We start from the raw sequence: 144,179 nt of genomic DNA, 5'->3' as shown, positions 1-144,179 counted from the left end.
TTATTCCAGCAGCAGCCTGGAGGGTCTTTTGGTATATTAACATCATTAATAATAACATGCCCTGTGTTGCTTTTTGGGGTTGTTAGATACAGTGAGGATTATTTGATTTGATAAAACTTGTTTTCTAAGAGTGGTTGTTTATTGAATTAGAAATGGTATGTTTTGTGGAAGTATTGCTCCTCATCATTAAAGTAATTCACATTGTCAACACACCTTGAAAAGATTAAATTGAACATACTTTGGGCTAATTAACAGGGAGGAATTACTTCATAGACTAGAGACAGAGATTCTGTTATTTTCTTTTTTCTTTTCAAGCCTGATTGTCTTCTCACGAGGAATGAATCTGCCACCTTGAGCAGCAGGCTTTCCTTGTCCCCCCCCCCCGCCCCCCCGCCCCTGCCGAGAGGAAACATTAATCAGATTCTGATTACCGTCTTAAGCTTGTCAGGAGGTGAATGCAAGTTTCAAGAAGAATCTAAGAGAATTGGCAAGCTCTTGCTTAGGGAATTGAGTGTACACATTAAATGTGGAAAGTTAGTCACCAAGGTGATAGGTTAAAAAGGGCATTTAACTACATTTTGCTAAGAATAACACATTTTTTTAGGGGCTCAAAGAAATGGTAGTGCTTTAACTAAACTACTTACACTTCTCTTTTCATCCAAATTTGGGTTTTTGATGTGTTCTGAGTACTACTGGTTTTACATAAAGTTCAGGAAAAAGCAAATTTTATCATAATTAAATAAAATAAAATGTAATCTTTAACAGTAATAAATCATTAAGAGGGATGAAATTATACGAAGCTTTCCCTGATGTATGTTTCTGCTTGATGATGGATTGCTTGATTCAGTCCCAAATCCAGATGTTGTTTTTTTCTTAAGTTATTCCTTTTTAGCTTAGAAAATTATAATTCATTTTCATAGGCCATTGAGATTGTCAGCAAATGCATCGTGACTCTGTAAAGGCATTTGTGCATATTTTTAGATTAAGCATTAATCTGAAATTATGAAGAGATTTCTCACTAAAGATATTAAGTTCAGCGTTCATACCACATTAAAAACATGGAAGGTTGAATATTATTAACTTGAGAAATAGCAGCAAATGGATTCTCAATTTACTTCTCAGTTATAGACCACTTAGAAACACATTCCTTCATGTGCTGACTATAGTTAGTATATTGCCCAAAACTATTATTGATTTCCATCACTGATAAGTGGAGAAAATTGTTCATATTGGGATTCAAACCTAGATGACTGAAACATATACATCACAGATTAATCTTCTTAAGAAACCTTATTATCTTACATATTAAATTAAAAGTTTTGCTCTTCTTATGCTTAACTTACAACTTGAAATCATGTGAGATACCTGCGTATTGCTGACGCATATCACTTGATCAAGCCAACTGGAATTATGGAAATGATGCTTACCAGAATGATCATGATCGTGAAGAAATGCTTTCATCTTCTATTGCTCATTTCCAATGGTCTTCAGTATCAACATCTTTGTTGTTATCCCACTGCTGTTTTGCATAGTCCTTAAGAAAAGGAACTTGAATGGCTTTGGTTTTATCACCTTCTTAATTTCATGATTGTTCAATACTGAACTAAATAATTAATGTCAGAAGGTATATATTGTTGCCTAAAACAATAAAATAGTGTAAGGATTGATGTTTGGACATAATCCTTTGTAATTCACCAGACAACACGAGGCTTTGTTAGCATGTCACCATTCCATTGGTACTGATTGCTGTGCACATTTCGTAGTCTGTATCATGACCCTCGATACAGGTACCTTAAAAAAAAGTCATCTTCCAGGGCATGGGCTTTTGGAGGTGTCTAAAATAATATTTACCAAATACTTCTTACCCATATCTATCACACTTAAAACAAGAGCTAATAATATGACTAATATGAACTAATATCCAGTTCCATCCAAATGTAATGTAGGGTATCTATTAGTATGATTTTCAATGTTCAAAAATAGTGATGTTATGTGACATCCCATAGTCATTTGTCATAGGAGTCTTTGCCAACATTACAATCTGCTTTCTCTCAGAGGAGGATATTTTTCATTTAATTAGTGGATGGATTTGCTTTTTTATATGCTTAAGAGCAGTACTTCACATGATGCCTCCATAGTCTTAATTTTTCTCTTTAGTGACAAAAGTCACATATTTCACATTAGAAAGCTATATTTAGGATTATTTTGTAAAAATTCAGTTGTTTACTAGACAGTATGCTTTGTTATGCTGGGAAAATTTGGAAGAAAGCCTACATGATTTCATTCCTTCGAATGGGTCTTAAAATGCTAAGTACTAATTGCTTGTGAGAGCAGTGAGGGATATTGATACAGTCCCTGTTCTTGGAGAAGATATAATAACAATAAACTCATTTATGATAAACCCATTTGCTGAAAAGTAAAATATACCAGAGGAGCCGGCATTGTTACTGTTTCCCTTTGCAGTTACTGACACATTGCATTTTTCTTAGTTTCTTCTGAGTGAGGCTGTCTGCAGTAACATGGCTGTTTTTCCCAGAATGGATGAAGGAGCTCCCAAATCTCTGTTTTAATTAAAACGAAGCAGCTGTTCTGACCTGGTCTGCAAGGAGTTTGGAACATGCCACCCCCAAAAGTGCCAGTCTGGCTTATTGATTATTTTGAGTTAAAGGCAGTGGAAAAAGAGCAAATAAAAGAAAAATAACTTCCTCCTTCTTCTTAAAAGCAGAAGATAAAGTTTCTATATGACAGATGTCTTCCATGTACCAGAAAGCAAATCATATTCTAATGATTAAGGACGAGAAGTTGAGACCGAGAGAATTTTATACAAACAGAACTTGTTAAAATAATTGTTATCTTCCTGTAGCTTATCCACATAGCTGAGTTGTGTTTCCATAACTGCCTCTCCCTGTTCAACCTAATAGAAAAGCAAATAAGTTTTGCTCTGTCTTTGGGTCTCAATTCCTTATGAAGGCTTTGATGTCAAGTAAAACTTCTATTAAATACATTTGTGTGCCTTTCTCCTGTTCACAGATGGTAAAGACCTAATGTCGATTTATTTTATTTTTTTGAAGATTTTATTTATTTATTCATGAGAGATACGCAGAGAGAGGCAGAGACACAGGCAAAGGGAAAAGCAGGTTCCTCGCAGGGATCCCGATGTGGGACTGGATCCCAGGACCCCAGGATCATGCCCTGAGCTGAAGACAGATGCTCAACCACTGAGCCACCCAGGCGTCCCTCTTATGTCAATTTAATTTCTCTCTAAAAGAATCCAGAGACAGTAAAGGTAAAAGTGTGGTTTCTCTGCAGCCCCAATTTTGTGGTAGAAAGGGTGTGTACAAAAATGACATCATCCAGGATTGACCTGAGTTAGTTCAAAACCCATTATGATTACTTACTAACTATGAACTTGGGTAAGTCTCATCTATCTTTAAAATGACTACAACCATACTTGTCTTGGAAGGTATTTGTAAGCATCAGCTACTGAAACACACTCCTGCCCCCCCCCCCAACCATCCCGACACATTCTAAGAGGCATGGTTTGCTGAGAAGAGCTAAATTGACATGGAATTGTAATTCATCCTGTGGATATATTTGCCTTTATGGTACCAAGAATTCCATGAGAAAGCTACAAAAATAAATTTTACACGATGGTTAATTTAGGTTTATGACGATGAAACATTAACAATGAAAAGATGTGGTGGCTTAAATAATTTGAACTCAGAGTAAAAACAAAGTTTTGAGGTTACAAGAGTGTTGTTTAAAGAAGGTTACATGGCTTTACCTCGATAGGATGTTTGAAAGAATAGTATTCACTCACTTACTTTATAAATAAGGAAACCAAAGCCAGAGATATTTATTGACTTCTCTTTTGGCATTATACCACAAGTTAGTGGGAGGCCAGTCCTAGAAAAGTCTCTCTTGCATGCCAGTTGAACTAACTTGGGTATTGTTCTTTGGAGCTGCTAAGGAAGGCCTATTTAGGGAAAAAGTTAGAGACGCTGTAACTTATATTCTCTTTGGGGATTAGAGAAATCAAAATTGCCAAGTGAACTCCTGAAGTGTACTTAGGAATTTAGTAAAATCTGTTTACTTTTCATGTAATTACACTCTTTGTGGAAGAGCTATTTAATTTAACTTTTATCACATATCCATGTGTTTTCTCATGCTTTCCTGCCCTCTTGCAGATGGGAAGGACCAAATAATTGGTTTGGCCAGGGCATTTGGAATGGAAGAGATGTGTATCACCTCTGGACAGAGGCAGTAAGAATCCCCAGAGAGCCCTCTAGCTTGCTTCCCGCACTGTGGTGCGCTGGAAGGCTCAGGAACCTTCATGATGTAGGTAGACTGTCATCATTGCTTGGCACATGCTTTTCTGGAAGGCCCTGTGATGCACGCAGACTCTGCAGAAATGAGAAATAAGCCCGTGGGCTTTGGGGGTTTGGATATTACTACTGCTATGCCTAGCCTGACCCGGCCTATGCAGTTTTATTTTGTTCTTATTATAAAGTTATGTTACTGAAGAAAAATCCAGGAATATACAAAATAACTATTTATAACCCCACTACTGAGAAACTGTCACTTGAAAAATTTTAATGGATGTTTCTCAATAAACATATTTGATTTACTGTATAAATATTGTATACATATAAATAGATAATATAAAATATGATAGAAAATGTACACATTATACAATAAGAATTATGATAATAAGTAACATTTACTGAATTCTTATAATACTCATAGATTGTGCTAAAAGCTTAATGTGGATTATCTCATGGAAGTCTTGCAAAAACCCTGCAAATTTGGATGTTTCTTACCTCCACTTTATATATGAGCAAACTGAATTTTAGAAAGGTTAAAATAACATCCCCCAAATTAGACAACTAGTAAATGTTCCAGCCAAAAGTGGAATTCATTTGTCTTATTCTAAAGTGGGGTTATAGCTACAAAAGCATATTCCTCCATACTAGTATCATATTATACAAAAACTTCAGTTTTCATTTTCACTTTACATACATATCATAAATGTTTCTAATGGCATTATTCTCTTACAACAGTTTTAAAATGGTTGTAATGCTATATTATTGGAAACTAATTGGAATGAAACTATTTGAACATAAAATTTTGCAAACATACAATTGTTTTCTTGGTATCAGTTCTAATATACAGCATTTCAGAATCAAAAAGGATACATGCTTTTATGTTTTTCTTTGAATTATTGTCAGACACCTCTGCATGAAAGTTCTTACCAATTTAAATTACATCAGTCTTGTGTAGGTTTGCATATATCCCTCAAATCTTAGCAACATGTTGGCCCTTTTATTTAGATTTGCATCTCTTTGATTATTTTGTGAGGTTGATGATTTTTCTAGTGCTAATAAGCTATTTGTATTTCTTCATTAATTGCTATATATATATATTCTTTACCCAAGTTTTAGTTTAGAGGTTAAAATATATTTTGAAAATAATTATTTATATGTTATGCGGTTATGGCATACTCTTGCAGGAAAAAAGAAAGATTTTGAAGTTATAATATGTATCAAGTTTCTTATGGTTGAATAACTTAGGTTTTGAATTTGTCGGATTATGATCTTTTAATTTATTTTAGTGTAAATTGCAAAACTAAGTTATATCTGACAATAGCTTACCCATGAAACACTCTCCAGTCTCATGACTTTGACCAAAAAATGTGTCTGCTGTAATTTACAGTATGCTCTGATTATAAAACACAGGTAATACCTTTGTGAAGTACCTTGAAGGGCTATTTAGAGCAATGGTAGAAATAACACCTATGAAAGTAGTACATACTGCTTGGACAATAAAATACAATTTAATCTATGATTTTCCTGTGGTATATTTCTCTTAGTTATAAGGAAAATGTCTAAACAATATAGTGAAATTGGACAATTTGTGATGGATGAAGCAAAAATCCAACTTTTGGGGAAAATTGAGTAGACAACATATATGACATTTACAGAGTTTTACCTTTCTCTCAATTGTACTGTTGTTTTTTTGCAGTCCTCCAATTATGTATGTCTGTGTGTTTACACAAACACACACACACACAAACACAAAGAACAGCAATAATTAATTAAAGAGTACCAAGCATGACTTCTCTTTTTGTGGCAAAAATACCTTTTTGTTATGATTATGTAAGAAGGACAGAGTTTTAAAATCAAGCATACCATTTTAAAGTCACCACAAATATATAAAAGAATGTAGGCTTTTAGCTATAATGAAATTTAGGTACGATTTTGAAAATGATGTTAATTTGTACTGATTAACTGCAGATCTGAGATCTACATAAAGAATGGCCTCACATAAAGAAAACAAAAATGTACACTTGGCTTTTAGAACACATTGATCTAAGTAAAATGCATGCTATTGCTATATCTCAAGGGAAAAATTATTCATTTTCTTTCCATCTTTATTGAGATATAACTGACATATAACAGTGTGTAAGTTTAAGGTATATAATATGATGATTTGGTATACTATTATATTGTAAAATGATTACTGCAGTAGGGTTAGTTAACACCTCCATCACCTTACATAATTACCATTTCTTTTGTGAAGTGAAAACATTTAAGATTGACTCTCTTAGCAGCTTTCAAGTACCTAATATAGTATGGTTAAACATAGTTACCATGCAGTACATTAGATCCCCAGAACTTATTTATCTTATAACTAGAAATTTGTACACCTTAACCAGCATCTCTCATTTCCCCTAACCACCAGTCTCTGGCAACCACCATTTTACTCTGTTTCTATGAGTTCAGTTTTTTTAGATTCCACATGTAAATGATATCTTAGAGTATTTGTCTTTCTTTGACTGGTTTATTACATTTAGAATAATGTCCTTAAGGTCTGCTCATGTTATTGCAAATGGCATTGAATCTGTGGATTGGTTAGTGTAGAAAGGACATTTTAACAATATTAATTCTCTGGATCCGTGAACACAGAATATATTTTTATTTGTTTCTTCTTCAGTATCTTTCATCCAAATCTTACAGTTTTCAGCATATAGATCTTTCAGTTCCTCGATTAAATTTATTCCTGAGTACTTTACTGATTTTTATGCTATTTGAATGGGATCATTTTCTTTATTTTTAAAAAATATTTTGTTGTTAGAATATATAAATGCAACTGATTTCTGTGTGTTGAGTTTATATCCTGCAATGTTACTGAATTTGTTGGTTAGTTCTAACAGTTTTTGGTGGAGTGTTTAGAATTTTCTGTATATAATATCGTATCAGCTGAAAACAAGAGCTTTCTTTCTGCTTTGAATGTCTTATATTCCTTTTTCTTGTGTGATTGCTTTGGCCAGGACTTCTGGTACCATGTTAAATGGTAGTGGTGAAAGGGGAATCCTTTCTTTGTTTCTCATCTTACAGGAAAAGCTTTCAGGGTTACAAAGTTGAGTATGAGCTAAGCTGTGAGTTAGTCCTGTTATTATTCTTTTATTATATTGATGTATGATTTTTCTTTACCTAATTTATTGAGAGTATCTATCATGAAAGAAAGGTAGTTTTTTTCTGCACTTACTGAGATGATACAATTTTTATATTTCATTCTATTAATATGGTATATTACACTTATTGATTGTATATGCTATAGTATTCTTGCATCACAGGGATAAATTTTGCTTGATCATGGTGTATATGAGACCAATTGATGTTCTTTTGTTGAATGAAAAAGAATTAATGATAGAATAATTAAAATGCAGAAACAGAAGAAGATCTCATGGATTTTAGTACGTAGCCAGAGAGGTAGGAAACTCAGTTTAGAAACTCAGAGGAGAACTTCCAGGAGGGGATGGATGATTAACATTTTCAAATGCTACAAATAAGGACTGTGAAGTGCTCCCTGGGCTTTTTAAATAAGAGTTCATTGTTAATCAGGGGAACAATGTTTTTAGTGACTGGTAGGGTCAAAAGCAAGGTTTTAGTACTTAATGAATGAATAAAATGAATAAGTAGGAAAAGCAGGGTGTTTACTTTCAAGACTCTTAGATATGAAATAAAAAAATAAAGGAAGTTTTGGGTTGAAGGAGGATTTTTTTTCTTATGATGATATACATTGAAACATAGACTGATGGAGATAAAAGACAATCTAGATAAAGGGAAAAGACAATTAGAGGTGTGAGATAACTTTAGAAGTGGAATATAGTAGGATCTGTAAGAAAGTTTGAGAAAGTTGTTATGGACCAAGGGAAGGGATACCTCCTCACTAGGGTAGGCAAGAATACATTTGAATGAAGTTATGTTAATAATTTGAAATGGGGCTAATGAAAATGGTAGAGGGTGGAAGTTGTTCTCTATTCAAGTGATTGATACCAGTCAAAGAGAAACAATGTCCCAGAAAGAGAAGGTCACTATTTCTTACTAAGAAGATGAAAAAAATAGAAACTTAACCTAATTGATAGAACTAGAGAGAAATAATAAGAACAGTTTCCCCCAAAATTAGAGCCCAGAGCTTGGCCTGAAAATTCAACATAGAAGTAACCAAAATTATTGTCTCATAAATGGAAAGGAGGCCATTTAACTAAACACTTTCTGTGTATCAGCCATTCTACTAAATGCTTTGCCAACATGGGTTTTTTTTTTTAGTCCTCTTAAAAACCCTACTTAATAGGTCTTTTTAACTATGTTTTCCTGATGAGAACATTGAGGCTCATTACATACAGTTAAATAAATGAGTTGCCCCAATTCACTATGAAGTATCATAGTCAACATTTCCAAAGCCTATACTTCTGATTAGTATTCTGTTTTATCTGGGAATGCCATGTTAGCATAAACTTTGTCCAAGCTAATTGGGTAGTATAACATCTATTTTAATTTTAAATTCTATAATTCTAATTTTTAAGATTTTTTTCATACTTCAGTAACAATGACCTGTGGCACTGAGTATGATAAACAGGTTGAGGAAAGAAGGCTAAGTGGAGGAAAAAATGTGAGGGAAAGCTATAAATCTGAGGATACATACTTAATAGAGAAATCTCCTCTTTTTTAAAACCCGAGGGAAGTCAGTGGAATTAAATACTGAGCCCAGGGGGGTTACTATTTGGCTGTTGCCCTTACATACTGCTCCAGTTTCTTAATGGGACTCTTTACTTGGAAGTCTTACAATTCTGACTTCTTTTTCCAGCAACATCTCTGTGTAATTTCCCAGAATATTTCATTTAGTTCGACACTGAGCTGTAATTTTTCCACACTTACTTTCTTTGCAAGCAAAGAATGATGTTCTTCAGTTAGTTGTCCAGGAGTCTTCTTGCAGTGACATATTTACAGAAAATAAGTGATAATTAAAAATTAGACAATAAGAATACATACATCCACATCTTTATAGATGTGCTACTGCTTGGGAGACTAGAGACAGTTTTCAAGTAAATTTCAATACTTATAAAATTAGATAAGCAAAATCACCCAATTACCTCAGAATTAGAATTCCTGATTGATCTTTGCTATCAGATTTAGTTAACATTTTTTCTTAATGGAGCCAGAAATTAGTTAAGTGGATGGCTATTATGAGGCTTACTAGTTTTTAACTTCTGAACAAAAAGGGTGTCTGATACTAGTTCCCCTTAAATTAAGCCTCAAAAATAAACCTCAAACACAAATTATTTTTAAAGGTAAAATAGGCAGATGGTTAAATAAATATGAGAAATATTAGAGCCCATATATTTCCCCCTTTTCATGACTCAACGGGAAATACAGTCAAAGCCTAGCATCTCACTTTCCAATCCAGAAGCTCAAAGACAACATGATTATTTTAATGACATTTTTAAGAACCACAATAAAAATGACAAATCCTCACATTATTTGATCATGTTTGCAAGTGATTGGGACATTCCTTGTTAACACCGGGAGGACACCATGTGTTCTAGGCATTGTTTGTGAAACTGTCCACCTGATTAGTTCATGTTCTCTGTAATAACCCTGATAGCACTGAACATATGTTGTGGGCAAAAGCTGTCAAGCAAAAAAAGGAGTTAATCCCATCTATCTCTGTCACCTTTAATACGCACACTTACTTAGTTACTGAATAAGGCGGTGAAAGATTTGGATTATTATACTTTTAGTATTTTCACATGTAATAAAAATAGTCTGATGAATTTGAAATGACGAGAAGGAAATCATAAAAAATGACCACTCATTTTACTCTATTTAAATTCATAGCCTAGAACACTATGGCTAATAATTAGCTGTAGCTAATGAAACAAGGCACATGTAATTGACAAGACTGTACCAGAGAGGCACATTCTATCATTTTCAGATACAGTACACTGCATATGCCAGAGTTTTCTAAAAAGGAGAAAGCTTGAATGAGGCAGAATCTATAACCTATAAGATGAAAGAGAGAAAAAAAACACCTTCTTCCTTTTTAGAAACACACAGTAGCTTTATACATCTCTGTGATTTTTAAATGTGTCTGACATTTTTATTAATGTATTTAAGTAAATGTTTACCTAAGCAAGGTCATTCTCCAGTAGTTTTTGCTGAAAGTTCTCCGTTAACCACATGTTTTATCTTTGGATTTTACAATCTGACAAATAAAAAGTTCCAGAATAGCATGTTGTACACACAGGTTTACCCAAGCACAACTGCTATAATCACTTGGGGTTACTGAGTTCTCAGTACAGCTGGTTTGTTGTAAATCAATTATAGTCATTTCCTAAGGATTATGACTCACACTTTAAGAATGTGCTCTTATGTGTCTTAATTTGACTTTGGTAAAATTCCCCTGAATTATAGAAACAACGTACGGTTTTATTATGAGCCTGAGATGAACCTTATTAAAGGGCTAGGATGTTTATTATTCAAGTCACGGCCACACTTCATTAGAAGCCATATTATGAATAACTTACTCGTACTCAACACTTATTTTTATAACATTTGAAACCAAACATCAATACCAAGCACAAGATGGGAGAAATAAATTTGTCTAATTCTGCAGAAACAAAACTATATAAATGGTGGATATGTTATTTTAAAGATGAGCTTGGATAGTAATGCAACAATACTTAACAACCCAAAATATAACTGTGCATTAATTGTGTTGATTTCCTTAAAGATATATTTTAAAATAACAAAGCTATATCTTGGCTATGGTATGTTTTAAAAAATTGGTATAATGTGGCTCATAATATTTCAGAAAGTATGAAAATGATAGCACAGATTTTTTCCTCTCAATCTTTAATATTGCAATACGTTAAGTAAACAGAAAAAGACAAGTTAAAACTGGATAGATTACAAAGAAATACTGGCACAGTATCCATGTATGAATAAGCATAGAAACTTATGTTCAGTGCAACCCTGGAGAACCTTTTGATTTTACAACCTGTCAAGGCTATAAGGGGCAGAATGTTGAACAAGGAAATTACAGAGTACTCTGGGTCAGTAGTCCTCTCCCGCCCAGAGTTAAGCACCAATATTTACAAAGAATCTTTGTTTCCCCTTTTCTTCTTTCATCTATTGTCTTTTTGTAGGAAATAATGTCTGAAAAGGATGCAAGTAGCCTTCTTGACCTGAATTTCTTTTTTTTTTTTTGGTTGACCTGAATTTCTTATCAAACCATCTTCATAAAGATGTCATTACTGTTCAGTGGTAATTTTAATCGCATATCTTATTCTAGTGCAAGATACAGCAGAACAATTCTTTTTTTAAGGCTTTGTTAGGATGTCTTTTAAAAATAACAACAGAAATGGATTATTTATTTATATACTTAATGATTACAGTAAATGAATACCACCACATGCCAAGAGAATTTCATAGGTCAACACTTATGAGGAATCATTTTGATGTGATTACATTTGTAAAAATAAAATGCCGTACACTTAGATTTTTTTATTCTAAGTGTGAAAAATAATATATTTAAACCAAATGCTGCATCTTTAAATGATTTTAAAGCATTTAAAATGACAGGCTCTGTAGATACATTTATGTCCTTTATCTAAGCTAAACTCTGTTCATATTCTGAGTTCATATATGAACTCTGTTCATATTCTGAATATATTTTAACCATAACAATGAGCATGTGATAATGACCTCAGGAGCCTGTTCAATCTCCTTTGACCCAAGGATAAAGGGTTTGAGAAACTTTAGTTCATGATTTTCCATGATCCATGGGAAGCCAAGGATCGCAGTTGAGCAATTTCATCATCTTTAGAAGCATGATATATCTATGGAAGCTATTCTCTAAGAGTAATTTAGGGACTTTTGTTAGGTCCATTTAATCTTTTGGATTATTAAGAAATCAATTGGTAAGTAGCCACTGTGGTATAATAAAATTTTCTTTTACAGCATTTTGTTAAATGTCAACATTTATATTAGTCTTCATCATTATGATCTTTCTCTTTCAGTATAAAACTGTCAGAGAATTAATTATCATGGAGCTCACTTTCATTCTTAGACCACAAATTCAGGAAAAGAGGGACATGGTAACAAGAATCCTTAGAAATGGGATATTTTCTAGGTCTTTCAGTATTGCTAAGATTTTTAAATTCTGGCCTAAACTGTTTAGCATTCTACGTAGTCTCGTGTATTGAAGACTATAATAAACATGTTCTAAATGTCAAGGCATTAAATGGCATACTATAACAAAGAAATTTTATTTTTCCATAATTAAGATTAAAATTATGCATATATAATTAAATCTATTAATGCATTTAGATTTGATAAACAATATTGAGTTTGTGTTTAGTGTTACCTATAATTCCTTGACTTATTGGATTGCCCTTTGCTAAAATCTACTCAAACCTGTCTTTGGCATCAGCACGTAAATCTTTCTATTACTATTGATTCCTCATCCCCAAATCCACATTTCTTTTTCCTTTGTAATAGTATTAACTTCTATTTCTGAATTTTAGACTTAATTTATACTTTAGTATTTATTACTGATTTTGTTTCTTTCTTTTTATGATTCTTTCTTTTGACTTGTCAAATCGTGCTCATTAGTTTTAGCCCATTATTTCATCATTGTCAGTGCTTGTCTTAACTCTTCTGTCCAGTTTGACCCCCTCTTGGCTTTACTTTTGTTATCTGTGAAGATAACATCATCCAACTCTGCAGACCTCTTTTTTTTTTTTTTAAATGCTTGTGGTTGTCAAGCCTTCTGTGTGTGTTTGTTTTTGCTCTGCCTCTTATTCTTTATAAGTTTGAGTGCTTTTCTTTCTCAGTTTTTTTCAAGTATTGCACTTAGGTGCTGAGCTTCTGAAGCTTCTTTCTAGAAGTCTGTGCGTTTCTGTTTGGCATTTCAATTTTCTTGTAAAATTACATACATAAAAAAATAAGAACAAACCTCAGTAGAATGCAAAAAGTAAGCCTATAAGGGCTGCAAGTGTCCTCTTCAAATAAATGCCATGGTTTAAAATGCACTTATTCAAGGACATTTATCATAACATTTTCAACCATCTCCCTCAAGTATCAGCTTCAGAGACAGTGCTATTGAGGAATGAGCTTTGGGAAATTACTAAAAAAGTTGATTATCTAGGAACTTATATTTGCTGTTAAGTAAATGCCTGTTTATGGCAAAACTGATGGTGACAACTGGAATCTGTCCCATTACTATTCATACAAAGCAGAGTTGCGGTTTTTCTTTTTCCAAAATATGTACTTCATGGATTCGTTTTTAATTCTATAAATCAATATATGTAGCAAAAAATATTTTAAAGAAAATAAAACAAAATGAAAAATAGTATATTCCCTGTTTCTGAAAACACTTCCCTTTAGGCAAATAGCACAACAGTTTCTCTTTTTAGTTGTCTGTACTTACCATTTTGTACTTTATGTAATTTGTGTATTCATTATGTATTATATATATTATAATGTTATAATTGTGGTATAATTATAGTATATATAATTTGTTCTACTTATATTATTTACATATTTTCTCTTTTTCTTGATTTATATACTCTGGAAAATATACATGACCTATTCTTTGGAAAACATGAGGAACTTAATACATGCAGCTTCCTGTATCTGCCCTCCTCCCATTCTCAAATTCTGGCTGGCTTATGATTTAAATTTTTACTTTCTTCTAGTGATTTATATTCCATTAAGTCACATACTAATACTTGATTTATTGACATTGTGCTTTCAGCCATGTAGAGCGTAAAATAATTCTATCCTATTTAAGTTTTGCCAGATGTCATCTACCAAGCATTCAATCCATTGGATATTCCTCTAGTTAATTCTAGCTTTCTTTACATTTTCTGAATTTTCCATTGTAGTCATAATTTGTATTCCATATTATCTCTTTTTTTTTATATTTTCATTTGCAGGAATATCTTCATTCTGGAAAGCAGATGACTGCAAACAAGAAAACAAATATCAAATTGTAGTTTAATGACATTAAGATATACTTATATTAAAAATTTTATAGCTGGGAGTGTCTGGCTGGCTCATCTGGGGGAGTATGCAACTCTTGGAGTTATAAGTTCAAGCTCTTCATTGGGTATAGGAATTACTTAAAAACAAAAAATCTTAGAAAATATTTTTACAGCTATAAACACTAGCCAGTACCTCAAGAATCTAGCCTTGCCTTGTCTTCCCATCCTGTCATCTTTACTATGTAGCATCTATGCTTATGCCACTAGGCTTTGTGTCTGTACTCCAAGAAGAGGGAGAGAAAGAGACTTCCACCTGAGTTTCATTGGTCACAATTGTGTAACATGATGCATTTTAGCTATAGGGGAAGCCAAAAAAAAAAAAAAATCGAGATTTCACAGCTTTTAGTACAGGAAAGATACTAAGGTGATTTCCATATCTTCTTCTAACAACATATTTTTCTCATAGAGTAAATGGATGATATGCTGTCCTAGTTTTCACATGTCTGAAAACTTCTCACTTTCGTTCTTTCTCTTGAACTTGGATTTTGCTGCAACTGAACTTCTACATTCCAAATAACTTCTCCTTAGCACTTAGTTTATATTGCTTAATTATATCCAAACATCTTATAATGAGAAGTCTGCTACTGAAGAAGCAGATCCTTATTGTGTTGTGGGAAACTGGTGGTGGTTGTAGCTGTTTATTTTTTCATCTCAATTCGATAATTTTTTAATCCTTCTAACATTTTGTTTCACCATATTGTGTCTAACTTACAATCATTTTTTCACTGATATAGCTTGTCATTAAGGATTGTTTTTTTAATACAAATTCTCTCATTTTTAACATTTATTGAGACATAATACATCTACAAAAAGCTCACCCATTTAATATGTCCAATTCAATCATTTTAAATAGAGTTGGACAACAATCATCATTATCTAAGTTTAGAATATTTTCATCTTCCCTTGTGCCTGTTAGTAATCACTCTTCATTTATACCCATGCCTGGACCCCAGCCTTAGGCAACTAATAACCTACTTTCTGTACCTATAGATTTGCCTATCTTGCACATTTCATATAAAAAAATGTCATGTACTACTTGATTTTTTGTAGCTGGTTGATTTCATTTATCACAATGTTTTTGAAGTTCATCCATGCTGTGGCTTTATTGGTACCTCATTTATTTTTATTGCTGAATAATATTCCATTGTAGGGATATACTACATTTTGTCTATTCATCTATACATCGATAGACATTTTGATTTTTTATACCTTTTGGCTGTCATGAATAGTGCTGCTATGAACATTTGTGTATAAGGTTGCATGGATATGTTTTCAGATCTCTTGGGTATTTACCTAGGATTACATTGCTATATTACACGGTAACTTTTTATTTAACTTCTCGAGGAACTTCAAACTGTTTTCCAAAGTGGATGAACAATACTACATATCACTAACAGTGTACGCGGGTTCAAATTTCCCCGCATCTTTGCCAACACTGTTTTTTATCTCTCTTTGATTATAGCCATCCTATAGACCCACCCATAAAGTGGTGGTCATTTATATGATTTTGACTTTAGTTTCTTTAATGACTGAATATCTTTTCATAAGTTTATTAATAATTCACATATCTTCTTGGAGAAGTATCTATTGAAATCTCTTGCCCATTTTATTGGATTATTTGTTTTCGTTTTGGAATTACAAGAATTCTTTATATATCTTGGAAGTAACTCCCTTATCAAATATATGGTTTGCAGTTATTTTCTCCTGTTCTGTGAACTGTCTTTCCACTTTTTAATGGTATCTTGACAAAATTTTTAATTTTGGTGAAATCTACTTTTTTAGTTTTCTTGTTTGTTACTTTTGCTTTTGGTGTTGTATATAAGAAATTGTTACGTAACTCAAGATCATAGAAGTACTCCTGTTTTTCATCTTAAACGCTGTATACATTTTGTGTGTGTGTGTGTGTGTGTGTGTATGTGTGTGATAAAATACACATAATATAAAATTGACCATTTAAACCATTTTAAAGTAAGGCAATGACAGCGTTCTGCAACTATCACCACTGTTTAGTTGCACAACATTTTTATCACTCCAAATGGCAACCCAATACTCATTAGAGTCACTACCCTAATCCTTTTTCCCATTGCAATGACATATGTACTTTCTGTCTCTATAGATTTTCATATTCTGGGTGTTTTATATAAGTGGAATCAGTACAACATGAGGCCTTTATGTCTAGCTTCTTTCATATAGAATAATATTTTCAAGATTCATCCATATTGTGGCATATGTCAGTATTTCATTTCTGTTTATGTGTGAATAATATTCATTGTATGGTATTATTTAATGAGCCAAATACATCCTCTATGTATTAGCTCCTAGGTTATTTATTTTTTTATAACAGTCTGAAATCTGTTAGGTTAGAAGCCTGTCAAAGCCAAATTTTCACATCTAATTATTTTTAAAATCATCTAAATAAGTAGATTTTTAGACATGTAGAGCCTACCTGCTTTATACTCTAGAACCTCACTGAAAACTGACACTCATTGATAAGATAAGGCCTTGTCATTATAAGGCCCAAGCTGCTATCCAGTTTATGATTCTCTGACCCAGACACTCCTTGCTATACTGTTTATTGACATCATATAGAAATATAAGTCCCCTCCCCCATTACCCTCTTCCCTGGAACTTCCCTTTCTCTCCTTCTGTTACCAATAGCTATCCCTATGCCATAGCTTCTGAACAGACTATTGCCATGAAAGACTTTTTTTCTATGAAAATCTGTTAAAGCATCACCTAATAGTACTTGTGTGTGCTACTCCCAACTTGTGGTCATATCTTTTTTATAGGTATACCTCCAAAACCCTTGAACCTCTACATATGGGTTTTACCACATTTTGTTTATCAATTAATCCATTGATATATTTGGGTTGTACCTGTCTTTGGCTATTATGAATAGTGCTGCTGAACATTTGTGTGAAAGTTTTTTGAATTTATTTTTTCTTTCTTTTTTGGTTATATATCTAGAAGTGGAATTGCTGAGTCATGTGATAATTCTATTTAGTGTTTTGAGGATACATCAAGATGATTTCCTCATTGGCTGTACTATTTTATATTCTCACTAGCTGTGCAGGAATGTTCTAATCTCCATATTCTTGACAATAAGGTTTATTTTCTAGTTTTTGCTTTTGTTTTATTATGACCACCTCAGTGGATGTGGACTAATATCTCACTGTGGCTTTGATTTTTTTTGTGCTTATTGACCAATTTTGTATCTTATAGGAGTAACATCTGTTTAAATCATTCGCACATTTTTAAATTTGATTGCGTTTTTTTGTTATTGAGCTGGTTCTGTGGTTTTAACTCTTCTTTTTAGATTTGAAATTTGCATTGAATTATTTTCTGTGCCTTGTGTGAGGTAGGAATAGATAGTCATTGTTTTGCACGGAGATATCTAGCACCATTTGTTGAAAAGACTATTCTTTCCTCCATTGAACTGTCTTGACAGTCTAGGTGAAAATCAATGATCATAAATGTCAAGGTTTATTTCTAGAATTTTAATTCTGTTCCATTGATCTATATACCTATTCATATGCCAGTATCACACTGTCTTGATAAGTGTAACTTTGCAGTAAGTTTTCAAATCAAGAAGTGTGATACTCAAACTTGCCTCTTCTTTTTCAAATTATTCTGTGTCCCTTGCAATTTCACATGAATTTTAGGATTTCTTCATTTTGTTTAACCATTAAGTTTTGTTAGTATTTTATTTTATGATTTCTTTACTTTGTTTACTCAGTTTCTCTTTTTGGAATCCCTATTAAGTAGCTTCTGAATTTTCCATTTATTAGGGCTAGACATGAAAAACAAATTCATCTTCTGTGTCTACTTACATTTTTCTCTGTTCATACTCTATCCCTTTGCTTTTTTTTGTAGGACAAGAAATTATCTCCTTTTAGTGGCCCAGGTTTTTCATTTACTTCTCAGTTTTTTCTCATGTGCTATTAAATGCCATACTGTTTTAAAAAATACTGTGAGATTTTTAATTTCCAGGATTTATGATGGGCTCTCTAGCTTTTTACATATAAATTTCATATCCTTTATTGTCTCCTCAACTGGGAATTTCTCTGGAAGTGTAACTTAGTGGCTTTCTTTCATGGTGTTTTAAAAAATTTTCTCCAAAATTTGGTGAGTTTTTAAGGATAGTATGGTCAGGAAAACATGTTTTCAGAACGCCTACACTATTTGTGAATACAACTTCTAAGGAGAGGATCTACACTCTATTAATTTTGGAGGAAAAGTATACTGGTTGTATATAATGTTGTTTTCTTTGTTTTCTTCTTGGTTTTGGTCTTCCAGTATATTCTGGGGTGGGGGGGAGTCCAATAACTTCTTGGGGAAATGCTCAGCATGTCAAGATTTTTCTCACTCTCTTATCTAGGTTTTTGGTAATTAACATTGTGGTCATCTCCACAGCCTAAGTAGGGTAGGGAATAGGGAGTCAGTGGTTCTGACTTTGGGTTCTCTATCAGTTGTTCAGTGTTTTCTTCACTGGCCATTTCTTTTGTTTTGTTTTGTTTTGTTTTTTTTTAATTTTTTATTTATTTATGATAGTCACACACAGAGAGAGAGAGAGGCAGAGACACAGGCAGACGGAGAAGCAGGCTCCATGCACCGGGAGCCCGACGTGGGATTCGATCCCGGGTCTCCAGGATCGCGCCCTGGGCCAAAGGCAGGCGCCAAACCGCTGCGCCACCCAGGGATCCCTCACTGGCCATTTCTATTCATTTTATACATTACCTATAATCTTGAATCACTTCTACTGCTATTAGCAGCCTTTTGTACTCATATTTCAATTTGATTTTATCTACCTTTAGTCTTCGGGAATTTCTCATCATTTCTGGTCCCTTTGTGGCTATTTTTCTTTTGTCAACTCTCTTAGGTCCTAACTCTCTTAAAGGACTTATTAGATTTTAGTTGTGGTATTCTATAAATAAGACCTAAGTCTTTTTTAGTCCATCATTTTGTTATAAATATATGCATTATAAACAATTTTAAATATATTAGAGTTTAGTTTTCTAATAGAAAACTATTACACATCTGTCTGTGGGCTTGCATGAAGATTATGTTTTCGGCGTATATAAATCCCTATATCCTACCACAGGAATGAATATTATCTGTGTGCTTAAATGCATATTTATGTGTTTGTGCCTCTATGTGTGTGTGTGTGTGTGTGCGTGTGTGTATGTATGTATTTGAGAAGGGAAGCGAGAGAGAGGAGGATAGATTGTCACAATTAAGCTGTCATTCCTGGCTATAACTATTATACTTAAGATATTTATTTATAAAGCTAATAAAAAATAGGGAAGTACATACTACTTGCCTCCATTGATTTCAGATGCTATTCTGGTTAAATATGGATGTCTGTTTGGATATGGAAATGTTTTCATATCTTTCATGTGTGTAGATGATTTCCTTCCTGTATCTGTATGACTATATGTCTATAAGTTTGTACTATTTATGTATTCATTCTGAACTGTTAATTTAAAAAACCTGTGCTCTCAGAATTACCTTCACTTCAATTTTCTGGAACTCTTTCCATAGAAAAATGAACCTGTCCAATGAATTGCTTAGGTCTTCTATGATAAATAACATATAATTATAATTTAAAAACTAATATTGAAGTGTGTAAAATATCTTTAAAATGTTGAAGGAGAAAATAATTTTTAAGACATTTTTTATAAAAGGCCCAGTTATAAACAAAAACTGCTGGAAGGCTCATCCCAGTGAGGTTTTTCCAATCTAAATAATATAGTGATTGAAGAGGAAAATAAAAGATAGAGTGAAATGATAGTAAGTACAGTTGCCACAAGAATCATTTTTTATTGGATAGATATTATCATCAGACTTGATAAAAACTTCATTGATCACCCTCTGGCACTTTTTCTACTTTATTTCCCATGAAAGGAAGAGCTAATGAGAAAAACTAAAGAGCATTTCAGAAATAAGTCACACAATTCTTAGAAATCCACATATCAAAAAAGCCAGTTGAGTGTCTTGAGATAAATGATTAGAAGGTTTGGCAAAAATTGTGAGTTACATCAACAGAGTTCTCCAGAGCTAAGCCCTTCTTTTATAAATGGGAGACTGAAAACTGAGACTTTGGTTCTGATCTATAGGCTCAAAAAGACCAGAACATATCACATATCTATGGTTTAAGAGAAGTAGAAACAGAGCCATGGCTGTGGTATCTGGACTGTAAAGTTTAAAGGAAGAAATCTAAAGATGTCAGCTTATGGCAAAATATAAATTGACTAAAATAAGTAAAGTTTAATGTAAAAATCTTTATTGTAATTATATAGATCTTTATGTTATTTTGCTCTTGCTCTGTATTTTAGAGCTGAAATTATATTTATTGATTGAGATTAATTAAAATATCTATTATTCATATTTAATAAGTTCTTACTATATACCAAGTAGGTTCTGTGATAAATGTAAAGAACACACATGGTTAATTCATTTACGGAATTAGCAGTCCGTAGGCACTAGGCTATTAAGCAGCCAGTTAAAAAAGAGACTGGTAGGGCACCTGGGTAGCTCAGTGGTTGAGCCTCTGCCTTTGGCTCAGGTTGTGATCCTGGGGTCCTGGGATCGAGTCCTGCAACAGGCTCTCCGCAGGGAGCCTACTTCTCTCTCTGCCTGTGTCTCTGCCTCTCTCTATGTCTCTCATGAATAAATAAATAAAATCTTAAAAACATAAAAAAGTGACTGATAAATCCAGGGACATGTCATTGTGTCTGGGAATGTGGTGAGATTTAAGAGGAAATGATTAGTGTACAAATGAGTGAAAAAAAGAGCTAGATGAAAAAGTTGAGAGAGGTAGAAAGAGAAGGAATATTGTTTCAAGTAAGGAAAAGAGCATATACAAAGCCGATAAGAGAGAGCATTACACATTCAAGAAGGCTGAAAGTTGTTAACTAGTTGTTAATGGCTAGGTGAAAGTTGCAAGTTAGGGAAGAGTAGGAGCAAAAGCAGAAGCTGCTCCAGACCAGGTAATGAAGGGCTTCATAGCCACCTTAATGTATTTAAACTTGATCCTAAGGGGAATGGGAAGACACCAAATGGTTTTATCAGGTGTTGTCTTTACTAGGTTTGTGTATTGAAAATGTGCTGGAGAGAAGCCTGGGTGGCTCAGTGGCTGAGCATCTGCTTTTGATTCATGGCATGATCCTGGGGACCTGGGAGTGAGCCCCGCTTCAGGCTCCCCACAGGAAGCCTTTTTCTCTTCTGCCTATGTTTCTGCTTCTCTCCCTATGTCTCTCATGAATAAATAAATACAATTAAAAAAAATGTGCTGGAAAGAAGCAAGGCTATAGGGAGGTAAAACTCTGGAGGATTTGGTAGTTAATTACTTATGGGAGAGCTGAACAAGGAAAAATCAGCCAGTCACAGCACCTAGATTCCTGCCTGGGCATCTAAAAGAGTAGTGGTGTAAATCACGAAGTTTGGGCCCATTAGTTACCTTAGATCAATTTTACAATTCAGTGTTACCATGGATTGGCTTATGGGCTCCATTCCAGAAAGAAGGAAGCTGTACCTAAGAGAGTTTGGATGACTCGTGTGACATCCCTAGTTAGGAAGTGGCATGTCAAAGCTCAATCTAACATCCAGGTGTTTGGTAGATTTGACACTTTTCATTATTGGAATCAAACCATTATCTAAACTATTTAATTATCCATTCAAATGTTAGTATGTATTCATTGCATTTATAATGGATTGGCACTGAACATTCAAATCACAGGGTATAGTCCCTGTCCTTAAGGAGCTTGCAGTCTTGATTCCTGACTTGCAGCAAGTAGTGATGAGAAAGAAAATACACTGGTTGGGGCTTGCCTTACAACTGCATACTAATTTAGTGGCAAAATTAAGTTCTAATATATTATCTGAGAAGCAGTATTAAATTTAAGTCTTGACATGTTTTCCTTTTTCCATTCATTTGGGAATTTTTTAAAGGAAAAATTGATATTGTGGCAGAGTGAACTTGTTGACATTCAGTATTAGTTTTTCCCCAGTGGAATCTCAAAGTTTAGCTAGGCAAATTGACATAACATTTTAAAACTACATTTCCTAGCCCATCTTTAAAAAAAATTTTTTTTAAAGATTTTAAAAAGATTTTATTTATTCAAGAGGGGCAGAGACATAGTCAGAGGGAGAAGCAAGCTCCTTGTGGGGAGCTGATGCAGGACTTCATCCCAAGACCATGGGGTTCATGACCTGAGCCAAAGGCAGATGCTCAAACACTGAGCCACCCAGGCATCCCTCCTAGCCCATCTTACACCTAGATATGGCTGTGTGATAAGTTCTGGGCAGAAGCAAGGCGAGCTATTCTGTGGGACTTCTAGGATGTCTCCTTAAAAGGAGGTTATATGCATTTCCATACCTTTTCTTTTGTCCTGCTACCTGGAGTGCAGATGTAGCAGCTGGAGCTCAAGCAGCCATTTTGGACTGTGTAAATAAGAGTAATGCTTGAGTAGTGGCACAGCAGTGAGCTGGAGGGCACCTTGATGCCTTATGCATGCCATGGAGATCTTATGGAAGTCTGGGATCAGAAACATGAGGCTTCATTTATGTGAGAAAGAAAGAAATTTCTCTTTGGTTTAATCATACACATATATATTCTTGTAAGTAGCCAGACCAACTTCTAACTCATACTTTTACAAACAACAAACTAAAATTCTCTAATTGTTTGTTTAGGAACTCATTTAGAGTTAACTAAATCTCAGGTAAGAAATTGTCCCTGCACTCATTAAAAGGACAAGCCCAGGATAAACACTGTAAGAATTCTTGTATTTGGAAGGGGAGGAGGGTGGGGGGTGGGGGTGAATGCGTGACGGGCACTGAGGGGGGCACTTGACGGAATGAGCACTGGGTGTTATTCTGTATGTTGGCAAATTGAACACCAATAAAAAATAAATTTATTATTAAAAAAAAGAATTCTTGTATTTTTGTATGCTAGTGGAGAGTTAAGAATAGGAAGTTACTTTCCAGTCAGAAAATTCACAGGCTGTGGGGAAAGGTTGCATAATTCTGTCTCCCAATATACTCAGAAAAGCAAGTTAGTTATGATATGATACACTCATATGTTTATTCTCTGAGGAAACAGTAGCAGCAGTACTCCCCATGGACATTAAATCCCAGTATACACATAACAACAACAACAACAACAAAAAACAACCCTCGAGTCTTCTTCTCTGGTCTTTTTACATCAGCTGAAGATAGTATCTGTATTAGTCTAAAGCTAGGCATTGATCAGCTAGTTCTGGTAACAGTTTTTTTCTCTATAAACCCTGTCCCACCTGTTCCTTATCAGCTCATCTATAAAGGATGAGTTGGCAAATTTACTACGTATTTTGGGCTTTGTTTTGTCACCTTGAGTGCTACTGTGTCCAAATACCATCTCTATTTCCTCAAAAGAAGTTCTATATAAGGAAAAACTTTAATATTTATTTCAAAAGGTTAATAAGTGTTCATTTTAATAAGGTTGATTTGAACTTTCAAATAGGCTATGCATTTACTTAAACAATATTTCTGTCCCATATAGAATGAAAGGGAAAAACAAAAACAGTCTTTTCTCCAAGTCCTAGCATATTTTAACAAACCAAATTCAATAATAAGACAGGAATATAGCTACATTTTTTGGTACTGAAGATGTGTTACAAATGTTTCATTTTATATCTTAGGAGAAGAGTGAATGTGAAAACTGATTTATGATTGCCATAATAAATCCCTTATCAATTGTGATCACATGTGTATGGCATAAGAATTAACTTTACACCATTACTGAGGGAAAAATAAATTGTTGATAAAACAGGTAATCACTCAGTACTCAGGATATCCAACAGGTAATTGATCTGCAGCTTTATCTTCTTTATTCTTATAAGGGTAATTGTTTAGAAATGACGAACGTTGCCAACTATTTTTTTCTGAGACAATATGATTGTGAAATATCCAATTAGACTTGGAGTTTCAGATCAATATTGTGATAGTTCTTCAAGATGAAGCATTCTTTTGATAGTGGCCAAAATTAAGGGCTACATTAAGAAGACGATTTTCAATAAGTGATTTAGTGCTGTGTCTAGCACAGTGTAATTAATGATATGTCTATAACACTGCCAGAGCATTAAGTAGAATTTACTAACAAATGCTGTTAGATTTTCACTTCTGCTCTGATGATTTGCTTTACATTAATACAAATGAGGTAAAATTAACACCAGCTCATAGTATAGCAACCCATTTAATTTGGTTGAATATTTTTCAACCACTTTCAAGTAATGCATTTGGTTTCAGTGATAATAAAAGGAGAGAACTTATTATGTTTAATTTTAGAAAAAATAATTTTGTGTATACTTTTTAATTTCTTATAAATGTCTGCCAGTCTCTCAGATACCAAAAAAAAAACACTGTAAAATATTCATAAAATCAATTCTTAAATTTTTGCCTTAACAATAAAAGAAAGACATCTTGAGGAAAATTTTACTTTCTAGGGGAACTACCTAGAAAAAAATTTCTTTTGTAATGAAGTGTATGCCATTACATTTACTACTGAGCATTTCTACTTGCTTTCTATCAGAAAAATATATGTTGCTCATGTTTTCCTTCATGTGTTTGTGTAGAGAAGATTATATTTACTTTAAATGGGGCTGTTACTAAACATTAGGAGTCCCTTGAAAGAAAACATCTTTCTAAAAACTTTTTAGAAAGGACTGGAGCAAAAAATAGTTGTCAAAATGAGAAAGAGAACCAAAAATCTCTGAGATAGCTATTTTAAAGCTATGTGATAGAAAACATGTGGCTAAATTGATGAACAAAAAGGAATGTGTGATACTATCATTTAAAGGAGTGATAGTGGTCAAGATGATGAGGAGAAGTTCTGAGGGAAAAGCTGTGTATTATGGTAGTGGACAGGTGTTCTTATCTTGATCCCATCATTAGACAGATGTCATAGTAGAACAAATCACTCCTGTACTTAATTGTCAACATGTTTCTAAGTTACAATAACAAAGAATTAAGTACATATGTTGCATTTCTTCTGGGGAGCTGGACTCCAGGCAGCTTGATACAATTAGATGTGAAAGTATAGAGAAGCCTATTCTTTTTGTCTCCCTTCATTATTTATATGTCTATAGCACCAAATATCTAAATGTTTAATAAAAATTTATGAGCACTAATTTTGGAAGGAAAAATGAAGAGACAGTTGTTAGTATCATACTGAGTGGAGAGACATGCAATCTTTTTGGAGGAATGGATTTGCAACACTTCCTTTTCTTAGCATAAGGGTCAAGTCCCTAGTGTTTGGGTTGAAGGTATGTTTCATACAATAAAGAACCGAGAAGGTTGACATCCTTCTCAGGGAGGAAGGAGAATGTATGATATAAATAACAGGTGGATTCCAAAGGGAAGGTTTACATACTGCTCTCTCAGGTTGAGAACTTGCCCCTTGGAGGCATTCTCAGCTCGTTTCTTTTGCTGTGTGGACAGGTATGTGCAGTGTGCCATGCTTATATTTACTTCTAAGGGAGAAGCCAGGACATTCTCAGAAGAGAGGAAAAAGAATGTGACCGAGAGGGGACCTATTTGTTTTTTTGTTTTTTTGTGTTTTTTTTGGTTTGACTCTGGAACCTATAACTTTTAGACGACATCCCTAAGACTATGATTCTAACCCTGGGTTGACCCTGTTGGGTTGCTGGCAATGAGAAATATTGCTTTACCTAATCCAAAAAGAATATCTATGGTTCTAGTGTTGTCACCTTTGTGTGACCCTGGAAGTGTGTTGTAATACCTTTAACAGTTCCCTGGGGGATGGTGGGATATATATTTTAAATTCTGTTTTGTTTCCCTTAAATGGAAGAAAGGATTAGACCATGTTTCATACGTGGAAATTTGGACTTAATTTCTAGCTGTATCCTCTTATATGTGGAAGTGATACACAATCTAAAATCTCATGTTATGTTTCAAAGCCATGAAAGCACAATACTAAGAACAATAGCAGATATTTTGTGTAGAAGTTGCCATGGATTAAAAACACATGCAAGAAGTATCTCACCAAAGGTTTATTATTTTTTTTTTTGCACCAAAGATTTAAACTGCTTCACCCTACTGCTCACCACTCCTCGCACCATCCAGAGGGTGTTATCATACACTTGGAAATTGAAGTCCCTTTTCGCTGACCGGTGAGGCCTACTGAATGATGCCTTTCTGGGCATCACATTACCTTTTCTTTCATTCTTTTTTTAACCCTCTCCAAGACACTGACCCCAGCTGATGCTCTGATACTTCTCTTCTTATTTCAGGGAGTGAGGTAAATGGCAGGACACTATTAAAATAATGCCTGTGTTAGGATGATACGGATGTTGACTCTGGCACCGTGGGTAGAAATGAAGGATTTAAAAGGCTTTTCCGTGAAAAGGAATTGACAAACCTGTATAATTCTGGATGCAGGGAGAGGTGACTCAAGTCTTTTAAACATGGTTTCCTGATGACATTAAGGAAGTCAGAGGGGGAGCCAGGTGGAAGATGGAAGCAATGAGTTTTGTTTGTTTTTTAACATGGCCAAAGTCATGTTAAAATATCAAAGTCATTATTTCTAGATGGTAGTTGGGATTGTACCTTATGGTCAGAACTGTAGAAAATATATTTAAGAAGTGGTTGCATGGGCACAGATGTGAATGTCATGAAAGCTAACTGAGAAGAGAAGTGGACAGATATGTGGGAGGCTGGAGTCTGACCTTCTAAAACACATACATTTGCAGAACAGGAAGTGGAATTGGAAAAGCTAGCAAAAGAGTAGTGTGAGAGATAGAAGATCAGCAAGATTTCTCCTTGTCCCTGGAAGGAGGATGACAAACTAGAAGTACAAATATAAAAACAGATACTTCCCTCCACCCTGGTTTTTCTTAAGTATAAGACATATTTTTATGGATGTTGTTTTTCTTCAGAATGCAACTCAGCATGATAAAGTAATAGGAGGGAAGAAAATTTGTTTGAGATCTTTTTTTTTTTTTTTCCTGAGTTATTTCACATGGCACTGTGTCCACATAATGTGGCAGCCACGGATGCTGCTCAGATCCCTTGCAAAAGAAACTGCCTCAAGAAACAGCCTCAGCTGCCACTACTAAAACCACCACTTCACTGAGACCAGTATCACCCAGGCCATTTCCCCTTGGTGACAAAGTACAGTGTGGATACTCTTGCAAACATTCCTGCTCTGTGCTCTCTACTAGGTAACTTTTGCTTGAGGACAGTTCATTGGCCTGCAGGAGATCTCAGAACTGTGCTGTTGTCTGATGCTCTTGAACCACCTTATCCCTCCATCCTTATTCCTTTCACATGTATTGATTCTGCTTTTACTGACTATTCCTCTGTCCTTTATGGAGATTTCTCCTAAAACATTTCTTGGTGTCTGCTTCTTAGGACCTAAACTGACACATATATCAGCCTAAGTTTAATAGATAACCAGGGCAGCTCTGATAACCCCATATCCTCAGAACTGACTTGAAAATAATTTGTTCACCACTCACCTCAAGATATTAGGATTTTTTTTTTGAGATGTCATGTAATATTCCTTTTCTGTAATTTTTTTTATTGGAGTTCAATTTGCCAACATATAGCATAACACCCAGTGCTCATCCTGCCAAGGATTTTAGGATTTAATTATATTCTATTTGAAGTAAGATTCATGTCAAAGAACCTAATCTAGACTGGGTTGAGTTATACATGTTCTTGACTCTACTATATGTGGCTTAATTGCATCATTGATTTTATCTCATAAACCATGACCATTTGGAAAAAATAGCTCACTTGCATATTTTAAAATTGCTTTTGATTCTTTTCAGATTTTTTTAGGGGAACCTAGGTGGCTCAGTGGTTGAACATCTGCCTTCAGCTCAGGTCGTGATCCCAGGGTTTTGGGATCGAGTCCTGCATCAGGCTCCCCACAGAGAGTCTGCTTCTCCCTCTGCCTATGTCTCTTCCTCTCTCTCTGTGTCTCTCATGAGGAAATAATAATTAAAAAAAAAGAATTAAAAAACCTCCAAAATTTGTATAGTAAGTTCTGAAGATGTTTTTTTCGAATGATTTTTTCAAATGATTAATAAATGGAAATCTTTATATTATTTAGAGACACTTTTTAAAAACTTAACAAAAAAAGCAGGTCAACAGAGTCTTAAAATTAGGAAAATAGGATCATTTTACAATGTAGATTAACAAAACCCTCTTACTCAAAATGAATATATTCTTAGGCAATAACTAGCTTCTGGGAATGAGACAGGCAATTTAAAAGTTATTTTATCAGATCCTCGTGGATGAGTGGATGAATGAATTGATTATGCAAAATTGAAAGAAACGCTTTATAATTAGCACATAGTTTTGGGATTAAGATAAGGATTTCCAAATAAATTGCCATGCCAGATAGTTAAATAACAACATAACTATGTAAGTGAATTAATGCAACCCCTCAATATTATCACATGTTCTATTTGAAAGAGGTAATTACTTGGCATTTAGGAAATCTGGCTTTAACTTGTACCTGGTTTGATAAAATTGGAATTCCTTTAATCTCTCTATTTCTCAGATTTCTCACCTGATATATGAGTCTCTCAAAATTTTTCAGTATATGATTTTATTCAGCTTATTTTCAGAAAGTAATGCACTAAAAATAACTAGTTCTATTCTGTAAAAGTTTGATGGAAATATATTCAGCATCAAACAGACACAAAAACAATATTATGATGTCTGAAAATTATATACATCTACTTATATGTGTACCTGAAATCAATTTCTCTTTATCTGCTCATACTATGGAATTCTTTTGAAGACAGTGGTCCTATTCTACTCATGTCTTATTTCCTACAGTATGTTATATGGTGGATGTTAAACATTGTGGGGTTGGATTGCATATTTTGTATCACAAGAAGGATTGGGAAGGGTTTCATGCCATGGTTGGCAGGAAAAATACTTTTGTAGTAGGTGTTAACTACTTGGGGAATCAGATTGAATATTATGTATAACTAGAAGGATTATGAGAGATTTTACATGTTGGTTGCTTGTGAAGATACTTACTGAAGGTGGGATTTCTGTGGTACTGGACATATATATGGACTCAGTCATAAAATAAATCACAAAGAGGGGAAACTAGAGGATGCATTTGATTAAGCCCTGGACTCTTACTTTTGGCTCAGGTGGCTCAGGTCATGATATCAAGGTTGTGAGATCAAGCCCCTCACTGGCTCCTCAGTCAGTGCAAAATCTGCTTAAGATTTGATCTGCTCCTTCCCTCAAGTCTCTCTCTCTCTCTCAAAAAAAAAAAAAAAAAAAAAAAAAAAACTTAAAAAAAATCACAAGCTATGCTCATTCTCTAAAGTCATCATGAAACATGAAACATCATTTGATGACATGTAAACAGTAGCATATATAATTGCTGAACAGTTGTTTTAAATGGTATTCTTACCTTATGAAGAAAGAAAAATGAGAATAGCATTTAATCTTGTATATTATGTATCTGAAACTACATTAATAACTTTATCATCCTTTTATTTAATGAGAATTAAATGGTTCTATGTCTAGAATATAATGGTTCTATGTCTCAACCCTTTCAGTTTCAGCTGAAGAAATTCAGAGGTTAATAAATTGCCCACAGTCACACTGATATTGAGGCAGAGCCAGGGTGCAAATTAAATGGATCTGCCTCTAAAACTCAAAGATTTTACACCAAAACAGAACCATATGCGTATAGTAGTTTAGTTGGGTAAATCCCCAAATGTAGTTTCATTCATTCACCGGTTAGTGAGAACCTCTGTCCTTGGTGCTGAATTGTGAAAGTTAATAAAGGTAAGGTCCCTTTTCTCATGAAGCTTATAGTTTAAATGGAAAAAAAAAGGCAAATGAGATAATTTCATCTCCTTTTAAAGTTGAAAACAGAACACAAAACTCACAAAAACACAAAACATAACACAACACACACACAAATATCTTGGTATTTCCTCGACTCCTAGTAACAAAAAATAGAGTTTCTATTAACTTAATGAAGAGGAATCCGTAAAAGTCTAGAGAAAACATCATGTCTAATGGCAAAATATTAAAAACACTACCACTGAATATTAGAAAAAGACAAACATAAAGGAAGACCTGAATAAATAAAAAATGCATACAATTTTAGGAAACATACATTGTAAAGATGCCAGTCATCTAAAATTAATGCATAAATTTAATGACACATAATGAAAATCCCAGTGGGACTTTATGGAAGTTGGCATCTGAAAAGGAAAACATGAAGAGTAACCAATTAATTTTTGAAACTAGAAAAAAGGAACAAAAATACCTGACAGGCCTTGCTAGTTAAGACAGAAAACAAACTACAAAATGTATTTTAAGTTAAAAGAATATGATATTGGTGCAGAAACAAATCATTGAAATAGAAGACCCCCCAAAATAGTGCCACATATGTGTAACAATTTTGTTTGCAATAAAGGTGGCATCTCCAATTAATGGAAATGATATACTGTTTAAACAAAAGTATTGGGAGAGTTGAAAATGAAACAGTAGGAAAATAGGTATAGATTTCATCCCATGTACACACCCACACTCGTGCAAATACATAAACTCACATGAAGTTCAGATTGTTTTAACAGCTAAATAAGCAAAGAAGTTTATGAAGATTGTAGAAGGAAATATGGAGGAATAATCTAATGATATTAATGTTTTGTAATCTTGATCTAAAATTCATATACAGGAGGGCACCTGGGTGGCTCAGTTGTTGAGCATCTTCCTTTGGCTCAGGTCATGATCCTGGGGTCCTGGGATCAAGTCCCATTTCAGGCTTCCTGCGAGGAGCTTGCTTCTTCCTCTGCCTATGTCTCAGCCTCTCTCTATCTCAAAAAAATAAAAATAAAATGCATGTACATAGTATGGGATCTAACTGTTGGATTTAAGCCCAACAGTTAGAATGAATGACTGACAGATTTGACTATGGAGAAATTTAAATTTTCCATAGGATAAAAAATAAAATCACCATCCGCAAAATTGAAAACTTAGGACTGACAGATATATTTGCATCTTCAATATGAGGCAGAGGTTAAATTAAAAAAAAAAAAGCAAATCAACATTTAAAATGAGAAGCCATTGGGAAAAAAAGATCAGAAACTGAAAAAGAGGAAGAAGTGATTCACAAGAATAAAAAAAAAAAATGAAAATTTCCTTCACTAGTTGCGAAGGAAATGCAAATCAAAATGAAATCTTTCTTTTTGGTGACACATTAACAAAAGATTTTAAGATTTATGACCTACGATTTTGGCAAAGGAGAAAAAATATGTTCTTATAAACTATTGATGAGAGTGTAAGTTGATAAAAACTTTTGATTGGGATACTTGTCAGTACCTGTCAAAACTTAACATTCCTACTGTTAAAGTTAGTGATTATACTTTTATTATTTTACACCAAAAACATTACTGCTGTTTTTTAAAAGTGGTCTATGCAGTCAAGTATCAGCGTTCACTTTGCCTATAAAGTACAAGGAAGGAGGTTTGGTACTATTTCCTACATAAGAACTCAGGAACCAGGTAGTTCAGCCTTGGGTTAATATGAAAGAATCCTAATTATCTGAGAATAAATATCTACTAAGTATCTATTTCAAGTTAATCCATTTTTAAATGTGAACCAAATTTCATAGAAAATGAAAATGTAATTTATACAGGTATTTTTCTTGAGAAATAAAACTAAGTATTATAAAAATAAATGTATGTAATAAACTTTAGATTATAATTACTCTGTTGGCTATCTTAGGACAAGATGTGGGTCAAGACTTGACATTTTTCATGTAGCATTTTCAATAACATTTTATGATAACATGATACTGAGTCCCCCTTTTATGACTTTTGCAGCAAAAGAATTAAGAAAACCTAATTCATCTCCAAAAGCCTCTCTACTTACTTTAATAATAAGATAATTATTTTGCAACATCTATCATGCAATCATAATTGTCTCTTTCTTTTTTTGCCTATGCTATATCTCCATTGTAGTCACTTTTTGTGACTTTAGCATTTCCCCAGTCTCACAGCATGAAACACATTTTCTTCTGTGAAATTTGTGGCATCATGTTAAAAATCAATTTGCATTAATATTGCATACTATTCCTAAACAACAGATTCAAATGCAGCATCCAGTAATGAACAGGAGACAGACAATAAAGATGTAGTAGGAAGGGAAAGATGTCAGTACTGCCCAGTGACGAAAATCTGAGAGAGGACTATTTTTAGAAGTGATGATTTCATTAGCTAATATTTTTGTGTTTTACTTCCTTACACAGTGAAATTATGGAACTGCAGATACTATTAAGATTTTTCATTCAAGCACATGAATTACTGTATAGGTTGTAATAGTGTAAAATTGATGTACCTCAGTGTCCCTTAATAAGAGAAGAATTAAATACATCATGGAAATGGCATGGAATACTCTGCACTTGTTAATTTATTCATTTATTCATAGATTTGAAAAGCATTTATTGAGTACTATTAGGTACTAGGCCTAAGAAAAGACATGGAGCAAACTTAAATGCATATTTCTAAATGAAAGAAGCCAGTGTGAAAAGCCTACATAGTGTATGGTTCTAACTTTGTGACATTTTGGAAAGGGCAAAGTTACGGAAATAGTAAAAAAGATCAGTAGGTGTTGGAAGTTAATGGGGAAGAAGGAATAAATAGGTGAAGTGCAGGGAATTCTTAGGGCAGTAAAAGTATTCTGTATGATACTGAGTGGTGGATATACGACATGAATTTGTCAAAACCCATAGAATGTACAACACAGATTGAACCATATGTACAATATGAACTCTAGTTTAATTAATAATAACCCATCAATATTGGTTCATCATTTGTAACAATGTCCCATACTAACTCAGATGTTAATAGTAGAGGAAACTGGACTGGAAGAGAACAGATAAATGGGAAGTCTCTGTGCTCTCTGGTGAATTTTCTGAAAACCTAAAACTGCTCTTAAAAAATGATGTTCACTGGGGGTGCCTGAGTGGTTCAGTCAGTTAGGCATCTGACTCTTGATTTCAGCTCAAGGTCCTGAAATCAAATCTGAGATCTAGCTCCTTTCTCAGCGGGGAGTCTGTGGGAGATTCTCTCTCTCCCTTTCTCTCTCTCTGCCCCTCCCCCTGCTTGTGCGCATGTACTCCATCTCTCACTATCTCACATAAATGGATAGATATTTAAAAAATAATGTTGGTTAAAAAAATGTTAATTAATAATAAAAAACTAAACACAAAAACAGAAAAATCCCACTAAACAAATGAATATCTTACAGAAGTATATGATAGAGATATCCTTGAACCCAGATCAAGAAGTGAAACTTTGGGGCACCTGGGTGGCTCAGTCAGTTGAGTGTCTGCCTTTGGCTCAGGTCATGATCCCACGGTCTTGGGATTTAGCCTCACATTGGGCTCCCTGCTCACTGGGGAGTCTACTTTTCCCTCTCCCTCTGTCATTCCTCCCACTTGCGTGTGTACCTGCTCTCTCACTCACTTTTTCCGAAATAAATAAATGAAATCTTAAAAAAATATGAAACTTTGTCAACCACGGTAGAAGCCCTGCCACATATCCATCCCATTCTGCAAAAGTAAGCACTATCTTGGCTTTTACAGTGATTACTTTCTTGTGTTTTTCGTGGTTTCCCATAAACACCGTGGTTTAGTTTCCCATTTAAAATTTTTGATGTATTTAAGTCTTTCAAAATTTACAGTGGAAATATTTTTAAAACATTGCTTTGTCTACCCAGAAAATGAACTATTTATAGTACAACAGGAGGCAGGAGGAATCATTTAGAGACTATTACATTGGTAGCTTAGGTAAGAGTGACAGAAGGGCAGGGTAGAGGAAATCTCTTTGCTTTTAAAAGATTGAACCCAAATTATATAGTGATGATGACAAATGGAGTATAAGGGAAAGAGAGGAATCAAAGATGATAGGAAGAAAAAGGTTGCCATTTGCAGAAGAAGGAAAAGTCTGGAACAGTTAACATTATTTAAAAAATCATAGGTAGATCCTAATGATTTGGAGGATAAATATTATTCCTTTAAACAACCAATTTTTATTATTGAAGGGTAATGATGTATTGAATAATATATATAATAGAATAATATATGTAAATAATATAAATATATAAAATACTAGAAAAAATGTACATAATCAGTTACCTAAGGAAGGAAGTTTTGCAGTGAGGTGTGAGAGACTACTAATGTTATTCTAGAAAAATCTGTACTCTTTGGTTGTTAAATGAATTATTTGAATTATTTCTGTATTTCAAGTAAATAAAATTATGCATATGTATATGTGAATGGGTATACATATTTAATTTTAAACATACCAGGTTTTTCCCCATAATTAGTGCATGCTTTATAAACTTGTAGCTATAAGATAATTTTTAACATCATGACTTTCAATTGTAGGCAGTTGAGTGTGCAAAATATGATTCAGTGGGGACTCAAGTGCAACCACACAAAATCCAAGTGAGGATGTGATTGCAGTGTGGGAGACAACTCTACATTTCCAAACCATGTAGAGGAATGCGGAAGAGCTCAGACGAATGGTGAGTTGCTTGGAGGAGGATGAAGAAGATGGCCTGTGACCCTAGCCTACTGTAGGATAGGGCAGGACTGGGGATGTCTGACATTATTGCTGGCTTATCCTGAAGAGGCACAGATGGCATGAAATATATTACAGAAGAGCGAAACTGGGTTAAATTGGATCTTTTCTCCCAAAATAATGATAATGGGAAACTCCCAAAAACTTAGACCAATTTCAGTTGGAAGGGAAAAAGGGGCAGGGGAGGAGACGATCTGGAATTGACTTAGTTTAAACTCTGAATGAAACACATGTAGTCAGGAAAGGTTTGGGGAAAAGGGTGTATACATACCTGTGCACTTGCATACACACACTTTAGTATGACAGGGAGAGAAGAAGCAGACAAAGGAAGAGGAGTCATTCTGGATGACAAAAATAATCATTTAGTAGTGAATGATAGTGATTTAGAATAGTTTATTGCAAATACAGATGGAAGAGTCTGATATTTATGGTTTGATATTAGATTTTCCTTCTTGTTTTTGTTTTTTGTAGTTTCTATGTGATTTTATTCCAAAGAATTATATCAGTTTTATTTGCGCAAATAAGTAAATAAGAATTCACTGCATTTTCACAGGAATTCCTGTTATATGAAATGCCCTGGTTAACTGAAAACCACTATTGGTCTTAAGTTCATTAAATTCTGACATGTTTATATTTTAGTGTAATTTTAGTCTGCTTGTAATATACATGAAGAAAATCTTGCAAATCCCTTTCATTTGTATGTATCAAAACACGAATGCTATTCTTCAGTGTTTTCTGGTTATTGGGTAGTATATACATAGAAACATTCATAGTAATGGGGGGAAAAGCAATTTTTTCTATAAATGATGGGATAAACTCAAAGGGAAATGATGAAAATGCATTGAAAAACATGCTCTAAGCTATGCTTGCTTTGCCGTCTATGCAGATTGACACTTCCAATTGTGACTAGAGAAAATAAGAAATAATTGCATTCAGTCTTTTACAGCTATATGTGTTGGTGTTCCATAGAATGACAGGCTGGGCGATGCATTAGTATGGACCCATGTAGATGGAGTCTTTTTTTCTGTTTTTAATGACATCAGTCAGCAGCAGTTTCAGATCTATCATCTAGAGTCCAGGCCCAGGGCAAGATCTTACTGTGGTGCAATGACCTTTTTTATTTCTTTCCTTGCATTTCCATTAGTCTTTTTAATCTGTTAATGCGACAAGTTTATGTCAGCTAGCATTGTCTTAAACTGACATTACTTTGCCAGAATTTTCCAAACAGTTTAACAATTTGCCAGCTGTTGCTTTTCATAAAAAATGAAAGGTTATATGTATTATTCAGCTGACTGTGTTTCAGGGGGAAAAAAAAGCATGCAATGGAAATTCCAACTTTCCTGTGCCCTAGTAATTTTTAACCTTTTCTGCATTTTCAGGGTTTTGATACAGGGTGAAATCATCAAGGTGAAATTGGAGGGTAACAGAGTGCTACCTTGGGGTATCTCCTGAGGTTGTTTAGCCATCATTTTCCTTTTGGAGTATTTCTATTTTATTACTTGAAATCAATTTTTATGCTAGAAACATATTCCTGCAGAATTGTCTTTTGTGAATATACATAAACACATGCACATATGAGACACACACAGCCCACTCCCACCAAAGCTTTTTTGTTGTTGTTGTTATTGTTCTCTGCTACTCCTTAATGTTCATCCTCTCCCAAGAACAGTATTAGAAGGAATTCAGTCATCATGGTGCTCCATGGTAATTAATAGCTGTGCTGAATAATGAGAGGAATCTATTAACTCAGACAGCAACTGGTCCTGTATTGGCTAATTCTCATGGAATCACACAATCATGTTATAATAGAATACAAAACAATAAAATGATGCCCAAATTCTGCAAGTTTAAATTCCATGGAGGTACAATGTTACTGTTTTATTATTTATTTATTTATTTATTTATTTATTTATTTATTTAGATTTTATTTATTTATTCATGAGAGACAGAGAGAGAGAGAGAGAGAGAGAGAGAGAAAGAGAGGCAGAGACACTGCCAGAGGGAGAAGCAGGCCCCATGCAGGGAGCCTGATGTGGGACTGGATCCCGGGACTCCATGATCACACCCTGGGCCGAAGGCAGGTGCCAAACCTCTGAGCCACCCAGGGATTCCCCCAATGTTACTGTTTTAAAAACTGTTTAGATATGTGCTTTGAAATTTGGGAAGAAGTAGCAAAATACTTATTTTGAATAGAGACATACTTTCCATCAATTTGAAGTTTTTATGGCTGACACATAAAGATTGTACTCTCATCACTAGGCAGATGCTAAGTGTTCACATAAACAGAGTATCTGTTCTGAGAAACAATATGGCCTATCTGTATTCGTATATGGAAAGCCATGATGGAGCACTCATAAAATGCCAAGAATTCATGTTCAAATAGAAATCTATCAGATAAAAAAAAAATCTATCAGATATTAACACAATATCCCAAAGCTCTTCAAAAGCAGAGGGATAGAGGTTGTACAGATAGGGAAAATGGATTACACATTTTTATCAGATTATAAATAGAATCTTGTTTAGAGATTATTAAATCAGGTAAGTAGTACTTTGTAGAGGTCTTTAAGAACTAGAATTTTATTATCATTGAGTCAGGAATAAAAGAAATTGAGAGAATTTTCAAAAAAGAAAGTTAATAAATCTCTTATGTTCTAATAGCTTACACATGAAGCAGTACAGTGTATGTTTGTTTTAAATTTCTAAGCTAGTACTCTCCATTTCAGTGTTGATCCAGTGATTGACTTCATGGTTACTAGGATTTACATATGCCACAGAAGGAAAGGAATGAGAAGTTTGGCTGCCTGATAAAATTTCTTCACTTTCAGGGTCTTCTTGTTTTTCTGGCTCCTATTGCTTGAACTTCTGACTCCTATCCTTGCTTAAGCCTTGGGCTTCTTGCTATTTCAGGGTCCTCATTACCAATGTGGATATTTATACCACGCCATGTTTGTATACTTTCTGCTTGCTTTCTGGTTTTGGTTTACATCCTGATTATTTCTTCCAGCCTCACTTGTTCTTGGCATTCTTTTTGTCTGAACATCCTTTTTTTTTTTAAAGATATTTTTTAAAGATTTTTTATTTATTTTTTTATTCGTGAGAGAGAGAGAGAGAGAGAGGCTGAGATACAGGCAGAGGGAGAAGCAGGCTCCATGCACCGGGAGCCCGATGTGGGATTCGATCCCGGGTCTCCAGGATCGCGCCCTGGGCCAAAGGCAGGCACCAAACCGCTGCGCCACCCAGGGATCCCTTGTCTGAACATCCTTAAGAGAAAGATGTTGAAAAGAGGAAAAAATATTAGGATTAGGATGAAAATTGAGTTCAGGGGCCATCTTGTTCTTAGCTGTTTATAAACATCTAGAATAAAGCTTAGTGTGGTAGGCAGAATAATGGGCCTTAAGTATATTCTTATTTTAATCATTGGAACCTATGGAACTATGAACGTGTTATGCTATATGGCAATGGGACTTTATAGATGTGGTTAAATATCTTGAGATGGGAAAATTACCCTAGATTTTCCAAGTGAACCCTCAATGTAATCACAAGTATTCTCATAAGAATAGTGCAGAGGAGATTTGACTATAGTAAAGGATTAGGCGATGTGACTAAGAAGCTGAGATGGGAGTGTTAGGACCAGGAGCCAAAGAAGGGCATTAGGCTCTACAAGTGGAAGACGTAAAGAACAGACTCTTCCCTGAAGACTCTAGAAGGAACCACTCCTTACGACACCTTGATTTTTGCCCCATTAGATAATTTTGGACTTCTGTCCTGAAGAACTGAAAGAGAATAAATTTTTGTTTTTCAAGCCACTGCATTTTTGTTAATTTGTTACAGTTGCAGCAAGAAACTAACACAGATTTTGGTACCTATAGGTAGATTGTTGCTGTATCTAAAATATGGAAGTGACTTTGAAATTGGGAATTGAATAGAATGTGCAAGAATTATGGAGAACATGATAGAAAAAGCCTAGATTTCCTCAAGCAGATTGTTAGTAGAGATATGGCATTAAAATATTAGTAAAATGTTAGTAAAATATGCTGGCAAGGGCTCATAAGAAATGAGGAACGTCTTACTAGAAACTGAAGGAAAGAGGAACTTTGTTAATAGGGGCATAAAGCTTAGCTGAATTGTGTCCTATATTAGGTAGAAAGCAGGACTTGAAAGCAATGAACTTGGGTATTTAGCTGAGCATAGTTTCAAGAAAGTGTTGAAAGTGCAGCCTGGTTTTCAATTGCTACTAATAGTGAAATGTGAGAGGAAGAGATAAAAAGAGGGAAGAATGGTTATTCAAATGGAAACTAAGATTTGATGATTTAGGTAGTTCCTAGCCTATCTGGATTGCCAAAGGTGCTAAAATTAGAAGATTCATTGTCAGGAATTTGTGCTCTGGAGAGAAGACTGAGAATGTATTTGGACAAACTTTTGCTAGTGCTAAATGGATTAGGTACATGACTCATTGATCCCTCAGCGTCTTAGCAGAAGTCAGGAATAGAAATGAGATTATCCAGGAAAGATCTGTGGAGGAGCTTCTTGTGTAATAGAGTGAATCCTTGAGACATACACAGGAGACCCACAAAGTTGTTGAGATTGTTTAATCAGCAAAAATACTGCTAGCCTGGACTAAAAAGGTCACAGACAACAAAATGAGAGAAAGTTCTCAGACTACCAAAACTCTACAACCATGAAACAAACTGACAAAACTGATAATATTACTGAGCTGAAAATAGGTACTACCCTTTAAGAAAAAAGGAAAGATGACTCTAAAGGAGTCAAAGGAAACCTTGAGCCACAAATTATTTCCAGGCTTGAAACCTATTGGAGTTTGCCTGGATGGATTTTGTTGTTGTTGTTAACTTCATTTTATTATTTATTTTTCATTTTTATTCAGTTTTTATTCCAGTGTAGTTAACATACAATGTTGGTTTCAGGTGTATAATACAGTAATTTAACAATTCCATATATTACTCAGTAATTTAACAATTCCATATATATTACATATATATTACTCAGTATTCTTAATTCCCCTCTCCTATTTCATTCAACCCCACTCATTCCCCCTATGGTAATTATCAGTTTGTTCTCCATAGTTAAGAGTCTATTTATTGATCTGTCTCTCTCATTTTCTTTTCCTTTGCTCATTTGTTTCTTAAGTTCCACACATCAGTAAAATAATATGATATTTGTCTTGCTCTGACTTATTTTGTTTAGCATAATTCTCTTTACCTCCATTCATGTTGTTGCAAATAGCAAAATGTCATTCTTTTTTATGGCTGAGTGATATTCCATTGTGTGTATATATACCACCGCTTTATTAATTTCTCTGTGGATGAACACTTGGGCTGCTTCCATAATTTGGCTATTGTAAATAATGCTGCAGTAAACATAAGGGGGCATATATCCTTTTGAATGAGTATTTTTGTATTCTTTGCATATATACCCAAGGGTGCAATTACTGATTGATGTAGTTCTATTTTTAGTTTTTGGAGGAAAACTCCACACTGTTTTCCATACTGACTGTACCAGTTTGCAATCCCACCAACAGTGCACTAGAGTTCCTTTTTTTTCTGTATTCTTGCTAACGCTTCTTGGTTTGCCTGTTTTAGATTTTAGCCATTCTGACAGATGTTAGGTGATATTTCATTGTGGTTTTGATTTGCATTTCCCTAAAGATGAGTGATGTTAAACATCTTTTTTGTGTGTCTATTGGCCATCTGTGTGTCTTTTTGGATAAATGTGTGTTCATGTCTTTTACCCATTTTTTAATAGGATTGTTTTTTGGGTATTGGGTTGTATAAGTTCTTTATTTATTTAGGATACTATCCCTTTACTGGATTTATCATTTGCAAATACCTTCTCCCATTCAGTAGGTTGTCTTTTAGTTTTGTTGATTTTTTCCTTTGCTGTGCATAAGCTTTTTATTTTGATGTAGTTTCAATAGTTTATTTTTGCTGTTGTTTCCTCTGCCTTAGGTGACATGTATAGAAAAATGTTGCTCTCTCTGATGCCAGAGAAATTACTGCTTATACTTTCTTATAGGATTTTTATGGTTTCAGTTATCATATTTAGGTCTTCAACCTATTTTGAGTTTATTTTTTTGTATACGGTGTGAGAAAGTGGTCCAGTTTCATTCATTTGCCTGTAGCTGTCCAGTTTTCCCAATACTGTTTGTTGAAGAGACTGTCTTTCCCAACACATATTCTCACTGAATCATCTTTTGTTGAAGATTAATTGACCATGTAATTGTGAGTTTTTTTCTGGGCTTTCCATCCTGTTCCATTGATCTATGTGTCTGTTTCTGTGCTATTATCTTACTATGTTGATTAATACAGGTTTGTAGTATAACTTGAAATCTGAAAGTGTGATACCTCTAGCTTCGTTTTTTTTTCAAGATTGTCTTGGCTATTTGAGGTCTTCTATGATTCCATACAAATTTTGGAATTATTTGTTTCAGTTATATGAAAAATACTGTTGGTATTTTGATAGGGATTGCATTAAATATGTAGATTTCTGTGGGCAGTATGGACATGTTAGCAATATTCGTTTTTTTAATCCCAGATGGATTTTGAAATTGTTTGGGACCAATGACTCCGTTCTTCCTTCTGTTTTCTCTGTCTTAGAATGCAGTTTTCTGTAACTGTATGTCTGCCCAAACATTGTGTTTGGGGACCAGATAATTTATTATCTATTTACAAAGTTCCACAGATTGGGAGAAATTTTGCCCAGGGATTTTTCATAACTCAAGTCTTAACCATATTTGATTTAGATGATGAGACATGGGACTTTTGAGCTGATCATTGTTAGACATTTTAGATGATTTTCATCTTGAGTTGATATTATAATGAGTTGATACAAATATTCTTATAAGAAGGGGTCAAAGGAGATTTGACTACAATAGAGAAGATGATGTGAAAAGTGAAGTGGAGATGGGAGTGATGTGACCTGGAGCCACAGAATGGGAACAGCTTTTAAAAGTGGAAGAGACAAGGAACATATTTCCCTCTGGATTCTTCAGAAGAAACCAAACTGCTGATACCTTGCTTTTCATTCCTTAAGACTCATTTTGGACTTTTGATATGTGGAAGTATAAGAATAAATTTCCGTGGTTTTAAGCCACTAAGTTTGTCATAATTCGTTTTACAATGAAAACAGGAAACTAATACACTGATGTATATAAGCATTCAGTAAGTATGTGGTGAGTGAATGAACAATTAAAAAATTTGCCTTTATTAAGGCTATGTAACTTCTATACAGTTACAGGATATAAGATGGAATGCCAGTTTGCTTAGGAAAAAACCATTAGTAAAAATCTATTTTGGCAAAGAAAATTCTTTTCATTAATGCCTAAAACTGAGGTAAATATAGACCTAATTATTGAGTTAAAAGCTGTAATATTGTGATTTATAATAAGAAATATATATTTGGTCTTTGCCTTCATTTTTGGCACAGAGCTCCTAAAACCCTTGAAATTTTCTAAGTAATGAGAACAATAAAGGTGTCTTTTGTTATGTTTATATTAACAAAGTGACTTTTGAACTCCACCTAAGGATGGTTGCTGGTTGCCAGGAGAATAAGCCATGTGAAACCAACTGAAATTTCCAAACCCCTGAACTGGAGTAAATAGAAGAGAGGATCTGAATGTTCAATCCATCACCAGTGGCCAATGATTTAGTCAACCATTCCTATCTTTTGCAACCTCCATAAAAATCTGAAAGGTCAGGCTTTGGAGAGTTTCTGGATGGTGAACATGTAGAGATATAAAGAAAATGGTACACCTGGAGAAGACATGGAAAGCATCATGCTCTTTCCCTATACCTTGACCTATATATCTCTCTTCCATCTGGCTGTTTCTGCATTATATCCTTTAAATAAATTGGTGATCTGGTAAATAAAATGTTGCTCTGAGAGTTCTGTGAGCCAGTCCAGCAAGTTAACTGAACCCAAGAAGGGGATTGATTGTTGGAGCCTCCAACCTATAGCCAATTGGTCAGAAGCACAGGTGGGCAATCTGGTCTTATAACTGGTACTTGAAGAGTATGTGTGAGGGGTAATCTATGATTGAGCCCTTAACCTGTGGGATCTGATGCTATCTCCATATAGATAGTATGAGAATTGAATTGATTGTAAAAGACCCAACTGGAGTCAGAGAATTGCTTGGTGATGTGGGGCAAACTCCCACTCTCAGGTATTGGAATTATCAGATCAGAATCATTTTAGTAACTGAACTAAAATTTCTGGCATCTTCAGTACTACTGTTATCCATTGATGTGGGTAATTAGTTACTTGTTACCACATTTTCCCTCAATTAATTATAATGATTAGTTTTAACCTTATCAATCAACTTTAGCATTTTAGAGTTTAATTTTGAATTTTAAAATGAATGTAGGCTTCTGACAGATGGAATAAATAAGTGTAATTTAACCAAAGATAATAGGAGACTGTTATCCTCACTGCTGAATGGGGGTGGCTATCAGTAAAATTTAGCAGTGCTTTGGTGCTTGTTACAAAAAAAATAACATTAAAGAATGTTATTCTTAGCTTAAACTTAAAGAGTTTTTCTTAGCTATACCTCCAGTGGGGTACCACACTGTCTTGCTTCCACACTCATTATACTTCTGAAATTATTGGGTTAATTTATCTATTAATCATCTAGCTTCTCTAAATGATTTGCATCTTTGTTTAAATCTTATTTTTGTTTCTGTGCAAATAACCTCAAAATCTTCACTAATATGCTGACATAAATAACTTAAAGCAGCTGGGAAGAAGTTTCACTCACTAAAGGATACTGAATCCTTCTGTAATGCCTTTTATTTTATAAACCTGTTTGAAAGTTTTATCATTTTACTTGGCTAAGGTGCTTTTCTAAACTTGCTTCCATGGCTATAGTAACCTGTTGTGGATGAAGATATGAACAATAATTAAATCTTGAAAGCCTTTTAAGAAAGTTATCTACCTTTAGACTTCTCTGCTCAAGGCAGAAATTGTGAAATCATGGTGCTATTAAATCACAATTCTTTTACTAACTTAGGGATAGAGAGTCCTGGGCTTTTACAAAACACAAAAAGCAAGAGTCATGATTTCTCAAGGAGTAGAGATTTAAAGTAAATGTTTTACAGATGTAATAATACTGTCTTAACCTTTATTGAAGGAGTACAAAATTCCTGGCACAACTTAATTTAGAATATTGGTCATAGCTTATTAAAACTTGTTTTTGTGAGAACAATGTTATTTTCATGTGATATCTGAATCTCAGACTTCCCCAAAATAATTTTTATACAGAAGTCTCTGATAACAGCCTGCAAATACAAACACACACATACATACAAACACATACACACAGTGTATTATTAAATGATTTTCAGACTTTTCCCTCATTGCCTATGACTTTTCCCTCATTGCATGTGAAGACAAGGTAGAGAAAATGCTGGGATAAGGCAAAGATATTAAAATATATTTTTATGGTGGTAGCAGTACTGATCAGTTGGTTTACTGTTTTTCCCCATATAATTATTCATACTCACAAAGTGATACAACTTTCTTATAGAGCTGTAGAAACAAACATACATTGGATATGGTAAGTTGTCATTGTGGGTAATTTCAGAAAGCTTTATTTTTTTTTTATTTTTTTATTTTTTTCAGAAAGCTTTAATATTAGTTTCAAGGAGCTGAAATGTTTTAGAGGAAGAGATTGATCCTAGTGGACAAAGATAACTGAGAATTTGTGAATTTGAACATTGTTTCTTCTTTTTTAAAAGATTTTATTTATTTATTCATGAGAAACAGAGAGAGGCAGAGACATAGGCAGAGGGAGAAGCCGGCTCCTAACAAGGAGCTCGATGTGGGACTCAATCCCAGGACCCCAGGATCACACCCTTAGCCAAAGACAGACACTCAACTGCTGAGCCACCCAGGCATCCCTGAACATTGTTTCTCTGTATTTCCCATAATTAGTATGGATGAGGCTTTTTGGGTACCTCATGCTGGGTAGAAATTATTTCTTAATTTGTTGGTGCCGTGAAAACTCCTCAAGAAGACATGATAAATGTTCTATCTTAGTAAAGTAATGAGATATTTATTTTAAAATGTTTGATAATAATTTTCACGTTTTTCTATGCATACAATTCTGTGAATTCATGCCTTCTCTAAGCTATTGTTACTTACCTTTATTCTTATCTCCTGAGATTATTTTTACAAATGACTCTGCTAGCTTCTATGGGAACAAAACCTTTTTCACTTGGTTTGAACTCTTGTCATTTGAGGCTGTCAGCAACTTGCATTTGGTGGAGAATTAACTCATTCTGTTTCATAGGTGCAGACTGAAACTAGCCCCAGTTAGCATTATACAAATAATCAAATGGAGAATGAGCAAAGATTTACAGAAATCATTATCAGTATTTAACAATAAGAATAGCTACTATTTTTTGAGCACCTATTTTAAGCCAGGCATTGTCATAGGTACATTATGTATACCACACAATTATTTATAAGTAGACATTACTCATATTTTATACATAAAACTCAGAGAAGTTGATTTACTTTCTCAAAGGCATAGTAGGCAAGTCTCCAAATCCTTTGTTTTTTCCTTTTAAACCAAACTGCAAATATCAACACTGATAGAGCATTATTGTTGAATCAGTAGCACATATTCATATGGGAAATTATATCTGTTACAGATACATGTTTAAATAATTGTCTGTTGAATAAATAAATGACATCAATATTGAAATAATATAAATGTAGTTTTGATATTTGGCCTTTTACCCTTTAGAAGCTATAATGAAATGAAAGGGGGCAAATAGTAGTGAACAATGAATTCAACAGTGTTTTGTTATATTTTATATGTGCATAGTACCTAAGTCAATCAAAAGAGGGTATGGTGCTTGTTCTTTTTTTTTTTTTTAATTTTTATTTATTTACTTATGATAGTCACAGAGAGAGAGAGAGGCAGAGACACAGGCAGAGGGAGAAGCAGGCTCCATGCACCGGGAGCCCGATATGGGATTCGATCCCGGGTCTCCAGGATCGCGCCCTGGGCCAAAGGCAGGCGCCAAACCGCTGCGCCACCCAGGGATCCCTGGTGCTTGTTCTTAATACAAGGCATAAGGACATGAAAGAAATGTATTATGATACAAGCCATAGTTTTATGTCAAAGTGAGTGATAAGTACACAGAAGAGTAGATAAGGTAAAAATACGGTGGACAGAAACCAACAGGAATGGACTTATGAAATCCTAAGTAGGAATTGAAAGGTGGGAGAATTTGGCAGTAAAAGCATTAGGAACACCATTCCAAGCTGCCAGAGTGTCAAAAAAATTACTAAAATAATGTTTGAGCATGACTATGATATATTTTATGATTTTTGTGAAATATTCCCCTACTTTTTGTGGTAGGATTATATTTTTCTGCCCTGCTGATGTCAGGCTTGCCTGTCTGATTTATTTTGGCTAATGGAATATGACATATGTGACATATGTTTCACCTGAGTAAAAAATTTAAATGTAACCAGTTCAGTTTGATCTTTGGGTCTTCCCTGAAAAAAATAAGTAAATTTCATTATCTGACCCCTGGCCCAGAGAAAAGCCTCAGTCAAGCTACAGCTTATATGTAACAAGCAAGAAATAAACACTTGTTGCTTTAAGCTACTAAGAATTTGAGATCATTCCTTATGTGGTATAGCCTAGTGAAAGCTGATAAATGCAGTGACATTTGAGGGTGGCTTATGAGGAATCCTGACTAGAGAAGGTTTATATTGGATTCTAAAGTTAAATAAAACAATGGAAACAAGTTAAAGATTTGGACTTTATATAGTACCTAGAATTGGTTGTCAATCTTGGTGTCAATTCTTACGATTTAGAAAAAAAAGTGTGGATTCCATCTGCTAGCATTGTCAATAAGAATTGTTTTTCCTCTGGTAGTGATCAAATGTGAGAGCTTCTCAGATATTTTTTGTTATGGTGAGAATTAATGGTTTAATGAATAGATTCTGATTTTGCTTTTACTTTCCTATTCAGCATCTCTCTCAGCACCTCTCATCTGGGCTGTCATTGGATTGCATGGAATCCAGTATTCTCCCATGAAGATAAAAGTGAATTGGACTAGCATGTCATTGGCCTGGAATTTTCATGGCTCTTACCTGCTTCCCCATTAAATGAGTACTAGGAGTTGGTGGACAAATTGAATCTTTAGGTATTTATCTTTCTGATTTAGAAGTTATTTCTCTGAAAAGTTATTCAAAGTCTTTAGCATACTGAATGAATGTCAAAATCTATAGAGTCTAGATAATTAACTTTATATACTCCAATATTAATGGAGCAACAGTGTAATTTTTTTTTTGCTTAAATAGGAACACTTTTGAGAACAAAATGGAACACTATTGATAATTGTGCTTTGACAACAGACATGAACTGAGACTATTTGGGCAAACTGAAATAAGTGGTCATCTATTGTATGAATGAACTGAGTTGTCATGTTTACACTGGTCTCTCCACACTTCTGGGAGGAGCGAGGGACGGGAAGGAGTGACACCACTGACTCTGCTTCTTTTCTGTCAATCATTTATCATGCACGGATACTGTCTGTCTGTCTTTGCCACTTCGAATCACTCAAGAAACTCTTAAAAGTGGGAGGAGGGTGAGCTACTGTTGTAGTGAAAACATTAAAAATTTAAATTATCTTTGGTATGAAAAGGAGAATGAAGATGAATATTCATTGATCTTATTTTCAAAAAAACATTGGAAATTTAGTTTCCTTATTTTAAAGAATTTAAGAGTTTTTTTGCTGATATTTTCTTCCCACTTTCTCTAATGTGAAATGTAACCAAAGCAGTGTTATTTGCAGTGCCAAGAAAACTGTCATTGTAAAATGTTGTAACTGACTTCAATTTGACATACATTTCAAAATGGGATTTTTGCAGTGAGGTTAAACTTATTTAAGAAACTCTATTTGAAAAAAAAAAAAGAAACTCTTATTTTATATGAGCTCTGCAAGACCAGTAACTATGTTATGTCTTATCTTGTTGTCCTCAAATCCTAGCACACAATTCTTAGCACAAAGTAAAAGTTCAAAAGTATTTGTTAAATCAGTGAAGAAATTAAAGAACAAAATCTAATTCTATGTAAGATATAACAATATAGATTACAAATCAAGACTATTTTAAAGTATAATTAGAGAAATAATTGAAAACTTTCTGGAGATAAAGAAATATGACCTAGAGTTTGAAAATGTAGAACATTGTCAATATGCATGGAAAGTCATAAGAGGTATAGAAATAAAGTGAGTAAATACTAAGAACTCTAAAGGAAAACATATATTTAGACCTCTCTGAAGAGGAAGTTAGAGTGGGTTGTTTGTTTTTAGGAAATATCAATGATCCAGTGTTCCATAAATAGAACTATCCATGTCATAAAAAGGGAAGTATTTGTATATTCTTGAATTTATGTTGTCATCATTAACTTTAATTTTAAAAAATGCTGTTGAATCATCTTGAATTTTATGGTCTTCTTATCCCTCAGAGTAAAAAATGTGTTACATTTGATTAGTCTAGGAGTGGATGTCAGAATCATGAAAAATGTTGATTCTAAGTTTATCCTTTACAGAACAAACATATACAAAGAATCCATAGGAAATTAATGTCATTTAGCAATAGACTGTTTCAATAAAAGAGAAGTATATAAGAAAATAAGTTGATAATTTTAAGATCAAATCTACTTTCTATATCAAGTAATTATAAATAAGCTAAAGTCTTCTATTAAAAGAAAAAAGGGAAAAAAAAATAAAAGAAAAGAAAAAAGGGTTGAAAAGATGTACACATATACATACATGTATACACACATACATATACTCAAAAACATATACACATCCATAAGTGACTGATCTCAAAGTAACTCAGAAATATATGCAACAATATGTGCAAAGACATTTAGGAATATTTAAAAAGGTAAGAATTACGTTTAAATACACAACAAATTTGGAAAGTTGAAGCAAATAACATTAAAATAGAAAAAGGAGGGGTGCCTGGATGGCTCATTCAGTTAAGCGTCTGCCTTTGGCTTGGGTCATGATCCCAGGGTCCTGAGATTGAGCCCTACAGGGGCTCCCTTCTCAGGGAGGAGCCTACTTCTCCTTCTTCCTCTGCTGTTCCCTCTGCCTGTGTTCTCTCACTCTCTATAAAGTAAATAAATGAAATCTTAGGAAAAAAAATAGAAAAAAGAAATTTTGTAATGATAAAAGGAAAGACAAAGTAAAGATTTCTGGTTATAAATATCTCTGCACCAAACAGCACTTTATGAAAGTTCATGAATCAAATGCAAAAGTAGAAACCCATATTGAGTGGCAGATTTTAACTTATTCCCTTCAATCCAATAAACTAAGTGGATAAAAAGATATACAAACATAGAAAAATACCTTAATATAATAAACATAGTATGGCTAGGCTAGTTGGCATACAGTGAGGTCTGAATCTTAAAAATGTTTTTTCAAATGTTTAAGGAAAAAATATGACTTTTATTATGTGCTTATCAAGACACAAAGGAAACATCAGAAAACTTCTATAAGTAGACAATGTGGATAGTAACTGGTAATTATAAATATTAAAACTGTAAATTGGGATCCCTGGGTGGCACAGCAGTTTAGCGCCTGCCTTTGGCCCAGGGCGCGATCCTGGAGACCCCGGATCGAATCCCACGTCGGACTCCCGGTGCATGGAGCCTGCTTCTCTCTCTGCCTATGTCTCTGCCTCTCTCTCTCTCTCTCTCTCTCTCTCTCTCTCTCTCTGTGGCTATCATAAATAAATAAAAATTAAAAAAAATTAAATAAAACTGTAAATTGGTCCTTAGTTATATGTTGCTGCATAAAAATATTCTTACAAATTTACTTGCTTGGAGCAAGCACATTTATTATCTCAGTTTTATCTAGGGCTTCTTCTGTGCTGCAGTGGTTCAGCCGGAGAATCAAAAACTTGTAAGTTCATATATTTGTTGGCAAATTCAGTTCCTTATGACATATTGCTAAACATCAAAACTGAAGCATTTCTGTGTAAGTTGTTTTTGTTTTTGCACCTGTTAAGCATTAATAAACAATATAGTAAAGTGACTGGCTATAAGATAAAGATAGAAAACTCAATATTTACTTTTTATTTTTGCAATAAGCATGTAGAAAATATAAATATAAATGTTTTATCTGTAATAATACCATGATATAAAATTGATTGTGACAAATTTGGTAAGAAGATCATGGAGGACTTTATGATTAAAATTATGACATGTGCTGAAGAACATAAAATAAGATCTGAACCCATGGAAATTCATAACCCAGTTTCTGATAAAAAGACAGTGTAAAATTTCAGTTTTCTAAAATTATTATATAAATTTAAGGTAATTCTTAGTAAAATTTTAATAGGGAATTTTTTGTAACTAGATACAATTATAGAATATATATGAAATTATACATAACCCAAATGAGACAAGTAATATAGGAAAAAGAACAGGAGGAAGCACTTGTCTTACTAAAAATTAGAATATATTTTAAGGTCTCTGATGCTAACATAAATGTGGTATAGAAAAATGAATAGATAATTTAGCTAAACAAAGTAGAAGGTTAAGGTTATATCCCAGTATAAATGAACTTATATATTACAAAGTTGTAATAAATAAAATTGTTTTAGCATCTAAAATATGTGAAGTAGTATAATTACCATTATGAAGGTAAAAATGTAAAAACAAAGTAAATGTTCAACAGTAGAGGAATAATAGAATAATTTATATTTATATCTTACATAACAAGCAAAAAATGTAAATTAAACCTAGATTAATTTTCTTGGAATTTACAATTGGGTAAAAAAACAAGACATAGAAATAAATAGTGTGATCACAATGTTATAAAACAAAAGTGACGGGATCCCTGGGTGGCGCAGCGGTTTGGCGCCTGCCTTTGGCCCAGGGCGCGATCCTGGGGACCCGGGATCGAGTCCCACGTCGGGCTCCCAGTGCATGGAGTCTGCTTCTCCCTCTGCCTATGTCTCTGCCTCTCTCTCTCTCTGTGTGACTATCATAAAAAAAAAAAAATTAAAAAAAAAACAAAAGTGACAAAAACATACATATATATGTACATATACTGACATATGTTTAGGTATACATATATATATTTCTATATAAGATTATATGAGGATGATGAAAAATAAGAAAGAACATGGAAATTGTTGGTAGAGTGTCTTTGAGGTTGAGGTTGGGTGGCTCATGTAAGTGGAGGGTAAAGGGAGCAGTCACTGGAAACTATGTTTACTTATATTTATTAATTATTATTTTTTAAAGATTTTATTTATTTATTTGACAGAGAAAGAGAGAGAGCACAAGCAAGGGGAATGGCAGGGAGAAGGATAGTGAGAAGTAGGCTCCCAGCTGAGCAGGAGCCCAGTGTGGCTCTTGATCCGAGGACTCTGGGATCATGACCTGTGCTGAAGGCAGACGTTTAACCTACTGAGCCATCGAGGTGGGTACTTATAAAAAAAATAAGTATATTTCACTTATATTTAAAATAAAAGTGATATTCAAGTTAAAACTAAAAGGATATATTTTCTTTTCCTTTTTTTTTTTTTTTAAGGATATATTTCCTTGGGATGCCTGGGTGGCTAAGCCATTGAGTGCCTCCCTTCTGCCCAGGGCATGATCCTGGAGTCCCAGGGTCTAGTCCTGCATTGGGCTTCCTGCGTGGAGCCTGCTTCTCCCTCTGCCTGTGTCTCTGCCTCTCTCTGTGTGTCTCTTATGAATAAATAAAAAAAATCTTTAAAAAAATTTATATATATTTTTTCTCACTTTTTAGATCAACAAAATTCAAGATATTTGAAAATAAATTCATGAGAGTTTGGGGGAAATAAGCACTTTCTTGCACTGATCTCAAGTCAAATTTGACACATCCTGTATATTTCTATGAAAGCCATTTCACAAGACCTATCAAAATTTGTAAAAAACTCTTTTATCCAGTTTTACTTGTAATTTATCTTACAAATATACTTGTAAATATGTGAAATGTAAATGAATATTAAAGTCAATAATTCCAGTACTAGCAAATGTTTAGAAATAATCTAAATGAAAAACAATTTAAACATACTAATTATATGAGTCATGACACAATCATAAAATAGTCTGTATCTGTTCAGCAGCATAAGGCATTTCCATTTGTTTTGGAACAATTGTTAAAATGTATTGTTAAATAGAAATTTTACAGAAAAATGTACATAGCTTTCTACCATTTGTGTTTACAAAGAAGTGTTTATGTATGCATGAACTATATATGCATAATTCACATCTGGAAGACATTAGTGATAGTGAGTTGTCTCTAAGAAGGTAGGTGAAATGACTATGAGGTTGAGTTGAACTGATTATCTTTCCCTTCTTTTGAATTTTGTATCTTGTGCTTGCATTATTTATTTAAAACCAAAATACTTTAAAAAATTTATTCTTAGTGATTTATACAGAAAGAACAAAGATAATGTAATCAAACATGATCCCTAAGTATCAAAGACATCGTATTATAATAGTAAACTGACATAACTTCTCTTTTTAAAGATTTTATTTATTTACTTGAGAGAAGGAGGGAGCATAAGTAGGTGGAGGGGAAGAGGGAGAGGGAGAAACAGACCTCCCACTGAGCAGAGAGCCCTAAATGGGGCTCTATCCCAGGACTCTGGGATCATGACCTGAGCCAAAGGCAGACACTTAACTGACTGAGCTACCCAGCTGCCCCTTGATGTGACTTTCTAATATTCCTAAGTAATATATATTTATAAAACTTAGTATTCGGTATAAAAGTTTCAACATTTTATAAAAAAAATTCTTGTACTTAAAAAATGATCTTGGAAACCATTTGAAATTTAAAGTATTCCTTTTTATCGAGGTGTAAATGACATAACATTGTATTAGTTTCAGGTATATAACATAATGACTTGATATTTGCATATATATAGATGTAATGATCACCACACAATAAGCCTACTTAACATCTACCACCATACATAGTTACAATATTTTTCTTCTTGTCATGAGGATTTTTAAGATTTATTCTCTTAGAGACTTGTAATTATATGATACAGTATTATCAGTTGTAGTTACTATGGTGTACATTATATCCCTATGACTTATTCTTTTCATAACTACAAGTTTATACCTTTTGACCTACTTCACTCATTTCACCCACAATGCTGCCCCCACCTCTGGCAAGCACCATCTGTTCTCTTTATTTATGGGGTTATTTTTTTTCTCTTAATTCTATATATAAGTGAGATCACATGGCCTTTGTCTTTCTCTGACTTATTTCACTAAACATAATGCCTTCAAAGTCCATCCATGTTGTTGCAAATGGCAAGATTGCATTCTTTTTTATGGCTGAATAATATCCCATTATATGTCTGTACCACACTTTATCCATTCATTCATTGATGGACATTTAGATTGTTCCAATCTCATGGCTGTTATAAGTAATGCTGCAATAACACAAGGGTACATATCTTTTCAAGTTAGTTATATTATATTGGGACAGAGGGTAAATACAGAAAAGTGGAATTGCTAGATCCTAAGGTAGTTTATTATTAACTTTATCAGGAATCTCCATACTTTTTTCCATAATGGGTGCTTCAGTTTACATTCACACCAACAGTGCATGAGGATTTTCTTCACATTCTCACCAGAATTTGTTATTTTTTGTATTTTTGATTATAGCCATTATAACAATTGTAAGATGATATCTCATTGTGCTTTTGGTTTGTATTTCTCTGACCATTAGTGATGTTAATAATCTTTTCATGTATCTGTTGGCCATCTGTAGTATTCTTCAGAAAAATATGTTAAGATCATCTGCTCATTTTTAAATCAGATTATTTGCTTGTGTGCTATTGAGTTGTATGCATCCTTTATATATTTTGGATATTAATTCTTAATTAGATATATGTTTTGCAAATATTTTCTCATATTCAGTAGGCTGCCTTTTCTTTGATGATTTGCTTTGCAGTGCAGGAGCTTGCTGTGCAGAAGCTTTTTAGTTTGATGGAGTCCTGCTTATTCATTTTTCTTTTCTTATCTTTGCTTTTGGAGTCAGTTCCAAAAAATTATTTCCAAGACCCATGTTAAGGAGCTTACTATGTTTTCTTCTAGGAATTTTATGGTTTTAGGACTTACATTCAAGTCTTGAATTTTTTTTTGAGTTAATTTTTCTACGTTATGTAAGATAGTGGTTGAGTTTCTTTTGCATGTGGTTGTCTAGTTTTCCCATCATCATTTATTGAACAGATTGTCCTTTTCCGTAACATAGTCTTAGTTCCTTTGCCATAAAATAGTTGACCAGGTATGCGGGTTTATTTATGGGCTGTCTGTTCTGATCCACTGATTTGTATGTCTGTTTGTTTTTTTTTTTTTAAGATTTTATCTATTTGTTCATGAAAGACACAGAGAGAAGGCAGAGATATAAGCGGAGGGAGAAGCAGGTTCCCTGAAGGAAGCCCAATGTGGACTCCATCCTGGAACTCCGAGATCACGCCCTGAGTCGAAGGCAGATGCTCAACCCCTGAGCCATCCAGGTAATCTCTGATTTCTTTATGATTAAAACTACGTCAATACTTCCAAGATAAACAAACTTTGTTATACTTATAACATTATTATTCTTTACACTTTTTACTAAAAAGATAGTTTAAAATATATGAAATATCAGATTTTTAAAATGATTTCTTCACTTGAACATTATCCAAAAGCAGCAAGGTGAGCACAATACCAGAAACCTGGACTCCATTTTCAATGAAGTTAGAAGATGCCAGTTACCTCAGAGCACAAGATGTGAGGAGTAGTTACCAAATAATAGTGAAGTATACCAAATAGGTCAAGTATAGGTTAGTAAGCATATTGAAATAGGATGCTCCTGGCTGTAGAATTTAGACAATGCCCACATAGTAAGTGACACTTTGGTGCAAAATTAGCCTTCAATTATTTAAACCAATAAGAATGTTTTCATGGGCTGATGGTGAAAGCTATTTTCAACCAGAGTTGTCACAAAATCTTAAGGGGCAAATACTGAAGGAAAAAACACACCTGCAGACATATTTGCAGGAAGTAACTTTCAGTGAGGGAGTGCAGAGACAGAAGAGGCAATTTTCTATACAAAATAAGAGACCAAAGCCCCAAAACAATATTCAAGGAAAATGAAATGAAATCTTGGTTCATAGAAACCAGACTTTTAAAACGGAAGCAAAATTGGAAGAATGAAGGCTAATTTGAAAGTAGCTAGAAGCCCCACTGGCTGCTCTGAAAATCCATCTTTGCACTGTTCCTGTGCCCGGCTCCCCGTTCGCCGCAACCTCCTCCGCCACCGCGACTCCCGCAGCTCCCTCGCCGGAGGCCTCGAACGCTGCATCGCATCACCCGCGTGCCCCATCGTGTCAGACGCGGCCGTGGACACCAGCTCCGAGATGGCCACCAAGGACTTCAAGGAGAAGAAGGAGGTTGTGGAGGAGGCAGAGAATGGAAGAGACGCGCCTGCTAATGGGAACGCTAATGAGGAAAATGGGGAGCAGGAGGCTGACAATGAGGTAGATGAGGAAGAGGAGGAAGGAGGCAAGGAAGAGGAGGAGGAGGAGGAGGAAGGCGATGGAGAGGAAGAGGATGGAGATGGAGATGAGGAGGCCGAGGCAGCTGCGGGCAAACGGGCAGCTGAAGACGATGAGGATGACGACGTCGACCCCAAGAAGCAGAAGACTGATGAGGATGACTAGACAGCAAAAAAAAAAAAAAAAAAAAAAAAGGAAAAGGAAAAGTTAAACTTAACCAAAAAAGGCCACCGTGACCTATGCACCCTCCAGGTCACCCACAGGTGACTCGCGCTCTCGGCCTCCCAACCAGAACCCCAACGTGAATTTGCAACAGGGGAGGAAAGAAGAACCAAAACTTCCAAGGCCCTGCTTTTTTCTTAAAAGTACTTTAAAAAGGAAAATTTGTTTGTATTTTTAATTTACGTTTTATATTTTTGTACATATTGTTAGGGGTCAACCATTTTTAATGGTCTAGGATGACCAAACCAGCCTTCGGAGCGTTCCCTGTCCTACTTCTGACTTCACTTGTGGTGTGACCATGTTCATTATAATCTCAAAGGAGAAAAAAAAAAAACCTTTGAAAAAAAAGCAAAAACAACAACAAGAAAACAATCTTATTCCGAGCATTCCAGTAACTTTTTTTGTGTATGTACTTAGCTGTACTATAAGTGGTTGGTTTGTATGAGATGGTTAAAAAGGCCAAAGATAAAAGGTTTCTTTTTTTCCTTTTTTGTCTATGAAGTTTCTGTTTATTTATTTATTTTTTTGGCCTGTTTGATGTATGTGTGAAACAATGTTGTCCAACAATAAACTGGAATTTTATTTTGCTGAGTTGTTCTAAAAAAAAAAAAAAAGAAAGAAAGAAAGTAGCTAGAAGATAATAGGTTTTGAGAAAAGGCACAGAGACTTGGTGGACAGGATAGAAAAATGTAAGGAAAATTAAGTGAGGAGATCACGTAGTTTTTAAATGGTTGCAGTTTATATCAAGTCTCTCATTTCTCTGTGTTTCAAGCTTTTACTTAAATTCTAGTTAGTTAACATACAGTGTAATATTAGTTTCAAGAGTATCAACTCTCATTTTTGATGCTGATAATTAGTGTCTTATACTCTGTCTCTCTCTCTTCCTAGGCCAATCTGGCACAAGGCTTATCAGTTGTGTTTTCTCAATGAACCAACTTTTGGTTTCAATGAATTCCCTATTGTCTTTTGTTTTCTAGTTCATTTCTCTGATTTTTATTATTTCTTTCTTCTGCTTATTTTGAGATTCATTTTTTAAAAAGTCTTTTGAGGTTGAAGCTGAGGTCATTGATATAAAAACTTTCTTTTTATTCTAATGTAGACAATTAGGACTGTACTTTTATTCCTCAGTGCAGGCGTATCACCTTCTCATACATTTTGATATTTTGTGTTTTTATATTTATTAAACTATTAATTACTATTATTATTTTCAAATATTTGGTAATTTTCCAGAAATATATGTTATTGATTTTTAATTAATTCCGTTACAGTCAGTGAACATAGTCAGTGAACATGTATGATTCGAATCCTTTTTAATTTATTGAGATTTCTGTCTCTCTTTCTGATACTTCCTATTCATTTCTTCTCCCTTCCCTTAAATTCCTTTTCACTATTATTTATATTCCCCAAATGAATGAGACCATATAATGTTTGTCCTTCTCCAATTGACTTATTTCACTCAGCATAATACCCTCCTGTTCCATCTGCGTTGAAGCAAATGGTGGGTATTTGTCATTTCTAATGGCTGAGTAATATTCCATTGTATACATAAACCACATCTTCTTTATCCATTCATCTTTCGATGGACACTGAGGCTCCTTCCACGGTTTGGCTATTGTGGACATTGCTGCTAGAAACATCGGGGTGCAGGTGTCCCGGCATTTCATTGCATCTGTATCTTTGGGGTAAATCCCCAGCAGTGCAATTGCTGGGTCGCAGGTCTATTTTTAACTGTTTGAGGAACCTCCACACAGTTTTCCAGAGTGGCTGCACCAGTTCACATTCCCACCAACAGTGCAAGAGGGTTCCCTTTTCTCCGCATCCTCTCCAACATTTGTGGTTTCCTGCCTTGTTAATTTTCACCATTCTCACTGGTGTGAGGTGGTATCTCATTGTGGTTTTGATTTGTATTTCCCTGATGGCAAGTGATGCAGAGCATTTTCTCATGTGCATGTTGGCCATGTCTATGTCTTCCTCTGTGAGATTTCTGTTCATGTCTTTTGCCCATTTCATGATTGGATTGTTTGTTTCTTTGGTGTTGAGTTTAAGTTCTTTATAGATCTTGGAAACTAGCCCTTTATCTGATATGTCATTTGCAAATATCTTCTCCCATTCTGTAGGTTGTCTTTTAGTTTTGTTGACTGTATCCTTTGCTGTGCAAAAGCTTCTTATCTTGATGAAGTCCCAATAGTTCATGAAGACTCCTAACTCTGGGAAACGAACTAGGGGTGGTGGAGGGAAGGAGGGCGGGGGGGATGGGGGTGAATGTGTTACAGGCACTGAGGGGGGCACTTGACGGGATGAGCACTGGGTGTTATTCTGTATGTTGGCAAATTGAACAGCAATAAAAAATAAATTTATTATTAAAAAAATAAAAAATAAAAAAATAAAAATAAAATAATTTATTGAGATTTGCTTTCTCGTCCAGAATATGGTCTATATTGGCAAATGTTATGATGCATTTGAATAGAATGTGTATTTGGCTGTTGTTGGATGGAATATTCTGTAAATATTAGTTCAGTCAAGTTGGTTGATTGTGTATTTTCTCATATTTACTGATTTTCTGTCTACTTGTTCTATCAGTTATTGGAAGATGAGTACTTAAATCTCTGAGTATATCATGGACTTGTCTATTGCAAAATTCATTCTATTTTTAAAAAATATTTTATTTATTTATTTGAGAGAAAGAGCAAGAGAGAAAATGAGAGATAGAATGAGTGGGATGAGGGGCAAAGGGAGAAGCAGACTCCCTGCTGAGCAAGGAGCCCGATGTGGGGCTGTATCCCAGGACTTCAAGATGATATCCTGAGCTGAGGGCAGCCATTTAACCCTCTGAGCCACCCAGGCATCCCACAAAATTCATTTTTACTGGTGAGAAAATAAGGTTGAAAGCCAAGATCATGTTGATGGCATCAATAATGTATACAAAATAATATTCATAATTCTTTCTTTTTAAATCCACTTTGGCATCTTTCTCTCTCCCTCTCTCTCCCTCAATCTCTTTCTCTCCCCCATTCCTTCCCTCTTCTTTCTCTATCACTATCACTCTTTTATCTTTATAGTTTTCCTGATGACATTTCAAAGGAATAAAGGAATGTGTCAGTTCCTATTTTCATTCTGGGGTAAAAATACATTTAATTCAAATTGGCTAAAAAATGTCCAACAGTCTATGAATCCGTATCAGCAATACTTAGCAACCTGGTTGCCATGCAAACCATTTATTTTATCTGGTCAAAGGGCAATTTGAAAGCCGGTTGACATGGTGATAATATTTCTGTTATGCAATTGACATGTTGTCTAAAAATAGAATTGTAATGAACAAAGCTCTTTTACTCATCTTTCTAATGCTCTTTTCACTGAAAAATCACTAATGCATTTGTGTCTGCCTATTTCACATTTTACTTTGTAATAATCATATAGAAGAAATCTACAGGGCCTTTTTGTCTCTTTGAGATAAAGATACACTGTTAATACTATCACTTTTCTAACTATTGAGGTTTACTGGGATACTGACAAAAAATAAGACCCCCTTTTATCATTAAAGGAACATGGTTTTATTTGTTAAGTAAATTAGTTATACTTAACAGAGAAGTAGATCTATAAATGAAGATGAGATATTAGGCTTTTAACCTTTGAGGCTGCTAAAGACTTCTAAGGATTAGCTATAGATATTCAGGTCAAAGAGCAAAGATTTACCAAAGCATTTTTGGCCGAAGTAATGATATATGGAGTTAGACTTGAACTTTCTAAATTATGATTACCAGCAAGGGGATTACATTGCAACTATGAAACATAGATTTTCAATAAATGTAGTTAAAATTAAAATAACTTCTTCTTACCTATAAATTTATGAGTGACAATATTCATCACAGTTGTATATGATAAGTAATGAAATAATAGATTACATAATAGTCTTTAGTTAAAACTTTTGGTTTTTTATTCTCATAAATTAAATCAAATAAATAAGTGTTCATGGGAATCAAACTCTAAAGTAAATATCTGAAAACTCTAAAGGGAAAGAACAGGAAATAATAGGTATTCTATGAAGATAAATTTATTCTGAATTCATTTTATGGGATTATAGAGAGTTTTTTGGCTAAATGTAGCATGTTTTAGTATATCTGAAAAGTTTTTAGACAGCTTTGTATTATGACCATACCATGCAAAGACAGTAGAAAAGACAGTTTCATTTGCTGCACATTAATAATGGACTGAGATATTTATCTCATAGTAGAGTTCTTCATCCAGGTAGAAATGTAGGGTGCTGGAGACAGCTTACTTTAATGGTGTACCTTATACATACAGTGTTCCTACATTTCAGGTTTCCAACAGTCTGTGGCATTCCTACCCAAACCCCATAGTGCAATGTGGGTTTCCTGAACTCAGTGTTGCATTCTGAATATTCATTCCGAATATTTGTGTTCATGAAATCTCTGTAAATATTTCAGCAAACAGGCCTGATAAGAACACACTGAAGGAATGAAACATACTTAAATGTAACAAATAATTTCACCAAAGGCTTACTTTAAAAAGCAGTGCTCTCAACCTTAGTACCTTTTAAATATTAATTGACTCAAATTACATAGTCTATATTTCAACTCGATTTTCTAGAAATGTGCTTGTTACTCAAACATGATACAATTCATAATAATTTCCACATGCTTATACAGTGAATCTTGAGATAAAATGAACACCACTTGTCCGTTGCAGAGCTTTGAACAGTTTGAAAGATGAAGCAAAGGAGGTCAGTAAGGCCAAAACATCACTGTTGTTAGGAGAGGCCCAATGGAGGACAGGGCTTGAAGTCGGCTCTGTGAGCTTATTAGAACTGTTTGTCAGGGGATCCCTGGGTGGCGCAGCGGTTTAGCGCCTGCCTTTGGCCCAGGGCGCGATCCTGGAGCCCCGGGATCGAGTCCCACGTCGGGCTCCCGGTGCATGGAGCCTGCTTCTCCCTCTGCCTGTGTCTCTGCCTCTCTCTCTCTCTCTGTGACTATCATAAATAAAAAAAAAAAAAAAAAAAAAAGAACTGTTTGTCAGAATTCAGCTAGACTGGGGTAGACATCTCCACCGGTCCCACTGCCCACTCCCTGCCTATTGGCAGATGCCCATAAAAAGTAGAAACTGATACTCTATCTGATCAGTTACTCTCAAGAGGAAGAAAGGAAGCTGAGGCCACTTTCACAAATTTTTCTTACCTAGTTCACAAATCGGAAAAGGCATTCCACCTTGAAAAGGGGGATGTACAGAGAGAAAATCTTTCCTTGTGGAAATTAAGAGTGAACCCTCTAACAATACTATTTTTAAACTTTATAAAAGGGCAAAAGAGAAGGTAAGTAGTATGTACAAAAAAGCCATCCAAAAGGATACTGATAAAAGTTGTTTTCTTTTCTCTTCTGGTGGGTCACTTTATAGATTAAATGACCAGGGTTCCTTGATAGATAAATGCAAGAAAAAAAAGTATTGGTTTCAAGATGAACTTGTAAGTTAAAAGAAAATTGAGTAATATAAACTAAAAAGAAGAAATGGGTAAAATTTAACTTCAGAATTTGGGGTGCACACTTCGGTGATACACTTAAAAAGAAAAGCAAGGAAATGATTCCTTTTCTTTTTGGAAAGTAGTTTTCCTTTGCTGGAGAGAGGGGGTTGTGACTGGATAGTATACACGCACGGTCTTTCGAGATGCCTGGAAAAGGCTTATTCTCACTTCTTAAAGACCTGTGTCCTTATGAGGGTTTTTTTATTTTTTTAAGATTTATTTATTTGAGAGAGAGAGAGAACACAAGCAGGAGGGGCAGAGGCAGAGGGAGAGAATCTTAAGCAAATTCTCTGCTGAGCTGGGAGCCTGGCATGGGGCTCAATCCTATGACACTGAGATCACAGCCTGAGCTAAAACCAAGAGTCAAATGCTTAACTGAGTATGCCACCCAGGCGCCACCCCCTTGTGAGCTTTTAAGTTCAGCCTGTCACCTTCCCCACAAGATCCTCCCTGACCATCCTATTTAAAATAGATTTTTGTCTCCTTTCTTTGTTTTGTCATTGGTGTTCTCTAGAATTTCTGCTACATGAAAATGAAGATTGTTGTTGTATTACTAATGTTTATCACAGAACTAGATATATAATTGGAACTTGGTAATTAATGATTGAATGAGTGACCAACATTCAGAACCTCGTGATTCCAAAATCCTTGCTTTTAACTGCTCTTCTGTGCTATTTTTTTTAGCCTCATCTCTTACCACTCTTTGCCTCAGTCCCTAGACTCATAATTCTAACACACATGGCTTGCCATTTCTATTGGTCTGTTTGCTTTTCTGTTCTTTATATCTCCACATTATATCTTTCTTTCATCTGGCAAGCCCCTGATCATTGTTCAAGATTCAGCTCAGGCATAATGTTTTCCAGAAAACCTTTCCTGATACTTCCTCTGTTTTCAGGCTAGATTAGGTACTTGTCTTTCATGTTCCTAGAATATCCTGGGGATAAAGTCTGTCACCGTACTTGTCAAATTGTGTGTGTCTGCCTTTCTTACTATGCAGTGAGTAAATGTTTATTGAAAGTACATAAGGAGAACCATTGCTTAAGACCAACTGATTAATAGAATGATTTGAAATTATCTCAAATTTGGAAACCTTTAAGAGATAAAAACAGACTTTTTAGAAATATTGAACTCTAGAATGAATCCAAAAATCAGGACTACTTATAATTTCTCTGAGTAAAAATTAATTCAGTTATTTGTGATCAGGTTTATTAGGCATTTTAATTCCATTGATGAGACAGTTACAGACTATTGTCTCTTCGTATCAAAGAAGAATATGAAAACAACTAATCTTTAGTTTCTAATGATGACTGACAGCATCAGTTAGGGTGGTTTTGATTGCAGCAAAGAACTGTTCCTCAAACTGGCTTAAAATAGGATATCTACCTTAAATAAAAATAACCTAAAGGTAAGGTGATCTCCAGACTTATTTGAAGATATTTCATGAAGTAATCAAGTTCTTTTATCTCTTTGCTCTTCAACTTTTGCAAATCAGCTAGTCTGACTTCCGTCAGAGTTGCAAGATGTCTGAAGCACTTCTCTGAATCATGAGATAAAATTTTGAGGAGGAAGAATGGCATTCTTTATTGTGGGTCTTCTTTTGCAGAAGTAAGAGTCTTTTCCAAAAGCTCCTAACTGACTTAACCTAGAGTATCATTGACCAGCAATGGTGACTTGTCCATTCCTAAACAATTCAGTGACATGGGAAAAGGAGTGCCAATATTCAGTCTGCTTTAGTTGTTAGGGATGGAAATGATTAGAAGATTCAAACACTGTGGTCAGCGTATACCTAAAAGTAATGATCAAGATGGGGAAAACATATTGGGTATATATTGGACTCCCTAGTCCTATACTTTCAAGAAATGTGATTGACTAACTTTCCTGACAATTAGTTTTCATTCATTTTCTCTTTTAACCCCAATTCTGGAATATTTCTACTGCTTAGATGAAGGATAAATTAAAAAAGTCTCTCTAGGCTCAGAAGGTTTTTCACTTAACTGTGGGTGAAAGATACATTATGAATACTATTGATTTTTTTTGACCTCAGTCAAGTGACATGAAAGCTTAACCTAGATTCATCTTCTCCTCACATTTGTCATAAATCTCTGACATGTCGATATTCTATATTTGAATGCTTTGTGCACATTAGCAATATTGTAAAATCATATTGTATTGTGACAAGGCACTAAATTTATTTCAGAGAGGGTCCATTTTAGCACTATATGCACTATGAATAATAAAGCAGTTATTGATTCTAATGACAGATTATTACAACATTAATAATTTAGTTGAAGCAAGACCTTTTTTCATTTGAAATTGGAGAGTTGCTAAAGAAAAAAAAAGGCAACACCCCAGTTAGCTTTCCTTGTATTATAATGATATTGTTCCTCATAATTATGTGGTGTCAGTACATACACATATATAGGTCATATTGAGTTCAGAAACATAGGAACATAGTCTGTACTTTAGTCATGGCTATTTAAATCTTTAATTTTCATTGACGATAATAGGGGCAAAGCTTATGAATGATCTCTTTATGCTCAGATAAAAATGATTATGCATTCCTTTTCACCCTTGGTAAGACCTACTTTCACAAATGATAATGGTGATATCACAGTAAAAACAAAATCAAATGACCTGTCTAAAGAATTAGATTTATTTAAATGAAATGAAAATGTAGTTTAAGGCAGCAGCTTATTCTTAATTGAATTTATTTGAAGCCTTAAGTAACTGTGAAATTTTGGCCACAGGACTCTATGTATGAATAGCTAAGTCACTAAATGATCTTTGGGGTATTAGAGTATAATGCCTAATAAATTTTCTACAGAAATTCTAGATTCATCTTCTCCTCATATTTGTCATAAATCTCTGATATGTCAATATTCTATATTTGAATGCTTTTTGCACAAGAGCAATATTGTAAAATCATATCGTATTGTGACAAGGCATTAAATTTATTTCAGAGAAATAATTTCAGGATTTCCTCGCATGAAAAAATAATCTCTTTTCCATGTTGAACTGTTTGTCATTATTTTGTCAAATTAGATCACGATTTACCTTTATACTTAAGCACACAATGTCCCTTACTTCCTTCCTCACTTTTTTTTTTTTTTAACTGCTGATGTGATATACCTATAGATAGCTAAATGAATATGCTGCTGCCAAGGAAAATTTTGACTCTTTTATTTTTATGCTCACTGTGGCAGGTCCCTGTTAAGGAAGAAATATTTAGGGCTTACAGTCTAAGATAGCAAGGTACAATTATCTTTGATCCAATCACCCTTCTTTCTGAAGCCAAACCCAATTATAAAATGTGGGGAAACAAAAAAGGTGAATCAATCTCCCAGGGAAATAGAAACTTCCTATAACTCCAACAACAATATATCAAGAAAATGCTTTAGTAATTGGACCAGGATGATAGATAACATAGGGTGGATAGCTGTCTATGTAGACGTTCTGCAGAACAAAGAGTTCTCCAAATTGGGGGGCATACCCTGCAAGGAAAGATGTACAGCCCTATGCTTAGAACAATGTTTAGGTATGGGGAGTAGAAGTTGGAGGTTTCCTAAAACCTGGGGAGCCAGATAGAATGTTAAGAAAGTTGGGGCAAAAAAAAAAAAAAAAGAAAGTTGGGACTGAGCAAAGAGCCATGCATGCTACAAGTGTTAGAAGGAGGAAAAAGTGGTGACAAGCAGCACTGAAGCTACTGATCTTGGTCAGCCTGAAGGATGAGTAATGACTAAGTCCAGACACTCTCATACATACACACAAACTCAACACATCTTGCTAGAGATCTCTCTAGTGTGAAAGAAATTTGTACCTATAGAAAAATGTTGATGAGAAAATTGCTGAAAGCAAGAAGCACCAACTGCTTACTATTCAAAGTGGTTTCTTGCTCAGGTCAAAAATTAATTGGACACCCAGCAAAATGCTGCAAGAAAAAGAGAGGAACAAAGTAAGAACACAATTATGCCATTATGCAGGTAACTTGGAACAAAGAATTCTCCAAGAAATAAAAGAAATTGAAGAAAATGTGAACTCTGGAACCAAAAATTGAAAAATAAATGTCTAGAGATTCAAAGAAGATATGACAAAACTAAACATGGAGAAGAAAATTGAACTGGTTATACTTCAGGGGGACAAAAGTAGGAAAAACTTCAAATAACTGAAAGCAACTGATCAGACCAAATGAGTAGGGCTGTACAAGACAGAATAACATAATAAGAAGTTTATTCCAATTGATATACTCAGAATATTGCCCTCCAAGGAATAATAGGTAGTTATTCTAGTGTCTGTGTAACATATTAAAAAATGACAAGATAACAAGTTATAAATAAAACCATAACCAAAGAACACTTACAGGAGGAAAGTAATATTCATAATGCCATAAATGAACAGGTTAAGAAATAGAAATAGATTGTAATTAATGAATACTCTGAAGTTCTTTGTAAAAATTAGTAACTTAAGAAAAGAGAAAAAATTAATGAGAATAGAAAATAACCTCTAATACTGAGAAAATTAGAAATATCTAACAGATACCAATATATCCTATGTCCACTATCAGAATTCCTGCTTTTTTAATAATTGAATCCCAAATTTTTAGCTAAGCACATGGCTATGCACAAAGCTTTGTTGTCCATCCTTTTTACAACTGTTTTTGGCTATGTAAATAAGTTCTAGCTGATAAGATGCAAAGCAAAACTGTCATGTTGCAACTATTAGGATACATTCTTAAAAGAAGCTGCCCTTCCCTCTGCTCTTGCTCACTGGTCTTCTTGCTCTGCCTTGAACACATCCAAGGAATCTAGATCTTTTCGTGTGTTTTCCCTCCATCTGGATGGCCATTTCTAAATCTTTTTGCTTCCTTATTTCATTTAAGCTCAGCTCCAGTGTCACCATCCCAGACCTCCCTTGAGCACTCTATTGGGAAGCCTATCCCCAAATTCTCTATCCCCTTTTTCTGCTTTATGTTTATTGCACTTTGTAGTGCCTGAAAATATTTTATCAAAGTAATTGTTGAGTTGGGTTTTTTTCCATGTAATATGAAGAATGGATAAACTCCAGAGGATCAGGGATGCTGTCTCTGTCATTCCCTTCAGTAGCTCCAACACCCATTGGCATGGGGTAAGCACTCTCTATCCTTGAATAAATGCATAATGGCTATCTAGCATTGGAGAAAAAGATGGGGCAAAAGGAGAGAAAGAAGACTTATGCAACCTGAGAATAGACGTAGGGAACTCGGTGACTCCATCAAAAGTAATAACATTTGTATTTTGGGAATCCTAGGAAAAGAAAAGACAGCAAAGGAGGCAGAAAATTTATTTAAGAAATCATAGCAGAAAACTTCCTTAATTTGGGAAAGGAAACAGAAACCCAGATCCAGGAAGAACAGAGAACTCCCCTCAAAATCAACAAAAGCAGGCCAACACCAGTACATATTGTAATTAAATTTCGAATATATAGTGATAAAGAAAAGACAGCAAAGGAGGCAGAAAATTTATTTCAAGAAATAATAGCAGAAAACTTCCTTAATTTGGGAAAGGAAACAGAAACCCAGATCCAGGAAGAACAGAGAACTCCCCTCAAAATCAACAAAAGCAGGCCAACACCAGTACATATTGTAATTAAATTTGGAATATATAGTGATAAAGAAAAATGTCTTAAAGGTAGCAAGACAAACGAAGTCCTTCACTTACAAGGGAAAACCCATAATGCTAGCTGGAGATTTCTCAACAGAAACTTGGCAAGCCAGAAGACAGTGGCATAATATATTCAAAGTGATGAATGGGAAAAATCAGCAGCCAAGAATACCCTATCCAGCAGGGCTATTATTCAAAATGGAAGGGGAGATAAAGAGTGTCCTAGACAAATAAACACTAAAGGAGTTGGTGATCTCTACTAAACCAATCTTGTAAGAAATATTAAAGGAGACTTTTTAAATGCAAAGGAGAGGCCAAAAGTGACAGAGGCAAGAAGGGATCAGAGAAATCTCGAGAAACAATGACAAAACAAATAATAAAATGGCAATAAATACATATCTGTCAATACTTTGAATGTAAATGGACTAAATGCTCCATTCAAAAGATATAGAGTGTCAGAATGGGAAAAAACAGAAAACAACAGAAACAAGAGCCATCATATGCTGCCTGCAAGAGACTCATATTAGATCTAAAGCCATTTGCAGATTAAAAGTAAGGGGATGGAGAAACATTTATCATGCAAATGGATGTCAAAAGAAAGCTAGAATAGCAATACTTACTTGGACAAACTAGACTTTAAAACAAAGACTGCAAAAAGAGATCAACAAGGACATTATATATATAATCATAAAAGGGACAATCCAACAAGATCTATCAATATTTATGCACCCAGCAGAAGAGCACCCAAAAACATAAAACAATAATAAAGGAAGTCATTCATAATAATTCAGTAATAGTAGAGGACTTTACCACTCCACTTACATCAATGGACAGATTATTTAAATAGAAAATAAATGAGGAAACAGTGGCTCTGAATGATATGTTGGACCAATTGGACTTAAACATATTTAGAACGTTCCCTCCTAAAACAGCAGAATATACATTCTTTTCAAGTGCACATGGAACATTCTCCAGAACAGATCACATACTGGGTCACAAATCAGACCTCGACAAATATAAAAAGATTGAGATCATACCATGCACCTTTTCTGATGGGGCAAACTATCCATCTCATACATTGTTGGAGGGAGTATAAATTGGTACGACCTAATTAGATAGGAAATTGTTAGTATCTCCCCCAAATCCCCTTATCAGGGAGCTTTCAATTTTTGTATAAGTAGGTAATGTTCATGAACTTGATTCTTAATTTCACATCTAGGATTGATTATTTTTAAATGTAAATTTGATATAGTTCAAAGCATTGTTGCAGTAGTTGTTTATAAGAACAATACATTGAAAATAACTTAAATGCCTTAATCAAAAGACTGACTGAAGTGTCCACTCCCAGAGGGTTATTAATTAGCTATTAAAAATGACATGTATGTGTGTGTGTGCATGTTATGTCTATGTACATGCATATATGTGTGTGCTACTCTAGAATAATTTCCTAGATATATTATTCAGTAAAAAAATAAAAATAAAGTATAAACAGCTATGTCTTATTCTTTAACTTGGGAAAAATATATCTTCTTGTACATATTATATACTTATATATAAACATAAAGACAACTAATAAGTCTAGTTGATTGTGGTAAGAGGGGCAGAGTACCTGGAGGATAAGTGTAGGAAAGAGAATGACATTTCATTGTAAGATCTTTTTATTGTACATTTAAAAATTACTATATATTTTTATATATAAAAATTTAGTAAATTTTTAAAAGTTACTTGAATAAAGGAAATCAGTTTGCCTTATTACATGTGCTTACGCATTATTTTTTCTTTATGCTGTTCTTGTTTCCACTGTATGCACAAATGCAATTTTGGCTGTTTTAGTTGTATTTTTTTCTACAGTGAAAGCAGAGCAGCATCATTTCATTTGTATGACTCATTAGAGCTATTTTTTTTTCTTTTTTGGAATATTTACCCTCAGTTGTAAATTTCACCCAAGAAACAATGCTGAAAAAAATCCATCTACCTTGACATAATATAATGCATTTCCCTTTCTATACAATAAAAGCATGTAGAAACAATGTAAAATGGCTTTACACTTATCGCATTGATGATAATGGAAACGGATGCTTTTTAAACCATGAAACTGTCTTTGCACTGCTTTGAAATAGCCAATTAACTTACACTCCATTTTGGCTTAAGTGATTTGATAAAACGCAGAATCACTCCATCAATCCTTAGTCATGAACCCTTGTTCCCCTAAGGTTAATGCTCCATCCTACTTCATTGAATTGAATGGTTTCATCTGTTTATATATTAAAGCAAAATATATATTTTAACTAGCATTTTATTTAGTTCTCATTTATATAAAATGCAATGAGAATGAGGATGTTATGAAAATAGAATGATGTAATAAATAGTTTCATTATAGGATTATTTGGCCCTTTCTTCCTAAATCAGTAAGACAATATTCTATGAAAGAAAATCATAGACATAAAATACAGCATTCTTTTTCCATTACTTTATTACTAATGTTCAGCAAGATTTAATATGCAATATTTTAAAACTCTCAGCCCAAGCTTTGTAAGTCACAGAACACCACAGGGAAGTGATGGCATGAGCATTAATTTCTTTTTCTCTTGGCTATTGTAATGGAGCCCTTCTGTGGCTACAGTAGCAAGTCCTCATTTTTTAATGTTATTTCAGTATGAACAGGAGTTTTCTCCATTAGTATGTTTAGCAGAATTAGTGTGTCAGTGAGTGGAAGTAATAGTCTTAGAGAGAGATTTTATGCACATGCATTCTGTCTCTACAGCCTGTCCTGCTCAGCGGCTGCTGTTCACATGGTGATTGGACAAGTGCCCAAGGGCATAGGTGCCAGGCAGGAATGCCTTCACCCTGACAGTTTGCACAACACAGCACTGTCATCTCATTAGCAGGCATAAGCATCTTTGCCACATGCTGATTAATACAGTTGCACCTGCTCTCGCCATGTCATCCTAAGGATTGGGGTTGGACTTATTTTGTATTCCTCCGGGCTGCTGGCCATTTAATTTCATGACATCATTGGACAACAAAGTCATCCCAAGAGGGCACCTGGTTCAGGCTCTTGCTTTCAGGCATACCAATAGTTAACTGTTGAAGATGAATGGGTTTCTGTTACATTTAAAAATAGCTAGTGGGATAGTAATCCCACAATTTGTAGCCAGCTTCAGTGTTTAATAAGTCTTGTAATTGGTGTGGCCTGGGATGACTGATAAAGGAAATTACATCTTTTTTGTTTGTTTTGTTCCTTAGAGTTGTTTTCTTTTAAATCTTGGTGTAGCCATTGTTTTAGTTAGAAGGCAGAAAAGCTGCCTTTTAGGAGTTGCTAGTCTTGTCTGTCTCCATCCCTAGAGGCAACCACACAGAGCCTTGGAAGATCTCCCAGGATGAAGAAGAATTTGAACGGTCGCTTTACTTGTGTAAATATAAGACACCAGTTGTCCTGGAGCTTTTACACATTGCCCACATTGCTTGGTGGCAGTGAGAAACCATGCATAGGGAACAGAGAAGCCACCTGCTAAAAAGGGAACCACATGCTGCTTTGCTTCATTGTTACTTTGTGTAGCAGTAGCAGTAATTGGAACATTCCTGATAGGTTCACATCTTCCCAAGTGAGATGAGGTGGCAGAAATAAATAGTTTTTCCACACCACATAGAAACTGCCATGGGCAGAGGGAGAGAGACTGTTATGGGCTGAGTTGTATCCACTCCCTTCAAATTCATATGTTAAAGCCCTTGACCCTCAGTACCTCAGAATATGGCCATATTTGCAGATAGTGTCTTTAAAGAGGTAATTACGTCAGAATGGGAGGGTCCATGAGGTTAGGTTCTAATCTAATATTACTAGTGTCCTTTTAAGAAGAGGAAATTTGTATACAGACAGGTTCAGGGAGGAGGTGTGAGGCACCATGGCAGAGGTGTGAGGAGAAGGCAGCCATGTGCAAGCCAAGGCGAGAGGCTTCAGGGGAAACCAAACCTGCCAATTCCTTGATCTTAGGTGTGGGAAAATACATTTGTGCTGTTTAAGCCACCCAGTCTGAGAACTTTGTTCTAGCAGCCCTAAAACAATACAGAGCTTAAATAATGCTCTGGAGTCAGTGTGACTAGCCACACTTGACATTGCACTGCTGGAAGACAAGTCATATTGCTGATGCTGGCATGGTCCTTGGACTCAGTTATGCTAAACACAGTATCTCTGGAAGGAATCCCTGTGCTTGAGAGTGAGAGTAAGGGTCTACAATGGCCGTAGGTAGCCCTAACTTGGCATAATATTGGGGAGAGGAGTCCTTTCCCTTTCCTACTTTATCAAGAGAAACTATTTCCAGACCAGCAGTGAAGGTGTGGCTCTGCTTCTGAAGGATGGCACCATCTGGGCAGGGCAGCCTACCTTAGCAGTGGCAGGAACGTGGAGGCAGTAGGACATTCTCCAGCTTTCTTCCCCCTGAACTACCAACACATGCTGAGCATTTACTTCTCACCCAATGCCATTCTAAGCACCATGTGTACTAATGCATTTCATGTTCATAAGTAAAACAGGAATTAAAAACTGTTTCAGATGAAGAAATTCGAAACAGAAAGCATGCTCAAACTGGGATAATTTGAGTTTATTGTTGTTACTGTCTTTTTTCCTCTTTTGTTGTTGTTTCCTTTTAAGTGAGTTTAGTTTGTTTTTGTTTTTTAACAAAAACTATTTACAAAAGTGTGAAAGGAGAGTGGGAGAATTACAAAGGATAGTACTGGAGCCTGGGCCTACAATTACTGAGGAGGCACTATTAGTAGCAGAGAGAAGCTCTAGTAGAGAAGGTGTCTTTTTTTTTTTTATTTTTTTTTTAAGATTTTATTTATTTATTTGACAGAAAGAGAAAGAAAGAGAGAGAGACAGAGAGGGAGAGTGCACAAGTAGGTGGAGCAGCAGGCAGAGGGATATGGAGAATCAGGCTCTCTGCTGAGCAGGGAACCTGACTTAGGGCTGAGTCCCAGGACCCTGAGATCATGACCTGAGCCAAAGGCAGGATGCTTACCTGACTGAGCCACCCAGGCACCCCCTGAGAATGATTTTAGCAGAGACAGCCAGCTAAGGCAAACCCTAGAAGTGAGCTAGAAGAAGAGTAAATATCTGGACCCTACTCTCTTCCTGTCCTCTGCAGTCCTACATTCCCCATCGGCTGAACCCAATATCAAACCTGTGCACATACCCTTATATAAAGGTCAATTTTCTCAGGGGGAGAATAGTAGGGAGAAGTGTAGAGAGTAGAACTGGAAGGGCAGACAGAAAAGTTAACACAGTTGCCCAAGGTCACACAGCTAATAAGAGAAAGATGGAAATTGAACCCAGCAGTTAGGCTATGAAGAGCCATGTTGTGATTTGTCACCAATTGCTTAAGTCCAAGAGTGGCCATCTTCCTGCAGACAGCATGGAAGTCTGGCTCCAACATGGTAAGCGTTTAGTATCTTTGTAGGACCTTGATTTTCCTGCTGTTGGCAAGAAGTCCAGCTGTAATCAGGTCTTCGAAGTACCATAAAAGTTCTGAAAATTCTGAACTGTAAAATGGGAGATCCATTTCATTATAGGCCCGATGGTCAATCTGCTTTATATCTCAAGATAAAAACAGCACATTATATATACATAATGTGTAATTCTGTTTACATGAAGTAAACAGAACCAATCTGTGGCATTGGAAATGATTACCTTTTGGGGGACTGTATAGTAAAAGACATGAAGGAAACTTCTTGGAAGATGAGTTACTTTTGTCATTAGCAAGGCCCTCACTTCTTATTGTTCAAGGTGGTTTTGTTCTGATAGGTCCTCTGAATTGACCAACACCAGCCACCTAGTAAAGATTTCTGTATTTGAAGTCCCTTTCATAGCTTACTTTCCCCCCAAATATCCTCTTCATTTCTGGATATCCAATTCCTCCTATTGTTATTTATTTTTTAAAATAGACTCCATGCCCAGTGTGGAGCCCATTGTTGGTCTTGAACTCACAACCAGGAGATTAAGACCTGAGCTGAGATCAAGAGTCAGATCTTTAACTAACTGAACCACCCAGACACCCCTAGATGTTTTTGATTTTTAATCATTCTGGTTTCCTTCTCTGGATTCTCTAGCTTTTCCAATATTTAGATAAATTAAATCCTGATATAATAAATAATCCTGATATAATAAGTTAATCTTGAGCCATAACCTGTAAATGAGTGTAAGTTGTCACTTTCCAGTCCTTAAAATTTCATTCCTGTTGACATCACCCAAAATCATTAGATAATATATGTAGTTTCCTTTTGTTTACTTTTACCTTTCACTTGGCTTTGAGTTCCACAGCCTCTTCTGCTACATTTGCCCAATAATTAATTTTACTTTGTGTATCATTTTTATATTTATTACCTTACAATTTGTTTAGTCTAATGGCTGTGAAGTAGCAATATTTGCACTATGGTATGTTATAGTATTGAATTATTTTCTTATCAGGAACTTATGATTGAGGACTGTGCTAGGAGCTTGAGAAACAACTGAATAGGAATAGCAGCTGTAAACATATATAATTAATTCGAACACTAAAATGATAAAAACAGTAATCATCTTCCAGCAAGCCATTCATTATGCTCTCTTCCGTGTATATGGCATTGTTCTAAGAGAGGGATGTGACTTTGGCCCTCTCAGCTTTATTTCCCTGTCCATTAAAGGGAGGGCTCTCATGAAAGGAATGTCAGTTTTACCTGCCCCTGCTCTAAAGAGGCAATGTGGAAGTGGAGAATGGATTAAGATAAATCCATTTTTCAAATCCTTGCTCTGTAACCTTCTGACAATATAACCTTGGGCAAGATCCTCAGCTTCTGTGGAACTCTATTCAGTAGTAAAATGTCCATACTAATTCCTATTTGCATGACTGTTGTGCGAATTGAGATAATATATGTCAAGTGCTTGCAGGTATTGTGCCCCCAATGTGGCAGTTATTACCGGAAGATTCTATCACTGGTTGAAAGTTACTGTTATGTATTTTATATCATTAATGATTCTAAATTGAAAGTTAGCTATTGAACTCTGAAGTCAAGAGTGCTATTTTATTGTTTTTTTAGACCGTGGGTTACTGTTCCCTTGGCACTATTGGCAGGTCTTCTCTACCTAAGCTAAAGAAAAAAAGGAATGGCCATCAGATAAGAGGCATTTGAAGCTCAAAATTTTCTACACTGGGAACCAAAGAATGCAAGAGAGATTTCTTTTTTAGACACACACACATCAATAGTGTTCTCCAAGGAGACCAAGATCCTTTGCCAAATATGATTTTAGGGCACACAAAAAACACTTATTTAAAGATAATTCAATTTAACTCTTTGAGGTTCTCATGAAGCAATTAAAGCCGTATTTAGAAGATAAAGAATATGCAATCAACATTTTTTTGTATTTTATCCCTCATGTTAAAAGAGAAACTGAAATACAAGAAATCATTCACTCAATAAGCATTGAATAACCAGAGTATGTTAGGCAGTATGACTGCTTGATAAACAATAATTTTTTAAAAATCTAGTTCAAACAGTGCCCTCATGAATTTGACATGGATATCTGACGCCATATGAAATAAGACATATTTATCAGTCAGGGCTTTTAACTGTAGGCAGCAGAGTCCAACTTTTAAAAAGAAAAGGAGTCTCCTTACAGGATATTATGGAGCTCATAGAAACCTTAGTGAAACTGAAGAACCAGAATAGAGATGGAATTTCTGGAAATAATGCCTCAAACACCATACAAGTGGCCTGGTGGGAAACAGGACTGGATATTTCCATTAATACTTTGTTCTTGTGATCAAGGAACCTTTTGTCCTAACACTGGAGCAGCCACCACTACGAAAGAAAAGTTGTTCCTGTATGAGCTTCTAGGTCAAAGCATGTGCCTCTGATTCATGGATTCTAGATCATTTGGCAGAGCTGCATAAGAGGTTGCAAAAGTTGGTTTTTAATGTTTTGGGGTTCTATGATGGGTGGCAACCACCATTAAGTTTCATTAAAAGAGGAGCTCCTCAAACATTGAAATGAATAGATAAGTTCATATATTAGGTTGCCTAAAATAATGACAGATATCCACTACATTCTTGTAAGTGATACATAATAAAAAGCAGAAGTTCTATGAGTGGCCCCTGGAGGTTATACTGTGGTGGTTTCTATAAATTTAAGATTTTTACATTAATGCCCTTCCAAGAGGCCTTCATGACCCTTCTGCTGAGAGAATATCTATACTCATTCTCTATACTAGCACCCTGTTTATTTTCTCTGTACCACAAATTACAATTTACTATTTTGTTTATGGGTTTATGTGTTTTCATGTATCATCTCAATTGGGATGCACACTCCATGAGTTTAACTTGCTCGCCTTTTTCTGTTGAATCTCCAGCATGTTTTCTTTCACATAGCAATTTCCCTAGTGAGATTTCCACTATAAATCCCCACAAAACAGATGAGATCAGGGAGGAACACAATTGCCATAAAAAGAATGGTTTCCTGACCTATAAAACTTGCTGATTATGTTAGCAAACCAAGGAAAGAAAATATAGACTTTAGAACTGTTCCAGAAAGTATAGGGAAAAAAATGTTCTTTAGGAATTAAGATACTTTTGATGGCAAGAAGCATAAATCTCAACTTGAAAGAAGGTATAGGCTACACTTGGTTGATTCATTGCTTCAGTGATGTCTTCAGGGATTCAGATTCTATTTATAATCTTTGCCTATTATGATATCAGCATATTTTAAATCAAGTTCCCATGAATAATGGAGGGTAGCATGCTTACTTGTTCACGTTCAGTGGAAGAGAGAGCAAAGAATACATCACTTCCAATCCTTCCCTTCAATTTGTGTGGCCTCACTTTGGCAGGTGCTCACTCTCCCAAGGAGCCTGGGAGTGACCATGTGTGGATTGACTGGTCTGTATATTGAGCCTATCGCTGAAGGATGAGGTGGCATTGTTATTACTATCCTGGTGCAGAGGAAAGCCCGAACCCCACAACAAAATCAGATAGGAGAAAGGGGGAGGTGGGTGGTAGGTAGAAAGCCAATCATATTTCCTACATTGATGGCTATTGTACCCTTTGAAACATTGGGTCAAGGAATGGTGAATATACTTTAATGATTTAATTTGATTCGTTCTGCCAGCAAGCATATCATTTAAGTGTATGCAGTCGGCATGGCAACTTAATGTCTTAAATTCTGGCATCCTTTTGCTTTTTGCTGTTGCTATGAGTTCATGTTTACTGTACAGTTTAGTGATTAGGATTAGGCATTCTAAGTGCTGTGATTGCTCAAAGAGGATGTGCTGGCCAGAGGATGAAACTATGTGATCCCATCGGCAGTTTCAATTATTAGTGTAATTAATGAATTAAAATTTTGGCTTTATACATTAGTTGCTTGGTTTTTGTTTTGTGTTTTGTTTTGTTTTGACTTTTTTGATGTCAGTTAGCATCCATGAATCTGAATACATGAAAAACCCTGGAAAAAAATGTAGTTTCTGAGTCTTCAAGAATGAGGGCTGTTATTAGTTTGCTAGGGCTGCAGTAACAAAGTATCACAGACAGGGTGGTTTAAAAAATAGAAGTTGACTGTCTCACAGTTCTGCATGTTAAAAGTCTGGAATCAGAACGTTAGCCAGGTCTGTTCCTTCTGAGGGCTATGTGGCCAGGATCTGTTCCAGGCTTCTCTCCTTGGCTTACACGTGATGACTTTCTTCTCCCTGTTTTTTTTTTTTTTTTCTCATCATCTTCCCTTTATGCATGTCTGTCTCTTTGTCCAAATTTCCCCTTATAGGGACATCAGTCATACTACATTAGGGCCAGCTCTAATGACTTCATCTGTTCTTAATTACATCTTTAAAACCCTATTTCCAAATAAGGTCACATTCTGGGGATGTGAAAATTTCATCCCCAGTGGGGGATGAAAATTTCAAAATATGAATGGAGGGTGGAGTGGGCACCATTCAATCTATAGCAAGGACTATACCCTAGATGTGCGCGTCGCCTATCAGGGAGGTCTGTTCCAGGAAGGTAGCCTAAGATGGCTTTCATTGGACTCCCCACAAGTGCCAGAGCAGAAACACAGACAGATTGCTGTGGGTACGCAAGACAACCAGTGGTACTTTTAGGTAGAAGGAAGCATTTGGGAAGGAGGCAATATTTGGGTTTGGCCTGGAAGGTAGGTCAGACTGAGCTTACCAAGGTGATGGAGGTGTTTAGGAAATGACTATTAGAAGAGAGAAAAGAAGCAGAGGAAGCCGGAGGCTGTTGAGCTAGTTCTAATAAACTGTGATAAGTGCTGGCTGAGGGGTCATCCATGCACTTTCTGTGGAGAGAACCTCTGCCAGAGATGCCCAAGGCTTGAACATGTATGGGTAAGGGGAGAAAAGGTGAATGTAGTGAGGCATTTGGAAAGAGACGCTTTCTCGTCAGTTCTCCTTTGTTTCCTACCCTCAAATAGGTATGATACTATGAACTGCTACATCATTCTTTTGTTGGCCCTGTGACAGTATTTGTTAGTGATATGGGCAAAGGGGATAAAGTAGGAGGCTCTCTCTAGTGATCAGAACACACATACATAGAAAGCAAAATATGCTTATGTCTGAAATATTTAAGCCAGACAGCTAGGTCTTTAGTTAAGTGTATTGTGAGTTTGAAACATAAATTGGAGACTGGGATGGAACCCAGAGAAAATCCAGAGTGTACATAAGAACCATCTGTTAAGGCAAAGAAATCGAAGAAGAGATAGTTGGTGGGAGGGGCTCAGGAGACATATATGGAATAAAACCCCCAGCCTGGGTGAAGAGTCTATCTGGGACCAGCAGTCCAAGCTTCTGGCTGTCTTACCACTTCTGTGAACCTCCTAAATAAGGAATAAATTCTTTGTTTGAAATCATCTTTGAACTGTGAGCCCAAAGTGTCTTGGACATGTCCCTCTTCTAAAAGGGACTTTTTCCTTGACTAGCATCAAGTAAAACCAGCAGAGAACCAACAAATATCATTTTGCTTCTTGAATACCCTTACCATTTTCATATCTTTGAGTCTGAGAGATGAAAGCAGGAGGGAGAAGCGATAATACCTCTTAGAAAGCTACCATCCTTAGTCTTTATTTACTTTTTGTTTAATCCGTATCTGACATTTGGGGTAAAAACAAACTACTAAGAAATGTTAGAAAACTTTGGTGAATTGAAGTTCAGGCTTTAAGCTTGGGTGCCTGACAGGATAATTTCAATGCTAATAAGAGAAATGTAGATATATGCTTTTATATGGAGGAAAGAAGCAAAGAGACAGCGTGGTATAGATCAAGGATGATTGAATGCAGTGCATAAGACCAGGATTGGATAGTGCCTGCCACTTACTCTTCCTAGGAATTCAAGGACACTACCTAACCTCCAGGGTGAGTTTAAGCATCTGTAGCATGAAACATGGGACTAGGTAGATAGTATTTAAACTTTTTTTTTTTTGTAGATAAAACCAATTTATCGACTATACTCCTACACAAATTCCAATATATGTTCTGGTTGAGTGGGATAGGGAAATTAATGACTTTGAGCTCCATTGATTTTGACTTCTTCTTATTCCCAGAGCAGACCCTCATGTGTTTTCTTGGAACCCAGTTAGATAGATCATCCTTAATATGTTAACCAGTTCTATATTTATATTAGTCCTAGTGGGACTTATTGACTCCACAGTTCTTTTTGGAAATCACTTTAAGAATTTTGGTGGTGGTGGTGGTTGGAAATTATTCACGGTACTGATACAAATGATGCATTTTGTTTTAGAATGTAATCATGGATACATGGCAAATGTGCATATTAGTGTACGTAATACAGTCAGATCTTGATTAGAATGCTGTCTGAAGACCTAAGAGCTCTACTGTATCACCCTTGTATGTACATCTTCTCTGAGAGCACAGAGAAGGAAGTTTGTGGTGCTCTTCCTGCTTCAACAGCCAGATTTCCTTATGAGGAATTTCTGATGAATAAAATGCATCCCCTTTGAGCGGTGTTCACTTCTGACCAGTCTCCCTTCTGTTAATATGTTAATGTATTCACCAAGTCCCTGGCTTTAATAGGTACACTCAAGTATATCTTTCCGGTGACTCTGATTACCTCCTTTCTGATATATTCTGTGATAATGTGTAAAGTAACTGCCAGGAGGCAGACTTATTAAATTCATAGTAATAAGATCCATGTATTTTTTTCAACTCTTTCATGATGGGCATATTGCATACAGCATGTCATTCTCTACAATCAAGTGGTAAATGTAGATATGTACCTTATTATCCTGAAGTGGGAAGAAACAGCTTGAGAGTTTGTTAACTGGCTCAAGATTTCAAAGCTAGGAAAAGGCAGGTGTTGGAGATTCTATCTTATCCTGTATCCTTTCCATTCTTGAGGGCAAGGGGTGAGAGGGCCAGAAGTGAGGACATAGCCATGAAGGGGATCCTCACAGGGGGCCTGGATGACTCAGTCGGTTAAGTGTTATACTAGATATTGGCAAATTGAACTCCAATTAAAAAAAAAATACAAAAAAATAAAATAAATAAAATAAGTGAAGAAAATCTTTTTAAAAACAAATTAAAAAAAACTTTTTTTTTTTTTTTTTTTTTTTTCCCAACTCTTCTTGATTTTGGCTTAGGTCATGATCTCATGGTTGTGAGATCCAGCTCCTAGTCGGACTCCACACTCAGTGGGGAATCTGTTTGGGATTCCCTTTCTCCCTTTCCTTTTGCCCCTGCCTCCCCGTGCTCCTGCTCTCTCTCTCTCTCTCTCTCTCTCGCAAATAAATAAGTCTTAAAAGAGAGAGAGAGGGCCCCTTCCTGTGTCTCCTCAGAGTGGCATCTATGTCTGTATTTTAAATGTCAGGCATATTCTATGCCAGTCCACCCAAAATTCATTGTTTTTCTCTTCTTAGAATATAGATTTTAGTTATATGAAGATACCTAAATGCACTTACATATTATTTTTCCCTCTCGTTCAGAGTTTTACTACTTCTTTGACTAAAGCTGTTCATGAGATGCATGTGTTTATGTAGATATCATTTGCAGAGCTGTTGATTATTTAGTACAGGTATTTCTATTCTACTCCTCAGGGATCCAGCTTCCTTGAGCCTAGAGAACTTAACTATACGACAGTGACATTGATTATAGAGAAAAAACATCACAGCCAAGCTCTTCATTTACCCTGGAAAGTATGTTCTTATTGCCATCTGAATAAATAATTTTTAACTGAAATTGTGGATACAGCATCTAGCATCTCTCTGTAACTTTTCACATGCTTGCCTCAGCATTTTCCCAAAATCCTGTCAAATGCTTTCTTTCATATATGTTTAATTGAATTCCAGGTATTTGTATGTACTTTGTAATATTATATATATATAAATATAAATATATATATATATATGTTGTATTCAGACAAGAAAGGATTTTTTCCATTTTTTCTTAGAGGAGATATTTAAAATTCAGCATGGAAGAGAACTCTATTTTAACCTCAAGTCCCAATCACCTTCCAAGATTTAGATAAATGGCCTTAAAGAGCTCATAAGTCTTCTTACACTCCAAGATTTTTGTTTACAAAACACTGTCCTAATGAGGTTAATATAAAAGAATTTGCAACAAATGGAATGAACAAGTTTGAAATACGCAGCTTCAAATGTAATAGAAAAAGTGGTAAAATATGTGTTAGATTTCATTGAATTTCACATATTTAGATAATATAATGGTGAATACTCAACTCCAGTTTTTCATACATTCACCTCTAAGTTGTAATTATTGATACAACATATATAATAAATGTGCCTTTTTATATTCTTAAAATATATTATAATATTCTTTGTTATGTTTTATGACCAGGTCACATTTAAAGTAAAGAAAAAAATAAAAGATTTAAGTAAATGAAATGCATCTTAATTCCCTCAGCGTGTATAATGTGAACTTCATTGTTGCAGTGAGAACCCACACTATTTATAGTGAGCTTGATGCTTGGGTTTGACAGGCAGCCATCTGGGGCACCGCAAGAGGCCATTTTGAAAATGCAAACCTTCAGTAAGATCAAAGTGTATACAGAAGTATTAAATTATACCCAGATAGAAAAATATGTGTCCTCATTCTTTTATGTGAAATTTAACATTGATACATGCTCTATAAGTTTTCTTCCATGCATATACACAAAATCCTTGCCACTGAAATGCTAAGCGATGGCTGGAAGAAAAAAAAAAGAGAATTTAAACTGGGATCACATGTCCTTTCCGGACTCTAACTGTGGCATTCATCTGACATAATAGAGACTCAGAAACACAGTGCGCCTTCACTCTGCGGGGGTTACAAAGCTGTTCAGTGTAGGAAATCAGCACGTGAATATCTCTTCCCCTTGCTAGAAAATGAAAAACACCTGACACTTGAGAACTGTTAGTACATGATTTGAATGCCATTAGGGGCTGCTCCTACACATTTCATATTACAGCTGTGGAGTGTGTAACCCATGAATAGCACTTGTGTTATGTTTGCTTTAGAAAACTGTGTTGATCCCTCCAGGCGCTCTATTTGCAAGTACTCCCACGTGAGGCATAGAGCAGGGGGGAACTGAAGCAAACTGATCTGTCTTACAGAGAGACTGTTCTATAAGGAAATATTTTTAGAGGCTGGAGACATGGATAGCATGCCTCCCACTCCAGTTGTAACTTTTGAAAGACGATGGCCAAGGAGATCTTTTATTGACATAACAAAAACTATTCATTTTTGTTCTATGCAACCGTCTCCATGCAGCTCAGAGTTTTAATAAAGCTTGACCCCACCTCTTTGGGTTTAGTTTGTGGAAGGAGGGTTATAAAGTGAATGTTTTTCTTTGGAAGAGGTTGCTCTTGAGAGTTTTTTGAACTACTCAAGTTGTGAAAATCAGATCAGGGATAATCTTTCAATACATTATATGAGGTTTGTATTTCTGTTGTATTTCTTATAGGGTGGACTTATTTTTAACACTTACAGATTGCAGTACATTCTCTTAATTTTTTTCTCTATATACAATCCAGTCTAGACCAAAGTGTTATATTTTAAGAATATTTAGGTTGGTGACTAAACTTGCTTTTGAATTAATGAGTGCATCTTGAAAATGATTAGCATGATTTCAGACGTAATTTTCTGTTTAGATCACAATTTTTTTTTGTCTTAGTTCTATTGATAAGCCCCTTGAGTTATTTTAGGACTTTTTTTGTTTTTAAGTGGTTGTCAGGATTGTGCAGTTATCTCTGTAAAGAAAATGGGCTTGGAGTAGGGTTAGATGTGAAAAGGAAATGTCATTTACTGAGCAAAGGCTACATGATGATGATTTACATACTTGACTCCATTTAATGCTCACACACAAGGTCACAGACACTCCACAAGGTAGATGGTATTATATCCATTCTCACAGATGTGGACAGTTTCTCAAATCACCAAGCTAGTAAGTAGCAAAGGTAAAAGTCAAAGTCAAATTGTTCTAATTCCAAAGTACATGCTCTTAAACATTATCCTTTATTGCCTTCTACAAATCATTGTCAAACTTTCTCAGAATTTGCCTCTTTAAAAGATCTTCTGAAGTCTTGACATGGGTCTTACTCATTGAATAGCTTTGTCTTCCTCTTTGCCTTCTTAACAAATACCTAAAGAATAGTCCAGTGAACTTGATAGAATCCCATTCCTCCGTATAGTGGTTTTCAAGCTTGAATGTCTTTAGCATTCCTTTAGCTTTTAAGAAATATCAGTGGCTGATCATACATTACACCATTTTCATCAGAATCTCTGGAGGTTGAGCCAGGATGTGGGGATTTTTAAATTGCATTTTCATGGTGATTCTAAAATATGGCCAGGGTTCCAAACTTGTGCTATATATTGAAATAAAATGCATAAGTTCTAGTTTTCTACATTTCTTTCTCATCTATGGTAAAAAATTATAAAGATTTCCTGTCTCCTTGGAAAAGCAAACTGATGATGTATTTGCACATAAGCTTATCAGCATACCATTCTTCCTGATTGATAGGCTCAGAAGATGTGTCAGATCTGTCTTCATCTTGTTTCCCACTTAAGAAATGTGAGAGGTAGGACTAGCAACATGGAAGGGATTGCAGATGTTAGAAAATTGAAGTTGATACCACCTGGTCTTAAAATATTTTATCTTTTCTTCCTAACATTTTAAAGGCCTTGTTTGGTCATTTAGAGGACTCTACCTGACTTCCCCTAGCATCCATAACTACTTTTTATTGGAAGTGGGGCTAGGGTTTAAATCTACGCAAGGATTATTTGTTTGATGTTTATCCATTTCTGCTGCAACATCCTCGCACTGAATTCCTTCCAACCATTGTTATCTTTATTTGCTACTGAGTTAGTTTGCGACTAAGTAGGCTATCCAGGTTGGCTTATGCCTTTAAGCTCACCAGACCAATTCAGTAAGCCAAGTTATTATAGATCCAGATTTTCAGTTGGGAGTTGGCAAACTTCTTTTTCTGTTGTTGGCAAAGATGAGGAATAATATCACATTTGCCTTTTTTAGTAATAATATGTATCGACAAAACATCACCCCTTATCACTGAAAACGGCAACATCAAGTGTCATGTGTATCTAGAAAACTGAAGTCTATCTCAAAAAACAATATTATGAAATCAAGGTAGATATTACCTGAAAGGAAGCCTCTTGTTCTCAAGAAAAATATTTTGGAGACCCATGTGACATCATATTTCCATGCCAAAGGATCTATGCTAAGCTTTGGGAATTGGATAGCTCCCAAGAAGGGAGTCCCCTCCTTCTTGGTAATTGAGGTACAGCTAAGATTTATAAGCTGTGTATATCTTCTAGTTGCCTCTCCTGATCTACTTTCTACTATTTTTCCACTCTGTGTTTTGCTCTGGAAGGCTACGCTACATGAACTGTGTAAGCACGCTTCCTTGTACTCTGGCTATAAGTTGGCCAATGATATTATTTGCTGGTTATTGGTTTGGGATGAAAGTAAAGTGAGGGTATTCATCTAATTTCCTCCTTATGGAACCAGTAGAAGTTGGAAGCATTTCTTTAATAAGGCCATGGTTTTCATAAGGTGGGGCTCTTTATACAGCTACTCACCCTAGGACTGTCCAGCTGTTCCTTCCTCTTGTCCATTCATGCCTAGGGGGGCTAAATGACTTCCCATTATTGCTGGTCTTAAAGATCTGCAGTATTCTTTGTTTTATCCCAAACCTGCATACATCTTTGTTAATAGTTCCTTTGGAAAACTGTCTGAAACTATCCAATTCAAGTGGGCTATCTCCAAGAGCTTACCTTAGAAAGAACACGAAGCTCCAATTTCTATAGAAACAATCCTAAATATGATGGCATTGTTAAACTTAGATGTTCCTGACACTATTCTTGAAAAGCACTCATCTTAAGTTCTAGGTAGAAATGTTGGTTATTTCTTGAAGCTATTTTCCTGGCTTTGTATTCCTTCCTTCCTTCTTTCCTTCCTTCCTTCTCTCCTTCCTTCCTTCCCTCCCTCACTTTTTTCCTTCCTTCTTTCCCTCTCTCCCTTCATTCTTTCTTCCCTCCCTCCCCCCTTTACTTCCTTCTCTCCTTCCTTCCCTCACTTCCTTCCCTCCCTCCCTTTACTTCCTTTTCCTTCCTTCCTTCCTTCCTTCCTTCCTTCCTTCCTTCCTTCCTTCCATGTATCTGCTTTTATTTGCTATTTTGCTCAGAAAAATTTGATATTCACAGTTAGTTTTGGCCCAGAAGCATAAGTTTAGGGAAGGGAAAATATAGAGCATTTTTAGGATCGTGATGTATTGCTAAATCACTTGTTTTATTTTTCAAAGAATGGTTAAAGATATTTACTATAATTAGGTCTAACCTATAGTAAAATTACTATAATATTTAGGTCTAACCATGTAGCAGTCATTAGTTTTGCTTGCCAACAGTATTAATCCATCCACTTTGCAGGCACATAGGAAGATTGTACTTCTTTCAGTTTACAATAGTAATCAGAAATTTGCATTTAGAGCCAGATCCATCAACCCAGGTCCCAGAAAAAAGATGACCTGGAATGGAGTTTTGAACAACTTTGATTTCATGAAGTGAGAATGAGAAGGTTTTTTTTGTGTTAAGCTATTCTAGCCAGTATATGTTATACTGACCAACTCAGGCTGATTACAACAAAATAGAGTGGATGGCTTAACCAACAGATATTTTCTCATCACAGTCCTGGAGGTTGGAAGTCCAAAATCAAGGTGCTGGCAGTTTCACTTCCTGGTGAAAACCCTTTTCCTGGTTTGTGGGTGGCCACCTTCTCACTGTGTCCTCATGATGATGGGAAGAAAGAGAAAGCTCTGGTCTCTGTTCCTCTTCTTACAAGGTTAATAATTCTGTCCTAGAGGCCCATCCTCATGACTTCACCTAAAACTATTTCCCAAAGATTTTACTTCCAAATACAGTATTACTGGGAGTTAGGGCTTCAACATATGAATTTTGAGGGGAGGGGACACAAACATTCAGTCCACATCACCTACTAAGATATACCTTAATCAAGTTAGATTATGCTTAATAGCAGAATTAGTTTTATTGATTTGACTTTTCATATATTTTTTTGAATAGGACAAAAAAGGAGGGCACTGGGTGGCTCAGTGGTTGAGCGTCTCTGTTAGCTCAGGTTGTGATTCCAGGGTCCTGGGATTGAGTCCCACATCAGGCTCCCCATGGGGACTTGCTTCTCTCTCTGCCTATGTTTCTGCCTCTCTCTCTTTGTCTTTCGTGAATAAATAAATGGAAATATTTTTAAAAATAGGACAAAAAAGAGTCAAGTTATGGCTGTTGAAGTAAAGAACGTATGTTTGGGAAGATGTTGCACAAATAGATACTAAATTGGTGACAGGAAGAATTACTGATAATCAGAAAATGAGGTTACTTTGTACCCAAGTCCCTACTGAATTCTGGTTTTGAGACATAAAAGGTGGGCACCTGGTGTATGTTGGACTGTGGCAAACCTTTTAATAACATTGAATAGTCACAGCAATCCTGCAGAACAGTTACTCTAAAAATATCTGTGAGTACCTTCTGTGCACTAGGCATTAGTGCCCTAGGTGGCAGAGGGATAGCAGTAAGCAAGATAAACAAGGGCCCTGCACTCAGAGAACTCACCTAGGAATACCCAGGAAAGGCAACAGGTAGTTACACTGAAGAATAGTAAGTGCTGGAAGCAGAAGGAGCAATAGACAAGGTATCTAATCTCGATTGGTAGCATCAGTGAAGGATTCCTGGAAGAGAAACTGTCTGGGCTGAGATATGAGTTATAGGAGTTAGCTAAGAAGAGAGAAGGAGGGGTTTTTCTAGACATAAGATGATGGTCCATACTATAGACTACAAAATCTGGCTTTTGAGAGACTTCCTGAGGGGTTGGGTGATTGACCTAGAAGTGCAAAGGGCAAGGAAGTTAACTTACTACAGGACATACTTTATCAAATGGAAGACAGGAAAGAAGAGGGACATGAATAGATTCCTTTTCTATTTTTCCCCCTAAAATAAAAGATGATGATGATGATGAATATGTTAATATGTTTTGAGAGCTTAGTACATGTCAGGTACCATTCAGAGCATTTTAAACATATTACTACATTTAATCCTCAGAACACCTCGAAATCCTAATGTACACACAGGGAATTTGAGTAGTTTGCCCAATGTGGTATTTTTATTATGTGACAGAGCAAGGCTTTGACCTGAGATCTGCTGAAAGCAGATGTGGCACTATTCAGTCAGGTGGAGATTGGGCTTCCTGCTAGAGAGAGATGGTCTAATGAGTTGGTGACTACCTGTTAAAAATAGCACTTAAGAAAACTAGATGGAAATTGCCAAGCACTATTACAATTTGTAACTAGGTGATAGATTTGGTCTTGTGATTTTCTGCCCTACGTTCTTGAGTATAGGGTTGCAGTTTCAATGGTGCCTTAAAGTGTATGCAGTAAAACACAGCTGGTAACTGACTTTAACTATAATTATTGGCCTCTTACCAGTATTTAAAGATGCAATGCATGGATCAGTGCTTTGAACTTCGCTTTTTAGTTTTTATCAACAGTGTACCATTACTTTCCTAAGGACCTTTTCTTCACCTTTATTTAGATCTTGCACTGGTCTATAATTACATGAAACTAAAAATTCTCTATGGATTGATTTCCATAAATTACAAATATGTCATGCGTTATGTTACTAGACAAAAGGTCAGCAAACCAATTTGTTACACCAATAGCACATTTACTAGAGCTTGGACAATGATCCGTTTGTTGAAAGCCTTCTGGTTTTAACTCTTTCACTTGGATTTCAACTGAAACACAAATTGTATATAAAATGGAATTTAAATCACTGTTACCCATAACAGTTAGAAAATTACATAATTTTAGTAGACATTGGTGAACTGGTTTTTGAGTGTAACACATTTATTTTTAATTCAATTTTCTGTGATGGGAGAATAAATACACAGTATTTTGCAACATCCCAAATATATAAATTCCAAATTAATCCTGTCAATATAAAACTAATTTTGTCATATTAAATTATACGTTTAGTAAAAGGAATACTAATGGCTTATTGTTATCTTAAAAATAATGAAATATTACACATTATGCAACTTGAAAATTAGGCAGAATTCTCTCAGTGCCTTGAGTGGTCCTTATAATCAATTAAAAATGAATCTAATAAGATGAAGTTTAAATGGCACAAATGAACTAATTAAGTTCCAAAGGGGAACCTATATCCTGTCAGGCAGAAGCTTGTTTGGAACAATATGCATCAAATGATTTTGATATAGCTCCATTCTGCAAATGTGAACTCAAAGACTTTTGGTCTGTCCCTTAAATTTTTCTTGTTCTCTTTTGAAAACCACAATAACCCCTTTGTCTACAAATAACATCACATTTTCAATTCTCCTGGAGTTGAAATGTTACTGTTACTGACTTCCCTCTTCTTGTCCATTGTGATGTGATGTCAAATTCCTTCTTTGGTTGTAGCTCTCCCATCATTGTCATTTGTTTTGTGCCACTTACCAACAGCAGAGCTCTGGTTTTTCTTTTTTTTTACTATTAACTGGTTTTTCCTGCCTTCAGTCCATAATACGCATTGATATCAGATATTACGTTGATACCAGGTATTAGTACTAGGACATAGGACTAATCATGTCATGCCATTTCTCCAAACATTCTTTTGTGCAGAGCCTGGAATCCCAAGTGCCCTGGCATAAATTCAAAGTATATTGCATTCTCATTCTAGCCTACTGTATCACATTTCTCTGCCAGTGATTGAGGCTCATGATTCTTGCAGTTCTTGGGTTACTCATCACCCTCAAGTTATGTGCTGCTCTTTGTGGTTTTGCTGGTTTCTGAAATCACCAGTTCCCATTTTTGCCCATCAAAATATTTCCTTTATTTCATAACTCCTTTTAAGTTTAGCCCTATTCTCCTGCATAGCAGTTAAATCATATTACTTATAATCTACCACCAGTTACTTGTATCCATTTATTATTATTCTTATTATTATATGTTCTTTGTCTCAGACATCCTCCACAGTATCTCCATGGCATATATTTTGTATTCCCACTTTAAATAGATAATACATTGAGACTGAGAATTTAAATTGCGTCCCAAGGTCACACAGCCCTTCCTTAGCTCTGACAGAGCCAGAACCAAAGCTACATCAAATGACGCTAAAGCCATAGGACCTGATATTGTGTGGCTTTCCATAGCTACTTCCATAACAGAATTGGGTCATATGTGTATATACATATGCCTACATGGAGTACTACTGCAGTGATGTAGAAAATAGATGATAGATATAACTATTGTAAGGTACATTTAGATTACTTGGGTTTGTTTTAGACTTTTCAGAAATATTCTCTTAGCCAATTAATGGCACATTTAACAACTCATATATTTTCTGTATTTCTTGAGTGCCTTCTGATGAAAGGTGTCTACTATGCCTACCATTACCCATGAAGGAATGAATTCCTCTGAAACTTGAGAGTGTTCTCACCAACCTAAGAGTGTTTATTTCTTGAATACTTGGTAGATATCATCTTTTATGGTTAGACTTATGATCCTCAGTAATTTTCTGAGAATAAATTAAAGAGGCAGACATTGGCATTGAAATAGAGCTGCTCTTGTGCCTTAGGAGACTTACTTTACATTTAATGACAATATGACAACTAGGGATAATGTTTAATAAGTGCCCAGGACATCCTGTGATGGTGTGGGGCTATAGGACAGCACTGTGGTAGGTCACAGGGAAGCCAGAAAGAGGGAAATCATGGATGTAACAAGCAAGCTGTGAGGCAGCTTTGGTTGCCCCTTTGTTTCTCCTCCAATTTGGGATCTTTTGTGTGCTTTTTTTCATTCATTTTCCGTTCTGCACTCTACTTGGCTAATTAAAATTCTAATCACTCTGACAGCTAGAAATAGAAAAAAAATTCTTCTGTGCTGGAGAAGGTAATTTCAAGGTGTTTTAGCTGCCAAAGAAACAATTGGAAATGAGACAAAGAAGCTAGTTGTCATAGAAGGACAAATGAATTTTGTTTTCCCATTCTACCTAAAAATATGAAACTTTAGCCAAGATAGCACATTATTGTTTGGCATTATAATAATTCTAAACACCTAAAGGTTAAACAACATGCTTTACTTTCCTATAGGTAAAGGTTTTTGGTTAATACAGTCTTTTATACATTTGTTCATATCAAACATAATTTACTGTTCTTGGGGTGACATGAAGCATAACATCAAAGGCTTGACTTGGTCACTGTGATATGCTGTTTGTTTCTGGAAGTGTTTCCTTTTAATCTTTGATTTTCAGATCTTCATTAAACATTTAAAGGACTAGAAATCCATATTTAAAACAAAGAGAAATTTGTGGTGTGATTTCTTTAATAAAATTGTGATGTTAAATTTTTAATGCCAGCTGGTCTAGAAGTGTTAAATACAATTGCATCCAAGATGTACTTGAAAATGACTTTTCTAGAAAGGGAGATTTCCTGAGAAATTTTCCAACTAAATTAATAATCAGACTGTTTTACTGTGTCTGTTAGGGATCCAGAAATCGGGTACGGTTTGGAAAATGTTTACCAAATAAGCTATTGTCTGAATTGACTGACATTGACTGATTAATTAATTTTACTAAATTGACTAGACACTTGTTAAAATACACTGACTTTGCTGCCCAAACCAATGTTATTTAAATCTAATTGGATATATGTTTAGAAAAATATGCTATTGGGTGCCTGGGTGGCTCAGTGGTCGAGCATCTGCCTTTGACTCAGGGCATGATCCTGGGGTCGTGGGATCAAGTCCTGCATTGGGCTACCTGCAGGGGACCTGCTTCTCCCTCTGCCTATGTCTCTGCCTCTCTGTGTGTGTCTCTCATGAATAAATAAATAAAATCTTAAAAAAAAATGCTGTTAATCAACAAGGGTCATTGAGTGACTTATATCAGACTTAGCTGCTTATATAGGTCTACATACCACACAGGGCCTCTAAGAGTTTGTTATGCAATAGAGTTGTTTATCGTGTGACATAATTTTCAAAAAGACAGTATGAAGGCAATGTATTTTTCAAATTTCCATAGCCTCTAGCCAACCGAGCATTTATTTATAATTTATTTATTTATTTATTCATTTATTTATTTCATGACTGCAAATTAGTGGGGATCAAATTAAACTGATTAAATAAAACCTATATTCATTGACGGTTACAACTATTCTCTTAAGTCCATTATATATACTTGTATATTTCAGAATCAAATATCTAGTATAATTCTTTATAAAGGTAAACCTTCAATGTGTTGTTTTATTAGTGATCCATATTGTGTTTTTGTTGTTCCTGCTAAATGATTGATTCACCAAGTTTATCATCCAGTACATAAGGTTTTAATAACACAGAGATATCAAAGAGTCCATAAGAATTCAGTATTATGTCTATATTAACTTCAAGAGACTGATATTCACAGAAATATCTAGGGAGAGTCCTACATGGCTCATATGTTGATGTGAAATATTTAAATCAACTAATGTTCTTTTTTAACTCATAAAGTAGCACACAATCCCGAATGAATGATTTATTGTTGTGTCCATTCTAAAATGCTTTTGAACACACAGTGCTGTAATGAAGAAGAGTCTAGCAGAAATTTCATGGTTAGAGACAGTATAGGTATCAGGGCTAATAACTTGAGAATGTATGAAATTAATCATCAGATTTCCGAAGACAGAAAGGAAAGGTAATATCTATGAAAATTTTGATACTTATTGGCAGTGCACTGGATAAAAGTTTAAATCTACAATAGAATATTAGGAGGTCATAGCTTAGATCTGCTAGTAAATATCTGGGTTGTCATGAGCAAAATCATGTACCATCTCTCAGTTTCCTCATCTATAAAATAAGGTCAGTAATATCATCTCCTAAACAGTAGTTATAGGTTGCTTATTATTTTTCTATTTTAGTTATATGAAGAATACAAAGGGCAAAGACAAGCCTTAGCTATTTTATCATAATTATGATAAATTTTTATAATTGCTATTGAATACGGGCAATGTTTAGACTTTCATGCTAGGGATTAAAAGAGACAAAGATGAATACGGCAGCATCACTGACTCAAGAACCATTTGATTTGGTAGTGAAGACAGATATGCACACAAGCAATTTAATAAATGAGAGCGGAGTATAGAATAATCTAACTTCAATATAGTGGATTCAAATAATTGTGTTGTTTGCCTGTTTTTACTTCTATCCAAGTAGTATTAATATTATCTGGTAGTCCAACATGGTCATGCACCTTAAATCATGTTATTGAGCTTGCCTACTCAACCTGTAACTACAATCAATTAGAATATTTGGAAATGCGTCAACATGGCTTCTGGCTTTAAACAGGGATAAGGTGGCCATATAATATGCCTCTAAATCAGATGTCACTGAGATTTCCCTAAACCAGAACATACTAAGAGCAAAAGCGGCATCCTTAATACTCATACTGGCACAACAGGCAAAACCTATGAAATCAAAACAAATAGTTACCTTACCCAGAGCCTATCCTTTGGGAGTGAATGAAGCTGACTTTCAGTCAAGTTTCTGCCCATTTCCTAGCTCAACCCTAAATCCCTATTTCCAGATTTCTCCTGCTCTTTGGATTTGAGCATTGTGTTTGGTCAACCTAAACTCTGTCTCAGAGGACTTGTGTTTTCTGATTCCTTTGCCTCTTGAGGCGCCATACTCTTTCTTGGGGAAGACACTGATCCCCAGCACCATTGTGTTTGGCCACTGAGACTTGCCAAGTCCAGAGTAATACCCAGTAAAGGACCACTTAGATATCAGGTGTAGGGCTAAGGACAAGGCTGCACGAGAGCCTCTGATACATTAAGAGTAAGAAGTTAGTTTATTTAAGCATACAAAAATTTGATGATAAAGATTTATGTATGTCAAGACCAAGTATCCAATTTTGGCTATTATCAATAGGTAAATATTATTATTCTTCATGGATGCCTTCCAACTATTTTATAAATAAAAAATAGTACTTATATTGTTTTTAAAAATCCCCTCAGTACCTGAGATAGTTACATTTAGCTACCACCTGTTTCTAATATTGTCCTGAGTACTCAGCAAAAATGGCTTAATTTGATGCATACTATGATACAGCAGAGAAAGGCAAAGGGCTTTGATCTTAACTTTCATTTACTACCTATGTGACTTTAAGCAAGTTGTCTACACATCTTTCAAGCTCAATTTTCAACTAAGACATAAACATAATAATAACTCTCCGCTAGTATCTTTGTTGGTATAAATGCTAAAAAATTTGAGTTTTATCCTTCTCCTTCCTTTTGCCATTTCTATTATTATCTGATTAACTGTTTATTTCTTAGCTATCTATCTGTTAAGAGGAAAACACCCATTAGAAGGTTTATACATATGCTTGACTAATATTTGGGTTATGTGTTTCTCCCCTAACACTTATGGATCAGTGACAGCTTTCTCTGCACTCTGTTTTCAAAAACAAACAAACAAACAAACAAACAAACAAGGATTGGCACAGTTGGAAAAAAAATAAAGTCAGTCATTACTTTGGCTAAGCTTTGACTTTCAGGAGAGTCTCCCCCCCACTCCCGGCTTTTAGTATAGCAGGGTAAACATACAAACAAAAAGTAATCTTAAAATCCATACTTTTCAGTTATAAGAGAGAAACTTTCTACATTCCAAAAATAAAATATCAAAATCATCTCTGATGTCAAGAACCAAAGTCTGCTGTACTAAGAATATAGAGTTTATGAAAATTAAGCATATAGGATTAAGGAAGCAGGACAGGACAAGAGAGCCCTCCATTTTTTCCCCTCCTAGAATGAGATAAGAATTAGATGAGATGTTAAGAGCAAAAGTTTAAGAGGACCACATCAGTATCAGACAGCGCTTAGGACCTTTGAGAGATCTCAACTATATCTTTCTTTGGAGTTGACATCCTAGCAGGCAATGTGGCAGGCGATGATTTGAGGAATAAGGGTTTTGAGCCTCTGAGGCAGAAAGGACTCAACATCTGCTTCCTGACTGTCACCCTCTGAGGACTCAGAATTGTGTGGCTCCCAGCGGCACTTGGGAGTCTTCAGAAGAGGGCAAATGGCCTCTAGAACAAAAGGGCTTGAGATGGCCACTAAGTCTTTATTTCAGCACAGTTGAGAGGGGGGAAAAAAAACTACCTATGTCCATTAGGGAAGGGAAGAAATCCCTGGTTGGTTGCCAATATCTGAAGTAAAGTTTTCCCAGAGCAGAGTCTGTGAAAATATGGAAGACGTGGTTGAGTCCCAGATGATCATCAGTGCAAGTGAGAACTGATGTGGGAGCCTGTTACCATGTGAAATCTGTGTTACAATGTTCCAGAGGGAGAGGAGCTAAGGGCAGAGGAATAAGCTCTTCCTTCCAGCACAAAGAAGGTCAGGATAGCTTGAGTCTTGAACCTGTCCTCTGTTACTTGTGTTACTTTCAGCTGTGTACAGTTAGCTCTTAGTAAATTCTCTAACCTCATCTGCTACTACTCTCCTGAGTCTACCTAGCCCTGTAGATTTCTTACTCTTCTTCAAACATGAGAAAGTCATTCCTATTCACATTTTGGCAGGGTGTTCTTTCTGCTGAAAACATTCTTTATTCAGATCTCTACAACTTTTTTCTTTAATTCAGATTTCAAAACTTCATTTAAATTTTTCTTCAAAGCTCAGAGGTTGTATTCTTAAAGACTTTACCAAGATCATTTTTTCCAAAAATAGCCTCCTCTACCTTTCTTGCTATCCCTTTATCCTGCTTTATTTTCTTTAGAGTGCTTATCATATCTAAAATTATACATTTATGTGCATATTGTGTGTATGTGTATAGGTGTCTCAACTAGAATGTAAGATTATGAGGGCAAGGGTGATGTAGGTCTCCTTCATGTTTATATCTCGTATCTAGCTTATAACAGGTTTCAATTAATACTGGTTGAATCACCATATTAATGAATAGATGACTTCCTCTTGCATAAAGATATATCCTGGAAGAAAGGAAGCAGAATGAGTAGAATCTTGATAGTCTAGTTATTTACCAAAAGGGTTAAATGACTGAATAAATCTGGAGTGAGCAGGTGCTTTTAGCATGTGAGATTAATAGTCCACCCACACTTTGACATGCAAACATGCTTCTGCCTTTCCTCTGCAGGCCAGAAGTTGGAGCTCACATGCAAGCAAAATTGTATCAAAATAAAGTTGCTTTTAAGGCACCTGGATAATGCAGTTGGTTGAGCATCTGACTCTTGGTTCTGCCTCAGGTTGTGATCTCTGGGTCATGAGATTCAACCCTGCATGGGGCTCAGTGTTCAGTGCAAAGTTTGGTTGAGATTTTTCCTCTGTCTCCCTTTACCTCTCTCCACTGTGCATGCTTTCTCAATCTCTCTCTCAAATAAATAAAAATAATAATTAAGTTGCTTTCCTTCCTGTCTGAATTGTGACGATGTATTTTAAGTCTATCCACATTTTTATTGTTAATGCTTATAAGCTATTAATTTGAACTAAGCTCTTCTGTTTCCATCTGTATCTTACCAAAGAATTGTAGTTTAATTACAGAACATTTTTGGCAATTTTATTAGTGAGGAAGAGAACAATAATCCTAGTTATTTTAGCTAGATCATGATTGCAACCCCATACCATATAAAGTACTCTGCTATTTAACAAAGTGTGTAAGGCATTTGACCAGACACATTATTTTTTTTTTTTTTTTTTTTTTTTTTTTTTTTTTTTTTTTTTTTTTTGACCAGACACATTATGTTTGGAGCTATATATGATATCAAATCCACTAGTTTTTCTCTCCCAATTCATAGCATCTTCCTAAAGAGCCAGTTTCTCAGGACTATGCATTTACCTCCATTATTACTCCCGTATTCCTGCAAATAGCAATTAACAAAGGAATAAGTTCTCTTTGGTACTAGGATTTATCTTCCAGTACCATCAGTGGACCAGACTCATGAAGCAAATGAGATCAAAATGACAAGAAAATTATAGCTGAAACTATCTTCAGAAGAAAAGTACAAGAGAGATCAGGAAAAGATCAAGGAAAAAAGAATAAATACAGAGAGTAAAAGCTGCCTCTAGAACATGTGTCAGAATAATTATTTAAATATCTTAAGGTATTGAGGAAAACCATGCCCAGCCCATATCTCCAATTCTACATGGAAGATTTGACTCTAGGTTGAAACTTGAGCCGCACACTTCAAGGTGTGACTTCCCTCCCTGGCAAGAATACCTGGACTATTAGCATTGGATTCTACCAGAGAAGCAGAACAGTTTGAGGTGACTCAGGACCAAAAGGGTTACTTGAAGTAGGAAAAACAAACAAACAAACAAACAAACAAACAAACAAAAACCAGGCACTCCCTTTGAAGAGCAAGAGACTCAATTTCCTCAGCTTCAGAGGCAATCTGTCCCTATTTTGGCAGCTAGTAGAGAGAAAATTGTCTGCTTGCTACAGGCCCCTTGACTTTACAGTGAATGTTAGCAATCAGTAAGCCAAACCACATTGAACGCATTTGCAGGCCACTATCCTGATCATAACAGAGCATGCTGGGGAAATAAACATTTGCAGAAAAAATCTGCACCAGCTATTATATGAATTAGCCTCAAATGTCTTTCACTTATATAAATGTAGTACCAAGGTATTTGACGAAAATCAACAGCATGGAATCTAAACAGAAAGATAAACAATGAGATCAAATTAGTTTGGAGCAAACTGACAAAATTTAAGAAGCAAAAACTGAACATTTTAATAAGTAAACTCATAAAAATTCAAGAGGCTATGCCATTTAAAAACAGGAACAGGAATTTGCAAAACAAAAGAAAAATCAAAGAATATATTTGTTGGAAAACAAACATATGAATGCAGATATAATTCAACAGAAGACCTGAATAAAATATTTGATATTGCTGAAGACTTTTATTAGTAATGCAGAAGATAAAGTCAAGGAAATCTCCCAAGGTATGTAGCAAGAAGACAAAATGTTGGAAACTCTGAGGGCCAGGATCCTTGTGACAGCAGTTTTAAAAGGAGACAACAGTAATTAAAGAGGAGACATAATCAAACCTAAAAATGAAAGGAAATTTTTCAAAGAAGAAAAAAAAAACATATGAGATTTCATTTAAAAGGTCCCCTGGGTGGTTTAGCAAAATCTGTAAAAGAACAAAAAATCAAACATATCTTGGAACTTTTCAGACCTCCATCAATAAATTAAAAATCCTAACTACATTCATAGAAATGAGAAAAGAAAATTAAGTTTATTTACAAAGAAACAGAAATCAACATGATTTTCAGTTGCTTTTTTATACAATACCATATATGAAAAATAATGGGAAATATACTAGAATAAGTTCAAGAAAGGTATTTTTGTTTATTTCTATTCACTCTGTATTGTTTACTTCCTTCTTCTAGTTATATGTTTAGTTTTTGCTTTTTAGATTTGTGTTCAGATTCTTGTTTTCCCCGTCTGTGTATTTTTAGTTGTAAAATTAGGTTGTTGACTGGAGATCATTTTTAGTGTAAGCATTTAGAGCTGTGTATTTCCCTCTTAGCGCTGCTTTCATAGCATCATGCAAGTTTTGGTATGTTGTATTTTCATTTGTCCCAAAATATTTTGTAATTTTTCTTGAAATTTCTTCTCCGACCCTTTGGTTGTTTAAGAATGTGTTGTATAATTTTCACGTATTTGTGGATCTTATAGTTTTCCTTCTACTCATTTCTAGTTTAATTTTACTGTGAAAAGATGCTTTGTATGATATCAATCTTTTTTAACGTATTAAGACTTGTTTGGTGGCTAACATATGGTCTATCCTGGAGAATGCTCCATATGCACTTGAGGAAAACGTACATTCATTGATGGGTACAACATTCTGTATATGTCTATTAGGTCCAATCAACCAGTTTATAGTGTTAAATCCTCTATTTCCATATTAATCTTCTGTCGTGTTTTCTTTCCATTATTGAAGGTGGAGTAGTGAAGTATTCTGCTATTACTATGGATCTTTATATTTTTTTCTTCCATGCTGTCAATATTTGCTTTATATATTTAGGGGCTCTTATGTTTGGGACATCTTTGTTTGTAATTATTACATCTTCTTGGCGATTTGATCCTTTTATTGTTATAGAATGTCCTTCTCTCTGTTTTGTAACAAATTTTTTATTTAAAGTCTATTTTAAAGTCTGTTATTAGGATAACTAGCCCATTCCCTCTTTTGGTAACTTTTTGCGTGGAATATCATTTTTATCCTCTTACTTTCAAGCTATGCATATCCTTAGATCTAAAGAGGGTCTCTTACACACAGTTTTATTTTTTCTTAATTAATTCAGCCAATATATATTTTGACTGAAGTTCTTTGTATGTTCAGGATGATGGATGCAATTTATTGTAGGTCTTGTTAACAAAAGCTTATATACCTGGCAGAGATGATATCAGGGATAATATAACTGAGTTTACGAGTGAGCACAGATCCTAAGTAAAGTCCTATAATATAATCACAACCAGCAGTTACCAGTGTTGGAGAAGGTATAGTGAAACCAGTGACCTTATACACTATTACTGGAAGTGGTGATTGCTCAAGTCTTTCTGGAGAACAACTTTGCAGTATTTATCTAATTTTAAAATATGTAAATTTTTGCCTAGCAATTCTACTTTTGTAAAAAGTACCTGATATTGTATTGGGAAGACATGTGTAGTAGTTTATTAAAATTTTTTTTATAAAAAGAAAAATACAAGGAGACTTGTACATTCATGACATGAACTGTTTTAGATTTTAGTGAACGCATATTGTGAAATACTCTTTAGCAGCTTAACAGTTTAAGATTGCTTGGCGTGGAAACTGCTCCAGGATACATTGTTAAGTCAAAAATCAAGTAGTAGAAAAAGATATACGTTATGATTGTATTATATAACTAACAAGACAATATCATGTATTTGAATATGTGTGTGAATCTCTTGTACTTTTCTTCTGAAGATAGTTTCAGCTATAATTTTCTTATCTTTTTGATCTCATTTGCTCCATGAGCCTAGTCTGCTGATGGCACTGGAGTATGTTAAGGACAAACATGAAAGGACCTAACTACCATTTTTTAAATCTAAACATTTTTTTCTTAGAGATTTTGGAGTAAATACAAAGTAACCTGGTTGTTAGGGTCAATCCTGATATTAATTAAAGATTAGCAAATAGGTAGAGATAAATTTGTCTCTGATATAGGAAAAGAAAGAACCCAAGAACTAAGTACAAGGTAGAATCAACAAATAGAAATGTGTACACAATTAAAAATTTTAAAACAGCAAATTCAAAAATAAGGCTACTCAAAAAAGTAGTACATCAAGATTGTGTACTGATGTATTAATTTGCCTACTCGGCTACTTATTTCACTGTTTGAGTTTGATTGTTATTTTTTAACTGTTCATGTGGGGTTCTTTTAGTTAACAATTAATATATAAGGAATTCCATCCAATCAAATTATTTGATTATATATGGTCTTTTGAGGGGGGAAAGGAGCAGAGTTCTAGCATCCTAGCATTCTCTGCTTTGGAACACTCCTTCCTCCATTTCTTTTAGCAGTCAGCAGAATAGGCTGACACGAGGGAAATGCCTGCCAAGGAACTTTAGAAGGAGGCAGTTTTTAATTAACAGGGGCCAGAGAAGGTGATAACCCCAAGGGGTAGTGAAGAGAAATTAACATGGAAAAGCAGTTCCACGCTTATGTGGGTCCCAAAAGGCCAGCCGTATTAGTGGTGTCTGTTCTGATTGAACTTTTGCTGTGTCTTTTTATTGATTCACTTGTCAGAATCTGACAAAAGGACCACTGCCCGTCAGTTGTTTGCTCAGAGTGGTGGGTTATGGCTGGAAAATGCTTCCTTGTACAGCTGACTGCAGAGCGAGAGCTGTCGTTTTGGTTATCATTTTACAGACATGATTAATGTTGTTGGGCTTTATGTAAGAATTTAGCATGTGTACACACATACAACCTGACAGGCTTATTTACCTTGATTCTTGAGCCTTTTTATTCTTAATTCTTTGCCTGGGTTTGCAGAAAACTCTTTTAATTGTTAAAATATTTAAAAATGCAATTTCAGGAAAATAATTATACTGACTGCTGCAGATGTTTTTTCCCTGCCCTTTACCAAATCCTTGCCTTTTGAAATATTTTAAAAGAATAATATCTTGCAAATAAATATTTCAAGTTTCTCTCCCAAGGATGAAAATGAATAGTAAATAAAGCATGTAAAGATCTTGTGAAATAAGCTCATGTAGTAAAGAGAGGTGAAGGTGGAGGGATTTTCCTTCTTTTATTTTTTTTAACTGCCAAAGATGGTACATTGAGCTGGCAAGCCTAGGGTGGGCCCCAGGAGAGCTTTTGTGCTTTTAGTGCAGTGAGAATGGAAACGTTCTTTAAAATATTTTAAGAACATTTTAAACACTGTGTGGGTCTTTTTGCCTCTGTGAGAACCAAGCTTACTACAGAATTCTATGTAGGTTTATCAGTTCAAGATATGCTTTTTCTAAAACAAAGACAGACTTCCCACACTTTTTAAAAAGATGTGATTATTTTGTCTAAACTCAAATAGTACTGTACTTATTATAAGCTTACTTGAAACATAACATTTATTAAGGTCAAGACCCTGGTGTTGATACATTCTCTAGGGTTTTTGTTTTTTTTTTTCTTTTTCTCCATTTTGTGAGGCTTTGGACCCATTTATAAAGAAGTGATTCAGCCAGAGTTACAGATCACTCACGTCCAAAGTTAATGAGCATCTAGATCTATGCATCTAAATCAGTGGCCGTTAGCAACTACATACAGCAATTGAACACTTGAAATGTGGTCAGTCTGAATTGAGATATGTTGTCAGTGTGAAGTACCAACTGGATTTTATAAATGTATTATAGAAAATAGGATATAAAATACCTCATCAATAACTTTTTATATTGATGATATGTTTATATAATAATATGCTTGATATATTGGGTTAAATATATTATTAAAAATAATGCTACATAATTAAAAAAAATTAAATGTAGCCACTAGAAAATTTAAAATTACATATATGTCTCACATTATCTTTCTATTGGAAGTATTATTTTAGGTAATAGTAAAATTCTCTATTTATTAAGAATTTATTATATGGCATGTGCTATACCAAATACATGGTATGTATTATCTCATGTAATCTAGTAATATCATTGAAATACATGTTATTATTACCTCTCTATAGACAAAGAAGTTTAGGCAAGCAGTATAAGTAACCTGCCTAAGATTATGCAACTATATAAAAATATTGCACTCACCTTTCAATAATTAATTATTTTTGACTATCTATATACTACTGTATGTAAGATATGGTACTATGCATGGGTAATATATTGTAATTAGTTACTCTGTGCTATGTATAGTGCAACTGTAGATGGATTTGGAAGGATTAAAGATTGCCAAATTAATTTTTGCAAACTCTATTTAATTAGGTGTATTAGGTTTTAGTAGATAAAGCCTTGACGTGCTCGCAGAAATTCCTTATATTCCATGGTAGGAAATAATTTAAATGGATCTGTATTTGTAAAAAGTTTGAAGAGAAGACATTATATGAAAGAGATTGACAAGTAGTATTGAATTTAGAGTGAACTCTGATTTCAAATGTAAGGTTTCTGGTCTGTCTATCTTTGGTATAGGAGATAATCAGACAGTAGTTATAAAACTAGATAACTCTCATATTTTCTCCAGAGGTGGAAATATTTTGTGGAACATAGTACACTTCTCAGCCATGTTAAGAGAAAAATTAGCATCAGGAAAAGGAGCAGGGAGGGAGAATGAGAAAAGAGGGAGAATGAGGGAGGCATAGAGAGGTGAATGAAGACTAGTTGTTAACTAACTGCTTATACCACCTGTGGGAACTGACATCTATTAACAGTAGTATCAGAAAAGACTGCTCACTACTAATGACCGAAGAAGTTTCTTGGTCAGAGTAATAAAAATAGAGGAGGTAAAGGAACAGAGGGAAAATACTTTTCTTTTTTTAATTGATTTTCTGCAAATGTAAGGCATGAAAAAAAAAAATAAGGGAGATAACAAACTATTTTGAGATACCTGAACGTTTTTGAATTTTAAGGCATGGTTATTTCTGTAAGCTCTCCGTAAGCATCCAAACAATAGGACAGAACTTTCAGAGTGTTGGGGTTGGGGGGCGGGGTGTGTTGAACAACTGGATTCATTTTACATCTTATAAAAAATTTCACATGCAGGAGGATGGTTCCATTTTTTGACTTTATTCTGCTGTAAGAAGCTGCTATAAAGTTGCTTATATTGTGTGCATTTTAATTTGTTTTTGGTTCATTTTTATACAGTTCATTCTTAGTGAAAGACTTTTTTTTTACTAGTTAGGTGGTCAGAATCATCCTCTTTAAAATAAGTCATGATATTTAGAAGCTTTTAAAATTACATCATTTTTAAAGATTGCATTCACTACCTTACTCACTTTTTTAATTGGGGGTTTAAAAATACTGAGAGTGTTATTTAACTTCTTAAGCAACTCCTTAACTATTTATTTAACTCCTACTTCAACACAAGGCAGCCATATGACTAGTGATGTTATTTGGTTTTCACCATAACAATCTCAGAAATCATTTCCCCCTTTTAAAAATTGGAATGCAACTCAGTTATGTTAAGTAACATTCCCTAGATTTAAAGGCTGGTAAGAGGTGAGCAGGAATTTAAAGCAAAATTCAAATGGAACTTACACTGACTTTCTTTGTTCAGCGCTAATCAATAAGCATTATAAGGACCTTAAATTGTATTAGCCTTGAAATGTGTGGTGCTTCCCCCCAAATCTATAAAAGACCTTAATATTTAACCAGGCTCTCAAAGAAAAAAAATCATTTTCAGTTCCTTCCTCTTTAACCTTCTAGTTTACTCCTCTCCATACCCCCACTTCGCCTTCTCCTTTCTTACTTACTGCTCTTCCCTAAATTCAAATTCTTGAGAAATTTTTATACTCTCCAACATAGCTCCTCTTTCTAGAGTCTTCCCTCTAGAATTCATCATTCATATTACCACATGATTATTTTCCTGAAATATGCATTTGATTATATAATTTCCTTATTTGAAAGTCTTAGGAGTATCTGCTTAGCCTCCTTAGATTTTAAGTTGAGACTCTTGAGGAAGGTATTCACTGCGTCTACCTTTCCAGCCTAAGCTCCCACCTTTCCCTACGGATGCCACCCATCTTCCCACCATATGGAAACTATGCAATGGCTTCTCTATGAGCAATTGGGAATTAAATGTCTGAATCCTCCAGTAGAATACCACTTCACCACATGTGTGTGGTCACAGCCGGAGAGGAATTCATACCAGATCCCTGAAGCCTGAAGGCTTTGTTCACTCTGGTTGCTATCTGATGATTCAGATTCACACCAGACCTTTGAAAGCCCTGAGTTTTACCTGATAGATTCCAGAGAAATGCCTTAAGGAACTTTGGCCTTTTCCGTTTCCAAGTAAAATCTGAAACCACTTCCTGCTGGAAAATGTGAACCTGATCTTGATGGTTTTAACTTCTCTGTGTCATCATTTAGGTCAAGACAATAGATGTTGAGAAAACATTTATTGTTCCTGAAATCAAATCCTAGAAAAAAAAGTATTGACAGATGATATTTTAATTGGTTTGGCCTCTCAAGTGATTAAATAATCATGAAACCTCTTCTGTTTAACAATGGCTTGAGGTCCTTTGTATTCTTGCCTCGAAGTAGAGCAGTTTCTAGCTGGTAACACTGTGATTGATTTTTCCATATCAAATACAATGTTACGGTCTATTGTTTCCATAGCAAACATACAGCATCTGTCTTCGAATTCAGACTGTGATCCTGCACTAGCCAGTATTACTTTATATGACCACATCCTTCCATTACAAGAATGAGTGGATTAATATTGATTTTTTTCCCCTCTTGTCCAAGATTGAAGGTCTATCTTCACAGAAATAATTTACACAGCTGGCATATAAGGATATGCTTACTCTTCCTTACTTTCGTGGTACAGATTATTGCTTCATCTGAAAATTAGATTTTGCTATTTTTAACCCATAAATAGGTTGAAAGGGTAACATGCTTTGCAGCTCCAGCCATTTATGTTGCCATATGTTTCCAATAACATCTTGGAGCTTTTAGAAAACTTTGACCTTTTATTCTGTTCAAAACTTTAGAAAAACCACAAGGAGCTGACAAAAACACATATCACCATGACTTGAATGCAGTATGATTTAGCAAAAACACCAAGAACTCTAAAGCATGTGTATTACCTATTTTATGACTTTGAATTGTTACCCGCAAGCCAAAAATTTACAACAGAATCTCTCTGTTTCGTCCAATTATAATTTACAAAATTTCCACCCACCGAAGCCCCGAAATAAACCTCTTCTCATCTCTGCTCTATTGCTTTAGAACATTTCCTTGCCTCTATAGAATGCCCTCACTGTCCTCTGTTGTTACACTAAACTTACCCACACTTCACAACTTAGATAAAATTTTCGGTTACTCCCTGGAGCTCAATAAAACTGTTCTGGTCCTTGGTGATTTTTCCTTTTATATTCTCCTCTCTCTTTTTTTTTTTTTTTTAAGAATTTATTTATTCATGACAGACAGAGAGAGAGAGAGAGAGAGAGGCAGAGACACAGGCAGAGGAAGAAGCAGGAGGCTTCTGCTTGGAGCCCGACGTGGGACTCGATCCCGGATCTCCAGGATCATGCCCTGGGCCGAAGGCGGCCCTAAACCCCTGGACCACCGGGGCTGCCCTTATACTCTTCTAATGGTAAAGTAAGCACTGTATAAGCATTAACTTGTAATTACATTATCTCTTGTGTTTACTGAATCTGGTCCTGAATACCATTCAGGATACAGTGATCTTCTAGATAAAGTGTGTGAAAGAGTCAAACTACAGAGCGTGGCAAACACTAGCTATATCTGAATTTGTTCTGTTTTATTTCCTTAGTATCTCACCTAGTATCACGTGAGGCTAGTGTTAATTGGGAGCTGCAAATTGCAACTGGGTGGAGTTCCTTGTTCCACCTCTAGCAAAGTTGAAAGATTAAATTTGAGAATTAAAGAACCTGAGTTCCAGCTCTGGTTTCACTACTATCAATTGTATTACCTTGAGCAAATTAATGACCATTTGGGGATTCAGATTCTTTGCTTAGAAGTGATGTCGTTGTGCCTGTTTACCCACAAAGAGCTGTTTTTCCTTTTATACTCTCAGTCCAAAAATCCATGTAAGGGATCCTGCACTAAACTGTGTACTGTGACCCTGCCTCCCATTTTCATGGTGATGGGAGTAGAAATACATTCCTGACTTGGGCTGAGCCAATCAGATTATTGCTTTGGAGAAGGAAACTTTCTCTTTCTCGGTTTGTATACTAATTTTACTGAAGTATAGTTTTCAGTCACTTCCTGACAAACAGTTCCTTGTATGCTTAAATGCATCTTTGTTCTACCTTCACACTTGATTGAAAGTTTGATTTGGCATAGAATTGTAGGATGAAAAGAATTATCTCTCAGAATTTTGAAAGCACAGCTCTATTATCTTCTAGCTTTTGTGATGCTGTTGAAAATCTGATTCACATTTCTTTGTGTTTCTTTTTTCCTTTACTTTTTTATTAATGCAATTTTCTTCTGACTCTAAGGATATTTATTTTAGCTTTAACAAAATTCAAGTTTGTTGAGTTTCTTGGATTTAGGCAAGATGTTTATATTCATGTCTTCATCAAATAGGGAAAAATTTTGGTTATTATTTCTTTAAATAACTTCTCTGACCCTTTCTCTCTCTCTTCTCCTTCTGGGCTTCCCCCATGCATATGTTAGTTGTCTTGATCATGTACTTAGTACAAGTCCCTTAAACTCTATTCACTTTTCTTAAATCTTTTTTCTTTTTGTTTCTCAGACTTAATAATTTCATTTGTTCTATCTTCAAGTTCACTGATTCTTTCTTCTGAATGCTTACAGCTACCTTTAAATCCTTCTAGTAATTTTTTAATTTCTTACTGTATTTTTTAGTTCTAAAATTTCTTTATTTCTTTTTAAGTTTTCTCCCCCTGTCTCTATTGATATTTCAGTTTTGTTCATACATCATTTTCTTTACTTTTTCTACATCTATCTTTAGCTCTTTGAAGATCTATACAGTAGTTATTTTAAAGCCTTTGTGTAGTAGGTCCTCTAGTTGGTTTTTCTTACCGATGATTTCTATTGCCATACTTTCCCATTTCTTTGTATACCTTTTGTTTTGTTCTAATTTTTTCTTAAGATTTTATTTATTTATTTATTCATGAGAGACACAGAGAGGCAGAGACACAGGCAGGGGGAGAAGCAGGCTACATGCAGGGAGCCCGTTGTGGGACTCCATCCAGGGTCTCCAGGATCACGCTCTGGGCTGAAGGCGGGGCTAAACCCCTGAGCTACCGAAGCTGCCCTACCTTTTGTTTTTTATTTTTGTTTTGCTTTTTGGTCAATAACTGGTCATTTGCATCTAATAACGTGGTAATCTCTGGTAATCAGATTCTCTCCTTCCCTAGGGCTTGCTGTTTTTCATTTCTACTTTGATTTGGTTGTTGTAGGCTAGCTGCAGTCTAAGGATAGCCTGATGTGCAAACTCAAGATCCTCTCGGGGTTTTTTCTGAGACTGACTTTCCCAGAGTATGCACAGTGACCTTCTAATTTCCTCTGTATATGCAAGTGCTTTTGAATATCCTAGCCATTAATGTCTGGTTTCTAAAAGGAGAGCAAGGGGCACCTGGATAGGTCAGCGGTTGAGCGTCTGCCTCTGGCTCAGGTCCTGATCCCAGGATCCTGGAATCGAGTCCCATGTCTGGCTCCCTGCATGGGGCCTGCTTCTCCCTCTGCCTGTGTCTCTGCCTATGTCTATGCCTCTCTCTCTCTCTCTGTGTCTCTCATGAATGAATAGATAAAATCTTAAAAAAAAAATAAAAGGAGAGCAAAACGAAAAATCAAGGCAGGGGATTGGAGGGAGGGAAAAAGTGCCATCCATTTAAATACCCTAGAAGCCCCTTCAGCAAAGGGCATGAGGGGTGAAGTGCATCCTATACCAAGTTGCCTATCATAGGGCTGATGGAGGACAGGCACCCACTGCTGAGCTGAGACTGAAATTAACTTCAGCTTATCCCCTAGGTTTTCCCTTGGAATTTACAAGGCTCCTATGGACTCCCAGTTCTAACATAGCTGCATTAGATAGATTCTTGCAGTATACTTGTTGTCTAGGTGGGGAGACAGATATCTGGTCTAGTCTACCATCCTCTCAGAATTCTCTCTGTAAAATAAATGTACATATTTATTTAATCCTTATTTTCAGCCACATGCCAAAACCTCTTTGTAAGGCACATGATGTTCCTGAATCTTCAACTTCCTATTTTCTTTTCTTTTTTAAAATATTTTATTTATTTAACTGACACATAGAGGGAGAGAGAGAGAGAGAGAGCACAAGCAGGAGAAGCAGCAGGCAGAGGGGGAAGCAGACTCCCCGTTGAGCAGGGACCCGCTCCCCCCAGGACCCTGACATCATGACCTGAGCCAAAGGCAGACTCATAATCAACTAAGCCTCCCAGGTGTCCCTTAAACTTCCTATTTTCACATTCTCCAATCTCAATACCCCACCCTAGAGGAACATGTGGAACTAGGAGAAAAAAAAAAGCTTAGTTATCTATCTATGTGCAAATGGAATAGAGTTATTCAACTACTTTTAATATAGGTTTTCAGATATTCTCTGTTTATCCCAGTCTATTGGTCAAAGTGCTAAACTTGTCAGTTAGTTTTTAGAGAAAATTGGGTCATTTATGGTGAGTGTTGCCCTTCTCCTGGCTCTAAAATTTTAAGTTTTCTCACTGTGCTTAGTTATCACTTCACCATTTGCTTCCCATCTTTCAAAAATTGGTTGAAATAAATTCATCTTCCATTTTCCTCTCTATTGTTTTTCTGTCTTTGTTGACTTATAATGTAACAATGCCATTTTTTATTATTATACTACTTTTTTATTAGGTTTTGTTGGGGAAGAAAAGATGTGATCCCTTTGACATATTTGTTGCCTTTGCAACATGTGATCCCTTTGCAACATTAAACTGGAAGTGGGACTTGGGAATATGGATAATTAATAAGCATCCTAAGTGATTCCATTTCACACTTGTTTGAAAAAAAATTGCTTCAGAGGAGAAACAGACATGAATTGGGAGATATTGGTTCAGAGAAAAAGATAGACATGAAACAAAAAATTATATTTCCTGAAGTGAGTGCTTGCATAGAGGTGTATATGTTGCTATGGGAGCAAATGATGTTGGGGGGAAGCAGTGTAAGATTGGGAATGGATCTTTCCTTAGGTGGTAAGGTTTCAAGGGCAAGTATAATCCAGCCAACTGAGAAGTCCAGTAAGTAGGCTGAAGAAAGGAAAGAGTAGATGACAGACTGGAGATACACAACTCATTAGAGACATTTAATGATATTTGGTATGGATGCAGCACAGATGAGGTTGGCAGTAAGGAGGCAGTAATGATAGTAGTGGTAACAGGCCAAAATGTAGGAGTGTTGTCAAAAGATCTAAAACAGGTAAGGACAGTTACTAGCTACAGTGTATGAACAGACGATAGAAAGAGCAAGGAAAAAGAAAAATGTAAACCTAAGTATAGAAAAGATCAACCAAAAGCCTCTTGCTATCACCAACATACGGGTTGATGATGTCATAAGCTAAGATGATGAAAAAGCCTAACTGGATAAATGGGTGACAAATATTTGGGAGGAAGAATCAGTAAGGTTAGGGACAAGTATGTAAAGAAATAAAAAGGGGAATAGCAATGATGTCTTCCAGGTTTTGATTTTAGAGAACCGTGTGGCTGACACCATTCATTCTGAAAAAGAAACAGATTTTTAAGAGGAGTGGCAGAGAGCTAAAGGAGATTAAATTTGGAGGTTGGTTTTTATGATGTGAGATATCTAGTAGAAATGTCCAATCATCGGTTTGGATTAAAATTTAGGAGAGAGTTTGGGCTGGAGGTCATTAGTTTATATGTCAAAATTGAAGAGTAAAAATTTCCCTGGAGAGATTATAAAAGCAGAGTAATAACAGCTACCAGCTATTAAATATTTATTATGTGGCATTCATAGTTGTGAGTGTTTAATGCTAAAAACAACCTTACAAGAAAACTGCTTCCCATTTTATTACAGAGAAAACAAGGGCTTGAAGGACTAAGCTGCTTTCTGTGGGCCCCCTAATAAGCTTGTGAAGGAGCCAAGAGGTAAGCCTAGGTTTTGCCTAATTCTGAAGTATATTCTCCATCCACTTGAGTCCCTTCAAAAATGAAAGTAGTTAAGTTGAAGATGAAATTCATTTAAAGGCCAGGCATATGAAAGGAATCCCTGAAAGTTAATGATACGGAGAAGCTCTATTGGTAGAGGAATACTAAAATCATGGAATCTAATAGAAAAAAGAAATTCAAGCAGTTAACAGTGGCAAGCACCATGGAAAGTTAAAATAAAACAAAAGAAAATTATCAATTGGATTTTTCCAGGAAGAAGCCATTGTTGACTTTGGTGAGAGCCAAGTCTGCAGTTTGCTAGAAGCTGAAGCACTTCGCTGTGGATTGTTAAATAGAAGAGCAGTGAAGACATAGAAACAGTTAATTCGAGATGTCAGTCTGTGTAGTTGAGGTGAGATGAAGGATTCTTGTAGGGGTAAGGGATGGTAGAAGGATAATAAGAAAGAGACTAGAGCATGTCTAGATGGTAATTAGAAAGAGTAAACAACCAACAGTGAATTTGGAAAGAAAGGGAATAATTTATAAACTACTGTTCCTGAAGGATTCCACCCTAGCAATGGAGTAGAAATTTATTCTTAAACTTGTACAATTGAAAAAAAAATGTTTTTCTGGTTATAAATGTTATTTTGCCTTCTTTAGAAAATTTAAAATACAAACATATAGAAATTAGAATCTAATCTAACGGCCTTTGGAAGTTGCTTAGTCTTTCAGCTTTTAAAAATTAACCTATAATAACCTATAAACATGTATATCTATTACTTAAAATGGAACTATGATGTTAATACTGATCTATAAACAGATTTTTTTTTACCTTTGAACAATATATCATGGCTAGACATCTCTCCATGTTAGTTAGTACTAAGAAGCAGTATCAACCTTTTAATGGCTTCATAATATTCCACTGTAGGATATTGTGTTAGTCCATTTGGGCTACTGTAACAAAAATACCGTAGACTATCCAGACTAAAAGAACAGAAATTTATTTCTCACAGTTCTGGAGGCTGGAAGCCTAAGAACAAAGTGACAGCTTCCTTACAATTCTCAGTTTCCTTACACAGTGGAAAGAACTAGGAAGGCTCTCCAAGGCCTTTTTTGAATGTACCCATGCCATTCATGAGGACTCCACCCTCTTGACCTAATCAGTATCCAAAGGCCCCAACTCCAAATACTATCACAATGGGGATTAGGCTTCTCAATGCCTGAATTTTGAGTGGGCACAAACATTCAATCTGTAGTAGGTATATTTAATTGATTGCTTATTAATGGACATACATATAGGTTTTGACATTTTCTATTAAAAAACGCAGTAACTACATTATACTATGATCCTTTTCTTTTCTTGAAATACCTTTCTAAAAATATAACAGCTGGGCCAAAGAACAAGAAGATCATAATTGTTAACACATTGACAGATTGGTCTAATCCCTATTCTCACCATCAGCACATGGGTTAGAAAATTTCCTTCAAGGAATGAGTGGTTAGGAATGAAAGAAGATTGTAAATGAAGACACAATTTTATGGTTTGGGCAAAGAAAACTGACAGACCATATTGTCCATTTCTTATCCTCCCTTCCCCCTTCCACTATACTTTCTCATTTCTCTGAATTAGAGGCAGAGCTTTGTGCTTACACTAAAGATGGAGGAAATGCCATAAGGTTTTGAAGAGAATGGAGACTACTTGAAATAGTGACTATGAGGAAAGGAAGAGAGCTGAGTGGATCTTGAAGGAAATCTGGTAGCACTGAGACCCCACTGGTTGTCAAAGACCATCAGATTGTACTCATGGTAATCTATCAGATCATATGATCTTTTTTTCCAACAACTCTGTCGCCAGTGCAGAGAATGTGCATAATTTTTTTAGGTGGGCCCAGTCAAGGGACAGAGAAGTAAGGAGTAGTAGAACTAATGGACAATGGGATCCAGGCTGGATAAAAAAAAATAAGAGAAAACTCTCAGAAAGAAGTATATAGATTTAGAAAAATTATAGTACTAACTGCTTGGTAGTGTTCCACCTATTTGAATTACAGTAGTTTCACAGGCAATGTCTTCTGTATATTGTTTATATATTACTGTTTATACACCTGCTTCCATTTATAAAACCATGCTCTAAGAAGTATCCCTACCAAACTGCAAATAATCAATTTACTGAATGACTTGTGGATCACCTAGCAAGTTAGTATTTGCATTGCCCCTTTCTCCATATATGTTTCCATTTCTAGCCATTTGACCATGACATGCATACATGCTGATTTGTGTAGGTACAGCCTCATTGCAGTTGAAGATCGGCCAGCCTTCAAGAAAAATGCTTGTTTAGAGCCATAATACTGAAGCTAATTAGTTTTATTATAGAAGTTAAAACAATGAAAATTATATTGCTCTGATAAGTTTATATGACCAGGTTTTTATAAATATCTTCGAGGGTCATATCAACAAGCACTATCTTCATAAACTGTCATAACAGAACTTTCTTCTGATAAAATGTAGTTCATGATACCCAGTGTTTCATGGGCTACTTGAATTTCTGTGTGTAGCAAAATGACTTGAAGTTATACATTACTTTGCTTAAATGGTTCCAATTCCTATGAATTACTAAAATTAATTAATACAATCCATTGTGGCATATCTAAGCTTGACTCCTTACTTGAACTTAGCATCAGCTCACACTTTTACAAATTATCCAGCTAAATATGTAAATTAAGAAGATGAAATTAAAGTCCTTTTTTTCTCTTTCAAGATATAAATTCTTTCACAATCAATTTCTTTCTTCCCATTTGGTGTTAAAACCCTGTTGCTCTAACCGGTGTATCTGAGAATTTAAAGGAAGCTCACTAATAGTCTTGTTTTTTTTTTAAGATTTATTTATTTATTCATGATAGACAGAGAGAGAAAGAGAGAGAGAGAGAGAGAGAGAGAGAGAGGCAGAGACACAGGAGGAAGGAGAAGCAGGCTCCATGCCAGGAGCCCGACGCGGGACTCAATCCTGGGACTCCAGGATTGCGCCCTGGGCAAAAGGCAGGTGCTAAACTGCTGAGCCACCCAGGGATCCCCAATAGTCTTGTTTTATTTATTCTTGGAAAATATCATCTAAAAGATTTAGTGTGTCACTGGAATTAATGTATAGGACATGAAATATACTTTCATGTATCCTTGAAGAGAGATTTTTTTCAAAGTGCTTTTCTTTTAATAATTATCAATCAATATCTACATATTGTATAGAACTCTATGAGGCATGGCAAGTGGAATGGTGTCTATGGCAGTCCTGAGCCCTTTATTATTTGTGTTTATAGTCTAGGAGGTCTAAGGTGATATTAGGTAGGATCCTGTTATTAAATAAAGATGCTCTATGAACTCCTAGACAGGCTTCCACCTGGGCTACTGTGGGCAGGGAAGGAAATCTCATACCAGAGATATATATGAATCCTTGGTGTCTCCCAGCTGGAATAGATTTGTTCTAAGGGCTCAGTGTTGGGTCCCTACTATTGATATATGAGACATTCAACAGTGGCAGCAAGCAGATCAGCATTGATGAGAAGTATCCATGATTCTGGACATGTGCATAGCCTCCATCCTTGCTATCATGGTTTTTCTCCTCAAGAACACTTGTGCCAACACCAGGGTGGCTGATATCCATTGTATAGAACCTTCTTTTGGTAGATGTCCTCTGTTGAGAATTGACATGACACATATTGGCATGCTTAGCTTCTGTTCCTGCAGATGCACCCATATTCTTCTACCCCATATTCCTTGTCTTTCACTTTACAATCTTGTTCCTTTCAGGCCCTGACCAAGCTATTTGCCACTACCTTTGAGTCTATGCCCATCTTTACCTGAGACCATTTCTCCCTCTACATCAAGTCACTGAGTAGGTATGTTACTCAAAACTCTGTCCACTAGGAAGATTTCCCCTCTTATTTCAGGGACTGCCATGAGTATGGCTATAGTGTGGTATCTGTCCATTTTTAGGTTGCATAAACATAGTAGCTGGCTATTGCAATGAAGTTTTCTCCTCCATTAGTGAGTCAAATTTTAGGTGTTTGAGAGTGCTACTAATCTCTCCCATCCACCTAAAATGCACTATTACTCTTCTGATTTACAACCTTGGCCAATCTGGGGCACTTTGAAAATGCATCTTAACTCACAGTTTAAGAGATCACTGTGAAGATTCTTCCAGCTGCCTGATTTCCCCTACACAATTTTGCACCCAGGGTAGGTCTACAGACCCACTGAGAGATAAAGTGATACTAGGACTTCATTTTATTAGGAAGGCTGTAATGGTATTTGGAGTTTCCTAATACCAGCATCAGCTCAGACTTTGTATTTAATATTCCCACAAGACTGTGTATTCTTCTTTTACCCAATGTACATTTCCTCTGGTAAATTGCCACAGGCCCTGTTTAGGAGTAAAGGAACTATATATGCTTGATATTGCATGTAGGTTTCTTCCTTTAAAGTACCTGGTTTCCCATTCATTTGTTGGGCTGTGAATTGAGACTGGATTAATGTGATTTTTCCATTGTAGCCACTGACATGAGCCTTCTGGACACCCTTTCTTGATGTTTTTGGACATATAAGTGGTCTTCTAGCAGCATGTCATCACTAGCTCCAATGATCCTTGCCATAAGTCTAAATCCAGAGGATGTTGCCTCATCACTGAATCCTCCAGTCCAGTGTTATATCCCACCTTCCCTGCTCTAGCACCCTTTAAGATTTCCTCCATGTATTTTTGGCTGGTTCTCCCAGTATACATTATATATCCAGTTCTCTCATGCTGAATAATTCCTTTCTTTGAGTATTTAGGACAGTTCTCTCCTACTTGAGCACTGTTGAGGCATTATCTTATTGCTCTAATAGCAAAGAGGAGAGATGGGGACATACTTTGAGAAGACAAGTGCCATATTACAAAGCTTTTGATCCAGCTGAGAGCTTTGCAAATCTCTAGACAGTGGGGGACAGGTATCCTATTAAGAAGAGACCACTATGGATGACTTTTAGTTGTTACATTGTAATATGAGTTCATAGTTGGCTGATCTGTGTTCTTCCATTAGAGCATCTATGTCTTTTAACAAAAGTCAATAAGTAATTCCATATTGTCAAAGATCAGGCTCTAGAGCTACTGCATACATCAGTGCACCCCCTTCCACCAGTACCCTGACAGCACTACAGATTATCAGGCTCCCAGACCATAGGCTGTTTCATCCCACCACTTAATACTAGCAGCAACCTGGCTTGGAATTAATACAATTCTAGAATCCTATTCTGTAGGACAGTTTCCTAGAATCAGCTTTCTTAAGTTGGGCACCAAGAAACTGACTCTGAGCCAAGGTGCAAGTGGTTTATCTGGGATGTAATCTTAGAATCCACCAGTAGACAAATAAAAAAGCAAGACAAAGAAGCCAATCAGAGAATGCTATTGAGTGTGCTATCGCCATAGCCACTTGAGGCAATTACACTATAGTTTGTAGGGTTCTTGTAGAACATGCCTCAAAGTTATCCCACCCTAGAGGGGTGGAAGATGGGCTATTTATGCATAAACACATGCAGTCTGTGGACAAGGGTTCTGTCAGGAATGTTAACAGTAACTTCCCAGCACTGTTTACCTACCTACATGCAGGCAGAGTCCCAGGTACTTCCCACGAGATTGTATTACTTATATGGAAGCAATAATGGTAATGGTACAGGCATAGGAGATGGACCGTGTGTGCTCTAAGCAAGGGTATAAGTGAAGCCAAGAGCCATAAAGAGATGAAAGAGAAGAGTCCTTCAGAACACAGATAAATGCATCATCTTTACCTGGGGAAGTTGTTTTTTCACCTTGTTAACAAAGTTAAATACTCTAGTCTTTATGAAGATATAGGTACACTTATAGGTTTGATGTCAGGTCAAATGATGCTTTTGTTTTCTCTTTGAAACGATATTCATGTAATATGCTGTAAGCATAAGAAAAGGAACATTTCAGATTTTAGGAGGTTAGGATATTTTTTAAGGACTTTTTAAAAAAGAATTTATTTATTAATGAGAGACACACACAGAGAGAGGCAGAGACACAGAGGGAGAAGCAGGCTCCCTGTGGGGAACCTGATACAGGTCTCCATCCCAGAATCCCAGGATTCCAGGATCACGCCCTGAGCCAAAGGCAGATGCTCAACTACTGAGCCACCCAGGTACCCCAGAATATTTTTTTTTAAGCTGATACACAGAAGGGAAAGAACTAAAAAAAATTTTTTTAATTGAATTGCTAGGTAATTTTATAGGACAAATTGAGAACATTAAGCATCATTTTGTTTTTTCTCTAGCATTAATACAGCAGGCTAGTATAGGCTTTGAAGATAGTTACTCTGTGTTGGACCTCCTGTAGGTGGGTCAGTAGATGAATGGACACAGGAAAAAGGACGTTGTTAAAACAAAAAGAGGTTGAAGAAACATATTGTATAATCTGGATTAAGCAGAAAATGAAGAGAAAACTGCATGGTGTCTGATAGAATGAAAATAAAAGATTTCAATGCAGCCATGGATCTGGTATTTTGGGCATGCTTAAGTAAGAGAGCCCTTACTATGTCACACATGACAGATTAAAATTATGTTATTTTGGTTCCTATGAATAGGAAATTGGGCAAGAACAAATGAGAACAATTCTAAAAAACAGGAAAGGTGAGACATTCATTAGGAATGACTAAACCCGACTTAAAGATTGAACATCGCAAAGGGAAAAATATAAATCTAAATGAATGGCATATCCCAAACACAATGATTCCAAATACTGACACCAAATTGGTTCTCTTTAAATTTATGTCGGTGTGCATGTGCATTTTTTTCAAAAATTTGCCACATTCATTAGTTATATGAGGGCGGATAGATGTGACAAAATACAAATGTGAGATTTTTATTATGTTTATGATGTACATGTAGTACTTAGTCAGTACCTGGAATCAAAAGCCTGAGGCACACCTAGAAGGAATACATAGAATCTGAAAGGTACATAAAGAAAAACAAAAGCATCTTGAAATGTTTTGTGATAAGGAGCCATCTATATTATCATATAGTAGAGAAGTGCTATGTCAGAGAGGCAGTCAGGAATTGGAGCACTTGACAGTGACAATTCAGGGCAAGTCAATGGGTCATGCTAGGGGGGCCAGCATGCTGGTTGGAGGAAATTTCTGAGGAAGGGGAATAGGAAGCAGCTTGGACAGAGGCCTGATGGGCAGTATAATAGTAGGACATGCCCAGGAAGTGAAGGGAAAAGAACCGCAAAGTGACGTTACTGGAGAGATGGGTATCAAGAACACTGTCATGGTGTCCCCTGATACCTTGACTATAAGACAAGATCTCCTTCAGCTTGGAGACGTCATACATTATTCTTGCTGGAGTAGGTGTAGATCCAAATAACAGGGGGCTCATTGCTTGCTGGTGAGAACAGGAGATTGAGTGTCCATGGGAGGATATGGGAATGAGATGAACAACAACAAAAAACCCAGATTTTTGCAGGTGAAGTTGGATGAGTGAACATGGTCTTTCTGTTGAATGTATACCAGTAAGAATTGAATTTAAAATACCCCATATTTGGAAACAAAGAGAAGAAGCAGAGGCTCCATTTAGGGGATTTCCGTAGAAAGCTCTCTAGCCACACAAGAGGAAATATTAAATTCTAAGCAGCTTCGATAACAACTTTAAGATCAATGACCAGTCCAAGAGAATAACCTTTTTGTGGTATTGAGGAATAAAGTGGGACTTAAAAGGGATTTTTTCACTGGAGAATCAGGGAAAGATACAGCCAGGAACTGGTAGTTAATCAAGAGATGAATGAATAAGTAAGAATAAACAAAGTGACTAGACATTGTAATAAGGGAAGAGTCAGTGAAATGAAGATTCTAAAGCTGAGGCTCTTCACCTGAAGTCCATGGACCCTCGAGATGTCTGTGGAGGGAATTCAGGTGGTTAGTGGACTTGATCTAACTTTCCCTAATTGCTAAGTAGAATTTAGCCTTTCTTTCAACCATGAATATAGACAATAAGTAATAGGAATAATAGCAACACCTACTTCAGAACTGCCCTGGCTCTTTTGACCCACCACTAGATCTCTCATTTAACACATTAATAGACAAATACATATGTGAGTACATCCCAGAGTACTTTTTGAAAATAAATATTAAAAACAATATTGTAGGGCAGCCCGGGTGGCTCAGTGGTTTAGCGCCGCCTTCAGCCCAGGGCCTGATCCTGGGACTAGGGATCGAGTCCCATGTTGGGCTCCCTGCGTGGAGCCTGCTTCTCCCTCTGCCTCTCTCTCTCTCTCTCTCTCTCTGTCTCATGAATAAATAAACAAAATCTTTTGAAAAAAAACCCAATATTGTACTTTGTTTCTGTTGTGCCCAAGATTGCGAATCTGAGAAACCACCAAGGAGCCGACACCAATGCAAACACACGAGGGTTTATTTACAAGCTCAAGCTTGGGTCCAAGTGTACCCGACACAGCGGAGCAGGGACTTGGACCCTGAGGCTAAGAGGCGTAGCAGCTTTATAGGGGCCAGTGGCCCATGGGATACGCAGAAAGTTGTACAGTCATGTCAGTCCACACGCAGGTGGCCAATTGAATTACATCTTACCCTATAGTATCCATTTGAGCTGGCCTATTACTTTGGTCAGAATTGGCGCACAGTTTTGGCGGGCACAAGGCAGGGTTACATTGTTATGAGCCGATTTCCGATTAGGGTGTGCCCAGTGGCTTGACTAGGGTGGGGGCAGCGCCTTAAGCAATAAGCAGGTCATGTGGGGGTGATACAGGAGGTGGCGGGTGTAGCACAAAATGGAGTTAGTCCTGCTCTGCTTGTCCAGGGGTAGGGGATTTTTGTTAAATTTCCTGGGTCCCACATTCCCCCCTTTTTCAGAGGATCCTATGCAGGACCCAATCCTGGGTCCAGGTTGCTCTTAGAGTGAGCCAGGGGGAATGATTAAACCAGGATTCTAACCAACCTTGTTGCTGTTCTCGCTCCCATTTACTTTCCAGCGAAGAAGCAACATCCTACGTTAAGGCAGCACATAACCATCCCCCACACACCCTTTGTTGTAAGACTAAGTCTAATCCCCTTCTATTTTGAACTCCCTCAGACGAGGGAGTCTTGGAGATGCGAAATAAGTGAGAACAGCGCAGTCTTAGCTTTAGGGGATTGTCCTTGTCCGGTTGGCTTTTCCATTCTGGAACAAAGTCCTTGAGAACGTGTGGGTCAGCTGGCCGGACGTGGGTGCAGTGGACCCAGGGAGTAATCCCGTCGACCTTGAGAGCGGTGGGAGTGGTCAGGATCACGGTGTAAGGTCCCTTCCAGCGAGGTTGAAGTGTCCAGTGTTGGTATCTCCACACCTACACCCAGTCACCTGGCCGATATCGATGGGGATCGGGGGTGGCCCAGTCTCATAGAGGGCCCTCAGCTTAGGCCACACCTGCTCATGGGTTTGTTGTAACATTTGGAGGGAGAAAAGAAGTTGGTGATCATCAAATTCAGCAAGCACCTCAGGTTCTAAATTGGGGATAATAGGTGTAGGAAGACTGAACATGATCTCGTAGGGAGTCAGTCCCATCTTATATGGGGAGTTCCTCACCCTATATAGGGTGAAGGGGAAGAGAGTCACCCAGTCCCCGCCAGTCTCCAGGGCTAATTTAGTTAAGGTCTCCTTTACTGTTCTGTTCATCCTCTCTACCTGTCCTGAGCTCTGGGGCCTATGCGCACAATGTAATTTCCAATCTTCCCAAGTACTAGTGCCACTCCCTGTGTTACCTTAGAGACGAATCCTGGGCCGTTGTCTGACCCAATCTTAATAGGAAAACCATACCTTGGTAAGATGTCTTCGAGCAGTTTCTTGGTCACAGTCTGTGCCGTTTCATGTTTGGTGGGAAATGCCTCTGTCCATCCTGAGAAAGTATCTACAAACACTAGTAAATACCTGTATCCATATTTTCCAGGTTTTACCTCAGTGAAGTCCACTTCCCAGTAGGCTCCTGGGAGGTCCCCCCGGAGCTGGGTGCCCGGGTTAGATCCATGGGCGGTGGTATTAGTTAACCGGCATGCGTGGCAGCTCGCCACAATCTGCTCGATCTTTGCTCGAGAGTCTTTAATAGTGATCTTTGCATGTCGTATGAGGTCTTCCATCTTCCTTGCTCCCATGTGAGGACTCCGATGTATTTGGGATAGGACTCACCGTCCCAGTTCCTCTGGCAGGATGATGCTAGAGTCTGCGGCCCTCCCCCAGCCACGCAAGCACTGGGTCATAGGCAAGCGTTTGATCCAGTGTAAGTCAGCATCAGTATAGTTGGGGGTGTCGGGCAGGGTCGGTGCCCCCGGATCAGGCCGCGTGGTTGCTAAGACCTGGGTCACCAGAAGGGCCACCTCCTTTGCTTTTAAATCGGCTCGCCGGTTTCCCCTGGCTACTGGCGTCTGCCTTTTGGTGCCCCGGACAGTGGGTGATGGCCAGGGCCTTGGGCAGCCAGAGGGCCCTCAGGAGTTCAAGGATCTCCGTTTTGTTTTTAACAGGCCTTCCCTCCGCTGTCAGGAGCCCTCTCTCCCTATAAAGGGCTCCGTGGATGTGAGCGGGGGCGAGGGCGGACCCGCTGTCGAGGTAGATGTTTACTCGTTCACCTTCCCCCATGGTCAGCGCCTTGGCCAGTGCGATCAGTTCTGCCCGTTGAGCCGAGGTTCCAGCTGCCAGTGGCTCCGCCCAGACGGTCTCCGTCTCCGTGGTTAGGGCTGCCCCCGGGTATCGGACTCCTTCTCGGACAAAACTGCTGCCCTCCGTGTACCAGGTGGCGTCCGTGTACCAGGTGGCGTCCGCGTTTGGCAGTGGCTGGTCCTGGAGGTCAGCTCTGATTCCGTGCACCTGTGCCAAAATTTCTTGACAGCCATGCAGAGGGGGGTCCCAGTCTGGGTTAGGGAGTAGCGTTGCTGGATTCAGGGTTGTCGGTGGCTTAAATAAAATTCTGGTGGGGTTTAGCAGCAGGCTCTGATAATGGGTCAGATGGGCATTGCTGATCCAGCGGTCGGGGGCTGTTTGAGTGCCCCTTCAATAGCATGTGGGGTGGTAACATGTAGTTCTTGCCCCATGGCCAGTTTGTCTGCATCCTTGACCATAGTGGCCACCGCAGCAATAATTTTTAAGCATGGGGGCCATCCAGCAGCCACCGTGTCCAGCTTTTTGGAGAGATAGGCTATGAGTCTCTTCCAGGGACCTAAGTACTGGACAAGGACCCCTTTTGCCACCCCGTCTTTCTCGTCCACATACAGGTAGAAGGGCTTGGCTAGATGGGGCAACCCAAGAGCCTGGGCAGACAGTAAGGCCTGTTTAAGGTCATTAAAGGCTCTGTTCATGGCCTCTGTCCATTCAAAATTTTGCTGGTGCCTGGTGGCCCCTTGCACCCATGAAGTTTTGTTTGCCAATTTCCCTTGGGGCTGTAATAAAACCGAATGTTGTGCCCCAGTGTCCACTAGGAATTCAACAGGTTGCCCCTCCACTTTAAGAGTTACGCTGGACTCAGGGAGGGGTGCTGAACCCTGACTCCCCTAATTGTCCAGGTCCTCCATTTCCAAGATCTTGGCAGGAGCCTTAGATCTTTTGTTAGGGCAGCTTTTTACCCAATGGCCCTCCTCTTTGCAATAGGCGCATTGGTTTTTGTTCATCTTAGGGAGCTACCAAGGGGGACCAGGGCCATCCTCCTTACCTGTCCCTGAAGCCAGCTTATTGAGGTGCCTCCGTCTTTCCTGTGGGTCGTCCATGGTTGTGCCAGCAGGACCTTGGCCAGATTTCAGGTCTGCCGGTCACTTAGTTTGGTTTGTTGTTCTTCCGGACTTTTTCTATTATAGACTCATTCTGCTATTATCACTGAGTCCTGCAAGCTCTTCTCTCCCAGTCTCTCTACTCTGTAATTTCTTTTTAATGTTCGGAGCGGCCTGGTTAACAAAAGCCATAATTGCGGCCTTTGTTTCCGGGGCTTCTGGGTTCATAGGGGTGCACTGCCTAAAAGCCTCTATGACTCTCTCTAAGAAGGCTGCTGGACTCTCGTCCTTACCCTGCCTCACATCACAGACCTTGGCCAGATTGGGAGGCTTGCGCGCGGCAGCCCGGAGACCTGCCCCTAGAGTCTGGCCCCTAGAGTGGACCCGGAGTCTCTCCTTACCTTCAGCCGATTGCAGCCCCAGGTGGGGCGGGATAAAGGGAAGGCAGCATTTATGAGGTCTGGGTTTTGAGTCGGCTGTCTGTCCTCTCCCAGGACAGACTTCCGGGCTTCCACCTGAATTCGTTCTCTCTCCTCGGTGGTGAAGAGAACCTGCAAGAGCTGTCGGCTGTCATCCCAAGTAGGCTGGTGGGTAAGGAGAACAGTATCTAAAAGCCCAATTAGGTCTCTCGGATTATCAGAGAACTTTGCATTTTGGGTTTTCCAATTATATAAATCACTGGTGGAGAACGGCCAATATAGCATTAGCTGCTCGCCAGTCTCGTCGGGGGGCCCCATGGCGCGGAGAGGAAGGGCGGTGGAGTCCGCAGGCCCCGCATTCGGAGGTGTGGCTGACCAGAGGGTCCCACCGCGTGTCCCCGCTGCTGGCCCATGCACAGGGACTCCCTCATCAGGGACGGGGGACGCCCCTTCTGCAGCCCCCGGTGTCTCCAATGGAGGGGCGGAAGGGGGAGGGGGTGCCCGGCAGGGCGGCGGGAGAATCAGGTCCTCCGGGGAGGAATCCTGGAAGACAGGATAAAGGGGCGCTTGGGGCGTAGAGTCGGTTTCCTTCTCGGCTTTCCGCAGGGCTAGAATCTCGGTGGGTCCTGCTTTGGGGGGTAAAAATGGTTTGAGCCAAAGAGGGGGATTCTCGATCATGTCCTGCCAGATCAGGATGTAGGGAACCTGGTCAGAGTGGCCGTCCGGTTTGTCCCTGAAGATCACGGCCTTAACCTGTAAGATAATAGGTAGGTGGGAAGTTCCTTCTCGGGGCCATCCCACGCCAAAGCTTGGCCATTCTGATATGCAATCATTTGGAATCTCTCTGTCCGTATGTCTATGCTCAGAATACGAGCTCTTTCCCTAACATCCGAGAAGTGGGAGAGCATAAGAGACAGGGGAGTGGTTTCTGTCTCCCCTATAATATCTCCAATCCACACCAAGACACAGACAGTAAAGACAATTAACAAGGACCCAACCACACAAATGCACAAACAGTTAGCAAGGACATAGTAACACAGACAAACGTGCAAACAGTTAACAAGAACAGCGTAACAGACAAACGTTCTGTGCGGCCGTGGAGACAAAACAGAAAGTAACCTGAAGGGCTGGCAGCCGGCCCTCCTTACAGATGAGGACCCCCGTACCCCTTAGAGACAAGGACTCCTGTCCTCCTACAGATGAGGACCCCCGTCCTCCTTAGAGATTAGGACCCCCGTCCTCCTACAGATGAGGACCTCAGTTCTCCAGGCAGGGGCAAGGGACGTCTCCTCAAGACCCCTGGTCGACAGCCCGCCAGCACGTCCACCTAAACCAATGCCGACCTAATACAGATTGGAATTCCTACAGATTAGAGATCTCCGAGATATGCGTGAAAAAGGTGGAAAAAGCTGAGTGCACTCACCATGCATGAAACCCTCCAGATGGGGTCCTGGAGGTTTCTTGGATCCCAGACGAGCCCCCAAATGTTGTGCCCAAGATTGCGAATCCGAGAAACCACCAAGGAGCCGACACTGATGCAAACACACGAGGGTTTATTTACAAGCTCGAGCTTGGGTCCAAGTGTACCCGACACAGCAGAGCAGGATCTTGGACCCCGAGACTAAGAGGCATAGCAGCTTTATAGGGGCCAGGGGCCAATGGGATACGCAGAAAGTTGTACAGTCATGTCGCTCCACACGCAGGTGGCCGATTGAATTACATCTTACCCTATAGTATCCACTTGAGCTGGCCTATTACTTTGGTCAGAATCGGTGCAGTTTTGGCGGGCACAAGGCAGGGTTACATGGTTATGAGCCGATTTCCGATTAGGGTGTGCCCAGCGGCTTGACTAGGGTGGGGGCAGCGCCTTAAGCAATAAGCAGGTCATGTGGGGGTGATACAGGAGGTGGCGGGTGTAGCACAAAATGGAGTTAGTCCTGCTCTGCTTGTCCAGGGGTAGGGGATTTTTGTTAAGTTTCCTGGGTCCCACAGTTTCCCTTTGTTATCCTATATACATTATTTTATGCATTTAGAAAATAAATTGGAGAAGGGGTCCAAAGGCTTTCATAGGCTTCCAAAGTCACTCACTAGGGCTACTGTAATGAAGTATCACAAACTTGGTGGCTTAAACAGCAGAAATTTATTGTCTTATAATTCTGGAGGCTAGAGGTCCAACGCCTTGGAAGGGTTGGTTTCTTTTGCGGGCTGTAAGGGAGACTGTTATTCCATGCCTCTCTCGGAGCTTCTGGTGGCTTACTGGCAATCATTAACATTCCTCAACTTCTAAATGAACCATTCTCTGCCTTCATCCTCATATGGTGTTTTTCCTATATGCATGTCTGTCTCCAAATTTCCCCTTTTATAAAGACTGTAGTCATACTGGATTAGAGCCCACTGTAATGACCTCATCTTGATCACCTCTGTAAAGATACTATCTCCAAAAAAGGTCACATTCTGATATACTGGGGCTTAGGACTTCAACGTATATTTTTTTCAGAGACATAATTCAGCCCATAACACTTCCAAAGTGGCTATGGCACACAAAAAGATAAGGGCATTGCTCTAAAGCTGGGTGGGTCCAGAGGAACCTGATAATATTTCAGGTTTAGCCAGACTGATGAAATAGGGACTGTGCCCTAAAGTTTACCCAGCCTGGATAGAGTTTGTTTGCTGGTATCTCCTCATACAGGCACACTACTTGTATATTTTAAAATAGCTGACTTCCTAGTGAACCCTGGGGGAAAAGAGTGATACCACCAGAGAAGAGAAAGGGAAAAGACTATAAATTCCCGGGGCCCAGTGTCAGGAGGGGAAATCCCGTCTAATCTCCCCAGGTGGTGGCAGCTGAGTAAATTACCTAGCAAGCATCTGTAACGCATTATATTGCAATTATCCCCGAAGAGTTCTGAGGGCTTGTAAGCAGCTGAAGATAAAAGACAGCCCTGCCAGAGGAAGAGCTGCTTCCTTTGCAATTTTACAGTGTTTGAGGAAATACACCTCATAGGACAACCGTCCCTTTCAGTAAGCCTTAAAGTACAAATAATCCCCTAGTTATGCAAGGGTCTTGTGTCTGGATATACTGCCTACACATGCATAAGACATGCAAAGAAATTGCATGGGGAAAACTAATATAATGAATCTTAGGAAATAAATATGATATGTACTTCTGGAATGAAATCCACCAAGAATTTTCACAGTAAATATTATGATTGCCTACTTAAATCTTGACAGCAAAATATATAAAGAGCAAACATTTTTTTAGTAGTGATTAAGTGCCAGGAAGTGTACTGCAATTTTTTTTTTATAAGAAATCATCTCATTTAATCTCCACAACAATTCTAAAAGGTAGGTACTATTATTAACCCCACTATACAGTTGGAGAGGATGAGAATCAGACAGTGTAAATAGGTAGGACACTCAGTGTTTTCACTGTTAGTTATGGATGGAACCAGGTATTTAATACCCATTTTTAAATTTTTGAATCCTTTCCAGTATACACAAATAAATACTGTAATTATTAAAATAAACTTTTCCAGTAATAGAAATCAATATCTTAATTCTTTCTGCAGACTCAGAAAACCTTTTATAAGTGTTGTTATTTATATTAAGGGCTCAAATGAACAAATACCACCATTTACTCAATGCAACACTGAAGGGAAGGGAAAAAAAAAGCTTTTATAGACCTAATTACCTCATGCGTTTGCTACCCAGCAAGAAGTAGACACATAGGTATGTATCTACGTAAATAGAAAAGTTCGAGTTCTTCTTTGCCTGCCATTTTTATGAGTAATCACTTAGGAGAAATGAAGTACTATGTAATCTACCAACAGTGTACACTAGGGCTATAGCTTCCAGGCTGAAACAAAATGTTTCCCAAATCATGTGTACAAACCAGGTATTTACCCAGCTTCCTTCCTTTGCTTCCAGGGACATCATACTATAATTACAAGGTCAAACAAAAATTTATTGTTTCATGCATTTTCCCTCAGGATTTTGTCACTTCTGTAGTCCACATGGCACTGGGCTGGAGAGGATGGAGTAAAGGAGGCAGTGAGCTACTCGTAAATAATTAACAACCAGCTGTCTGGAGGGTGCAAGCTCGGATTTGTAGTAGTTGCCCATTTTTGTGGTGTCAGTATTCCACAGTGCCCAATTTTAATTGCCAACACAATGACAGTGTATGCAGAGCTTAGGAGATGTGGGCAGTAGAACACTATTATATTGTGTTTCTACCCTACAGATAAAATAGGCATAAACAGCCTCAAGATCATAGATGATATTAGAACATGGGAAAGTAATAAGGAAGTGATGAGGTTTGAGTATTTTTACCTTTGCTGTTAATGTAATTTATTTAATTGTAAGTTTGTACAACTTATTTTTTATAGTAACATTTGAGGTATAATTTACAGAGCATTACATTCAGTGTACAATGCTTTTGGTATGTTTGCAACCACCATGACTGTCTCATTTTAAAATACTTCATCATCCCCAAAGAAATTCTGTATTTGTTAACAGTTACCCCCCTTCCTCACTACCCATTCTTTCCTCTCCTAGCCCCTGGCAACCAGTCATCTCCTGTTAGTTTCTATAGATTTGCCTATTTTAGAAAATCAGATAAATGCAGTCATTCAGCATAGGTTCCTATTATTGAACTGTAAAATGTGTTTTGTGTGTATGTGTGTTTGTAAATGTGTGTACATACATATATATTTCCAACAGATGTGCCTTATGGTTTCCCTTACTCTTGTCTTGCTGCACTGATTAAGAACTTTCCAGTTCACTGTTGAATAGAAATAGTGACAGTTGTAATCTTTGCCTTCTTTCTCTTTTCTTTTCTTTTCTTTTCTTTTCTTTTCTTTTCTTTTCTTTTCTTTTCTTTTTCTTTTTTGGATTTATTTATTTATTTTAGAGAGAAAGAGTGTGTGCACGTGTAGAAGGGGGTAGCAGGGAAGATGGAGAGAAAGAATCTAAAGCAGACTCTCCATAGAGCATGGATTCCCGATGTGGGGCTTTATCTTGGGACCCTGAGATCATGACCGGAGCCCAAACCAAGAGCCACAGGCTCAACTGACCCAGTTACCGAGGTGCCCCAATCCTGCCTTATTTCTGATTTTAGAAGGAAAACATTGAATTTTACCATTAAATGTAAAGTTAGTTGTTAAGTTTTTGTTGTTAATCTGTTAATATTGGTACATTATATTGACTAATTTTCAAATGTTAAATCAACATTGCATTCTGTGATAAAAATCAGTCAAGGTATATTCCCTTATTTATATGTTGTTGAAATATATATGCTTAAAAGTATGTATAGAATTCTCCTGTCTGTCTATGAGAGGGTTGCTCTGAAGTTTTCTTATGTTTTTATCTGATCTGGGTATCAGAATGATGCTGGATTTATGGAGTATTTTCTTCTTTTTTATTTTCTTAATGAGTTTGTGAAGACTCAGTATTACCTCTTTATTAAATGTTTATAGAATTCATCACCTAACTCATCTGGTTTCTTTGGGGGAATAATCTCAACCTCAAATTTAATTTCCTTAATAAATATGTGTCTTTCTTGTTTATTCCCTCTTTTTTTAAAGATTAATTTATTTGAGACAGAGAGAGGGCACAAGCAGGAGGGGTAGAGGGAGAGGGAGAGAGAATCTCAAGCAGATTCTCTGTTGATCTCATGACCCTGAGATCATGGCCTGAGCCAAAACCAAGAGCCGGACACTTCAATGACTGCCCCAGGTGCCTCTATCTAGTTCTTCTTGAGTGAGCTTTAGTAGCTTGTTTTTTGAAGAATATATCCAATTTATATAAGTTGTCAAATTTAGTAGCATAAGGACCTTTATCATGTCTCTTTATTATTAATATCTAGCATATTTAGTTGGTTCTTGCTTTTATCCAATCTGACAATTTTTACCTTTTCACTGGTGAACTTAGATTATTTCCATTAAGTATGATCATTGAAATGGTTGGTTTTCAGCCTCTTATGTTGCTCTATTTGTTCTGTCTGTCTTGGGTCTTTGTTTCCCTCGTCTGCTTTTCATGCCTGTTTTGGGGTTTCATATTTATTTCTGATTCCATTTTCTTCTCTTATTGACTTATTAACTATAACTCTTGTGCGTGCGTATATTTAAAGTTAAATATACTTTAAATGTCTTTGCTTTAAATTTTTTAGTCTATATAGTTAAGCTATCACATATATTCAAGTAAATTATACGTCTTTGGGTACTCTGTAAGAATATTATAACAATGCATATTCTCTTTCTACTTTCCCAGACTTTATACTGTTGTTACTTCCTTTCTACATGTTATAACCCCCACAGTACATTTTTATAATTTTTGCTTGAAATAGCAATTTTTGAAAGTTTTTTTTTAACATTTGTTTATTTCAGAAAGAGAGAGATAGAGAGCATATGGAAGGAGAGGGAGAAACAGGTTCCCAGCTGAGCAGGGAGCCTGATGCGGGCTTGATCCCAGGACCCTGGGATCACATGACCTGAGCTGAAGGCAGACGCTTAACCCACTGAGCCATCCAGGCACCCCTAACAGATATTTTAAAGCAAAGAAAAATACTTTGTTACACTCACTTCCTTAGCATATCTGTTGTCTTCTTTCCCTTATGTCAATCCAGATTTTCAGCTTGGTGTTATTGTTCCTTCTGTCTGATGGACTTTCTTTAATATTTATTGTAATGCAAGTCTGTGCATCATCAATATTAGCAGGGTCATTTTTTTGTCTGCAGACGTTTTTATTTCACTTTTACCTTTCAAATATATTATCCCTTGGGCAGCCTGGGTAGCTCAGTAGTTTAGCGCCACCTTCAGCCCAGGGCTTGATCCTGGAGACCTGGGATCGAGTCCCATGTCAGGCTCCCTGCATGCAGCCTGCTTCTCTCTCTGCCTATGTCTCTGCCATTCTCTCTCTCTGTCTCCCTCATGAATAAATAAATAAAATCTTTAAAAAAAAATCCTCAAATATATTATCCCTGATTATAGAATCTTGTGCTGCCACTTTTTCTTTCCATCCTCTCCTAGTTGTTGCTCTATGATCTTCTGACTTGTATTATTTCTGATGGGCACTGACTGTCATTCTTCTCTTTGTTTCTATGTAAGTGGTGGGTTCTTTAGCTGCTTTTAAGATTTTCCCTTTAAGCAATTCGATGCTGTTCTGCACTGGTGTGGTTTTCTTCATGTATCTTGCACTTCTCTATTATGTTTCTTGGATCTGTTGTTTTGTAGTGTTTTTCAAATTTAAACATTTCAGCCATTGTTCCAAGTATTTTATTCTGTCTCACTTTTCTCCCTTTTTAAGGACTCTAATTATACAAGTGTTAGGTTTGTCTCAGAAGTCACTAATGTTACCATAATTTTTTCCAATCTTTTTTCTGTTTCATTTTTTATAGTCTTTAAATTCATAATCTGATTTTCTGCAGTGTCTAATGTGCTCATGATCACATGCAATATATTATATATTATTCATATATCTGAAAGTTGGATTTTTAATATTTTTAAATAATTTCTTATTTATATTATGATCTTTTATGATCTCAACATGAGCATGCTTCCTTGCTCTATGTTTTTGAACATACAGAATAGGTTTGTAATTGTTTTTAACATCCTTGTCTGCTAATTCTGTCACTTGTATAATTTCTGAGTCTGTTTCTATTGATTTGTTTTTATTCTTTTCTTCTTTGTATGCTCAGTTGTTTTTTATTGGCTATCAGGTATTTTAATTTTACCGTATTAGATTTTTTTTTTTTTTTTGTAGTTCCTTTAAAGTATTCTTGAACTGTATTTTGGGATGCAGTTAAGTTTCTGGGAAACAGTTTTATTCTTTCCAGACTTACTTTTAAGCTTTGTTAAGTGACTTTTATGCTAGGGCTAATTTTTTCTAGTAGTGCAACTATAACCTTCGGGGTGTTCTCTCTGATGTGTCAAGTATTACTAAGCACTTCTACTGTGACTTTTAGGACCATGAACTACTCCTGGCCTTGTGCGATCTCTAAGGCTTTCCACCTGCTCATTTCTGGTGAACTGTTTCCCCAGCCTCAGGTAATTTCTCATATTAATGCAGTTTTTAGTCCGCAATACAAAACTGCAGATAAAACCTGTTCAAATATCTGGAGCTTTCTTTGCAATTCTCTTGACTCTGGTACTCTGCTCTGAAAATTCTAGTTCATAGGGATTCCCCAAATTGTCAACTTTGTCTTCTCTATTGACAGACACCTTAGAGTTCTGTTGGGGTGGCCTGGCCCTTTGTATGGCTGGGATACTTTCTTCAGCCAGTCACCTGGAACGATGATAAGGATCACCCATTTCCCTTTTCTCAATGGTTTCTGACCTGTGCTTTCTGGGATTCAATGTCTGAAACCCACTGGTTGACGTATTTACTCTTATTTTTTAGTTGTTCATGTGAGAAGGTAAATCTGGCCTTTGTTCCTCCATCATAGCCAAAAGATATATGATCTTTTGACCAAAGTGACCCAAATTCAAACTGGTGATTATTACTGTTACATTTATAGTTATTCCCATCTAAAAATCCTTCATGGTTACTTATGAATCTTCTGGAACTTACTCCACAACTTACTGTCTTTAATTAGTGGGCAATCCATAAATTTGATCTTGGATAGAATACAGATGGCATAGTGCTTCTGAGTAGGCCACTTAAAACTTCTGACTCAGCTCCATATGTGAGAAGGACTTGAAAAGCCTAGAGAAGAAGACTGTAGAGCTGCTCTTTGTGGCCTACCGTGAGGGGTAAAGGTGGGCAGGATATGAGCCATTGAGAGTCCAGGATGTCTCTGATACTGAGCACAGCAGTGTTACCTGGTGCTTCTTGGGTGAGTGGACACATCTGTGAGAGATCAGCATGTTTCCTGTCCATGTTGCTTGAACACAGAGTTTGCTCTAGTGTCAGTGCTTTTGTCAGGTTTGTAAGTAGAATGAGGACAGAGTACTCTGTCTCCCCATCTGTGCACCCAGTGTTGTTGGTGTTAAAGAACAGAAAGAAGCCTAGATCAAATTAAAATGGGGGTAAATAGAGCTGGAGCATATAAATGATTTAAGAGTTAGAAATATATGTAGGCCTCATAGGATGTGTTAAAGTCATGGAGAAAAAAGAAGGCAACAATTTCTTTAGCTCTCTATATGGCCTTATATATTTTTTTAATCTCTACTTGTCTCTATAACTTCATTCTCTGCTTCCTCTGTGAGGTATCTTCCTGTGCTCTTGGACTTCATAGTTACTGAAATAGTACCCTCAGTCACTGGTCTGCAGGATCTTCCAGCTCAGCTCTGTAGACTTAATTGGCTTAATATTTCCAAGAGAAGAATTTGGACCAAACTTGACTAGTTGTCTACCTGATGTTACTATGGGCAGGGGTGGAGGTGAGACATTTGATACAGACACAGACACCCAGTAGCATGCATGAGAAAGAGAATAGAGAATGCTCTTCTAATAACATTTATCATATGAGTCATAGATCACATCCTCTCTCATTCCTCATTGCCCTTGAATCCCATGAAGGATCTTGTTCATTTTAAAGCAGATAGATTCTGTGGAAGTCCCAAATAGAAAGAAATACCATTCTATAAGAAACCCTCTGTCCCTCAGAGGTTTTCTCAGGGTCAGCTCCACCCCAGTGTCTGGTTCTGCAAGGGGAAAAAATCACTTGTTGCAGATTTATCATACTTTGTGTCAGTGATAGGCTTGCCTATAAAGGAGTTTCACCCTCCAGCCCCCTAAAGTGAGCATGAGGACACAAACCTGAAGTTTTAAGGAATGTCAACGTGGTATTTCTTCTCACTTCATGTTGCCTATCATCTGAATATAGTAATGTCCCTCTCTCCCCATAAAACCAGGGAAACTATTATGCATATATTTTCTTTTTGTTCCATTAAAAAAGGCCCTAATACTTCCACCCAAATTCCATTTCAGTTTCAAAAACACAGTTACAGAAATCACAGGACCCACTTGACCCAACAGTGACCTAATAGTCACTATAAAATATGAAACAGATTCTAAATTATTCCACTGTTAGAGATTGTTCTTCCTAAACTACTGTCGATTCTATTTTAAAAAGTATGGAATGTTCACTTAAAAGTCATTAAATCTAAGTGAATTTGCCTACACTGATGACCTACTGCCCCTGAGGAAAACACACTGTGTGCTCATAATTACTGTCTTTGTGGTCCTTTTCAGTTGTGTGTGCTCTAAGAAAGTCTTAAAAAAGAGGTGATGTGACTATCTGTGCTTTGCAATTCAAGCTGTTTTGAGAGTGGAGGGAATTTCCCTAGAAGTGCCTCTTTCTCCCTTTCCTGACCCCTTTACCCTTGCATTCATTAAAGTCAAGTCCCTGGCTCAAGTTAAGGGAAGATTTTCGTTATTATCTTTGGCAAAGGAACTCTCTATTGTGGCTTTGATTTGAACTTCAGCTCTTTTGAGTGCAGGGGTCACATGAGAATTTGTTATGCTTCCTGGCAAATGTTTCAGAATAAACGAATCTGATGAAATTCTCATGAAGTATTTGTTTTTTTAGTGTTTCTCTAATACACAATAAATTGTAATTTATGAGCTGTAATTGAAGAAAATTCTGGAGGAAGTTGTGTATAAGATTAGGGGGATTATTAAATCAACTTTATTGTGTTTTCAAAACTTAAAAATGGTTTACAGCTATAATAAATTGCTTGAGAGTGCTATCAACCCATAAATTTTAATAATTTAATAAACATTCTGCAGTTAAGTTGGGCTCATGGCCAAATCCCAGGGCTGGTTTTGTGTCATGTATAGTAATATGTGTTTTAGTTTACCTGGCTGATAAAGGAATGAGCTGTTTCCATGCATGATACACAGTGATCGGCCATTAATTTTAATGAACTCAAACTCGGAACTCAATTTTAAAGTCAGAAGGGTGTATGAGGTTTCTCTGCTTCTCCATGTCTATTGAACCGGTCACTGTTGCTATTTAGTATCTTCAAAGTAAGAGGTTCATTTCATTTCCTCTAGCCTTTTCACCTTGAAAATTAGTTATAAAAGTAATCACTGACTTACCCATTAGCGAGCTGTTAACTGCACTGTTAAAATATTTTTAAAGTAATAAACTCAAAATACTTGTAATAATTTGCAGATAGTTTTCCCATTATACATTACTGATTAAAATAAATCAAATCCATATAAATTTAGTCAAGAGAATAAAGTTTGTGATACTTTTGGTATCTCTTGTGAAACTCCATATTCAAATTCTCAACAACTTCCTAAGAAGAGCAGGGTCTGTGTAGAGAGTCTGCATTGGCTTCAAACATGGGCCTTAATGAAATGTGCTTCTTATTGGAGCATTATTATAAAACATTGTTCAAATGTCTGTCTAGACATGCCTGTGCCTAGATCGAGACCAAATTAATTAGTGAATGTTTAATAAAATATCATTTTGTGGAATGCCCAGGTGGCTCAGTGGTTGGGTCTCTGCCTTTGGCTCAGGGTGTGATCCCGGGGTCCTGGGATCTAGTCCTACATCGGGCTCCCCGCAGGGAAACTGCTTTTCCCTCTGCCTGTGTCTCTGCCTTTCTTTCTGTGTCTTATGAATAAATAAATAAAAGCTTTAAAAAATATATATAATTTTGCTCATTTTCCCTCTGTTCTCAAATGAATAAACTTAGCTTAAAACTAAAGTGACTGCTTTAATTAGACTTTGTGTTCACTTGTTCGTCATTTGCTTTTTATGATAATCACAAAAAGTCACTAGCATACAAAAGGATACCTATGTAAGTTTAAACTATTGACTTTAGGCTCCACATTCTGTCTTTTTAAAAAGCAATTTCATGACCATGATAAAAATAAGTGTGATGAATATTAACAATACAGGAGTCTATGCCTCTGATTATTTAGTTCTCACTTTCTCTTCTTACTGATTTGATTGAAAAAAATATCATACTTGATGGTTTCTACCACCAAAAGAATGTCATTTGGTAACTAGATGTGTGTATGTATTTATTCATCCACGCAAAACAGGCACATGCTAATATATGCACTTGCCATGCCTACGTTTTCACTTAATGAAGAGCTTAATAAAAATCAGCATTCATAGCCTCTGCGTAGTCAGATAAATTAGTTAATGCACAATAAGAAGCTCTTATGTATAATGCAAAAGATTAGTCTTATCATTTGCATAATGTGCTACAAACGGCCCACTGTTTGAAGCAGTAGAAGCTCCCCCATTAAATTCGAGTTGAAAGCTGAATGACGTCAATAAAGTAATTATGCTTCATTTGGCATATCTCATTCATTCTCTGGAGTTCAAGACCCTCCCTGAGCTCTGTTGACAGCACTGCTGAAAGGCATTGGTAATGGTTCAAGAGCAGACCGGTGGGACTCTGGAAAGAAGCCTGGTGTGCTGAGTCTACATTATGTACTTGTTCCCCAGCAGAAATTTGCGTTACACTCTGGCCTGTGCACATTTTTATGTATAAATCTGTGCAATTAAGAACTTGTTAGTTTATACTGAGAGTAAAAAAATTTTCAGGCCACCGGAATACCTGTACTAGTGACTTCCATATTTACCAGAATTCCCAAAGGAAAGAAGAGATTACCAATGAAGACATTTCTACCTTATTTATGGACACATTTACAAACACCTTATTTCTGCCAGCAGCATTTACTGTCACAGTGTTGCTTCTCTCCTATCCCCTATCTTCAAACATTATTTTCATGTCTGTGAGAAATTAAAAGGCATTCCTTGAAAATCTAGTTTTAAATAAACACACACAACATACACACACGCTTCAGTAGTATGAAATTGAGACCCCCAAAAAGTTATACAATTTACCTAAGATTCAGTTCTGCTGGGTTTAACATACAAGTTTCTTGACTCTTATTCTTATGACTAGTGTTTTCCTGTTTTGTGTAAATATTAAAAAAAGTTTCTCTTCACATTTGTTTACTGTTTCAAGGATGGGGAGACAAATCATTTTATATTTGTCATGGTCAGCTGGCAAATATTTTTGTAAAGCTTCATGTTAAAACCGTAAAAATGGTGGCTATGGATTTGCCTCTGAAAGATGATGCATTTGCACGCTCAGAAATCTCACCCTGACTTGTTCAAAGGCAGACTGAGCTAATCTTTTTTTCACTATCCCCTGCAACAACGGCATTTGGACAAACATGGTAATGTATGACTTTCTTCTGAAAATGGCATTTTATTGAAATCCTTGCTTTCTGATTAATTAAATCTTATTTAGTGACTATAGAAAAACAATTTTGTTTGCCACAAAATGTATTTGTTTTGAAAACATGTATCCTACATGATAGTTTTCATTAATATTCCATAATAATAATTTAAGAAACTGTCAGTTGACTTCCTAGTACATGGACAATCTCCTTATTTTCTACAGGTAACCTTACTTATTTTGTGCTTATTGACTTCATAAGCATAGTTCTGTCTTGGCATGTGTGCAGCTTAGTGCTAAGAGCAGGCTAAAATGCTGTCATAAGATCTATATTTTTGCTGTTGTTTGTGAAGGAATAAGAAGTTAAAACCCAGAGATATTGTTAAGACAGGGATGAACACATTTACATTCAGAAGTCTACAAAATAGAGATTTTGATATTTTTAGCCAAAGAAAGCCAGTAGAGAAAGAAAAAAGTCTTAAAATTTCTTCTACTATAATTAGGATAAACTGAAGAAACAGGTGGAGATTATTGCATTTCAGTTTGATAATTTTATTCATTTACATAAATAATTTCATTTATTGAGGTAAGTTTAAATCAGATCACTCGTTTTTCACCGTTAGCTAAATGATAATCCAAATAATAGACAAATAGATTACTTCAAAATATTTATAAACACTAATCTGAATAGTATCAAATAGCCCTAGAATCAAATCTTTCCTACTTAATACCAATATCACTCTGTGAAAAGTGAGATGTTATTAAACAGAAATATATCTTCAAATGACCTATCTGAATTCATTTTTTGAGTGGCAACACAACAGTAACTGTGGCTACTTCGATATAGATTTTGACTAATTATCTTCCTGACTTTGACTAATTATCTTCCTGGCCCCTAGTAGTGTGTGTATGTGTTTGTGTTGGCAGGTGCTATTTTCCATGAGCCTCTTCCCTAGAATACGTTCAGATGAGATGGATTGCTAAAATCCAACGAGATAAATAATTGTTGTAATACCAGCAGTGCAACCACAATCCCACTCACAAACTGAGCTCCTTGGTCCAGATCATCTCTATGTAAAGAAGCAAGAGGTAAAAGTTCCATTCACCAAATGCAGAGAGTACAGCTTGAAACAGCTCAGTTTCAGTGGTCATTTGCCAAATTTAGATAGTATAAACAGATTAGTACAGATGCCTTGAATAAAATTGTTCCCAAAGTTTGATAGGTAATGTTCATAATGCAAATTGATTTCAGCTATGGGTATACTTTTTTACCGTATCTTTGTTGCAGTAGAGGATTTTTATTAGGCATTAGTAAATGGTCTTTGTGACTACTGCTATGACAGTCAGTGTTATATCTTAATTAGTAGTATTATTTCTAGTTCAACTAAAATAGCTAAAGGGTCCTCCTGGGACCTATTCTGGGATATGATTTTGTTTAATCTTATTATTAATGATAATAAATTTTTACTTTGTTGGAGTATCATCTGTATGCCAATGATTCCATTATTTAAACAAATAATTATTCCACATTACAGTTTCTTTTAGAACATGACAATAACAAATCATAGTTATGGCTTATTCAAAGTAAATTACGTCTAAAACACTAATAAAATTAATTGCAAGATGTTTGATTGGAAACCAGAGCTGGTTAAAACAGGAGCTCTCTCTTACGGTCTTTGATAATGCATTACTCTCTGGAATAAAGCTACCAGCATAAAATATCTCAGTGCTTGTTAGCAAACAAAGAGTAATTGAAACTTGGTTGCTAGGAGACATTATTTCTCATTGTTGACAATCCTGATTTTCTTTGATTACTGGCACTATTGTTGTTCATTACACAAACTGGATGTTTTTATATAACACTGAAGAAACATATTCTGGAACCCAATTGTTGTGTGAATACCACCATGTGCTACCATAGAAATGTTTATTCACAGGTTCGGCAGGTTAACTATCTCTGGTAAGCATTTGTTCAGAAGGCTTAATACATATTTTTTGATTTCTTGTAAAATGTAAATTTTCCTGGGAAGTAAATTCTAAGTTTTTATAGGACAAAGACTTTGTATAGTCAATGAAATTAAGGTTTTACTAAACACAAAAAAATAAACTTATCTGTGTTAATTTCACTCCTTTATTGTAATAACTACTTTTTAATATTCCAGATGCTTTCATTTGCATAAGGGAAAACAATATTTAAAATACAAGAAAATATTTATTTTGAATGAGCTAAGGATTTAAGTATCCTGGTTAGAAAGCAAGAAGTTTTAGAATGACTAGCAAAATGGCACTTTGCTATATAGTTTTCTCCAGTAAAGGATGTTTAGGTTTCTTCATTTACAGGGCAAGAGTTAGTATCACTTTAGCAAAGCTTCAACAGGTAGACAGTTTTGCAAGAAAGATCTCCAAAATTTTTACTCCAAATGGAATTCCAATTGAAATAATTTTTATGCATTCTGACCTTAGGTGTCCTCAATGCTGCCTGACAGTCAAATCTGCCTGCTGGTCCTCACAGCTGTGATAACCACTCTTTCCCACTCTTATGTCATTTTTGCTTTTCTTACTTTTCACATTCCTGCTTTACAGAATAGATGAAGAGACAAAAACTCTATAAAGCTTTCTTTCTTGTCACATTTCACTATCTTTTGTCTTTACTCCTCATTTTCTTCTCTCTTATTGCAGAGTAATGACATGTTTTCAGTGTGAAACTCCCTCTTCCGCTTCTCTTCTCTTCCTTTGGAAACCTTGGCTTTCAACTTCCAGCGCCTTCCCTTCTCTTACCAATAATTGTTTTTTCTTTGCCTCAGAAATACAGAAGGAAACTTGTGTCTCAAGAAGAAATTGAATTTATCCAACGTGGAGGTCCGGAATAATCACTGACAGTGTGGCTGCTGTTTGTCATCAGACAAAAGAATAGTCTTTATAATAAAGAACTTCCAAAATGGCACATGAGAAATTATACAGTAAACAACTTGAATAAATACTCTGTTAAAAAAAAAAGAAAAATATATAGAAAATTTAGATGGACACTTGTATCTCCTAATATATGTATCTTGGTGTTTCTTCACAAGCTTACCTAATTGTTTATATACTTAAAGTATACATCTAAAAAAATACATTTTTTAAAAAATACATTTAAAAAAAATTAAGGTGCATTAAGGCTAGGCTTACAGTTCTATATTTTTGTTTCTTTGTTTTTTGCTTATCAGACTTTTTTAAAGCTGTTTTATGTTTACAGATAGTTTCATTTTCTAACACTGTGCAATTTGATTTCCTCAAATACTTTAACTGAAATTGCTGTCATATGTACAAGTAGCCTCTAAGTCTCCAAATCAAGGTTTTTTGTTTTCTTTTGTTTTGTTTTTTTGTCTTTTATTAATTCTCTTTCTTTTGACTTCACATTACTGCTGGTGACCTTTCTTTCCTTTAGATCTTCTCCGCCCCCTCCCCTCACACACTTCCTTTAAAATCACTATTCTGGATATCTGCCCAGCTCTTAATGATTTCTCATATGTCTTCTTCTTAAGCTTCTTTTTCTGTTCTTATGTCCTAAAGTTATCATTCCTGTCATCAAAGTTTGTCTTGGCTCGCTCTCTTCCTACATTTTCTCCAATAAATATCTCATCCTATCCAAAAACTTCTGCTGTCATCTCTATACAGACCTCTGGGTAAAATTACAAATAAAATCCCAACTTTCTCCAAAATTCAATCCTGTATATTCACCTGCTGCCTAGTCAATATTCATATGGATCTTTCAGTGGCTTCTTAAACTTGACAAATAACTATGGGTCTGACTGTCACTTTTCTATGAAAATTTCCTTCTTCTCTGTTACTTCAGTTTTGTCCTGTTTTCTTTGCCATCTTGCTTCAGCTTTCCATTGACTCTCTCCTCTAGATTGCTGGAGTCTCCTAATTCATCTCTGTTGGTCACTGAATACATTTATCAGTTTTGTATTTGAAAGAAAAGTCTAATCATAGTACTTAAGTGATTAAAATGATTAGAAGTTTTCCCAAAGGCAACACACTGGTCCCTTCTAGACTTACCATTTTTTTCTCTGTTACTTCCACAGGATTTTGTACCTGTCATGAGTCTATTATTAATATTGAATTATATTGTATCCTTTTAAAAGTTGTGTTTTCCCATTCATAATTGGATATAAATTATTTGAAAGCAGAGTTTATATTTGATTTACCATTATATCATCCATAATATATTGGTCACATTTAATATAAATAAATAAATATGTTTTAGTTAAAAATATAAGTAAAGATTATTTTTCAGTGTAAGAAAATGTGATGAGTTACTATGTGGTTTTAAATAATGCATCCTTTTATTGTATTTTCTTCCCTTTTCTTTTGGTGATGAGGACTTCTTTATACTGATGGAGACAAGGACAATTTTGAAAAGTGATTCTAAATTTTTGTAAAGAAAAATGTTATTGACTTATACTGGCTTATACTAATTGCATGACTATATAGTACAGAAGAAAGGAAGGGAAAAGTATAATGTTGTAAGGTTCTTAGATAGCATCTGAATTAGTAAAATATTCTTAAAAAGCATACTGTGATAAGTTAAAGATGCACACTGTAAACTTTTGAACAATGACTTACTAATAAAACCTAAAGATATTGCTATGAGGACGATTCTATACAGAAAATAGAAAAGTAAGAAAAACGTAAGTCTTCTAAAATGAAACAGGAAAGGAAGAATAAAAGGGCCAAAGAACTAATAGGGAAAATATTTTTAATAAATAGCAAAATGGTTGACTTAAACATAAGTAAATCAATAATTACATTAAAAGTTGTTAATAATCAGACTGGATATTAAAGCTATACCTAACTATATAAAGTCCAGAAATTCACTACAATATGGTCAATTAATTTTTAAGATACTCACTTAGGCCATTCAAATGAAGAAGTATGATTTTTTTTTCTCTTACAAATTGTGCTGAGAATTTGGTTTCCATCTGGAAAAAAATGAAACTCGAATAGATTTTAGACCTAATCTCAAAAGTCAAATCTGTAAACATTCTAGAGAAAAATCCTACAACAAAATCTTTGTGTCATTGCAGAAGATATAAAAGCACAAATCATAAAGGAAAAAAAGGAGAAATCTGACCACCATATTAAATACTTCTATTCATCAAAGGATACCATTAAAGTCATATGCAGACAAAGCCATAGAATGGAAGAATATATTCTTAGAACATATATCTAAGTATTTGCACCCAGAAAATATTTTTGAAAGCTATTGCAATGATCAGAAGAAGACAAATAGTCTAATTTAAAAGTAGGCAAAGGATTTGAGCTGATAATTCACAACGGAATACATAAAGATGGCCAATAAGCACTGAGAAAGATGTTTAACATTATTAGTCATCTAGAAAATCAAAATTAAAATAAAAGTGAAACATTATTATAAATCCACAAGAATGTCTAAAATAAAGATCGATAGTATGAAATATTTGAGACATTGCATATCAACTGGACCTGTCATACCTTCCTGGTGGTATAAACATTTTGTGTAATTGGCAGTTATTTTTTAAAAAGACATAACTGTATGATCTGACATTTCCACTCCTAGGTCTTTACCCAAGAGAAACGTTCACAGTAATTTTATTTATAATATCAAAAAAAAAAAAAATAAGAAGGGTCTATCCAAAAAGAAGATCTAACAGTTGTAAATATTTATGCTCCCAACTTGAGAGCAGCCAAATATATAAATCAATTAATAACAAACTTAAAAAAACCCCACATTGATAATAATACAATAATAGGGGACTTTAACACCCCACTTACGACAATGGACAGTTCACCTAAGCAGGAAATCAGGAAGGAAATATTGGCTTTGAATTACACACTAGACCAGATGGACTTAACAGATATATTCAGAGCATTTCATCCCAAAGCGGCAGAATGCACAGTCTTTTCTAGTGCACATGGAATATTCTCCAGAAAAGATCACCTACTGGGTCACAAATCAAGCTTCAACCAGTACATAAAGATTGAGAACATACCATGCTTATTTTCAGACCACAAGACTATGAAACTTTAGGTCAAGCACAAGATAAAATTTGGAAATACCACAAATACAAAGAAGTTAAAGAACATCCTGTTTAAGAATGAATTAGTTAACCAGGAAATTAAAGAAGAAATTTTAAAAATTGTATAGAAACAGGGGCATCTGGCTGGCTCAGTCAGTTAAATGTCTGACTCTTGATATCACCTCAGTCATGATTTCAGGGTTATAAGATGGAGCCCCACACTGGGCCCTGTGCTGGGTCTAGAGGCTGCTTGTGATTCTTTCTTTCCCTCTCCCTCTGCTACCCAGCTTTCTCCCTCCCTAAAAATAAAAAACAAACCCCCAAAAAAACAAAAGCAAGAAAGTAAATGAAAGCGAAAACATGATAGTTTAAAACCTTTGGAATGCAACAAAGGCAGTCTTAAAAGGCAAGTATATAGCAACACAGGGCTTCCTTAAGAAGCAAGAAAAGTCTCAAATACATAACCTAACCTTACACCTAAAGTAGTTGGGAAAAGAACAGAAATAAAAAAGCTAAAACCAGCAGAAGAGGGAAAATAATAAAGATTAGAGCAGAAATAAATGATATAGAATTTTTTTTTTTTTTTAAGTCCAGTAGAGCAGATCGATGAAACTAGAACCTGGTTCTTTGAAAGAATTAACAAGGGGCACCTGGGTGGCTCAGTGGTTGATCAGGTCATGATCCTGGTGTCCTGGGACCGAGTCCCACATCACACTCCCTCTAGGGAGCCTGCTTGTCCCTCTGCCTATGTCTCTGCCTCCTTTTCTGTGTCTCTCATGAATAAATAAATAAATAAAATTTTAGAAAAGAAAAAATTAACAAAATTGATAAATCCCTAGTCAGACTTATCAAAAAGAGAAAGGACCCAAATAAATAAAATCATAAGTGAAAGAGGAGATCACAACCAACACTGCAGAGATACAAACAATTGTAAGAGAATATTATGAGCGATTATATGCCAACAATTTGGGCAGTTTGGAAGAAATGGATAAATTCCTAGAAACATATAAACTACCAAAACTTAAATGGGAAGAAATAGAAAATTTGAACAGACCCATAACCAGCAAAGAAATTGAATCAGCAATTAAAAATCTCCTTAACAAATAAGAATCCAGGACTGGATGGTCTCCCAGGGGATTCCATCAGACTTTTATAGAAGAGTTAATACTTATCCTTCTGAAACTGTTCCAAAAAATAGAAATGGAATGAAAACTTCCAAACTCATTCTATGAGGCTAGCATTACCTTGCTTCCAAAACTAGACAAAGACCCCACTAAAAAGGAGAATTACATATCAATATCCCTGATAAACATGGATGCAGAAATTCTTAACAAGATACTAGCAAATCAAATCCAATAGTACATTAAAAGAATTATTTACCACGATCAAGTAGGATTTATTCTTGGGCTACAGGAATGGTTCAATATCTGCCAGTCAATCAGCATGATATACTACATTAATAAAAGAAAGGATAAGAACTATATGATCCTCTCAATAGAGGAAGAAAAAGGATTTGACAAAAATCTAACATTCTGTCTTGATAAAAACCCTTAAGAAAGTAGGGATAGAAGGAACATATCTCAACATCACAAAGGCCTTATATGAAAGACCTATAGGTAATATTACCTTAATGGGGAAGAACTGAGAGCTTTTCCCCTAAGGTCAGGAACACAACAGGGTGTCCACTCTTATCACTGTTGTTCAACATAGTCCTAGCCTCAGTGATCAAACAACAAAGAGAAATAAAAGACATCCATATTGGCAAGAGAGAAAAGTAAACTTTCACTCTTCACAGATAACATGATACTCTATGTAGAAAACCCAAAAGACTCCACCAAGAAATTGCTAGAACTGATGCATGCATTCAGCAAAGTTGCAGGATATAACATCAACATGCAGAGATCTGTTGCATTTCTATATACCAATAATGAAGCAGCAGAAGGAGAAATCGGGGAATCAGTCCCATTTACAATTGTGCCCCAAACCATAAGATATCTAGGAATAAACCTAACCAAAGATGTAAAAGATCTGTATGCTGAAAACCATAGAATGCTTATGAAAAATTTGAAGAAGATGCAAAGAAATAGAAAAACATTCCATGCTCATGGATTACAAGAATAAGTATTTTTAAAATGTCTATACTACCCAAAGCAATCTCCACAGCCAATGCAATCCCTATCAAAATGACACCAGCATTTTCAACAGAGCTACATCAAACAATTCTAAAATTTGTATGGAACCATAAAGGACCCCAAATAGTCCACGTAATGTTGAAAAAAGAAAAGCAAAGTGGGAGGCATCACAATCCCAGACCTAAAGCTGTATTACAAAACTGTAGTAATCAAGACAGTATGGTACTGACAAAATGGAACAGAATGGAGAACCCAGAAATGGAGTCTCAACTCTATGGTCAACTAATCTTCGACAAAACAGGAAAGGATACCCAATGGAAAAAAGACAGTGTATTCAAAAAACAGTGTTGGGAAAACTGGACAGCAACATGCAGAAGAATGAAACTGGACCACTTTCTGACACCATACACAAAAATATGTTAAAAATGGGTGAAAGACCTATGTGAAACAGGAAAATATCAGTATCCTAGAGGAGAACACAGGCAGCAACCTCTTTGACCTCGGCCGCAGGGACTTCTTGCTAGACACATCTCCTGAGGCAAGAGAAACAAAGGCAAAAATGAACTATTGTGGGCTTCATCAAGATATAAAGCTTCTGCACAGCAAAGGAAACAACAAAACTAAAAGGCAACCAATGGAATGGGAGAAGATATTTGCAAGTGATGTATTGGATAAAGGGCTAGTATCCAAGATCTATAAAGAACTCATCAAACTTAACACCCAAAAAATAAATAAACTAGTTAATAAATGGGCAGAAGACATGAACAAACATTTCTTCAAAGAAGACATACAAATGGCTAACAGACATATGTGAAATGCTCAATATTACTCATCATCAGGGAAATACAAATCAAAACCTCAATGAGATACCACTTCATGCCTGTCAGAATGGTTAATATTAACTCAGGAAAAAAAGATGTTGGCAATGATGTGGATAAAGGCAAACACATGCACTTTTGGTGGGATTGCAAAGTGGTGCAGCTACTCTGTAAAATGGTGTGGAAGTTCCACAAAAAGTTAAAAATAGAACTACCATATGATCCAGCAATTGCACTAGTAGGTATTTATCCAAAGGATACAAAAATGCTGGCCTGAAGGAGCACACACACCTCAATGTTTATAGCAGCACTATCAACAATAGCCAAATTATGAAAAGAGCTCAAATGTCCATCAACTGATGAATGGATAAAGAAGTGGTGTGTGTGTGTGTATGTGTGTGTGTGTGTGTGTGTGTGTGTACTATATATGGTATATATAGAAGAAATGAGCTATCAGGCTATATATATATATATATATATATATATATATATATATATATATATATAAATACTATTTGCACTGATGTGTGTGGAACTAGAGGCTATTATGCTAAGTACAATAAGCCAGTCAGAGAAAGGCAAATACCATACGATTTCAGTCATGTGGAATTCAAGAAACAGAACAGATAAACATAGGAGAAGGGAGGGAAATATAAAATAAAAACAGAGAGGGAGGGAAACCTTATAAGAGACTCCTAACTATAGAGAACAGACTCAGGGTTGCTAGAGGGGAGGTTGGTGGGGGGGAAGGGCTAAATGGGTGATGGGCATTAAGGAGGGCACTTAATGAAGAATATATACCATATGATCCATTTAAACGAAATTTTAGAATTGACAAAATGAAACTGCAGTGACAGAAAGCAGATCAGTGGCTTCCTAGGAGCTGGTGCTGGGGGTGTAGGTGGGGAAGAATTAGCTGGGACTAAAGGAAACTTTTAGGAGTGAGAAAAATGTTCTGTTTCTAGATTGTGGTGGTGATTGTATGGGCATCACAGCTCATCAAACTATATACTATAAATGGTGGAATAATGTTTTATGCAAAATATATCTCAATAAAA

General features: G+C 36.1%; 2 long non-coding RNA genes across 3 annotated transcripts; both read left to right on the top strand.

Moving 5' to 3' along the window:
* Positions 1–34,763: 34,763 nt before the first annotated feature.
* LOC140640870 (uncharacterized) lies at positions 34,764–111,188 on the top strand. Of its 2 annotated transcripts, XR_012037472.1 has the most exons (7): positions 34,764–34,969; positions 47,030–47,204; positions 51,348–51,503; positions 54,425–54,582; positions 104,117–104,311; positions 108,713–108,783; positions 110,414–111,188. It is a non-coding gene; the product is annotated as an uncharacterized lncRNA (long non-coding RNA). The 2 variants fall into 2 exon arrangements; XR_012037473.1 differs by lacking the exon at positions 51,348–51,503.
* Positions 111,189–133,930: 22,742 nt separating this feature from the next.
* Positions 133,931–137,133, top strand: LOC140640869 (uncharacterized). The gene is made up of 3 exons (XR_012037471.1): positions 133,931–134,128; positions 135,058–135,219; positions 136,935–137,133. It is a non-coding gene; the product is annotated as an uncharacterized lncRNA (long non-coding RNA).
* Positions 137,134–144,179: the final 7,046 nt, after the last annotated feature.

This window comes from Canis lupus, chromosome 10 (genome assembly GCF_048164855.1).
Source record: "Canis lupus baileyi chromosome 10, mCanLup2.hap1, whole genome shotgun sequence".
In the NCBI taxonomy this organism is placed as follows: Eukaryota; Metazoa; Chordata; class Mammalia; order Carnivora; family Canidae; genus Canis; species Canis lupus.
This window is presented reverse-complemented; position numbering and strand designations above follow the sequence as displayed.